At 38.0% G+C, this 112,116-nt stretch overlaps 2 protein-coding genes across 3 annotated transcripts in view; one reads left to right on the forward strand and one right to left on the reverse strand.

Moving 5' to 3' along the window:
• Positions 1 to 7,049: 7,049 nt before the first annotated feature.
• On the reverse strand, positions 7,050 to 82,868 carry arhgap23a (Rho GTPase activating protein 23a; the record flags this gene model as incomplete). 2 transcript variants are annotated; one of them, XM_079391166.1, is made up of 23 exons in its annotated part: positions 7,050 to 11,680; positions 11,922 to 11,953; positions 14,938 to 15,031; positions 15,163 to 15,204; positions 15,302 to 15,427; positions 16,226 to 16,315; positions 16,671 to 16,744; positions 16,896 to 16,974; positions 17,184 to 17,336; positions 17,426 to 17,654; positions 17,743 to 17,804; positions 18,784 to 19,092; positions 19,303 to 19,440; positions 21,918 to 21,957; positions 22,055 to 22,166; positions 22,603 to 22,761; positions 31,065 to 32,727; positions 35,961 to 36,015; positions 36,420 to 36,498; positions 40,073 to 40,165; positions 41,607 to 41,631; positions 44,507 to 44,704; positions 82,815 to 82,868. In XM_079391166.1, the coding sequence occupies 23 exons, from the start codon at positions 82,866 to 82,868 to the stop codon at positions 10,289 to 10,291; spliced, it is 5,298 nt and encodes a 1,765-aa protein (XP_079247292.1). In that variant the 3' UTR covers positions 7,050 to 10,288. The 2 variants fall into 2 exon arrangements, with proteins under 2 accessions (XP_079247292.1, XP_079247291.1); XM_079391165.1 differs by lacking the exons at positions 22,603 to 22,761; positions 35,961 to 36,015; positions 36,420 to 36,498; ... (2 more) ...; positions 44,507 to 44,704; positions 82,815 to 82,868 and adding an exon at positions 33,782 to 33,873 and having other exon boundaries at positions 22,055 to 22,169.
• Positions 82,869 to 107,679: 24,811 nt separating this feature from the next.
• The window catches only part of LOC306853663 (polyserase-2-like), a 7,591-nt gene continuing 3,154 nt past the window's right edge, over positions 107,680 to 112,116 (forward strand). The window contains exons 1-6 of the mRNA XM_079391231.1: positions 107,680 to 107,801; positions 108,756 to 108,776; positions 108,862 to 109,024; positions 109,114 to 109,382; positions 109,477 to 109,622; positions 110,233 to 110,602. Of these exons, the coding sequence (XP_079247357.1) occupies positions 107,741 to 107,801; positions 108,756 to 108,776; positions 108,862 to 109,024; positions 109,114 to 109,382; positions 109,477 to 109,622; positions 110,233 to 110,602 (1,030 nt within the window). The 5' untranslated portion in view covers positions 107,680 to 107,740. The remainder of the gene's footprint in view (positions 107,802 to 108,755; positions 108,777 to 108,861; positions 109,025 to 109,113; positions 109,383 to 109,476; positions 109,623 to 110,232; positions 110,603 to 112,116) is intronic.

Below are 112,116 nucleotides of genomic sequence, written 5' to 3' on the forward strand. Positions count from 1 at the left end.
ATTTCCTTAAACTTCCTTTCCCTGCTGGGTAATCTGAGAGACACATCTTCAGTAGTATACCCCAAGCTTCATTGGATGTTTCGGCCATTATAACTAGACATCCTTGGCTGGGGAAGACCCTACGGGGGTGATCAAGTCCCCGCAGTGTGTCCCCAGATCACCCAATCAAGCCTGAGCCCAGCAGGAGTCTTGTCTCTTTATCCACAGCCACTGGCTGCTTCTCTCAGCTGCCTCAGACATCGTTTTAATGGTTTGGCGCAGGTTCTGACCTCTAATGCCCAAGTCTCTGAGCAGTCTGGTGGTAGACACTGCAACGAACCCCCTGCACCCCACCTCCACCGGACGGACTTCTGTTTTCCATCCGTTATGTTGCGCTTCGGCAGTCCTCCCAGGGTACAGTGAGTTTGATTATGAAGACTCTTCAAAAAGGAAGACCAGAGAACCACATCAACTACTGTTGATTGTGTAGAATTGGAAACATTTATTTTCCAAGCTGGTTGCAAGGCTCCTAAGGACTTGGTTATGACGCCAAGTATAGCGACCCTGAGTAAGGCTAATTCTACACCCGGTCAATATATGCTTGAGAGAAGCTGGCCTGGAACAGAGAGCACATCCTGGATCTTCACCCAACCACTGATGAAGATTACTAGGCGTTGGAAGAACATCATAAGTAGCCCTTCGCTTCACCTCCATACTCCACAAGTCCTTCCAGCTGATCCTCCTCTTCTCCACATTCTCCCAGCGCATCCACTGTCCCTCTTTACCAAGGGAAACTGCTTTGGCCCACCTTACTGCTTCCTCCTGCCGATGTATTTCCTCCACAACTAATTTCCTCCATTCTGCTACAGTGGCTGCATTCCAAGCTGGCCGCTTTGTTGTTAGCCTGAGGCCTCCCCTTCCTTCCATGATGCCAACCTCCAAAGATTGCCAAGAAGTGGTAAAATCAGCGGTGGTAAAGCAAAACTGCAAATCTTGGAAATAGGATTTAACCAAAGTTGTAATGGTATCCGGAATATGAAACAATGTGAAGGTAGCCCACAGGAGTTCATGGGGCACTGACCCAAAGGCATTTGCAAGATCCAGAAAAACGACATGGAGATCTTGCTTCTTTGCCCTTGCGGTCTGAATCTGATGCCAAATCATACTAGAGTGTTCAAGGCATCCAGAGAACCCTGGGACTCCTGCTTTCTGTATACAGGTGCTGGTCATAAAATTAGAATATCATGAAAAAGTTGATTTATTTCAGTAATACCATTCAGAAAGTGAAACTTGTATATTAGATTCATTCATTACACACAGACTGATATATTTCAAATGTTTATTTCCTTTAATTTTGATGATTATAACTGACAACTAATGAAAGTCCCAAATTCAGTATCTCAGAAAATTAGAATATTGTGAAAATGTTCAATATTGAAGACACCTGGTGCCACACTCTAATCAGCTAATTAACTCACAACACCTAAAAAAGCCTTTAAATGGTTTCTCAGTCTAGATCTCTAGGCTACACGATCATGGGGAAGACTGCTGACTTGACAGTTGTCCAAAAGACAACCATTGACACCTTGCTCAAGGAGGGCAAGACACAAAAGATCATTGCTAAAGAGGCTGGCTGTTCACAGAGCTCTGTGTCCAAGCACATTAATAGAGAGGCGAAGGGAAGGACAAGATGTGGTAGAAAAAAGTGTACAAGCAATAGGGATAACCGCACCCTGGAGAGGATTGTGAAACAAAACCCATTCAAAAATGTGTGGGAGATTCACAAAGAGTGGACTGCAGCTGGAGTCAGTGCTTCAAGAACCACCACGCACAGACGTATGCAAGACATGGGTTTCAGCTGTCGCATTCCTTGTGTCAAGCCACTCTTGAACAAGAGACAGCGTCAGAAGCGTCTTGACTGGACTGCTGCTGAGTGGTCCAATGTTATGTTCTCTGATGAAAGTAAATTTTGTATTTCCTTTGGAAATCAAGGTCCCAGAGTCTGGAGGAAGAGAGGAGAGGCACATAATCCACGTTGCTTGAGGTCCAGTGTAAAGTTTCCACAGTCATTGATGGTTTGGGGTGCCATGTCATCTGCTGGTGTTGGTCCATTGTGTTTTCTGAGGTCCAAGGTCAACACAGCCGTCTACCAGGAAGTTTTAGATCACTTCATGCTTCCTGCTGCTGACCAACTTTATGGAGATGCAGATTTCATTTTCCAACAGGACTTGGCACCTGCACACACTGCCAAAGCTACCAGTACCTGGTTTAAGGACCATGGTATCCCTGTTCTTGATTGGCCAGCAAACTCGCCTGACCTTAACCCCATAGAAAACCTATGGGGTATTGTGAAGAGGAAGATGCAATACGCCAGACCCAACAATTCAGAAGAGCTGAAGGCCACTATCAGAGCAACATGGGCTCTCATAACACCTGAGCAGTGCCACAGACTGATCGACTCCATGCCACGCCACATTGCTGCAGTAATCCAGGCCAAAGGAGCCCCAACTAAATATTGAGTGCTGTACATGCTCATACTTTTCATGTTCATACTTTTCAGTTGGCCAACATTTCTAAAAATCATTTTTTGCATTGGTCTTAATTGATATTGTAATTTTCTGAGATACTGAATTTGGGACTTTCATTAGTTGTCAGTTATAATCATCAAAATTAAAGGAAATAAACATTTGATATATATCAGTCTGTGTGTAATGAATGAATCTAATATACAAGTTTCACTTTTTGAATGGTATTACTGAAATAAATCAACTTTTTCATGATATTCTAATTTTATGACCAGCACCTGTAGATGTATCTACGTACTTATTCCTTAGAAGGTATTCGGACATCCTTTTGGCAATAACACTGAAGAAGATTTTACCCTCTACATTTAGTAGGGATATTGGCCGAAACTGGCTAATACTCTCCACAGTCTTCTCTTTTGGGATCAGAACCCCTCCTGCCCTACGCCACACTTTGGGGACCTTCTTCCCTCGCCATACTATCCTCATAAACTTCCAAAGACACCTCAAGACATCCGGTGTGTTCTTATATACTTTGTATGGGACTCCATTAGGTCCTGGAGCTGATGCCGCCCTTGCCCGGTGAACTACATCTTTCACCTCTCTCCAAGTCGGAGGACCAACCTCCATCTGGTATACTGGTGGATTGATTGGTAGGATGTCTGATGGAATAGTCTTCCGTTCATGCCGTCTTGGATCAGAGTACGTCCTTCTTAGATGGTCTTCCAGGTCCTTCCTTGCTGTCTTCAAATATCCACTTTTCTCTCTTGTAAAAAGACTTTTTTGAAACTTGAAGGGATCTTTATAGAACAATGTTCTAGATCTTTCTTTCTTCCTTCTACGATTCCGTAGATTTTCTGCTCTATGGAGAATTGCCAGTCGGTTCTTGATGTCAACTTGAAGCACCTCAATGCCTTCCTTTTCCCCCTCCACAACTTTCTTCCACTGCTTTCGAAGTTGCCTCCTCTGTTGAATAAGGCATTTAATCTCCTGTTGCCTCCTGGAAATTGGCACAGTTGGAGACTTTTTCTGACCTTTCCCTTCTTGTACGCCAAAACGTTCTACTCCATACTGGTGAATGATGTCCCCCATACTCTCTAACTTCTTTTCCGCTGTGCTTTTAAGTTGTTCTAAGGCCAAGGACAAATCGCTGTTAATTTCTTCCCACTGTGTTTTGTCGGCGGCAGCTGGCCATTTCACGCGTGATCTGTGCCCGACCAGCCTCCTCTCAATCGCAGGTCTGGAAAGTTGGGTCAGATTCTCTGATGTTACCATCTCCGTGCTTGAGGGTACCTCCTCCATGACAGTGGTGCTGAGGCACTGCAAACTGTGGTTTAAATCCGGTTACTGTGCTTCACTCAACTGACTTGACTCCCTTAACAAAAGGTGGTCAATGCAAGGCCTCTGCCTCTGATTTCCCAAGCACTTCCTCCTCCCCTGATGAACCCTCAGCCCATGATATGACGTAACTTTCCTCCATCTGCAGGCACAAATCTGCAGTGTATGGTTTGCTTCTGCTGCCATAACTACGACTTTTCTTGTGGTGCTCTCCTGGTCTGTGCTTTTCCTACTGTTACTGTTGTGCTTTTCCTACTGCTTTTCCTACCTAAGGTCTGTTACCATAATATCAACCGATGAGTCGTCTTGCACCCTCGCTCTCGCAGACTCTGAGGGTATTTTCTCCTGTTATACCATACATCAATGAAAAGCTCATTTATTCAGCTTTCAGATGACGTATACATCTCAATTTTGAGAAATTGAAGAATAACTAATCGGTCTGAAACTAAAATAGATTTATTATTCACAAATAGACCAGAAAGAATTACTAAGACCCATAATCTAGTGACAGGGGTCTGTCAGATCACAATATCATTCTCTTTTCCAGGAAGCTAAAAAAACATAGTTTGCGTTCCTCAGCCACATCACTATGTAAATATGAATCAGTCCCAATTAGTCAACAGGGAAACCTTGGGGTAACACTAAGAGAGATTGAATGGAATGGGGTCCTCTCTAAAGGTGATGTGGAGAGTGACTGTGACCAATTTACATCAACAATTAAGAAAGTTATGGGGCCTTACCTCAGAAAGCGGAGCCAAAAAAAAAAGCGGGGATACATTGCCCTGGCTAAATGAAGAGTGTTGGAAACTTATGAAGGATAGAGATCAATTATTGAAACATTTTTTAAAAACAGGTCTTACAACAGACCGACAAAAATTCACCTCACTAAGAAATAAAGTAATACAAAGGCTAAGACAAGCTAAAGCCAGATTCTTCATTGATACTATTGAAGAGGCAAGAGGAAATGGGAAGAAGATATGGCAAACCATCAACAAGCTGATTGGTAGAAAACAGAATTATAACAATAAATATTTAGAGTTGAAAATTAATAATGAATTAGTTACAAATCCGATCATTATATCTACAGAATTAAACATTTTCTTTTTAGACTCTGTTTATGAAATAACTAAATTGTTTAATTCGCCTAGCTGTTCTATTTGCTCCCTTAATTATGCACAGCTGATTTTCCACCTACAAGAAATAACTGAAATAGAAGTAGCAAATACCATCAGTGGCTTAAAAAAATCTAAGGCCATGGATATCTATGGCCTTGATACAAATTTTTTAAAAAGGCACAAAGAGACTCTCTTACAGCCCATTACATATTTGATTAATCAGTCCTTAAGACAATCCATTGTGCCATCAGCATGGAAGATAGCCCTGGTTACACCCATTTTTAAATCAGGTGATAGATCAGATATGGCCAATTATCGGCCAATCAGTATTTTGCCTGTTGTTTCTAAAATAGTTGAAAAATGGGTAGCTAAATTATTGATTCAACATCTTAATAAAAGCAATAATTCATTTCACCCTATGCAATTTGGGTTCAGGGCCCATCACTCAACAGAAACAGCTAACTGTTTGTTTCTGGAAAAGGTTAAAGGCTACCTAGATACGAGTTCTTATGTTGGCGCTGTTTTTCTAGACCTAAAGCGAGCTTTTGATACTGTTAATCATGAAGTTCTTTTATCCAAATTAACATATTTCAATTTCTCTGAACAAGCTCTCAAATGGATAAAATCATATCTGTCCAGTAGAAAGCAATGTGTTCGTATTAATGATTCAAAGTCCCCATTTTGTGAATGTCCAGTAGGGGTCCCCCAAGGCTCCATACTTGGTCCAATCTTGTTTACACTGTATATAAATGATTTGCCAGAGGCATGTAAAAATGTTGATGTTCAGATGTATGCAGATGATGCTGTAATCTTTACATATGCTAAGAACTATCATGAGATAGCATCCACACTTACATCTGCAATGGCTCACATTGATGACTGGCTTACTAAGTCATGTCTCTATTTAAATACAAAAAAAAACAGTCTGTATGGTGTTTACTAAACAAAATATGAAGGTGTCACATTCAAATGTGTTCCTTAGAGGACAAGAGCTTGATATTGTTAATGAGTTTAAGTATCTAGGAGTCACATATGACTCCACCCTAACATTTAAATGTCATGTAAAAAAGGTGGCAAATAAAGTTAAATTCAATTTACAGAATTTTAAGCAAGTTAGACCGTTTCTTCACACCAAAGCTGCCAAGTTGTTCTTATATACTATGATCTTTTCACATATTGAGTATTGTTTTATAAATTGGTCATTAACTAGCACAACTATTCTTAAAAGTATTGAATCTTTATTTAAGAAAGCCATAAAAACTTTTGATAAAAAGCCATTGTAATTCCATCATTGTGATATCTTAGAGAGACATACATTTTTAAGTTTTGATCATTTCAAACGTCTCAAGTATGCTTGTTTGGTATATAAAGTGTTACATAATCTTGCTCCTCCTCCGCTGCATGGCTTTTTCCAAAGACTTGAAAGCGGAGGTAGTACACGGTTATTAATAACCTTTTCTTTGCCATTAAAGGAGCCTGATAAAAATGTGCATAAAAATCTCAGATGTTTCAATTGTCAAAATAGACTACGCAGACCATTGCTAAACACGTTTAAACCTGTTAAATAGTTTCATTTAACACATTGTATACAGGTTTTTCAGGTCCCTCTGTAATGCTGTAAACACACACATATATTTACTAAGCTATCTAAATGGGGACATTCCATTCACTTATGTTGTTTTTATATACAGTTTGTTATAAGTACTATAACTTAACCCACACTCTAACAGAACGCTTTTTGCATCTTTACAATTGGTAAAAAATCTAAATTTATTTATACTGCATACCATTCTTATAATGGTATGCCCAAAAAGATGTTTTGTCAGGTTTGTTCCTCAAAATATATGAATACGAAACTGTATTTACATATGTATATGAAGAGTTCAGATGTAAAGCTTCTAAGCGCCTTCTGAAATTTTCTTCTAAAAATTAGCATTTTTATCAGGCTCCTATGTGTAGTTTCAGTAATTTTACTCTAATGGCAATGTATTCTATGCATTAAACTGGCATTTCTCTTATACCTTTTCTGGGAAACCTTGATCTGTGCTAAAATGCCTGCAGCACAAGACAAAAGCACAAAACCCGAATGAAATATGCTCTGCAATAAGAATTTATTATAGCTTGTGACAGACACTCTTTGCAGGTTAGATCTCTGTTCTTTGCATTGAGGTGAAAAGATTTCTGCATAGTATTTTTTAGTCACAGAGAAAGGCCATTAACAGGGAAAACAGTCTAGTGGAGTTAAAACAGGTACACCCCAAGATTTCCAAATAAAAGTACTTATTATATTCATACAAAATATATGTATAATATATACTGTGTAGAAAACAAACAAACAAAAAATATTAAGGAAAAACATTTCAAGTAACATCTTGAAACAAATGACTGTGCAGCTAAGTGCACTTTGTAAACCATATATAAACTAAAATAAAGGGGAAAAAAAGATAATATGTTTATTTACATGGTTAACTTAAGCAAGGCTTTGTACAAATGTTACAAAATCGTTTGACACACATACTCGACCACATAATGTATACACAAGCAATTTCAGACACACATACACACTCATATGAAGTGATTTCACCAATGAGCCGTTACTCAAAGTAGATGAACATGTGGGAAGGTGAACACACCACACTGCCTCTTATAGATCTGTAGTGAGTTACTGGTAGAATTATGCACCTGCTCTAAGCTCAATGGCCTATGTTAAAACTAGTAAAACTGTCACTATCAACACTGTTCCTGTTTGATAACACTGTTTAACCAATACTGCACCGGCACATTTGAAGAACTGGTTCGTCTGGGACTTGAAAACACAAAAGCACTCCATGGCACGTGAGTCATGAGGGTCTTGGCAGTAACTTTGGCAACACCGAAAAGCCCCTTTGCCTTGCAGGTGAAGTAAATCTGAGTAAAAGTAATGTAAATTTGACTTAACTGGGGGCTTTAAAGAGTTTTTTATTTTGTATTCACACACCAACCTAAAGGGCTGTTCACACCGACAGCGATTTGCAGTGACAAAGTGACTGGATTCATTTTCGTTGAGAATGATTCGAAGAAAACGTAAGCAAAAGCAACGTTGGTTGCTCAACTGCATAAAGAAGAGATTGTGTTTATGCAAAAGAACAGCAATGAGATGCAGCAACGACAGGAATACAGACCAGGGCTAGGCAACATTTTTGTTTCCCTTTCAATTCAATACAATAAAATTTGGTCACACCCTAACGGAAGTTGATTTGGAATCTGATTTGGAATTTGATTTGGACTTGAAGGAATTAAAGTACAACTTACAATTCAAGGAAATTACAATTCAAAGAAATTTCAACAGGTAATGTTGTTTTGGGAAATTAAGTGTTTTTCCACCTTTGTCAATAAAATGAAACCTAATTTGTAAAATAGCAACAATGTATATAAAAATAAGTACAAATTTTAATAGGGGGCATCAATTGAGGCAGATGTTTGTCTTGACAACTCTTTCATTTCTCTTTACAAATGACACTAAGGGCATTTTCACACGTGGCTTGCTTGGAGCATTTGTTTCAGAAGCTGACACTCTTCTGATCATTTAGACTTGGCGATCGCATTCAGATCCGCACCAAAACAATCAGTCCGAGAATGCCTGAATGAGGTGGTTCGCTTGTGGTGAGAATGCAATCTGACCTAACGAACCAACAATCCAAGCTGTATCATAATTCATAATGTGAAATGCGTTAATTCAGTGGGTGAGCACATTATTTATGACAGGGGAAAACCAAAGAGCATCTCTTCATTTTAAAATGGTATTGCTCTTCTCTGAAACAGATGTATTGTAAGAATGCTGTCCCAATGAAGTCTTGATATACTAATACATATGAGTGTGTGTAACAATCCAATCCAAGTTCACTCTGACCAACGAGAGGACAGTTTTATGCACATGTGACTTGCATAAACAGATTTTAATAAGTGTAATTATTAGAAAGCAAACTGAACCAAGGAGAAAGTGCAACATTAGGCCTTTTCACACAGTAATACCAGTAAATTGCCGTAAAATTACTGGAACGACTTTACTGGTAAATACAAAAATGCTCTGTTCACACAGGGAACGATGCTCCAACTTTTTACCGGTAAAGCACCATTCACAAATTGTGTCAAAATAACGGTAAATTCTGTGACATCATTAACCAAATGACCTCTCAACAGTTGCGCCTCCCGGTGTTGTGTTTGTAAACATGGAGGGGTATATGTGGTCAATGTTTTTGTTGATGTTTTCATTTTTTTGTCAAACGTTCACATTCATGCAGCGCTTTAGGCCAAAAGACATTGCATTACATGACTTCAAATCGAACTACACAGCATGGAGTAAATGCGTCATCTGCATCAGAATGTTATGATTGGCCCAGAGACGTTGAAGTCTGAATTTCAACAACTCTTGATTGGCCCGGAGTAGATGTCTTGCATCACGCGTTCTGAACTTGTACGTGTACATACCAGTAATCTTCATTCTGCGTTCACACACAGCATCATTGCGGCAGTTTACTGGTAATGTTACTACTTCTCATACCGGTTAATTGCTGGACTGAATTTACTGGTATTTTTTAAAAGATCCTGTTCACATGATCTCTTAACGGTAATTTACCAGTAAAGTCAGCATGTGTGAAAGGGGCTATTGTAACAATTTAAATCCCTGTTCTAAAACAAAGCAAACAGTCTACAGGTATGAAAATGCCCTTGTTTCAGTTTTATTAGAATTTCAGTTCATTTTAATTCCACTTAATTACATTTTTTTTTACATTTGCTACCTCAATTTAAATTTTGTTCAAATTCCAAAACTGAACTACAATTTAAAATCATTCTCAATCCAATTGCACAATGACGCTGAATGAAATCTGACAACAGCTGTATCATAAATGTTGTTTATTTTGCTCAAATAGCGTAAAAAAAGCTTATTTCTCAGGCTAGATCAGCCAGTGAGCATGGGCAGTCCTGAGCGCGCTCTGACTGTCAGCACAGAACGCTGACTGTTTCTATAGCAACCTGGACTTCTAACAGCAGCTGCAGTGACGCGCTGACTTTACCGATTAGCGATTGGCTCTTTTACTCAGAAGGCGGGGCTTCGTTCGATAGAGCGGACATACTGCGGAGTGTTGCATTTTCCCCATTCAAAACTACACGAGTGACACGTCTTGGTTATTCTATAGTCTTTGACTATAGTGAGTATGAAAGCCTATCGGTCAACAGTACTTGGCAACCACATAATCGCTGTCAGTGTGAGCAGTATGAACATACTGAGGACGCAGCTACAACATAACCCAAATCCAGCTCTCTTGGTTCACTAGCCTGTACACACCATCACTGCTACAAGAAATCACGAAAGCGCGAGGTAGGCAGGGCCCGACGTGCTGTAGGGGCTTCAGTCTCTGAGCACTCTGGGTGGGACTCTCCAACGTCCTGCTTTTCAACAGGAGAGGGTGAAGCTAGCGGTTTGGGGGGTGGCACCGGAGTTTTTTTGTCTGAACAGTCCGTAGGGGAGACCACCACGGTGTGCCTCCTCCACGTACGTCTCTTTCGGCGTGTCTCCGGCGAGAGCTGCTCCCTCAGGCCGACGCTGCGTAGATCATCCGCCGAGCCCATCAGACGAGCCCGGACCTGATCTGCCAGGGAACCCTGCCCAGTGGACAACAAACAGCTCTTACTTCCTAGACCGTCTGCTATTCTTGGCGTGCACTCGTTTCGCACGTTAACCCCTTTAGAGGAGGATTTGGCTTTGGGGGAAGGAGACGAAGAGGAATCAGGGATTTGATTTGCATCTGACCGCCGTTCTCCCTCCGTGGTGGAGGAGCTGGACAGTTCAGAAAAGTCCACTGAAGGTGCTTTGGCTTTGTCTGCTTTGAGCCGACGCCGCGCGAGGGTGTCGCACTGTATGAGGCGGTGGGAGTTAAAAGAGTGGCTGCTATGGAGGCGCTGGGAGGCGGATGATGAGTAAGAGGAGGTTGAGGCAGTAGATGAACGTGCTGCGCTATCTTCAAGACTGGTTGTGAGGGAAGGAGAAGGCGGTGCGAGGGTGGAGCCAGCGGCAACAGAGGGTGTCTGCGATTTGCAGTGTGCATAGAGGAAACTGCGCGGAGCGGTTGGTTCGGGTGAGGTGTGGGAGTTCTGGCTTGAACGGCTTGGTTTTTCCGGTCTCTCTTGGGTGAGGGAGCGCGAAGCGAATCCGCTTTCGTTATCGGTTTCACTGACCAGTTCGCTATGCTCGTCGTCTGCATCTTCACCCCGCCCCTCTGATGCTAAGCTCCGCCCCAGAGTGGACAGAGTAGAGTAGCCTGACACAATAGACCGTGCATCATCTCCTCGCCAGCTGCGACCTTTCACTTCAGACCTTTGCTCTTCCTCCTCGCTCAGAAGCACCGCTGGGGCCGCTTCCTCTGTGGAGGAAATGCTGGGAACTATTTCTTCCTTCTGCTCCTGTGCCTTCTGTCTCTCATCCTCCTCCTCCTCTTCCTCCTCTTCTTCTTCATCCTCTTCTCCCTCCGCTCGAGGGGCGCAGAAGGATGCAGCCTGCCCCATCTCTTGCAAGTCGTCTTTTTCGGGGGTGCAGGATTTAACGGGTTCGTGCTCGGAATTGTCGTCTGTGCTGCTCCTGAGGAGACGGCCGTTATGCCGTTTCCGGCGTTTGCGGGTCACAGCAGACATAATCGATAGCGTCAGGATATCCTTGGCAGTAAAGTCACGTTTTGATCCCCACGACCCCTAAGTATCAAATATTTAAAAATATATATATATATTAATGTTACAAACAAATATATTAATGTTAATTATTATTTTTACTACAGTTATTAAATAAATCATTAAAAATACAATATAAATAAACAATAAACAATAACAATACTTATTTCATTATTAGTAAAAGTAAGCATCAAAACACCTACAGTATTCTCTTCAAACTTTAAGACACAACAAACATATTAAATAGTTTCTGGTCAATACTGACCTTGGATTTTGCAGAATCACTGTAGGTTGAGTCTGGCCAGTTAAAAACAGGGAGACACAGGGAGAGAGATTTTAAGAGGAAGTTAGTGAAATTAACAAATATTTTGGCACCATGTTAAATATATGCTGTATTAATGAGAGGCACAGAGGAGGATCAACCTTGTGATTGTCAGTAAGTTAACTTAAAACATTAATAAACAAGACCTATAGGAGCCTCTGTGTCAATCATTAAGCATCACCCCCATAAACAGTGATTATGAGACAGTGTTCACACAAGATCCAGTATAAACAGCATCTGTGCAATAAACAAGCTGATTGTCAGTTAATGTTCCAATGTGAACAGGGTCTTAGAAGAAGAAGCGAAGGAGCCCATATATGCAGCAGTGAAGATAAAGCGCACACTAATGACATCACATCACATATTGATGGCATCAACCCACGAAAGAAGCTATGGGAAGGCCAAGGCAGAAACAGTAATCGTCAGAGGGGGAGAAGGACGAAACAAACACAGTTTGCCACCACACACAGGCCCCGTTTACCTGCCTTGGCCATCACTTTGTTTTCAAAAGTTACGTTAACTCTTCAATATTGTTTAGATTTTGCACAAATAATTTTACATGACATTTACTTTTCTGACACTTACCACTACCGTTCAAATGTTTTTAAAGGAGAGGACATAAAATTACAGTCAGGTCCATAAATATTGGGACATCGACACAATTCTAACATTTTTGGCTCTATACACCACCACAATGGATTTCAAATGAAACGAACAAGATGTGCTTTAACTGCCGATTGTATGCTTTAATTTGAGGGTATTTACATCCAAATCTGGTGAACGGTGTAGGAATTACAACAGTTTGCATATGTGCCTCCCACTTGTTAAGGGACCAAAAGTAATGGGACAATTGGTTTCTCAGCTGTTCCATGGCCAGGTGTGTGTTATTCCCTCATTATCCCAATTACAATGAGCAGATAAAAGGTCCAGAGTTCATTTCAAGTGTGCTATTTGCATTTGGAATCTGTTGCTGTCAACTGTCAAGATGAGATCCAAAGAGCTGTCACTATCAGTGAAGCAAGCCATCATTAGGCTGAAAAAACCAAACAAACCCATCAGAGAGATAGCAAAAACATTAGGCGTGGCCAAAACAGCTGTTTGGAACATTCTTAAAAAGAAGGAACGCACCGGTGAGCTCAGCAACACCAAAAGACCCGGAAGACCACGGAAAACAACTGTGGTGGATGACCGAAGAATTCTTTCCCTGGTGAAGAAAACACCCTTCACAACAGTTGGCCAGATCAAGAACACTCTCCAGGAGGTAGGTGTATGTGTGTCAAAGTCAACAATCAAGAGAATACTTCACCAGAGTGAATACAGAGGGTTCACCACAAGATGTAAACCACTGGTGAGCCTCAAAAACAGGAAGGCCAGATTAGAGTTTGCCAAACGACATCTAAAAAAGCCTTCACAGTTCTGGAACAACATCCTATGGACAGATGAGACCAAGATCAACTTGTACCAGAGTGATGGGAAGAGAAGAGTATGGAGAAGGAAAGGAACTGCTCATGATCCTAAGCATACCACCTCATCAGTGAAGCATGGTGGTGGTAGTGTCATGGCGTGGGCATGTATGGCTGCCAGTGGAACTGGTTCTCTTGTATTTATTGATGATGTGACTGCTGACAAAAGCAGCAGGATGAATTCTGAAGTGTTTCGGGCAATATTATCTGCTCATATTCAGCCAAATGCTTCAGAACTCACTGGACGGCGCTTCACAGTGCAGATGGACAATGACCCAAAGCATACAGTCGGCAGTTAAAGCACATCTTGTTCGTTTCATTTGAAATCCATTGTGGTGGTGTATAGAGCCAAAAATGTTAGAATTGTGTCGATGTCCCAATATTTATGGACCTGACTGTACATTTACACGTAAAAGACTACCAAAAAACTGTTCTCAGCAAAAACAGTTTTCAGCACTAATAATAATAAGAAATAAGCAGCAAATCAGCATATCAGTATGATTTCTGAAGGATCGTGTGACACTGAAGCTTGGAGTAATGATGCTGAAAATTCAGCTTTGCCACCACAGAAATTGAAACAGGTTGCATTTTAAAATATATTCAAATAGAAATTATTATTGAATGATCTTTGTAATAATAGCTCATAATAGTTTTATGGTATTTTCCTGTATTTTTCATCCAATAAATGCAACCATATGAAACCTTGTTTGAAAACATTCAAAAAAATCTTACCACCCAGTTTGAACGATACTGTATATGGTCTATATGAAGCAGTGCCTAGTTATTTAGTCAGAACTGAAATGTAAACTATAACATTTCAACTAGAAATGTCCAAAAAATAATTTAAGAAACACTTTAAATAACACATAAGTTGCTATTTTTAATTTAGACCTACGTTATCATGCTCTAAAATGACAAAATATTAGATATACCTGAGCTATTCTATTTGAATGTGGTTGGTTTGAATGAGAGGATAAAAAAGTATCCTGTTGACAGCTTTATTTAGCACTTTGAATGAACACAGATGTTATCAGCAATGTAAACGGGGCCATAAACACCTCCATCACTTGTGCATATACTGTTGCCATTAAACACACACTCATGAACACACACACACACAGAGAGAGAGTGCATGGCAGGGGAAACCCATCCTACCGCAGTGGCTGTTCCACAGGCTCAGCTAAGAGAGGGATGCAGAAATGTGAAGAGAAAGACAGCAGAACGTGAATATAATGAAAGAGATCGTTAAAAATAGAAACCAAATCTCAGAGAAGTAAAGAACCTTCAACATGCAGGAACACATAAATATGTTGGACCTGCTACTGTTTAGCAGACCTGTCCATCCAAATGCAGATGAAAGTGTGTATTCTAGTGTTAGTCATCTGAGGTGGAATGTGACTGCTAGCCAAAAGTCATCTAATGGAGACTACTGTCAACTATAACTGGCTGTTATTTAACCTGAATATTGTTGGCTGGAACTGGTTAAGCACTCTCACCTGATGCCTCCACAAGCGGGCCCGTCCGACCAATATTAGAGAGGAGGTGATCTATGTTTGGGGCGGGCTGAACGTCCTCTGTGTCCACTGGTGTCTGAGGGGCGATGTAAATATTTAGCCATGAAATTTTTTTTAATTTAAATGCTTAGTTATTTAGTCATATAGATCACTTAATAATTCATTATTTTTATAAATCTAAATAACAATAAACAAAAACAAACAAACCTTTTCATCTTTTTCATGTTCTTCACAGAAAAACCAGACATGCTGTGTAGAGCGCAAGACAATCATGGTTTAAAATTATAATTAAAATGAAGACTAGCTGTAAAACTGGTGGTAAATGTTTGTCAGCTGTGTGCCTCACATGTTGAATGAGTGTCTCCACAATCTTGTAGCGGTCAGGCATATGGGTGACCATGTCTGTCATGTTGTCCTCTGAGGTCCGGACAAGAGTAGGGCCAAACACCAGCGCCAAATTACGCGGCTCCATCTGCACATACACAAGCGCTCAGTAAAACATCCTACAGCTAACATGAACCAGCATGCTACTGTATGCAACTGGTTACATAAGCAACTCAGATAAACTGAGATCAACTTCAAATCTCTAGAATATTTGCTAAGGTCTGCTGCATAGGCAAGGAAAAAAGTATTAAACTCAAAACAAAACCAAATGTATAAAAAAACAACACCTGTATTTAATTATGCTTTGTATTTGTATAAGGTAAAAAATACTGTAATTTAAAATACTGAAATATCTGAATCACTCCTAGTGAAAAATAAATACATTAAAAGTTATTTGAAATACATTTAGTTCATTCTAAGTATACTACAAATACATTTACATGTTTATGTGCTTAATAAAAATATTCTGCAATTGTATTTGTATTCTAAACTGGTATACTTAAAGTCTGCTAAATTGGAACAACTGATTTTGTACTTAATGCACTTTAATTGTGCAGAAGTAGTGCTGAAGTCCAACTAAAGATATAATGAAGTATATTTGAGCTACTACTAACTACTGTGGAACTACCGCAAGATGACTTAAGGTACACTTTAAATATCTTGCATTTAAAGATGGATATTATTCAAAAATAATACAGTCCTCATCAACGGTGACATTAAAACACATTTTAGGCTTACTATTAAGAAATGTGCGTTGTGCACAAGCAGTACTCCAAATAAAGTTTAATTATCATTTTTATATCAGTAAGTTTCAAGCGATATGCCAAATATCTTAATAGATTTCAACTCTACTTAGTATGAAATAAATGTATTTTAAATATATTACTTTGTTCTTCTCAGAGTGGTCTGCCACAGTCTTTAGGTGTCCAATTAGAAATTTTAGAGTGTGGAAGTAATGATCTGGTAAATCACGTATCTGCAGGAATACAAAGAGAGACAAAAGGAAAAGTCAATAGAAAAACAAAGTAAAGAAAATACAAAATAAATACTATACACTGCCGTTGTTGTTGTTTTTTTAAAGGTGACAGTAAAGCAATATAAAATATTTATATTTCAAGTAATTGCTATTCTTTTGAACTTTTTATTGATCACAAAATTCTTAAAGAAAATATGCATATACTCTAAAATATTTTTGATCAAATAAATGCAGGCCTTGGTGACTGTAAGAAACTTAAAAAAAACAATTTAACAGATCTGAAACTTTTGAATGTTAGTGTAGACTTGCAGCAGAATGTGGCTTTTAAAGTAACATGCTGAAAACAAGTTCATACCAGTTTCTTCATTGTCTTTAGCCTATCACTGGCATTCTCCATTCGACTGGCCTCAATAAAGTCGTTGTATTTGTCTTCAAGAAAATAAAGAGAAACAGGGATAAAATGTCCCTACGTTACATACTTCATACCTTTCAAAATATATTTCTTCAGGATTCCACTGTATTTACAGTTTTATGCACATAAAATAGCACTAAATCACAGTTGGCGTGCTCATAATCTCACCATCGGTGAAGAGGGGTTCTGGGAGTTTACGGAAGAAGGACTTTAGCAGGCTGCTGACCACATTCAGGTCTTGCCATTTCTGTACAGGAGTAAAAAGTGAAAGCAGTTGTTGTTGTTGCAGTTGAGCCCAATTGTCACGGAGTCCTCAGTATGAGGAAGCATCGGCTTAAACATGGGAAGTGAATATAACCAGTATGTTGACTCAGTCTCAAAGAGCCAGTGGCAATTTAACAATGATAGTGTCTCTGACAGATTGTGTGTGTGTGTGTGTGTGAGTAAACAGCTCACCTCCTCAGCGATGTTGATGTCTGCTCCTTTGTTGAGCTGCTCCTGCAGACCGGACACTACTGCATTGTTTCCTGGCACTCTGTAGATCCCTGTATTCTCCAGACCCATGTCCTCCACCAACCCACAGCAAATCTCCACAATCTGAGGAATGAACTACACAGACAATACACACGTAAACATACTAACCTAAACTTATCAGTAAGCAGAAGAAACGCATTCAGCACACTGCAAAAAGGACACACCTTGTTGTTTGTAGCAGGCTGGCAGTCCTCTAGACGCACACCAAATGCTTTAGGACTTGCTTTCTTAGCTTTCTTCATTATATTTATGCCCCATGGAGATTTAGGGGGGCTACTTTCATCTTTGGCCTCGTGTTTTGGGGAACGTGGAGGTGCGCTGTTGTCTTGCTTACTGAGCAGGAATGTCATTCGAGGCACTCTGGGTGAGGAGTCTGGTTTATTACCCGTTGGACTACAGGAGGGAACCAAGAAGAGGATGATTGTTTTAAATTCGGAACAGTAAAATGTGTTAAAATTGCTATAATGATCTCCAATCTCACCTTTGCTTCCTGTAGTCATTAAGTTTCTTATTGATGAGAGCTTGTCGTGAGAAACCCAATTCCTACAGACACATATGAATAAAGAGCATTTAAATTTAATTGAAAAATGATTAATTGTCCCACCCCAAACACCACCGGTTGAGCAAATTTAGCCATTTCGCCAGTGCAAACCACAGGCCACAGAACCAAAGTGTTTGGGAAAATGACAAACTGTGCTATCGGTAATGAGAACTACAACAAACTGTAAATGACAACATTTTCACACACTATAATAAAACCTAACATAAATGGAAAACTAAAAATAAATAAGAAAAATTAAAACAAAGTAAATTTTCATATTTCTTAAACTAAAAAAGGCTTGATTTTAATTTTAGATTTCCCCATGTATTTAGGTTTTATTTTAGCATGTACACAAAATAAAAAATAGAAAACAAAATAAAATGTACTTTATTTTTATTTTTCCCAAGCACGTTGGGTTATGTTTTCATTCATAATTAAATTAAATTAAATTTGTAGTTTTTCCAAATGTGTTAGGTTTTATGCATGTCCATTTAAATACACACACACATATCAATGTGTCCTATGGTGTGACGAAAAAAAAAATAAATAAATCTCTAACATTGAAGATAAAGCTCTCATATGCCATTTGTAACTCTAAGAATGAAGATACATCTTTGTCATGTTATTTGTATGTTAAGTTTTTTTTTTCCTACATTTTTGCTAAGTCACACCATAGGACACAGTCCAATTTTATTTGTCAACTACCCATATATATATATATATATATATATATCAATAAAAGCCCATATATTATGGCCCTATTCACATTTAATAGGACACCTGGGAGTGATAGCAAAGCCTGCTGACAGTAAACAGCAGTAAGAGAGGAAGCAGATCTCAAAAACAAACATGCACTGCTTACTGCACAGGCAATGACAACCTCAAAAATCCATTGTCATTCATCTGGATAAACCCAGAACAACAAATTTAGTTTTGCCATTTAATTTGATTGAAGTCTATGTGCCATTCTCACACTCTCACCTCGTTGTCAGTCTTGCTGTTTTCTCTGATGACTCTGATCCACTTCAGCATGTCATCTCTGTCCTCCGCCTGTAGCAGGTATTCACAGAAGTCCTGTGTGGTCAACCTCAGCGCATGTTTGCGCTTCGTTTCGCTGTACGCAATGTCCACAAGGCAGCCCCGGATGCTGATTGGCTGATCTTCTTCGGCCCCGCCTCCCAGCACTGCCCCTTTGAGCACTGCCTCTCGCTTGTCTTTGTAGAGGAACAGAGAGTGGGACCGAAGCACGGAGAACACCCGCCTCCAAGGCCAGATGGCACTACCCACCTTCTGCAGGAGAGAGAGAGAAGACAAATCTCATCCATCAGGTCATACAGGTGACTAATTACGGTGGTCAGTTAACAGACACTTTTATCCAAAGCAACTTGCATGGCATGTTTGAACCTAAAACCTTTCAGTTACAAGCCCACATTTTTATCTAAGCCACTAACAACTGCTCCCCCGGATTATAAATGAACCCTCGCTGTCTGTTTGGCTTACCTTGCCCTTCTCCGTGTGTATCTGTTTAAAGTGGAGCCAGCCTTCACTCTTCACGTCACTGTAGCTGATGTTGCCCAGCTCCGAGGTAGAGTGTCGTTTAGAGCGAGCCTCTTCTGCAGCACCCAGACTGTCCAGAGACTAAACCATGACACAGGACAGAGAAATACACAACTGTGACACTGACATGACATGGAACTACAGAATATAAAGAACCAGAAAACAGGAAGAGAACATTTAAAGCTCCATACTACAACATTTTAAGTTAAAATATCATACAATACAATTTGAAACAAAATGGATATTTTTTACTTTTTCATCTGTTCTTGGGTAATTGGAAAATGTTAACCAATAGTTAAATAACTATTTAGGCATTTGTTTAGCAAACGCACATATTCAATTGGAAAAAAATAGACGATGGAGAGGTCAAAACTGTTAGTATAGCATGGATTATAATGTGGCTGGAATGCTGTATTGACCACTGTTGTTACTGTTAACTAAAACTATTAAAATAGTTTTTGTTAAATTAAAAAGCAATAATAATATAAATATTAGCTGAAAAAACCATATTTGCAAATGTCTTGACTCCACAGCCAACAGAGCAATTTTGTCTTCTTTACTGTTCCAATACTTATGGAGGGCACTGTATGTACAGTAAAGAAGACAAAATTGCTCTGTTGGCTGTGGAGTCAAGACATTTGCAAATATGGTTGAAAGATGAATATGAGACAAAACTACAGAATGTCACATTTTATTATTGGGTGATTCAACACATACATGTTTTACCAAATAAAAAGAGCAGTACTTTTAGAGTTCATCCCACTCATTGATGTGAGCATAAGTATTGGGACAGTTGAACATAAGGCAGATATAAAAGATTAAAAGCTATTATTTAGTTGCAGATCCCTTGCACACAATCACAGCATTGAGTCTGTGACCCGTAGACATCACCAGACTCTTGGTCTCATCCTTTGAAATGCTTTTCCCAGCCTTTAATGCAGCCAATTCCAATTGTTGCTTGTTTTGAGGAGTTTCTACCTTTACTTTCCTCTTCAGCTGGTGAAATTCATGTTCAATCGGATTTATATCTGGAGATTGACTTGGGCAATCTAAGACTTTCCATTTTTTTGCCTTTATAAATTCCTTGACTGAACTGGCAGGGTGTTTTGGGTCATTGTCCTGATGCAATATGAAGCACTTCCCAATGAATCTGGTGGCATTTTCTTGAATATTGGTAGGTAAGATGGTTTTGTACCCTTCCAAATTCATTCTGCTACTGTCATCATACATGAAGTCATCAGTAAAGTTGAGAGGATCTGTTTCAGAGACAGCCATGCCGATGCCATGACACCACCTCCACCATGCTTTACAGATGAGGCTGTATGCTTGGGATCATTTGCAGTTCCTTTTTTTCTCCACATTTTTGCTTTCCCATCACTTAGATAAAGGTTAATCTTTGTCTCATCGGTCCATAAACACAGTTCCAAAACTCTTCTGGCTCACCTTTGTGCTTTTTTGCAAACTCTAATCTTGCCTTTCTATTTTTGGTGCTGGTCAGAGGTTTGCATCTTGCTGTGTAGCATCTGTAATTATGTGTCAAAGTCTCCTGAGGACAGTAGATTGTCAGAGCATCACCCCAGCTTTCTGGAAGTTGTTGGTGATTTTACAGACACTTCTTTTAGGGTTCATTTTCACAGCTTTTATGATTTGTCTGTCATCAACTACTGTTGTTTTCTCAGCCGATGAGGTAGTTGTTGGTTGCTCGTGGTTTCCAAACTCTTGATTTCTCCATGCCCTTTATTTTTGCTATAGCTCTAATTGACTTCCTCTTTTCTTTTTGCATCCAAATTGCTTGCTTTTCTCTCAAAGTCAGCTCCCTCATCTTCATTCTGGTTTGTGTGTGTCATCATTGAATGCGAGATTCAGAATTCAGAAGTAATGGATATAACTGATATGATATATTCCCTGCTTTTAATATCTGAAGAATTAATGCAACAGGACAACAGGATCACTTAGAAAGACCTGTGAGGCAACTGTTCCAATACTTATGCTCACATCAGATAGAGGGAAGAAACTCTAAAAGTGCTGAACTTCTTAGCTGGTAAAACATCTGTGTTGAATCACCCAATAATAAAATGTGACATTCTGTAGTTTTGTCTCATATTCATCTTTTAATCATATTTGTAAATGTCTTGACTCCACAGCCAACAGAGTAATTTTGTCTTTACTGTTCCAATACTTTTGGAGGGCACTGTATATATAAAAACTAACTGTTAACTAAAAACATAAAAATAAAATCCAATTCAAAATATATATTTTTAAAAAATTATATAACTGGTATATAAATGAGTCCAGCCAGAAGAAGCTGAAAATATGCATTGTACTTAAGAGAATATAGCTTATGCTAATTTGCATCTAGAAAGGCTTTTCTTAAAAAAATATATATATATATATTAGTCATAAAAAGGTAATAATAATACTAAAATAAAACTGGTGTTGACCAATCAGCATCCAACATCTGATCTATACACAGAAATATATCATATTACATTGAATAACATTGACTCAAATGGGGTGTATGACCCAGTTTCTATGGTAATTTAGGAAATTAAACTCACCCCTTCAGTAAAGAAGCTCTTAACTCTTTTTGGAATCCTCCTGTTGAAGAAGCACGGTATGTTAAAAAATAAAATAAACTCACACATTCTTAAGTGTGAAGCGTATTTAATCCTAGTAGTAAAGTCCCAAAACTCACGAGAAGACCCGCCCCTCTTCTCTATATACATTAAGCCCCTCATCACATGACTTGGAGCGCTCAGTGGTGATGGCCAGCAGGTAAGAAGAGCGACGATTAGACTTGGGATCACCTGCTTATAGAGACAGAAAAAGACAGACATCCATTCATTACAAACAGTGAAAATGACAACGAACTGTTATACAGGAAAAGAAGCGATAGAGTTGATGAAGGACAGTTAGTGTGGAATTGGTAAGGATACAGGAAGTAATTTGAGATTAGGAGGTAGGAAGGCGGTCATCTTCATCACAGTCTCAGTGAAGTCCAAAGACGGTGCACGGGCATTACCGAACGATCATGTGAACATATGCAGTACAGCATGCACATATACATTTGACTTATTTGTGCTGTATGAGTACGCATGCAGTAGGAGGAGCTTTACAGCAATCACATGCAGCTTCTGAATGTTTACATCATTTCGTAAACTTGTCGCGATGCTTTCATGTACGCAGTGATTTGATCATTTAGTAGTAACAGTAACATTGTTTCTCTTTCTCAGCTTCACTCACTGCAGTCGTGGGAGAAAAGGCGGTTGAGGGGAAAGGTGAAGGTTGGGAAGGCAGGGCTTGTGGCCACAGCAGGGGCAGAGTTTATACCGCCACTGGACACGACGGAGGAGGCGGGGACATGAGGTGCCCGCAGATCTGCACTTGGACTGGTCGGCTCATCTGTGGGAGGAGTGGAACGGAGGAAAGGATAGGAAAAGGGGGAGGAAGGAAGGAAGGAAGGAAGACAAGAATAAAAGAAAGTTATATTGGAAAAAGGAGTAAGATTGAAAGAAGGGAAACCAATAACAAGGAAGGAGGGAAAGGTTAGAGGGAAAGCAAAATGGTTTTGCACAGTTCAATATCATATCAAATATCAAATATCATAATACACCAAAACACAAGAAACTCTTCCTCTCTGACACGAGTGCATAGAAAAGTAAACAATTGAATTTCCAAACACTCAATTCATTGCAAAACCTAATGAGATTTAGACACTCTTAAAGAGAGGAGGAGTAATCGACTGTTACTGTAAGCAGAAGCTATATCTGTACCCACTCATCATGTGTTAAAGCAAGTAAAGTTAAAGCATGTAATATGTGACAAAGTGAAAAATGATGAGAGATAAGAGAAGAAAGAGAAAGAATGAATAAATCATACAGCATTTTGTACCTGACTCGTGGCCCTCCATGAAATAAGTGTTCAATGTGGAACTGAGATGTACAAGTGCTTTTTGTATTAGCACATGGTTTCAGTTCTTGCTAAAGCGCATAGTGTTCATTCAGTGCTGTGCGTTTCTCGTGGGAAGTAGTTGGTTGCTGCAGGTATGCTTTTATAACAACCTCTTTGACGTGGTTAAATGGTTAAAGTTAATAATACATTAAAATACCCATCCAAAGTCTTTCTTTTCCCCAAATGCCTCATATATATAAGCACATATTAGCCATGTCTGAGTGAGATGAGTGGCACCTTCAATGAATTCTTTAAAAAAACCCTCTGTTTTCAAAGCATGTGCTTGCACTTTTGTGTCAGGTCTTTCTTGCCCTGCGGCGGTAACATGATCGCTTCAAAAACACAATTTGACAGCACATTGGTATTTCAGTGACTAAGGAGATTCTATCGACCAGTAAACCACCTGAAACAACATCTGTCAACACCACCAGGTGGCAGCAGAACACAAACACCGCTAAACGAGGATTTCTAAATAAGGTTTGGCTGGTTAGCACGCTTCATTTAGCTCTAGGCCCAGTTGTTCAAAAGTAATTTGATCAGATTTTGGCGGATTAGATGAAATCTTAAAAATCGTTTGTTTAAAAGAAAAAACAAAGGATTCTGGGATTGGAGTTGATCGTGTAATCCATTCTTGGTTTTGATCTGGATCAACCCTACAATATGGGTTCTTCAAAACACATTTTAGTGGGATTGGCATACCTTTGATCCAAAAAAAAAAATTCTGATTATCCTGATCCCAGTAGAAACTGGGATTCAGAAAGATTTCAGGAACAAAATGTACTAAAACTTGAAAATTGTCCAAATAATAAGCATTTAGTAACAAACATACACATGTAGCCCCCCAAACAGCTGTCAATAACAAACAAAAATAATAAAATTCAAATTTTAACAGTCATTTATCATCATTATCATCCAAAACTATCAAAATGAAAAGTGTTCTTGTTGTTCCATCAGCCAATCAGTGTTGCTATGATGAAAGTTTCCTGCTTTGATTAGTCACATAACATTTATAGATCAGGTGACTAGACCAATAAAACCAGGCTGAGGGAGTTGAGAGAAGGTTAATGCTAACAGACAGCTTTCTCCAGGTATAATACAGACCCTCTTTTTTCTAGAAAGCTTCTAAAAGCTTAAAAGGATATTTCACCCAAAGAACTCACCCTCACGTCATTCCAAACCTGTAAGACCTTTGTTCATCTTCAGAACACAAATTAAGATATTTTTGATGAAATGTAAGAGCTCTCTGGCCCTGCATAGACATCAATGGTACTACCACACTCAAGGCCCAGAAAGTAGTAAGGACATCGTTAAAATAGTCCATGTGAGACCAATGGTTCAACCTTAATGTAATGAAGCTACAAGAATACTTTTTGTGCACCAAGAAAACTAAAATAATTACTTTATTCAGCAATTTCTTCTCTTCTACATCAGTCTCTGCAGCACGTTCACAAGAGTATCACAACGCACGTGTCAGCTGTGTTGCTGTCTATGCAGGGCCAGAAAGCTCCCGGATTTCATCAAAATTATTCTAATTTGTGTTCTGAAGATGAACAAAGGTCGTACAGGTTTGGAACGACATGAGGGTGAGTAATTAATGACAGAATTGTCATTTTTGGTTGAACTATCCCTTTAAGACGTAGGTCCCCTGTTAAAACTTATCAGCATGCTGCTCTCTATTCTCATTATTTGTGTTTCTTTATCTCTGTGCACAATTTTATCTCAGCCAACCAGCTCTTCAGACTTCATAGAAGTCCACTTCTTTTCTACTTTGTCATGAGTTAATAATATTTTTAAATGTCTCCAACATTCATTACAATACACACATCAACCAACCTCTAATTAAATATGTTTGTCTTAAATCAAGTGAATCCTCTTTCTTTTAATTCTCTGATGTTGTCTACTCTTTGTCTCACACACTAGAAGTGAGCAGGGGCAGAAACATTCCCAATCTAGGATGTGGAATCTGGACTGTGCTTGTTTTCCAGCCACTGGCAGAAATAGCTGTTCTGTGGGTTTAACAAAGGCCCTCATTACTGAAGCCTGAGTATGAGCCCTCTCTCTCACACACACACACACACACACACACACACACACACACTCCATAGAGTCTGTATCATGGACATACAACACTAGCACATACAAAATCCATCTGTACTACTTCAACATCAGTCATGTGCAACAGTCTTATTTTGAGGTTCAGATGAGATGCTGTAAATAACCCAGCCCACCAGAAGTACTTCCATGAACGGAATCTCATTGGCCACAATATGCAGTCTTTCTGTCCACAAAACCAGGAGTGAAGAGTGAAGAACACAAATATAACGAACATGGCGAGGTTTCCTTTTATAGTGTCACAAATCAAAATGAAACCAGGCCTGACAACACTGTAATATGAGCAAAAGTGTGGTGAGAGGGATTTCTCCAAAAACGAGATGCGTTTTAAGGGAGACGACGTGTGTGCGGATGTGCAAATATCTTTTGCGTGTAGCGTGTTAGTGTGTGAATGGTTGGTGAAGGGAAGACTCCTCCCCTTTTTATTGGAGACACAATGACCACATTGAGGGCAGAAAGAGCTGAGTGTGCCGATTGTGTCCGGTAATATCTGATTGTGTGTGAGAGTGTATGTGTGTGTCCTTCGCCCCTAACCCCAAAAACCCCTGCCCCTCTTCCTTCTGCCATTCTCAGTTCATTACATGATTATAAAGTGCAAGTCTTCAGCAGCTAAACAACACAAAAGTAAACACTGTGTGATACAACTAAATTCACTCTAAAACAATTTTAACTTTCCTCATTCCTCTGAAAAATGCTTTACCTGAAATGACCCTTCACTAAGCTCTACCTCCCTCACTTACTGTTGCTAACTGAGACAAGTTTTTCAGAAACTTCAGTAAGAATGAGCCAGAGAGTTCTGATCAGCATGACTTTTAGTAAAATATGTTTATAAAGTGATAAAAAAAAGTAACTGATTGAGTATTGTTATTCTGTGGGGTTGATTTATTATTATTTTTTTTCATTATTTGACAGGGAAAATAGACAGTCAGGAATCTGCCCCAGAATAAGATACAGAGATTAATTTAATCTGGTATCCCTGGGCAGGAAAATACAAAACAAATTATGTGACAAAAACATCAGTATAATACCATTTACAGTAAAATTCCCCCAAAATTTAACAGATAAAAAAATATAATCCCCCACACAGAAACTACAAGCCAAATTTCTACAAAATATCCCCTATAAATACTACAAAGCATCATCCTACAAACAATTATAAAAATTTTACAACTCAAAATACAGAAATACTTAATGGTCACACACCTGACCCGTCTTTAACCATAATTTCAAATGTAGCTTAAATTGTGCTAAAGTAGAACACTGTCTTATAGTAATTGGTAAATTATTCCAGTTATTAACAGCCCTTACAGAGAAAGCTGAACGACCAAAATCAGTAGCTCTAAAATTCACTGCACAATCACCTCTAGACGAAGCTCTAGTTTGTCTTATATTTTCAGTACAAGAAAAAACAAATTCCTTTAAGGGTGAGGGTGCAAGATTGTTAACAATTTTGTACATTAAACAACAATTATAAAACATAATAAAATTGTCAAAAGTAAAAAAAAAATACTTATTAATAATCAAACAATGATGATGCCTGCAAGGTTTCCTATCAAATACTTTTAAAGCACGTTTATACAAAGTATATAAAGGTCTAAGAGTAGATTTTCCTGCTTGCGACCATGAAGTAATATAATAAGGGAAATTAGAAAAGATCAAAGAATTCAAGAAAACTCTTGAAGCTTCTATTGAAAGTTGACTCCGTATAAATTTAAAATTTATAAGTTGAGGTGACACCGCACAAACTATTTTTCAAACATGCTTTTCAAATGTTAAATGAGAATCTAAAATAACTCCAAGATACTTAAAATCTGGTACAATTTGTCATTTTTCACCATTAACTAATATAGCTGGTTGGACCTCCTCTTCCACCTTCTTTTTAATTTTTAAATACATACATGCACTTTTACAAACATTTAATGTTAAGCAGCACTGAGTAAACCAATCTAAAATTTTTGCCATTGCGATAGATAATTTTTGTGCCACCTTTTCTTTTGCTTTGTCGTGTACATAAATCACAGTGTCATCTGCGTACATTTGAATATGCACATCAGGACAAACATCTGGAAGATCATTCAGATACAAACTAAAGAGTAATGGCCCTAGGGTTGACCCCTGAGGAACCCCTGTGGGACAATCTCGTAAAGAAGATATGTATGTATTAATCCGGGTACACTGTTTAATTGGTGTAAGATAAGACTCAATCCATTTTATTGTATCTTCAGAAAAATTTTAATGTGATAATTTAGATAATAAAATATTGTGATTTAGTGTATCGAATGCCTTTTGTAAATCATGCAAATCAACACCCACAACCCCACCCTTATCTAATTTTGACCAAATTTGCTCAATAAAATAACACAGCAGTTTCTGTCGAATGCTGTTTACGAAACTCAAATTGCATAGGACACAATAAATTTTGTATATGTACGAAATTCACAATTTGATCAGTTACTACTTTTTCTACTATTTTAGACACTACAGATAGAATTGAAATCGGCCTATAATTTACCACATTAGTTGGATCACCTGTCTTGACTGGGGTAACTAACCCCGTTTTCCACCAACTTGGGAATGTAGTTTGTGTAACTGATAAATTCACGAAATGAGTAATTGGTGCTAAAAAGATATCACTATTTTTATTTTTTTAAATTACAGTCTAAACCATCTATATCTTTGGCATTAGAATTTTTTTAATCTTTTATAATATTCTGAATTATACTCTCTGTAACTGTTGTCAAATGAAATGCAGTTTTCTAAATTCACTGATTTAATTTCTTTATGTCTTCTTTATTCCAAATGCATCACTCAAAGTTTGAACTGAGTCAACAAAGTAATATTAAATATATATGCAATTTCATCAGGTTTATCAATTATACTTCCTTTAAAACCCAATTCTAAACATTTATTACATGATTTAATGTCTTTCTTTATCAATTTATTAATAGTTAGCCATACCCTTTTACTATTAACTTTAGCCTCATTTAGAATATTAACAAAAAATTGTGCCTTAGCCTGCCGTATTTCTTAAACTATTAAAAAGAAGTCAATCTTGTTGCAAACCAGATTTTATAGTTGTTTTTTAAAGCAATATCATGCTTTTTCATAAGCATCCATACCTGTTCATTAATCCATGGTAAATTATTCTTTCTAGGCTTATTTCTAACTAGTTTTGTATATATATATATATATTCCTTACATTTTTTAGCTCCTCAATAAATAAATGAAAATGAATGAATAAACCCCACAGAATAACAAAGAATAACAGAATAACCTCACCAAACCAAACCAATAAAGATATTTGTTTGTTATATGTTTTTTCCTTAGAATATATTAATTTTGGAGTAACCAGGTTACCAGGTAAGTTATGCAGTAACCAGGGTTATCATAGTTAACTACAATAAAAGCATTATTTATTTGAAATAAAGCAAACATTAACTAAAATAAAATAAAATAATATATAATTTTTTTTAAATAAAAATAAAATAAAAACGATATAGGCATATTTAAAAAAACAAAAAAAAAAACCCAAACAAAACAAAATTACTAAAATTTTAACAAATTTAAATTAAACTGAAAAATAAATTTAAAAAAGGTATATATATATATATATATATATATATATATATATATATATATACCCTTCAATTGTATCATAATTATCCTAAAATAACACTTTCAAGACCAAAAGTTTGTCTAAAAATCGCCTCAGTTTTTAAACAAGGCATGAACAGGCTTTTAGTTTGTTGCATGCTGTAGATTGATATACGTAGATATGGCCCTATGCAATGAATATTATTTATGCTTCCTCGTTGTAATCATGACTTGAATGTCATCTTTACACAAAATAAAGATCCAATTGCACAAACACAATAACGCAGTTTGAAAACCATTCACCCCAAATCAATAAGAGAAATTCCAGTACAAACAACTCCACTGACATTGCAGGTAGATCAAGAACAGTCTGCCTGTTGTGGTTTTATCAGTATGGTGTAACATGCCCCAGCTTGTGAGCATTTCTGTTAGTTTCAGTTTAGTCCTCTCTGTTTCAGAGTCTTTTATGCTGCTCTGCCTCCATCAATCTCTAAACCAGGGCCTGGGATACACCGAACTGCTCTCATCCTAAATATGTAGTTACATTTTTGCAAGACTCCACAACTTCTCCTAAACACACACAAATGCATAATGTAAGCAAGATCATTTTAATAAATGTAATCAAACTGAAGTGTCTAACTCAAGGGGTGTGTTGCACTGTACAGGTGTGTGGTAGTAGAAACATGCTTCTCGTCTGTACTGATTGCTAAAGGTGGGGCACTTTTATGCATAGTAGTTTTAGGCTTAACCTCCATCAGGAATGAATGCACTGCACTAACAACAGCTTATGCAATCACAACAGATGATAAAAAGATGTCCAGCAGTGAAAATATCTGAATGATCTAAAAATCACTAAGGAATAGGCCTGAAAATAAGTGGTTTTGTTTTAATGTTGCCATTACAACTCCTAATGCAATGTTAAAGGAAAGCAAATGACCAACTGAAAGCTTTTAAGGAAACTGCAAAATCAATAGCACTCCACTTGAATCCAGCTATGCTATAAACATATAATTAGAGGAAACAGAGATTCATGGCCAACCATATGCAGTATAACCACTCTGTAGCACATTTAACAGTAAGAGTTTTGGTGTCTATGTGTCTATCACCATTTGTTTTGAATGTTTTGCATTCAGCCAGCCATTTTGTTTCAGATTTCCTCTTGCACTCTGGTTTAGTAATAAAGGCAAGCAGAGACAAGATCACTTTGAGCTACAGGCCAGAGCAAACACACAAACTACACACACTTAGACAGCTACTTTTTTTAAATAAAACCAATCAAATCCTAAGCTTACCCTAAGACTTTACTTATTTAGTTTATTTATAAACCATTTCCCCATTTAAGGGTGACTTAGTTAACATCAGCAGATATTTTTCAGCTATTTTGACCCTAAAATAAGGGTAGGTTATAAAACACACTTATTCACACAACTGTGCCTTAGCCAATCAATCAACATTTCTACAGTACGTGAATATTCGAGACAATTCACTTCAAGTCCTGTAGATTCATAGTGTTCCCATAACTCAAACAGTTATGCGTGGCACTAGCAATGCAAAGGTCATGAGCTCAATTCCCAAAGAATGCCATCAATTTGGACAGAAGCGTCTACTAAAACTGTAGAAACAGGATGGAATTGGGTGAGGCACTGGAAGAGTGGAAAAAGAAGGAGAGGAAGAACGAAAAATAGGACTACTTTAAATCCAGTAAGTCTGATTCAGCCACAGACAACTAATATTGTCAGGCTGACCATGGGAGATTCCAGCATTACCTAATGCACAGACATGCACACTGGTTCACCAGACATAGGAAATGAAGGGTAAGACCAGTGGTGTTGTGAGTTATTAAGACTGTCATTCTCCAACATTCCCATCAGTCTATTTTAATGGTGTCTGGATACTTAATCAGTTTCCTTGTTAAAATAACAACCATGTGCAGGATAGAGCGAGCAAATGATGGGAAGAGAGGAAGAGAGAGAAACCGGGAACTAGATGGAATGGTATTCTGAATACACCAAGAGGAAAAGGAGAACACGAGAGTCAATTGGGCTTACCTATGAAGGGAATTGATGCGAGGGAATCATCCTCTATGGATAGCGGTGGTAGGTTACCGTTCGTACGACGATGGGAAATAGCACTCTCCGCTTTGACAGGGGGCTCCGTAGGATCAGAGGTAAAGAGTAGAGGGTCACTGGAGTCAAGTGCTATGCCGTAATGTGGATGTCGTAGGGCATTCGCACCCCTTCGGCCGGTGGGTGGTTTCTGCCTCAGAACCACGTCCTGTGTATGGGCTTCACCTGTTGCTTCCCCTGCCCCTCTGTCATGATTAGTGGGTCGGTAAGTTCTGTCTTGTCCTTCAAGGGGTGTGGGAATAGCAGTTGAAGAAGAGGTGGTTGGTGGAGCTGGGGAAGGAGAGGGCGAGGGTGGAAGCCCCTCTGGAGGACTGGTTTTGGTTGTAGGGGTCCAGAGATGTGGACCTGTGTAAGAGGGGTCTCTGAATGACTGGGCTTGCTGCAAGATGCGGCCAGTCTTCCGGTTGAAAGAGGGGCTGTAGCTACGATAGCCAATTGGCTCCTCATCTAGACTCTGGCAAGAAGGCAAACGCCTTGCCTGTGGAGCTGCCTGCTGTGGTTGTGGAGTCTGAGTGGAGTGTTGGTGCACTGCGTGTGTGAGGTTTGGATGCTGAGGTGTGTGTTGGTGGTGTGACTCACAATGTCCACCACGTCTCAGATAGCTTTCAGTCCTGTTTGGAGGCTGCTGGACCCAAGTGGATCTTTCAAGTCGTGGTGAGAGTATCCCCACAGCTTGGTCGAGAGCTTCCAGTGAACGTCCCGAATGACCGTACCGGCTTGTGAGAAGGTTTTCGGAGGACTTGCGCCCATAGGCCACCATGGACGGGTGCTGTCCATAAGCATGCTCACTCCGCCAGTCTCCGTGATTCCAGTGGGGATCGGTGTATGCTGCCGAGCTCTGCTGAAGCAGCAGCAATGTGTCTTGCGACGCACTGTGGGGAAAACCTGCTTGCTGTGAACGCCTGGCCCTTCCAAGCTCACCTAGACGGTCCTGTGAGAAACTCCTGTGGCGTGGATGCATGGAGCGAGAATTTGTTCGCTCTCGTTCCCGTTCCCGGCCTGGTACCTGGCTGTAGTACCAGTTGGAAAGGGCTTGTTGGGTGCGTTCGCTACGGCTGGATGGGGGTGTTAATGTTGACTGAGAAGGGCCGGCCCAAGGTGGGCTTTCCTTTCGGCCTCTGATGTGCCCCACATTTTGGTTGGCAAGATGAGCATGATGCAATGGGCTTATCATCCCTCCCGAGGAGGAAGATGATGAATATGAGTGTCCTCTCATTTTTCCGGTTGCCTGCTGTGCCCTGTCAGTCATTCCATACTGGATCTCCTCAGTTCGGTGTGCAGGGCTACTGTGACCAACACCTCCTGGCTCACAGCTCCTGCCCTCGGCTGCCCAGACGGCATTGCAAGCTACTGTCCGGTTGTCAAGGGGCGGAGAGGGACCAGACGAAGAGCCGGGCCAGCGGCTCCAGTTGTCCAGCTGGTTTTGCCCCATGTGTGAAGAAGCTGGGGCAGGGCTGGGGGGGTACCCCGCAGGAGGCTGGGTTTTTGTACGTGGAGGGTAGAGGACAGGGGGTGGTGGAGGAAGATTCTGGGCCTTTCCTGTATATGGATTGTTCCCTCTTAGGTAGGCATCATGGGAATATGCCTGAAAGAGAGAAATACAACTGTTTAATTCTAAAGGAACATAAAGGGGTGACATAAGTTCAAGAGAGTGAGAAAGGGATCAAGGAGTGGATGTGAAAAGTTCATAGAAAAAAAAGAGGTAAGAGAGATAACATTACTATTACATACTGACCATGAGACACTATTAGTATACTGATCATGTGATTGTGTCATAATACTGAGTTTCAGTGTAGTACTAGCTTATTTAGTTTTTCAAACACCAAAACTGGCTTATCTAAATATGTCTGGCGATAAGACAAAAGCTGATGATTTATAATAATTTTCTAAAATTATCTAAAAAATTATCAGGGGGAAAAAAGAAATCATTGAGAGATTTTTGAGAGATTCACCACAACGCCACAATGTAATATTTTTTCTGGTAAAAAAAAAACGTTTTACATTTGTAATTTACTTAAAGAGATTAAATTGTTTTTTAAGAAATGATTTAGTTTTAACATTAAATCTCTCTGAATATATTATAACTACATGTGATATTTAGATTTATGGTTAAAGTAAGAAAAATACATAAGGAAAGGATAAGAGAAATTTAAAACTTAATTCACGTCATATTATAAGAAAGGTAAAACCACCTTCTAAATTAAATTTATCTTGTTTTAAGGATGTTTAAATAGAAATATGACTAAAATACTGATTTTGAAAATTATTTTTGCAGTATAATGTTATACAACTTGCACGACCCATACAGTGTAACTGTAGAGAGGATGTCAAGCTGACCAGAGGCACCAGCCCTCCATCAACACTAACCTCAGAACACACTGACACAAACTCGACATGTGCTACATTAAGAATTTATTAACAAAACAGAGACACAGCAGGCTGACGAAACGCTGTCCGGCTACAGGCAAGCAAATCGACTAAGATAGCACAGTACATGCAGTCTGCTAATACATGCAAATACAACCAAAACAGACAACCGAAACTCACTAATCGAGAGAAACATTCCCTAAAGCTCCAATGTGTCAAACGTCTCTTTATACGTTTTCTTTATAGTGTCCTCTTTAACAGCTTAAATGTACCTCTTATGTCCTGATTCATGCTTTTTCAAGTTCATGTCTCGTTGTCACGTCCCTCTGTTATTCTCTATATCTCTTTTTCTCTTTCTGTCTATGGTGAGCCCTACCCAACCCAACGCTCTTGAACTCCCTCCTTTCTCTCTCTCTCTCTCTCTCTCTCGTCTCTCCACCCTGTGGGAGTGTGGGAGGGGCTAAATAACTGATGATGTCATCTCTGGAATGTAGCTGATGCGGATGTAAGGAGGGGTGTGTAGAGAGACAGAGAGGTAGACGGGGGAAGAATAGAGGAGTAAGAAAAAGTGGGGTCTCTTGGGAGGCTATATGGGTAATTCGCTTAGTATGAGTGCCCTTGTGCAAAGATTCATTCGAGTGTGTATAAAGCATTGTCTGTATGTGCCGCACAAGTGCATAAAGATTTCCTTTCGCCTTTAGTGAGTTGCATGTCTGATCATGTGGGTAATCAACTGGGTAATTTGTGCACTGAAGAAAATATGTGAGTGTTTGTGCACTGTGTGAAAGAATGCATATATGTTTGTGAGTTTTTGTGTGGTAATCATATGATCGTCTGCATGCATAAGACATGACTGATTCTTGATTTCTTGCTTGGAAATGCTTCAAAGACACTGCTGAAGCAACCTACTGACTCACACATTGCTTTATTATGACTACTGAAAAATATCAGATGTGTCAAACCTCAGTTCCTGTGTCTACTTCAAAGTGTGAGAACTGTGTGAAAACTAACATGGCATAAAAAATATTATGAATTATATATTTTATTTAAAACAAAAATAAACCTAAATCATGAATCATTCTTTCCAAAACAAGTCTTAATTTAAACAATTTAATAAACCGATCTTATTTTATGGACGTTTTACTGGAAAACAAGACAAAAGATTAAGAATGTTGTGTAATTGCTTTGTTTTGCTTTAGGGTTTGGGTTAGTCTGGAGTAACGTTAATTTTAATTTTTTTAAAAATTAAGCTGACAACCTGTTTTTATGACTAACACAAGACAAAGACAAGATAAAACTGATAACATTTAAAACTAACTGTATAAACAGGAAATATATTAACTGACAAAAATGAGACTAAAATGTAGTTTAAAAAATAAAAACACTCTATATCTTAAATTTCTTAACATTTCTATTTTTTTCAACAAAAAACGACGAGAACAAAAAATGGACCTTTCATGGTTGCCAGATGTCAAGAGTTTAAATCCCCCCTATGAGAAACTCTCTTAAAAGGACACATTTTCTTCCCTGTGTTTTATTTTATCTTCACAACCTGACAACCATTCACACAAGCTCTCTCTTACAATATGGAAAAAGCGCTGATGAGCTGAAAACATCAACAAACGTATAAGTTGGAGTTTAGAAATCTCCATTGAGATATTCTGCTCAAATGAAAGAGTAAAGCAGGCAGTCTGTGATCCTTCACACAGTTGTTCCAGCTGTTTTCTGCAACTAAATCGTCCATCAGTGACAAACTGTAATAAATCCAAACATGGATCTCAACTATATTTTTAGCGATTGGGTTATTAAATAAATGCACATGAGCAACCTCTGTGCCACAATACAAAGTCTTTCTTGTTGTTTTAATAGAAAAACATGAATGTAATTTTAAATTATTGTAATTATTATTAGGAATATCACTGTCTTAGCTTTTGAAATAAGCTTTTGATATTTCTTATATTATGATCATATAAAAAAATCAGGAAACTAGATGAGGTAAAATAAACCATGTGCACGAGTTGACTCTCTTGATTTGTACTTATTGTTAAAAGTGAAATAATTCTGATAAAATGATGACAACAATCATGATTAGTAATAGTGACTGTAACTTTGTAAATAATTATGATTATCAATTTAACCATTATGCAGTATGACTAAAATGCGACTATGTTTTCATTGACTAAAACTAAACTAAAACTCTTAGTCAACTAAAAACTTGAGTAAACAAAAAACAGGACAGGTTGAATAGATATGAAAAATTAAAAAGGACACTTGACACAGGACTATGACTAAGACTAAATAAAAAAAACAGCTGACTTTATTGAAAAATAAAATAAAATAAGTGTATGGCATGCACTTCTTAAGACAACCAGGTAAGTGTGTGGGTATGAGTGGGTGTCTAAGACAGAAAGAGTGACAAAGTGTGGCAAAAATGCTGAAACGTACGCTTACCAGCTGCAGCACGTCCTCATCCTTTGGCATTATGGAAAGCTCCAGTACACTCTCACTGCAAAGAGAAAACAAAGACAACCAGAGAGCATGAGATGCAACAGGAGTATCTACAGTTCATAGGACTTACAGTGGCAATGGAACAAACTCTCCATTAAAGGTTTTGGGTTGAGCACAAAGACAACCTTTACACTGAGGTCAGTAGTAACCTTTTTAAGTAATGCACATAATCGTCCAGACAGCAAACACTGCCTGAGGTCATTCTGTTACGTAAAACATATGTCACAAATTCCACATGAACAAGACTCATGTGAAAATGTTTAGTTAGGTTCTGCTCCTTCAACTTTTAACTCAACAATCCAAACAATGCATTTACTTCCCAGGATAGATTTGGAGCTGTAGAACACAGCTCATGCAACAAAGTGCTTTTGAATAGATGCTGTTTGACTTGAGAAAGCTTACCTGTTCTGAATCAGTGCAATGACCTGTGAGTATGTCTTGCCCAGCACACTCTCTCCATTCACTTTAACCAGCCTGTCTCCTGCAAACACACACACAAAATAACACACTTATTGTACATGACAAACATTTAGAGCAGGGCTTTCCAACCTTCTTTGCCTAACGTGCACAGCCCCATCAAGAAGACTCGAGTAGCCCTTACAAACCAGAATTATGTTCCTATAACTCATATTATACTGGAAGTCATTTTGCAGAAACATTATATTATTAATATTACATTATATCATTATATATATATTATTATAAGTCACTTATTACACTGGAAGTCAATACTATTCAGAAATTAGCATATACATTACCGTTTAAAAAATTTGGGTCAGTAAGTTTGTTTTTTTCCCCAAGAAACTAATACTTATTCAGCAAGGATGCAATAAATTGATCAAAACTAACAGTAAAGTCATTAATGTATCTGCAGTGTTCTATTTATCAAACAACCCTGAAAAAAATGTATCATGATTTCCACAAACACAGCACAACTGTTTCTAAAATTGATAATAACAATACTGTCACGCGGTCATGGGTGTAATGAAGACGCATTAGGCAGGAATAAACAAGAGATACTTTTAATAAACATCAACACACGTGGACCATTGAAAACAACATAAATCCAAGACAAAGAAACTCTAGAAACTGAAGGCTTATAAAGGCAGGGGACAAAGGAGCAAACAAGAAGATTAATTAACACAGGTGATCAGAATGAACGATGATAATAATAATAATAATAATTCATTACATTTATATAGCGCTTTTCTGCTTTTCTTAGCACTCAAAGCGCTCTACATTGTGAGGGGTGGTGTCTCCTCGTCCACCACCAGTGTGCAGCATCCACCTGGATGATGCGACGGCAGCCATAGTGCGCCAGAACGCCCACCACACACCAGCTTACTGGTGGAGAGGAGACAGAGTGATAAAGCCAATCAGTGTAAGGGGATGATTAGGAGGCCATGATGGTCAGAGACCAATGGGGAAATTTGGCCAGGATGCCGAGGTCATACCTCTACTCTTTTCGAAAGACATCCTGGGATTTTTAATGACCACAGAGAGTCAGGACCTCTGTTTAACATCTCATCCGAAAGACGGTGCTTTTTGACAGTATAGTGTCCCTGTCACTATACTGGGGCATTAGGACCCACACAGACCACAGGGTGAGCACTCCCTGCTGGCCTCACTAACACCTCTTCCAACAGCAAGCTAGTTTTCCCAGGAGGTCTCCCATCCAGGTACTGACCAGGCTCAACCCTGCTTAGCTTCAGTGGGCAACCGGTCTTGGGCTGCAGGGTGATATGGCTGTGGCGATGATTAACTAATAATGAGAACAGGAACTAAACGGTGTGATAAATACATGTTTCTTGAGCAGCAAATCAGCATATTAGAAAATCACGTGACACTGAAGACTAAAGATGCTGAAAATTATATTTTAAATTGTAATAATATTTCACTATTTATACTGTATTTTTGATTAAATAAATTAAGCCATAGTGAGCAATAAGAGACTTGTTTCAAAAGCGTTAAAAAATCTTACCAACTCCAAACTTTTGAACAGTAGCGTATTTTTTGCTATTAGTATCATTCACACAAATGTACAAAACTTATATTAAACTATTACTATAGTGTTATAAATTACTATATATATTATCACTATACATTGATTTTAGCATTCTTTACATAGTGAGAGCGAGCAAGCATGTGCATTCTGTTCAAATAATAAAGATTAAGTAGACTCATTCCATGTGTCCACTTTGTTTTCCTTAGATCTCTGGTGTATTTTGGGTTCATCTCAGGGTTAGGTTATGGGATCATCTCAGAGGAGGATCATTTGTCAGAGGAGTCAACGAAAGCTGAACCCTCTATCCAGTCATAACCAATCATATTAAAATACATTCATCAGAGGTAGTGCATGATCTGTTGCACCGGATTCTGTGGAAATAAAAGACTATTTCCACAGAATTGGAACAGTCATCATGTTTGCTTATGAAATATTATCTGATAATGCTGTCAGCTACTCTCAGATCCATGTCACAAATTTTATACATTCCATTTACTTTACATCAAGATGATCACACAAAAGAGTCTGCGATATTCCTATTTAATTTCTCTTACATTCTCAAGGCTATTTTAATGGTATGTGTATGGTAGCATAGTTACTGGCAACAAATATGGTAAATATATTACAATCCTGTATTGTATTGGACACTTTAAGGAAAGAAAGTAAGGAGAACATGCCAAACATGCCCTCACTGAACTCAACTACTTTTTCCTGCCCAGGACGCAGCCAAGCGTCTCTCTCACACACACATACACACAAACCAAGAGATAATGAGTCACCTTCTGTCACGCTGTCAGTGTAGTGTATGAATAACAAACCATAATTAACCAAATATATACTGCTCTGTATCAGATTCTCTCTCAGGTTCAGATTTATTCCACTCATAGAAATCAACAGACTGAAGAAAGACTGAATGCAGTGAGCGCACAGTGAATGGCAGTCAGGTGACATGATTAGTCACAGGAAGCATGACATATCTGCACTTTAAATATGTTTTAGTACCGAGGCACACTCCTATAAATCTGTGACAGGCTCTAAAGAAGAAACAAACTACTATCGGTGAGTAAAGGGGGCGAGTCATAACAAGAGATCACATTTGCATGCACGAGAGTGCACTGAGCTGGGTATAATCAAAGCTAAAATCGTTTCGCATGCACACACACAGCAAACAGTCACAACTGTGCATGTCTACAGTATGAATTCAAAAAGTTTTCAGGAATGAAACCATGAGTTAACTCAACTTCCCATTAAATTTCAGCGTTATGTGTGGTAAGGGTTGCACCGCCTAGATTACTTTGTAAAAATGAGTAGTCACTAGTATTGAGGGTGAAACGATTAATGCACAGAAAATGTCAGTCAGTGAAATTGTGCAACTGAAAAGGCCTGTTCACAAACAATAACACAAATTTGGTCCGATTATCATGTGCAATTTGTCTATTCTGACCAATGCATTAAAGCTGCAGAGGGGCTGAATGAAAATGCAAATGCACTCTCTGACAGTAGGTGGCGCTTATAGAAAAGCAGCAATACAGGCATTACCCCAGTATACAAAGCACTAGGCCTACACAACTTTCAATTTCTAACATCACTTGTCATGGAGAAGAAATGTTTTCAAACAGCCGTTCAGATTTTTGGTTTTACATGATGTTTATCAAACACCACGAAATACAAGAATACTGAGACCTGGTTCTGGATTCTTTCTCTGATGTTTACTATATTACTATTACAATTATAATGATATTTTGTATAATACTACTTATTAACATACAATTTTATAATAACAGTTTGTGAGTGCCACCAAGCCATAGACTTATATGGGCAAGGGACCAAAAAAGCTAATCTTATCAGCTGGCTGGTTTTCTTTGCAGTGTGATGGAAATGAGAAGCTCTCTCTCTCAGACTGAGGAGCGTAAACATTTGTATCAATCTGAACAGAAATATTAACAGTCATTCGTTCAAATTCAAATTTATTTCACCAAATATTCAGTCTGATGCCATGTAGTTTCTATGAACATATAATCACACTCTTTTAACTAATTTACTCTTTTACCTGTGCATAAGCCAGCCTGGTGGGCGGGGCCTTTCTCCCTCACATTCTTAACGAAGATGGTGTCCATGGGCTCCAGACGACTCCGATGCAGCCCTGCATCAAACACACACAAAATATACATCATAGTTCTTACAGAAGGGGTAAAACTGAAATGAAATATTCAAACTTGCTGAATTACAAATATGAAACTTGCATATAATCAAAGATGTTGTCGTTTTTATATATATATATATATATATATATATATATATATATATAGATGAAATATTTAATGTTCTGCACTATTTCTAGGTCACTAATCAAATAAGTAAATTAGTTAAAAAGGAAAAGGTCAGATGTTCTTCTTCCACTGAAGCTCAATATGCTCTTTGGATCATTTCAAGTGATGCTGGATATCTAATGCTTTTTTAAAAATATAAGTATTAAAACTGTCCACTTATTCATCAGGCTCAAATCAAAAAAAGAAAAACTAAAATACAAATCACAAGGTTGGATGCAAACCAGTGCTGCTGGCAATAAAGCAAACATGGAATACTGAATAATAAGACAGTTTGACATTCATGTTAATATTTAAAAATGCTGTTTTATAATTGTATAATTTGTAAAGAAAAAAGAATCTATTTTAAATGACAAAAAAAATCAAAATAGAATCGTTTCACTGGTGGACTTTTGGACCTCACTGTACAGACACACAAACGCACACATTCACAGATGTTTAGGCTGGCACTGTGGAATGTGTTTTGCTCATACTGATGCCAGTGTCTCATGATGGCATGATAAGATGAGGACAGATGGAAACAGTCAACAAACAGATTGAGGTAGTAATGCATAAACTGATCTGGGAACTGTGTAGCATCAATACTGGTCTTATATCATCAGATGATCTATCGGAAGCGGCTTTCATTCTCAGCTCTTACACAAATCTCTATGATCTGAAGCTACAGTGTGTGTGGACTGTGTGTAGATAGTTTGCTTGTGCACCTCTGTATCAGTCATTGGATTTTACTTGCATTGTAATTGCCTGGGATCCAATAGTATGTCATTATGATAATGTGTAAAGCACAATAAGACATTAGGGCTCAACTTTCTCACTTTGCATCTTTTTTCATATACAAGTACTGTGATATATCTTTTTTTTTTATATGGAAAAAAGAAAAACATTTTCATATGAACTTGCAAATGATATGGCACATATCTCATATCAATCATGCTCCTTCCTGTAATCCTGCTTAAACTGGACTGATCTGAATGCAGATGGGCTGCCTGATTGTGCAAGAATGGAAACTTGCTCTAGGAGGCGCCATGCAACACACATCTGTTTCCTTGATCATTGACATTGCTTCTGCTGCTAATTCCTCTCAGATCAGTCACTGATTACAATGTAAGTGATAATGTAAGCAAGAGGAAGAAATACAAGTCATATGAAGTTTAGTCAATGAGTGACAAAATATTCTCAAATTATAAGAAATTAGCTTTTAATGACTGCAATTCACATGATGTGTGAACATAAAAGAACTATACAAGTTAGACTCACCCTTTCCATTCCCATTCTCTTCATCCTAACAGGAAACAATAAGAAGAGAGTTAGTTAATAAATTACTACATGGCCTTAAACTTAATGGTTCAATGATCTTTAATATACTGTACTCCACTAATCGTGCAATAGAAATGACAGTGGAGTTTTGGAGTATTTAGCAAATTTATACTCATCAAGCCTTTTAAAGTTGTTGTTTCACCCCTATATATATATATATATATATATATATATATATATTATTTATTTATTTTTTATTATTTATTTATTTTTTTCATTTTTACTCACCCTTATATCACTTTTAAAAACTATGACTTTCTTTCTACTGTGGAACAAAAAGGAAGACATTTTAAACAATCATGCTAGTCACAATTACAATAATGAGGACTGAGATTTTAAACCTTCAAAATGGACAAAATGGATATTTATTTTTTTTGTATTATTATAATGCATTATAGTAATGTTTTATATAATAATAAGAATGTTATACATGTATAATATATGATGTATAATGTATATATAAATATATTATTATAATTATTCTACACGTCACGCACCAGTTTATACTTTTACGCTGCTTATTTGTCATTGAAAAAGTGGCCAAGATTTTAAGCATTCTTAAATATGCAAAACACGAGAAGAAAGTTTGGAACAACATTAGGGTGAGTAAATGATAACGGTTTTCATTTTTGGGGGGTGAATTATACTATTTATGTCTTTGGTGTGTTATACATCATATTAGGCACCAAATAAAAACAAAAACAGGAAATAACTTTTTATTTTATTTTTTTATAATAGTTCTCAATAAATTGGGTTGATCTCTATCATGGAACTGATATCGATACTGAATTTGTCCCAGCACTAGAGGTCAGCATTGGGAAAAATGGAGCACTTTAGCAGTGAATGTGCTGCTTTTAGCCTCAAACACACATAAACACACCTTCACAAGAACAAGAGCCGCAACAACATTAATCTTTCCATCTGTGCAGGAAATGACACAGTCTTTATAATATTCACTCTGCATCTTTATTTACAACAGACACAGTTTAGATAACACATGCACAGCCTTCACAAAATAACCAGACTGCAATCCAGAGGCTCAAATCACACACACACGCAACGCTGATCAGGCAGTTTAAAGTGGGCAGCCCAATGTTTAGTCTGCGCTGACTGGGCTCATTCCTTACAAACTCACACAATACTGAGGCTTTGCCGTCCCGGGAGAAAGACAGATAGAGGGGCAAACAGATGGGTAGAGACTAGAGAGTGACGGACAGTGACCACAACTTTAAGATTTATAATCAACATCCAACCACAGATCAAAATGAAAGTCCACGTGTGCAATGACTTGGAGCTGGTGGGGTGACAGATGGAGAGTGCCACACAGTCAAGTGACCACGTGGACACTTGGAACAGTGAATGGACCACAACACATTGTCCCAGCAGCCCTGGTACGGCCCGCACCAGCCCACAGTGCGTGTTGTACCAGTCAAACACAAAATAGACCTTTTGAGTAGGAAAGCAAACAGCAGCTTCTCAGAGAAGAGATGCCATATCCAATCATAATAGGGCTTTGTTTCTCCAATATCATGTACACACACACACACACCGTTTAAACTTCTGTAGCCCGTTCTAAATTGGCAAGATTTATTTATTCTTATTGTTTGAAGTCTCTTATTCTCACTGAAACTGCATTTATTTTATTAAAAATACTGTAAAACAGTAATATTGTGAATTATTATTAGTTTAAAATCACTGTTTTCTATTTGAGTATTTTTTAAAATGTAATTTATTCCTGTGATGGCGATGCTGAATTTTTTAGCATCATTACTCCAGTCTTCAGTATCACATGATCCTTCAGAAATCATTCTGATATGCTGATTTACTGCTCAAGAATCATTTTCTATCAATGTTGAAATATTTTTAGGACCCTTTGATGAATAGAAAGTTCAAAAGAACAACATTTGAACAAGAAATGTAACATTTGTAACATTATAAATGATTTGACCATCATTTTGAACAATTTTATGTGTCCTTGCTCAACTGAAGCATTCATTTCCTTTAAAAATATCTCACTGACCCCAAACATTCAAATAGGGTGTATGTCCTATTTATAATGTATATAACTGATAAAGATGCTTTGTCTCATGCTTTCAATAGGCCTACATTTCTACATTTAATAAGACACTTAAAAGTGCACTGAAAAAATGTTCTGTGCAGCAACAATGTAAATTGGTTTTATAGAAGTAAAAAATATTACTAAATATGACTGAATCAAGCTGACCATATTAGATTACATCAACAAAAATAATTAAAATAAGTGTCAGATCATGTAAAACGCTCTTTAAAAAAAAAAGTAAAAGTAAGTTAACTGCATATATCCACATTTAACATGGTGAACAGAACAAACAGATGTCAGACATGATTAGATATCTCATGGCTTTCCTTATATAAACCCTTGCTATTTTCACTCTAATTATGATGCAAAACACAATTAATCTCTGCTGAACTGTTTATTTGGTCTTTCCCTTCTCTTCTCTTTAGAAAGAGGAGCTAAAGGAAAACTGATGCCACTCTGGCTCTCTGCGAGGTGAAGTCCTTGGTGGACCAACTATTGCTTGTATGGCCTAGACCCTTGAAACAAAGTCCTTTTAGAGTCTGATGCCATACATGAGCTTTTTTAAGTTCCAAAAAACTGCTCCAGTTTTTTAAGAATATTTTTTGAGCCCTAATATCATGCAAAAGGCTCTTCATTACAAAGTGGTTAATTTTTCAGATAAAAGTTTTTTAAGGCTCAATGAGCACAACTTAAATACTCTTTGTAGTTGAGAGACAGGGATGTTTTATTTCAGCCGTTAATTGACTGCAAGTCAGGGCTGTCCACATTTTCTAGTCCTCACCTTGAGACTGGTGTGCAGGGCGGACTCTGGCGGGTAAACAATGAAGTGACGTAGCGTGAAGCCAAAGCCCTGAGAGTTCTTATGGAGCACCAGTGTACGTGGACCCTGCCAGGACACACCCAACCCATCTGCCCCGCTCCTGACCACCGGCCGAGGGTTCTCACTGGATGAAGAGATCCCATCTCTCCGCCCCTTTGCCTGGAGGAAACACAGAGAGATAGCTGTAATTAGACATTCACCATTCATTCATTCAGTCAGTCAGTCAGTCGTTTAGTCCAAAACTATTATTCCAGTGGGATAACATGTCACACAGAACACTGCATCTAATGCAAATGAAATGCATCTGTTGACAAACAAGTCACATTTAATGTGAGAATTGGAGAATACTCTTGGCAGATGATTGCTAGAAATAACACCCTGTTGTTGTAAATTATCATCCCAACTGTTTTGGATCTGTCCGTCTACTTACGCCACCTGTGCAAACAAGATGTGGGCATGTGAGGAAAAGTAACCAAAAGGGGGAGGGGACGGGAAACATCTCTCCACATTTGGGAACCATGATGTGATTTTTATGATGTCAACATTCTCTAAGGAATTCTTAGAGGCCACTAACAGAAACATTTCTTATTAGAATAGTAGGAATAATATAAAATAAAATAATAGCTTTCGTAATAAGTATTTAACACATCAGGGCTACGTTTCCCAAAACCATCATAGCCTAAAATGATCGTAGATCCACTGGTTTCAATGGGTCTACGATGTAATTCAGCTTACGATACTGCGTTTTTTGGGAAACGCAGCCCAGTTCACTAAAGAGTCCTTTTGATTGGGACAAAACAGGTTACAGGCGTGGTGTTTTATTTGAAAGGTGACATCATCATTCCCCTCATTTTGCAAGAAAATATCTCTTTTTTCTTCAGCCTAAAATCAACAACTTCACCAGCCCTGTGGTTTCACTATTACAGGAAGTCCAGTTAGGGCAGGAAGTTCCCTAAGAATGGTGCCATAAACAAGGGGATTTTTTTTTGGTAACTCATTTTATATAAAGCAGACATTTGCTTCTCAAATGTCTCCTCTTCACCCCGTTACTCCTCACATCTCTCTGCACTCAGCAGAAGTCATACTCTATAATCCAGCGGTCCTGACTCTGACCGCAACCTCATCCCTTCTCTGCTTCTCACTCTATTTCTGTCCCACACGCTGTTTTCATTTGGCTGTGCTTATGTCTGAACCTTCTCTCTTTCACTTGCATTCTTACCAACTTGCACGCATGATCACACACATATAGACAAATGGTAATTCTCCTTTTAAACAGCCCCCATATTGTGTGGAATGATGTAATGTTTTTATTTAATTTTCTTTTCTTCTGTTAAAGGGATAGCTCATCTAAAAATGGACACTCTGCCATCATTTGCTCACCCTTATATCTTTCAAAAGCTGTATGACTCTCTTTCTTCCGTAAAACAAAAAAGGAGATATTAGCCAGAATGTCTTAGCTTCTCTTTTCCATATAATATAAAGGTTTATACAAGATTTTCAGTGTATACCAAACTTTATTTCAATCCGTTTCACTGAATGACCTTTAAAAATAGTTCACATGCCATTTGGACTACTTTTACGATGCTTTTATTGTACTTTTTTTTTTTTTTTTTAGAGCTTGACAGTCCCTGGTCCCTATCCACATTCATTATATGGAGAAGAGCAGCAAGAAAATTCTGTTAAACTTCTAATTTCTACTTCAGTTTTATGGAAGAAAGTAATACAGGTCTTGAAACAACATTTTATTGAATTATCCCTGTGAGTATTTTGAAAATAGACTAATCTGTGGAATGGATCTAAACACTCCACATTAAACTGAGTGAAAAGACACAAAAGTGAAAGACACAATAAGGCTGTGTGACAGGATGAATGTACAGAGGCATGTGTGAATTCCATAACTTTTACTGTTAAGCCAGGACATGTTCAGACAGAGACGGAGAGGCTAGCTTTAGAAAGAGAAAGAGAGGGAGAGCACTGTCTCCAACAGGCTCCAACATGCACATTTCGACCACAAGGTTCCTCCCAGCACTGAGAATACCAAGCCCTGTTATTACCCCCCAAAAAGTGTACACATAAACACATGCTGGTCACCTTATGGTCCAGCAATGTCCATCCATTTAATGCATTAAACTTTCCCTTCCGTTCTGTTTTTGTCATGTATGTTTCTTCATCACTAACATTCTAATGGATTGGAATCGTGACTCTCCAAGGAAACCAAGCACTCAAACAAGTCATCTGTTTGATGTCAGAGAGACCTCCAAGAATACTTACTACATTCCCATTAGATTAGAAGCTTTTGAGAAGCTTACTGACATGTTGCAAGCCAGATGTCCAAAGATACAACGGTGCGCAACAATGACCTTCATATCACATCTCATTTAGAGAGAAAAAAAGAGTCTAATTTTCCAGCAAAAATATCTGTATAATCCACTGTATTTTCTTGCATTATGCATAAAAATCACAAATTCTTTCTTAGATGTATGCTTAAATACCCAGGTATGGAAAAATTATTCTCTCAAATAAATTTTAATAAGGATCGAAACAGAATTATCTGTGTGTGTGTATTATATTATATATATAGTAAATATTTTTTTCTGAAAACAATAAAAATATACTGATTTTTTTTTTTTTTTTTACATATTTGCATTTTGTCTATGCGTCAGCCAAATGAATAAATGCAAATATTGTTGAAATAATAATATATTTCAGCAATATTTCAGAATATGTCAGAAATCTAAAATAAAACTAACAATCATAGTCAAGTCAAGTCAGCTTTATTTATATAGCGCTTTTAACAATACAGATTGTGTCAAAGCACTTAACTATCAAATTGGAGGATAGAGAGTCAGTAATGTATAATAATAAGATTAAACACTTAATTTTCAGTTAAAGGCATTTCATTATTGAATTCAGAGATGTCATCGTCTAGCTCAGTTTAGTTTAAATAGTATCTGTGAAATCAGATTGACGATAATCGCTAGAAATTAACTGTCCCCAACTGAGCAAGCCAGAGGCGACAGCGGCAAGGAACCACAACTCCCTCTCCCCCTATTGTGCACTAGAAATATACCCTTATGACTTCTGCTCAACATCCAAAATGAATTCAGCCCAACAGTTGGGTTGAGGTCATAGTTTATGACCAGCTGATAATGGGTTAACACACACCCGACACATTTTTCTTAGAGGGTGAAATGTTTCTAGTGTTGATTCAGGGTAATTTGGTCATAAATCAGGGAAAGAATTGGAAACTAAATATGGACATTGACTTAAGAATGTAAATTGCTAAATGTCCTCAAAATACCTCAATTGATGAGTGTTTTATTATGTTTCCAGTCCTCTAAGTTGGTTGGCTATGCTTACACACACACACTCACAGACAGTCGCCAGAAACAATACGCTGCAAACAGCTGAGTGTGTGATCCTGCTGAAAAGTTGAGCGTAATTAATGTTGAGTGTTTAATCCCTGACACCCTACCCTATGACTGCAACACAAACACAACCGAGAAGAGGTGTGTATGTGTGTGTTTAAACCTGTCTGTCAGCTCTTTCAGTTCCGCTGGCACTCCGTTAAACAGGGTTTTCCACCTTTATAGCAATGTTTGAATCCAGGATAAAAAAATAAACACAACTGCAGGGAATATGAATGAATGAGTGCCTTCAATATCAACATCATTTTAATATCAAATAGACAATGTACTAAATACAATGTACTAAATATACATCTTCTGTGGCGCATATCATAGCATGACCTTTAGAATCAGTGTTATTTTAGTAATATTTATAATAATTATTGCTTTATAGTTGTTGTTTTTAAAGATTTGTTATTTTTACATCAGTTTTCAGTTTTAGTTATTTTTAGTCATTTTCTTGTTTTACAGTATTGGAGTGGTATGTCATAGTGGCTAAAGATTTGAATTGGTGACTGAAAGATTGTAGGTTCAAACGTGATACATGAGCTTTCACTGTTGTGCCCTCGAGAAAGTCGTCTAAACCTATGTCCAGGGGGATTGTCCTCAAACATACAATAAGTCGCTTTGGGTCATGGCTGCTAACTGACTACTTACCTATTAGTATTCCAAGCAGGTATTTGAACTGACATTCTTATTATTTAGTCAATTTAGTTTAAGGTAGTCAAATTCTACCAACAGGGGGAACTATAACAGAAAAGCTGATAGCTCTGCGACTGTTTGATTGAGAAACTTAAAATTTAGTCTGGTGTATCTTTGCTACAAATTGTAACACATTCTAACTAAAATGTCAACAATTTCTGGATGAATCAGCTACACAGCGAACTAAAATTCAGAAATCAATTATTTCGATAGTAAATTGAATCTGTATGAAATTTGGAAGGCATATGCAGATAGCCTTAATGAGGCTAAGCACCAAATTTGATGACAATTGACCTTTCACAAAAACCCGCCCTCCTTAGTTACAGTTGCTACGTCCGACAAGCCATGCCACTCTCACATTAACACATCATGTTCTCATGCAGTGAAAAATACATTGCAGAGCAGAGGACACTGATAACACGGACAGAGCAGGTCACTTCTGGTATGAAACAAGGTCTCAGCTTTCAAATAGCTTTTGTAATTTTTAATAAATTCAAACAATAAATACCCTTTTTTGGCACTTTAACGTGTCATGACAGATCGCTGTAGCACCTGTTTTTTATTTCAATCGCGGAAAGATGCCAAAACACAATTTTTCAAGCTTAAGTCCTCTGAAGATAATCTTCTCCTGTCTAATCTACTGTCTGATTTGTTTGTCAAACAAAATGGAGGATTCAGCGTTATGATTGGTCAGATCGCCTGTCAATCAAGCTCTTTGCGAAGGGTCAATTCGCCACAAGTTGGTGCAATAATGGGCAAGTTCACACATAAATTATAACAGAGATTAGTATTAAAATTCCTGTTCTGTCTGTCAGTCATTTAGAATTTTACGAAAAAAAAATATATATATATTATTTGTCCCCAGTCATTGGTTTGATTCACATAAAATGTGGTGTGTATCATCTATAGTGCATCCTGAAGAAATGTTCAATAACCCTACAGTGTACTTCTAGCACTGTGCATTTTAACACAGCCTTGCTAAAGGACACCACCTGGCAACCTTCTGTCAGCCTAATAACCCAAGAGAAAGACACAGCTGAATGATTGAAGAAGAAAACTAGAGCATTAAGTCCTACAGTAAATCTGAACAAACCCAAGCAGCTTCATTTAAATTGAAACAACATGGCTCCTCGCCTTCATTAGCAGATCAGAGTCTGTCCTTCTAGAATCATTTTCCTTTTCTGCGATTGGAAAAAATGGAAGGGTTCGCTTCTGAACAGATTATGATGATTGTTCAAACATGGTGAGGCACAGCTTGCTTTTTTAGGAGGACATGGAGCAGTTAACCCAACTGAAGGAGCAGTCCGACCACACATAGTTGAAAGCGGTTGACTTTGGTTTGGGTTAGCATCTCATATGAGCATGTGTCTGGCTGACAGCTGTTTACATGTAAAAATCTGAAGATTATGCCATCCCATTCCACACTTTTCCATCCTCACATGCCTGGGAATATGTCTTATGAATAATTCAAAATGTGTGATCACATGACAGAACAATCACAGACACAAACAGACTCCTATATAGACAACAGTCCTAGACATTCCCTAACTATATCCTATAATCTAGATGCTTAAAGCAAAACCACACCAACCAATCAGTTTAACACACACACACAAACATACACAGTCACCCGAAGGGCTTTTATAACCCCTTATCTGGTGCCTTTTCTTTCTAATTAGTGTATCTGACCTCCCACAACTATCTCTATGGTTAAAGTTTCAGACAAGACATTCTCAGAAAAGTGTTTTAAAACCCAATATTTTTCCCTGAAACTGACCTTTTACAAGAAGGTTTTTTCCAAACCCTGTAAAGACACACAATATAAATACTTAATATTTATAAAACACCTAATATGACATAACATATTCTAATATATATATATATATATATATATATATATATATATATATATATAATACATTTAATATAACACAATCATATTATATCATGTAATTATAATGTATTTTTGTCTATTTTGGGCTTTTTTTGGGACTTTCAGTGGAATTTTTGCTCAACACTGGTCAATTTCTAACCCTCGCAATAAATAAATATAAAAGTCTTTCGAAAGCATTTTAACATGTATAGATTACGCTATATGTCTCTCTTTTTCTCCACACACACACACACACACACACGCACACACACACGCACACACACACACGCACACACACGCACGCACACACACGCACACACACACACACACACACACACACACACACACGCACACACATGTTGGGTTTCCATGTTTTATGGGGACATCCCATAGGCGTAATGGTTTTTATACTGAACAAACTGTGTGTGCTATTGCCCTACACCAACCCTACACCTAAACTTAGCCCTCACAGGAAACATGCTGCATTTTTAGATTTTCAAAAAACTTTATGCTGTATGATTTATAAGCTTGTTTCCTCATGGGGACCAAAAAATGTCCCCACAAGATTAAGATTTACTGGTATTACTATCCTTGTGGGGACATTTGGTCCCCAGGACGTGATGAATACCAGGTGCACACACACACACACACACACACACATGCACACACACACACACACACACACACATAAAAACAGCTTACCCTGCAGGTCTGTGAGGGTCTTGGCAGTGCTCTGCTGGCATTGATGCCATTTGTGCTTTCAATAGTGTCATTTTGGAGGTTCGAAACGTATATTTGTGGTGTATCCCCATGTAAAACCGCCACCCAGATACAGCGTGGTTCTGGAGAGCTGCAGTCCACCCCTACCGCATCCTGAAAACACCACTCCTTACCCCCCACACGCGGGCACACAGCAGGCATCGCCAACAGCACCTGACCCGCTGACCACATCACACATCAACACGCACGGGAGTGTGCAAGGGCTCACAAAAGGACAAGTCGCAATCACAAAGGAACCATTAAAACCTTTTGATGTGACAAAAAAAGAATCTGATAACCAGAAAAAGGGAAAAGTTAAAAACTACAAGTCAGCTGAAAGATGCGTCCGCTCTCTCCCAAAGAGAGGAGAAATTCCAGATGTGGTTTCTGTTGAACATGCCCAAATCTCCTCATATTTCGTTAATCCATGCTGGTGAAACTTCTTAAAGGATTCCGGAGTTAAACGGATAGTTCCATATCACACCGGTGAACTCCACACCTCCCATGCTCACGCACACGCACAGACGAGTGTTACGACCACAGAGGCATATCCAGAGATGAGAGTGATCCAGGATGTGGCCACATACCCCTGTCTGGCAGACCCGGAAATGTGTGTGTGTCTGTGTGTGTGGCGAGCACGTGGCAGTGCTGGCAAGATGTAGATCCAGGGAAGCCGGCTGCAGGATGGAAAAATGAATTAAATCCAAGTTTTTATGCATCAGTTTTCCTACTCTTTCTTTGCTTCAGTCTTTTTTATTCTATTCCTTCACTTTCTAAACCATTCAGCTCATTCAGTCTTTCTCTCCCCACTCTGTCATCTCTTGACAAACTCTAACCTCTGGCTCTCTGTCACTATGAGTGGGCTGGCCCTCCTGCTTTTCTTTTGCTTGCTCTGTCTGTCTCTCTCTCTCTCTCTCTCTCTCTCTCTCTCTCTCATTCATTCAGGTGTCTTTGCCTTTATCACTTCTTCCTGCCTGTATCTATTTGCTGCTTACCAGTTATTCTTTATGTCATTGCATATTCTCATATGCCTATTTCTACTCTTTTCAAATTACCCACAAAATCAAAACCAGAGTTTTGTTGCTTTCAGTCCATGTCTGTTACCTTTGAGGTCATGCTCAAGCCAGTTTACACCAAATAATCATTTTTAACACATTTATAGACACTAAATTGACATTATTTTTCTTCCAGAACACTCACTATAAATAGTGATGACTCATCCTGCACTGCACAGAATTCCATCCAATCAGATGCTCCCTAGAATGAGAATGCCCCGACTTCTAATACAAACTGCAACTCATTTTCAGCAATCATTTTTTTAACCCTTCTAAACTTTTTTATTTTTTAAATTGACAAGGTGACTTTTTTATTGACTTAGACTTATCTAATCTTCTTTGTTTAGTTTTGTTTTTAAAATAGTTACCAAGTTTAAAAGAAATCAGCCAAAAATTACCGAAAAGTTTACACGGGTTAAAAAAAATCCCTTCAATATGTAATTACTCTTGCTCAAACCAAAACTGTAGGCTCAGGCTTCATTTTCTTTTTGCCATCTCTATCCCACTGGCTCCTTCTATCATCTCTACAGTCTCTTCCATCAGCCCTCATTACCGTCTCCCGCAGAGCAACTTTTGCCTTTTGCCCCTCAGAGCTCTCCGATTTCTGCATTATCTAATCTTTCCATTTCATTTTCATCTTTTTCACTTGATCCTTTGTTCCGTCAAGCAAAAGACATGAAAAGAAAAAGTCTGAAGCCATCAGACAGTACTAAAAAAGGCCATGTAGTCCAACAACATGTTGTGGCTCTGCTGAAACCTGCCGGAGACCCCAGCAACTCTGAAAGACCATTCGACTGTGTGCGAAAGAGGAATCAACAGAGCAATGCAAAAACCCCCCGCTCTCTAAAAGTCCACAATGAGCCAAAAAAGTCTAAAAAGGACAGAAAAAAGCACAAATGGAGGAATAACCACTATGGGAAAGAAAAACCAAAAGACTGAGAGAAAAACCAAGAATGGCAGACAAAAACACAGGGTGCCAGACACCTCACTGCAGCTGCTCTCTGAGGCCAGACTAAAACAGCTGCTATAAAACAACACAACACAAGACATGCACAGTAACATATAGTCTATCAGGCCACATATTGACACTAACACACACATCAGTGGAAAATCTCACCCAACAGGCAAGTCTCTGGTGTGTGTGTGAGAGAGGGAGGCAGCTAGCCATCGATGAGACATTGCCTTCTCATTCAACTCTACAAAACACACACACACCTGAGATCCGTTACAAATGAGGATGGACTGGTTTCACCTGCTACACTGTTAAACGTGTACCGGCACGACAACATACAGCCAGAACATGTACACAACAATACATGCAGCACAACACACACACAGTTTATCATGCCAGGTGAAGCTGTCATGAATACACTGAAGATTAAGTCATTCTGAATCATATAAATGCCTCATATTTTATGTTTACACACAAAGGATACTTATGACCTTAAATATTCTTTTGTGCTATTATGAAAGCATGCATGGAAAGCTTTAATGGAGGAAACAAACATACACACACACACACATGCCTGAGGTGTGTTGGAGATGAAGACACATAAGCTCTAGTAATTAAATATGAATATCAAGACTTCCTGCAATCTAATCTGAAGCTCATCCTCCTTTTCCTCAACCCTGTATGAACTAAACAGAACAATAACAATAAGAAGCAAAAAAGAGAAAGATCTCAGTCTCAGATTTGCCAAGACACAAAAGTCTGTGATTTTAAAGTCAGTATAAACTTACTTTGCCTAAATTTTTCCCATAAGAGTTTATGAGCTATGCAATCCACATTAATTTGTATGTCAACAATTCCAAAAGAATTTTTTTATTGCTCTGTGGTTAGTCTTTTTAAAGCTAAGAAAACAAAAGCAAAAAAAAAACATAATAGAGAAAATGCATCATCTTTGTCGCAAATACTTTTCTTAACCTTCTGGTGTTCTTTAGCTATTTTAGAAAGATTTTTTTTTTTTTTTTTACTTCAACAGCATGCCATACACCTGCTATATAAACACACACACACACACACACACACACACACACACACACATCTTGGCCATGATTAGAAAAGACTCAATGTAAAAAATTATTACATTTTTTTTTTTATTAATTTTAAAAAATTCACGGTAGTGATAAAGTTCCATAGGAAATGAATGGGAAATACAAAAATACATAGCAACAATCTATAGATCATGTCTATTTATAAAATGAAATTATTATGTCTGAAAATACTCAGCTAGGGAATGCAGTATTCTAGCGCTTACATCATATTATTAGGGCCCAAGCCAGTAAGGCGCAGGGCCCTATTGTTCTTCTAAGGATTATTAGGGCCCAAGCCAGTAAGGCGCAGGGCCCTATTGTTCTTCTAAGGATTATTATTTTTTTTTTTTTTTTTTTTTTTTTTTTTTTTTTTTATTTTTTATTTCAATCATCCGGGCACTTTTGGGGGCCTTAACGTGCCCGAAAACTCTCGAAAATTGGCACGCACATTGGAACCTGCGGCCATTAGGACGCCGCTGAGGCTGGGACCCGGGCGTGGCACAGGGGCTCTACGGCGCCCCCTGGAAAATTGTCAGAAAACTTGATGTATAGCTCACACATACTTGCACGTATTCATATGAAACTCGGTACACATATAGAACTCATTGAGCTGAACAACTTTCACGCAGCATGTCTTAGGCTCCGCCCAACAGGAAGTCGGCTATTCAGGGCTGTTTAAAAAGCGCATGCTCTGGAATTTGATATACTCCTCTGAGGATTTCCATACGATTGCCACCAAACTCGGTGAACATGATCTCAGGACATTGGGGACGCTAAATTGCGAAGATATTTTTGATATGTCGAACGGTTTGCCCGTGGCGAGGCGATGAAGTTATGGCGAAAAATGAGACCCAGGAAATGCCTAATAACGTCCACATACATTGTATGATGTAGATCAAACTTCAGTGATTTGTTCTTTGTATGATGCCGATCGGATAGATGTGACTATTATGACTGAAAGTTATAGCGCCACCAACTGGCTGCAGGAAGTGTGTCGTTTTCAAAATGCTTTGAATTCAGCATCTTATTTTTACTCGATTTGCTTCAAACTTCACCAGAATAATGTCAAAACACGGCCGATGTCAAACTGTGAAGGGAAGATTGATATCTAAAATTATGTTGCCATGGCAATGTGTCAAAGTTGAAAATTCGTTTCTGGTGATTTTGAGGCAGATAACATGTTTAGAATGTCATGAAACTCAACACACATATGAGTATTAATGATAGTTAGACACTGGAAAAAGCTCATATACGGGCGTGGAAGAGCCACTCTATAGCGCCACCTTTTGTCAAAAATGAGGGGGTTAGTTTTAGCTACAGACCCCAAACTCGGTACATAAATTGTTCTAATTAATCCGGACAACTTTCTAATTTACAGTCATTAGCTACGACCAACAGGAAGTCGGCTATATTTATTTTAATGTGGGTTTTTTTTAAAAACGGGCTGTAAACAAATTAATACTCCTCCAAGCAGAAACACGGAAATCACACCAAACATTTTTTATCATGATGCCAAAATACTGAAGATGCTAAATTGCGGACGGATTTAGGATATCTTGAACGATGATTTAATGGCAATTTATTAAAGTTACAGTAAAAAAGATCATTTCTTTTTTTTTTTTAATCTTTTAAGAGCAGCTTCCAAACACTTCATAAAAAATTACATACACAGAACAATACAGTCTGAGGATATGTGATTAATTTTATGAATTTACAATACACTATGCAGAGGAGAAAATTTGAAAACTATCAGAGAGTTAGACTTAGACTGCTTCTGAGTGAGAGATCCCTGTCAGCCTGCAGCTGAGTGAGGGGTGGGGGTGGGGTGGGGTGTGAGTGACTGTGTGAGTGACTGTGTGGATTGAGCCAGTGGGTGAGAGAGAGAAAGAGAGAGAGAGGGTCTGTTTTTTTAAATCTTTAAAAAATGCTTATAAATCATTAAAGATTTTGATAACACTTTATAATAAGGTCTCAATTCTTAACATTAGGAAATGCATTAATTAACGTGAACTAACAATGAAAAATATATTTTTACAGCATGTTAATTCTTCCATGATAGTATGAACTAACAAAGAACAATTTTTTTAAAGCATTTATTAATCTTTTTAATGTTAGAAAATTAGTCATGTTCAAAAGATAAACTTTAAAATGTAATAATATATAAACACATTTTGGAATTAATATTGATCAACATTAAATGGTATATAATTATTAATGATTATATATATATATATATATATATATATATAATGATAGCTACAGACACCAAACTCGGTACATAAATTGTTCTTATTAATCCGGACAACTTTCTAATTTACAGTCATTAGCTACGACCAACAGGAAATCGGCTATTTTTTTTTTTTATGTGTTTTTTTTTTTTTTAAACGGGCTGTAAACAAATTCATACTCCTTCAAGCAGAAACCAAAAATTCACACCAAACATTTTTTCACATGCTTCCAAGATACTGAAGATGCTACATTGCGGACTGATTTAGGATATCTTGAACGGTGATTTAATGGCAATTTATTAAAGTTACAGTAAAAAAGAACACTTTTTTTTTTTATCTTTAAAGAGCAGCTTCCAAACACTTCATAAAAAATTACATACACAGAACAAGACAGTCTGAGATATGTGATTAATTTCATGAATTTACAATACACTATGGAGAGCAGAAAATTAAAACTATCAGAGTTCTCCTGTCTCTGTGCTTCTAATGTGTGCGGTGGGTGACTGGGTGGGTGACTGACTGTGTGAGTTCAGTGAGTGTGGAGGGGGAGAGAGAGAGAGAGAGAGAGAGAGAGAGAGGGTCTGTTTAAACTTCTCAATAAAATCCTTAAAAAATGCTTATAAAGCATTAAAGGTTTTGATAACACTTTATAATTAAGTCTCTTTTGTTAACAGTAGGGAATGCATTAATTAACATGAACTAACAATGAAAAATATATTTTTTACAGCATGTTAATTCTTCATTGATAGTATGAACTTACAATGAACTTACAATGAACAAAATATTTTTAATATTAGAAAAATAGTCATGTTCAAAAGATAAAACTTTAAAATGTAATAATATATTAACACATTTTGGAATTGATTTTGATAAACATTAAATGGTATATATTTATTAATGATGTAAATTAACAACAGTTAAATAATGTTGTTTTTAACATTGGTTAATTCACAAATAACATTAAATATTAACAATATATGTTTTACTTTATTCATTTGTGTTAGAATAAATTATTCATGTTAGTTAATGGAAAAATAAATCATTAAAAAATGCTTATAAATCATTAAAACCTTTGGTAACTATAATAATTTCTCATTTGTTAGCATTAGTAAATGCATTAACTAACATCAACTACCAATGAAAAATATATTTTCACAGAATTTAAAGTTTTATATGTTGTTCTGTGTGTGTGTGTTTCACAGAGTTGATGGTTTGGAATAACCCTTTAATTGCCGTATCCCTTAAAACCAAACTGCCAGAGGGTTACTGTGATGCTTGTGCTCGCTGGGCACCGTTTTATCGATGCCACCGGGATGGCGTATGCTGACGGCTTGGGCCCGTCATCGCTGCTCGCAGCTATATTTATTATTTTTTTTTTTATTTTTTTTTTTTTTTTTATTTTTTATTTCAATCATCCGGGCACTTTTGGGGGCCTTAACGTGCCCGAAAACTCTCGAAAATTGGCACGCACGTTGGAACCTGCGGCCATTAGGACGCCGCTGAGGCTGGGACCCGGGCGTGGCACAGGGGCTCTACGGCGCCCCCTGGAAAATTGTCAGAAAGCTTGATGTATAGCTCACACATACTTGCACGTATTCATATGAAACTCGGTACACATATAGAACTCATTGAGCCGAACAACTTCCGCGCAGCATGTCATAGGCTCCGCCCAACAGGAAGTCGGCTATTCAGGGCTGTTTAAAAAGCGCATGCTCTGGAATTTGATATACTCCTCTGAGGATTTCCATACGATTGCCACCAAACTAGGTGAACATGATCTCAAGACATTGGGGACGCTAAATTGCGAAGATATTTTTGATATGTCGAACGGTTTGCCCGTGGCGAGGCGATGAAGTTATGGCGAAAAATGAGACCCAGGAAATGCCTAATAACGTCCACATACATTGTATGATGTATATCAAACTTCAGTGATTTGTTCGTTGTATGATGCCGATCGGATAGATGTGACTATTATGACTGAAAGTTATAGCGCCACCAACTGGCTGCAGGAAGTGTGTCGTTTTCAAAATGCTTTGAATTCAGCATCTTCTTTTACCTCGATTTGCTTCAAACTTCACCAGAATAATGTCAAAACACGGCCGATGTAAAACTGTGAAGGGAATATTGATATCTAAAATTATGTTGCCATGGCAACGTGTCAAAGTTGAAAATTCGTTTCTGGTGATTTTGAGGCAGATAACATGTTTAGAATGTCATGAAACTCAACACACATATCAGTATTAATGATAGTTAGACACTGGAAAAAGCTCATAAACGGGCGTGGAAGAGACACTCTATAGCGCCACCTTTTGTCAAAAATGAGGGGGTTAGTTTTAGCTACAGACACCAAACTCGGTACATAAATTGTTCTTATTAATCCGGACAATTTTCTAATTTACAGTCATTAGCTACGACCAACAGGAAGTCGGCTATATTTATTTTAATGTGGGTTTTTTTTAAAAACGGGCTGTAAACAAATTAATACTCCTCCAAGCAGAAACACGGAAATCACACCAAACATTTTTTATCATGATGCCAAAATACTGAAGATGCTAAATTGCGGACGGATTTAGGATATCTTGAACGATGATTTAATGGCAATTTATTAAAGTTACAGTAAAAAAGATAATTTTTTTTTTTTTTTATCTTTTAAGAGCAGCTTCCAAACACTTCATAAAAAATTACATACACAGAACAATACAGTCTGAGGGATATGTGATTAATTTCATGAATTTACAATACACTATGCTTAGGAGAAAATTTAAAAACTATCAGAGAGCTCTTAGACTGCTTCTGAGTGAGAGATCCCTGTCAGCCTGCAGCTGAGTGAGGGGTGGGGTGGGGTGGGGTGTGAGTGACTGTGTGAGTGACTGTGTGGATTGAGGAGCTGGGTGAGAGAGAGAAAGAGAGAGAGGGTCTGTTTTTTAAAATCTTTAAAAAATGCTTATAAATCATTAAATAAGGTCTCAATTCTTAACATTAGGAAATGCATTAATTAACGTGAACTAACAATGAAAAATATATTTTTACATCATGTTAATTCTTCCATGATAGTATGAACTAACAAAGAACAATTTTTTTAAAGCATTTATTAATCTTTTTAATGTTAGAAAAATAGTCATGTTCAAAAGATAAACTTTCAAATGTAATAATATATTAACACATTTTGGAATTAATATTGATCAACATTAAATGGTATATAATTATTAATGTTTATATATATATAATGATAGCTACAGACACCAAACTCGGTACATAAATTGTTCTTATTAATCCGGACAACTTTCTAATTTACAGTCATTAGCTACGACCAACAGGAAGTCGGCTATATTTATTTTAATGTGGGTTTTTTAAAAAAACGGGCTGTAAACAAATTAATACTCCTCCAAGCAGAAACACGGAAATCACACCAAACATTTTTTATCATGATGCCAAAATACTGAAGATGCTAAATTGCGGACGGATTTAGGATATCTTGAACGATGATTTAATGGCAATTTATTAAAGTTACAGTAAAAAATAGATTTTTTTTTTTTTTTATCTTTTAAGAGCAGCTTCCAAACACTTCATAAAAAATTACATACACAGAACAATACAGTGTGAGGATATGTGATTAATTTCATGAATTTACAATACACTATGCAGAGGAGAAAATTAAAAAACTATCAGAGAGTTGATATACTGCTTCTGAGTGAGAGCTCCTGTCACTGCATCTGAGTGAGGGGTGGGGGTGGGGTGGGCTGTGAGTGACTGTGTGAGTGACTGTGTGGATTGAGCCAGTGGGTGAGAGAGAGAAAGAGAGAGAGAGAGGGTCTGTTTTTTTAAATCTTTAAAAAATGCTTATAAATCATTAAAGATTTTGATAACACTTTATAATAAGGTCTCAATTCTTAACATTAGGAAATGCATTAATTAACGTGAACTAACAATGAAAAATATATTTTTACAGCATGTTAATTCTTCCATGATAGTATGAACTAACAAAGAACAATTTTTTTAAAAGCATTTATTAATCTTTTTAATGTTAGAAAAATAATCATGTTCAAAAGATAAACTTTCAAATGTAATAATATATTAACACATTTTGGAATTAATATTGATCAACATTAAATGGTATATAATTATTAATGATTATATATATAATGATAGCTACAGACACCAAACTCGGTACATAAATTGTTCATATTAAGCCGGACAACTTTCTAATTTACAGTCATTAGCTACGACCAACAGGAAATCGGCTATTTTTTTTTTAATGTTTTTTTTTTTTTTTTTTTTTAAAGGGCTGTAAACAAATTCATACTCCTCAAAGCAAAAACACGGAAATCACACCAAACATTTTTTCTCATGATGCCAAAATACTGAAGATGCTAAATTGCGGACGGATTTAGGATATCTTGAACGATGATTTAATGGCAATTTATTAAAGTTACAGTAAAAAAGAGAAAACTTTTTTTTTTTTTTTTATCTTTTAAGAACAGCTTCCAACCACTTCATAAAAAATTACATACACAGAACAATACAGTCTGAGGATATGTGATTAATTTCATGAATTTGCAATACACTATGCAGAGGAGAAAATTTAAAAACTATCAGAGAGCTGTTTCAATGCATCTGAGTGAGAGCTCCTGTCACTGCATCTGAGTGAGGGGTGGGGTGGGGTGGGCTGTGAGTGACTGTGTGAGTGACTGTGTGGATTGAGGAGCTGGGTGAGAGAGAGAAAGAGAGAGAGAGGGTCTGTTTTTTAAAATCTTAAAAAAATGCTTATAAATCATTAAAGATTTTGATAACACTTTATCATAAGGTCTCATTTCTTAACATTAGGAAATGCATTAATTAACGTGAACTAACAATGAAAAATATATTTTTTACAGCATGTTAATTCTTCATTGATAGTATGAACTTACAATGAACTAGCAATGAACAAAATATTTTTAATATTAGAAAAATAGTCATGTTCAAAAAATAAAACTTTAAAATTTAAAAATATATTAACACATTTTGGAATTGATTTTGATCAACATTAAATGGTATATATTTATTAATGATGTTAACTAACAACAGTTAAATAATGTTTTTTAACATTGGTTAATTCACAAATAACATTAAATATTAACAATATATTTTTTACTTTATTCATTTGTGTTAGAAAAAATTATTCATGTTAGTTAATGGAAAAATAAATCATTAAAAAATTCTTATAAATCATTAAAACCTTTTGGTAACTATAATAATTTCTCATTTGTTAGCATTAGTAAATGCATTAACTAACATGAACTACCAATGAAAAATATATTTTCACAGAATTTAAAGTTTTATATGTTGTTCTGTGTGTGTGTGTGTTTCACAGAGTTGATGGTTTGGATTAACTCTTTAATTGCCGTATCCCTTAAAACCAAACTGCCAGAGGGTTACTGTGATGTGTGTGCTCGCTGGGCACCGTTTTATCGATGCCACCGGGGTGGCGTATGCTGACGGCTTGGGCCCGTCATCGCTGCTTGCAGCTATATTTTTCTTTATTTCTCCCACCAGATGGCACTAACCAATCTGCCTTCCATGCACTTTTAAAAATCCTTATATGTATATACAGGTCCTTCTCAAAAAATTAGCATATTGTGATAAAGTTCATTATTTTCTGTAATGTACTGATAAACATTAGACTTTCATATATTTTAGATTCATTACAACACAACTGAAGTAGTTCAAGCCTTTTATTGTTTTAATATTGATGATTTTGGCATACAGCTCATGAAAATCTCAAAAAATTTGCATATTTCATCCGACCAATAAAAGAAAAGTGTTTTTAATACAAAAAAAGTCAACCTTCAAATAATTATGTTCAGTTATGCACTCAATACTTGGTCGGGAATCCTTTTGCAGAAATGACTGCTTCAATGCGGCGTGGCATGGAGGCAATCAGCCTGTGGCACTGCTGAGGTGTTATGGAGGCCCAGGATGCTTCGATAGCGGCCTTAAGCTCATCCAGAGTGTTGGGTCTTGCGTCTCTCAACTTTCTCTTCACAATATCCCACAGATTCTCTATGGGGTTCAGGTCAGGAGAGTTGGCAGGCCAATTGAGCACAGTAATACCATGGTCAGTAAACCATTTACAATGTTACTTTATAAAAACAAGTGACTTTGAGACTTTTAATATCATATTTAGTCATATTTGCACGGTTTTATTTTTGAAATCTCAAAATCTGTAAATTTGTAATATCCAATTTTAAGGAGAGGAGACACTGCCTCCCTTGCAGAGGAAATGCCCCTGGTATATATAATATATATATATATATAGAAACAGAATACACAAACACAGTGCATTCATTTTTTAGCCTGTTTAGACCTCAAGGATCACAAGTATGACCCCTAAGTGAGGAATACCAGAGGGTTGACATTCCCAAGGAGAAACAAAAATGGAAACAAACTAGACAATAGTTGTTGACAATAGAAGTAGGAGTCTCCATTTGAGCTCCATTTAATCTAACTTAACATCAATAAGCCAGTAACTATTTTCATGTTACAACCAATAACTGATAAATGTCACACAATATAATTCCATACTGATTTGTATCTATATTGCTCTTAAAGGGTTAAACCTTTGCCATGATACATCAACATTAGTGATGATCTATGACTTTAAACAAGTGGAAACATATATCCAATATCAGCAGATAAATAATGAAATATCCATTAATGTCCGATAGGAGTTTAAAACACACACATACACATATATGGAGGCAATATTTTGTGCATCCATTAAATGGAACTCCGTAGAATCACTTCTTAGGAATACTGTACATTTTTTCTTCTGAGGTACTTTATCTACAAAATCACAAACAGCTCTGTAGAGCCCTCATGTTTAAATAGACTGGAGCTGTGAAAGCTACATGAGCGGCAGATGTTCAATCTGCACATGCTCTGATATGAGCTAATCCCTTTCATCCTCATACAAACATGGCTGATTCATTTATCAACACATGCTGATGGAACAGATACTCTAAACCAGAGGATGTCAGCTCATGGGTCACGCATCTCTTCTGACAAAGTCTCAAAAAAAAAAAAAGCTTTATACAAAAATAACCATATTAACATATAAATCATATATGCCTGTATCTTTATAGAAGCACACATGCACGCTAACTCATGCACTTTTTAAAAAGGATGTAGTCTGTCCCCTGCTGGTCACATGATAATAAACAGTCTGCATTCATACACACTGGCACTAAAGTATGAATGAATGAGAGCTGCCAAGCTAAGATCAGTTCAAACGGTACTAAATAAAGACAGCCACATCTATGTGTATAATGTGTGCTGATATTGAGTATCAGCTGCTTAAACCAGGCCTCGGTGAGCGTTTGGCGATACAGAGACAGGAGATAATAGGAGACATGTCAACACCATTTGGTCCCATGAGCATTAGATAGCAGAACACAGTCTAGACCTACTTTAATGTGACTTTCCTGAGAGTGTTGTATGCTTATGTGTGGGTATGTTTTTGTGTGTGTGAAAAAAAAAATACTCTGGTAGTTTAAGTTGGTTAATTTGAGCTGTAATCCTCAGCAAAGCCGTTGACCAATAGACTGCAGACCTGAAGCAAAACAAACGGGTTGTAGTGAGAAGAAACCACCAACAGAAGGCAGCACTACAGCACAAGAGTGTTTCAGTGTTATATTTGTGCTACAGTATGCTGTGCCTGAAACCTACAGAGGCACATTTAAAACAAAAGTTTGTTTAACTGTCTACTAAGATACCTCCATTTTTTTATGATTTCTGAAGTTAATGGGATAGTTCAACCAAAAATGAAAATTCTGTCATCATTTACTCACCCTCAAGTAGTTCCAAACCTGTATGAATTTCTTTGTTCTGCTGAACACAAAGGAAGATATTTTGAAGAAAGTTTGTAACCAGGCTGTTTTAAGGCACCATAGACTTCCATAGTAGGAAAAAAAAACACTATGGAAGTCAATAGTGCCCCAGAACTGCTCTGTTTCCCACATTCTTCAGAATATCTTCCTTTGTGTTCAGCAGAACAAAGAAATTCATACAGGTTTGGAACTACTTGATGGTGAGTAAATGATGACAGAATTTTCATTTTTGGGTGAACTATCCCTTTAAGTCAGATTAACTTGCATTGCATTTTCACAATGCATATTTGTTTTTACTTTTTTTGTTGTTGTTGCAGTTTTACATTGCATTAAAACACCTGGTGGGCAGGCCAGAGGCGAATGCGGCAATGAAAAAATAACTTCAAAGATGTTTAGAGAGAAAAAAACTACAGAAGAACTAGACTTGCATGCAAGGAACATCAGGCTAGGCACATATTGCACACATATGTATATGTATATTATATATTAATATATATTAAAGGGATAGTTCGGCCATAAATGAAAATTCTGTTATCATTCACTAACCCTCATGTCAGTTGGCAAAATGCCGTACAATTCTCAGTTTCACCATCGTCATGAAATATTCACTAGGTTATGTATGTCTAAAGCTTACTTGCTCTAGGTCACTATATGGCATTATAGTTTCCTTGGACAAAAGTCTGAAACCAGTTTCCTTCATAGTAAAAGTTATTGATTGGGAAAGTGTGGCAGAAAGGCAGCTGATTTAGGTTTATGACACAGCCAGACAGAAACTCTCAGATTCAAATTAACTAGGTGTATTTATCAAAATTAATAATGTACAGTATACAGTATAACTATTAAGCATGTGTATGACTGGACTGGATTACTGTATGTGCATGTGAGGAAGTCAAAGGGGGTGTGAGGGGCATCACACCTGTTCTACATGAAGACCAGAGAGATTAGAGCAGAAACTGAACACAGAGCAGATGTGCCGACATGAACACATGTACACACACACACAAGCACTATACTGTTCAAAGGTTTGAGGTAAGTATGACTTTTTTTTTTTTATTATAGAAATTAATACTCATTCAGCAAGGATGCATTAAATTTACAAAAATGCACCAGTGTAGTTGACAAATAAAAATTATGGTGTGACATAGCAAAAATGTAGAAAAAAACAAAGGTCCCATGGCATGAAAATGTCACTTTATGAGGTTTTTTAACATTAATATGAGTTCCCCTAGCCTGACTATGGTTCCCCAGTGGCTAGAAATGGCGATAGGTGTAAACCGAGCCCTGGGTATCCTGCTTCGCCTTTGAGAAAATGAAAGCTCAGATGGCCCGATCTGGAATCTTCCCTTTATGTCATCATACGGGGAAAGGTTACCTCCCCTTTCTCTGCTTTGCCCGCCCATGAGAAAATGAGCTACGACCGTGCGAGGCGAGCGAGAGACATCATGGCTTGCAAACGAGCGAAGCACTGTTTTGCGTCCGAGTAATAAACTGCGCATATTAACTAGGGGTGTGCTCAAAATATCGATTCTTAGATACATACCGATATAATAAAAAAAGATACAGTATCGATATTCTAGCCCTTTGTATCGATACTCCGCCCAGCCATTAGGGGGCGCAGCGGCGCCCGCGAGTTTCAAAAAAACTCATGGAAAATGTTAAAGCAAGATGTAGCATTTAAAGGTGCCATAGAATGAAAAACTGTCTTTACCCTGGCATATTTAAATAATAACAGTTCTGTACATGGAAATGACATACAGTGAGCCTCAAACACCATAGTTTCCTCCTTCATATGTAAATCTCGTGATTAAAAAAGACCACTGAAAAACAGGCGAATCAGAACATAACACCGACTGTGACGCAACAGTCGGGATCACTACGCCCCCAACATTTGCATAAACCCGCCCTTGTTCTAAGCCGGCCGAACCATCAGAAGCTCTGCAGGTATTGTAAATAAACAAGCGCGGACAACAGCGAAAATAACAAAATAAATGTTATGTTCCAGGCCGTGCAGGGGGTGTGAAGTGCAGGGATGGGTTGGTGTCTGTATTCAGAAAGGCACAGAAAGCAAATAACGCGAGCCACTAAAGGGACATGGTTAGCTCCTTGCTAGCGGTAGCCTGTTACAGTACATAAGATTTCACTCTCAGTAAGGAGAGATGAGGATGATGGCGAATGACTTACAGATCCTGAGCACCACTGACAAGCATCTGATCTTGTGAAATGTGTGGTAAGTACTGTTGCTCCATAATGTAAACATAGTTTGTGTGATTGCGTCTCTTGAAAGTGACACTATAACACGATCGATGTTCAAAAGCAGTTTCAATGCCTCGCATATTAATAACGGCTCCCTGATGCCCGCGTTTTATATACAGTATAATTACCCGACGATATAACTGCGAGAGAAAGTATTTAAATATATATTTTCCTCCCTGTGCTTCCTTCTTGCTGATGAGCCGTACTGTGAAACAGCCAATCAGAGCAGAGCTCAACATTGAGCAGCACTGTGAAACAGCCAATCAGAGCAGAGCTCAACATTGAGCAGTACTGTGAAACAGCCAATCAGAGCAGAGCTCATTATTATTCATGACCCTGCCAAATAAGCCAATAACAGACCGTTTCATTCTAGGGAGAAATCCTAGGGTTGTAAATGGACATGTAAAATCGTTTCTGGAGATTTTTTGCCCTTACCTAAGCCACATACCTTCTGTGTAGATATCAGAGAACAATTTAAAATACTGTATCAATGCATTCTATGGCACCTTTAAGTGATTTCATAGTGAAATATGTTATGGCAGTACATGGTGTCACAAAAAAGAATTATAAGAAGATTTAATAAGAAGTTAAGAATAATAAGAAGAAGATTTTGTGCTTGTGTGAGCTCAGACTGTACCCTTGGAAAGTTAAATGTTGACTTGTGGTAATTTCCAGATTAATACAATTTGTGTACAATTAATCAGAGCACTTAAAGTTGCAAATATTTAAGCAAAATGCACTTTGTTATAATGCACTTTTGTCTTCATTAAATTGAAGAAAAATGCAGAGTTCTGTTTGTTGAGTAAATGTGTTCAGCATTAACTAATTGGCTCTGGCCCATGTATTTTTATTGAATCGTATCGAATCGTGTCACATTGTATCAAATCGTATCGAGACAGCTCTGTATCGAGGTACGTATCGAATCGTGACCTGTGTATCGAGGTATGTATCGTATCGCCAGGTTCACCAAGGTATACAGCCCTAATATTAACAGACAAATTATGTTCATATTTAAAAGTCCAAACAGTCAGTAAGCGACAAGTGCTTGGAAACGCTGTTTTTTAAATGATTTATTGATGAGTCTGCTGCTTTAAGGCAAGCTGAAAGCGTTGCTTCTCTGCCGCTCGCTGCTCAGAGGCGACACTGCGCCGGGAGAGAGACCTCGCGCTCGCGGGGCAGTACTGGAGACATCTTCCAACTGAATGATTGTATTAAATTTTTAAAGTTGCTAGGTTTGTTAGTATGTACCCGTTATGGGAAAAAAGCTGCCAAAGGGTCTGAAAGTTACTAAATATTGTTCTAAAGTCGCGCTCGTGTGTGTGAGACGCGGGAGCTGATGGCAGCGGGCAGTGGATATTGTTGCGGCCCGCCCAGGTAAAGTCTATGTGTGGGAAACACTGACCGTATCCAGACACAATATTTTAAACTAACCATTCGGAGACGTCCTGCTGTAGCATCTGAGTTGCAACTTCTTCATCCGGTGCTTCTCCATCCGGATCAGATTCTGGGTCAAACTGAAAAGCTTGAAGGACTGCGTGTCTACGAGCCATTGCGATACATCCACTGTCAACATTAGCGCATGGTACCGTGGCCGCAAGCTGCAGGCCACACCCACCCTCCACCTTGCCCGCCTCTCTACTCCTCATTAGCTTTTAAAGCTACTGACACAGAAATGGCTCGTCCTAAGGTAAGCTCATTTTGGGACTGGCTTGTAGTGGCTGAAATTCTGCACCAAGGCTGAATTTCAGGAAAAAGACTTCAGATACAGTACTAGGGACCACTTAGGCCTATATAAAAGCATCCAAAAAACAGCATGTCATGGGACCTTTAACATACAAATAACACAAGAATTTATTTGTTTTTTTAACATAATTTTTTTTTGTAAATTTTTCCGTTACACCATAGGGCACACTGATACTTCAACTACCCACCAGTAAAGATTACAAATAAATGCTGTCCTTTTGAACTTTACATTCATCAAAATTATCAGTTTCCACAAAAATATTCAGCAGCATAACTGTTTATCATATAATAATAAAAAATGTTTTTTTTGTTTTGTTTTTTTGAGCAGCAAATCATCGTATTAAAAGGATTTCTGAAGGAACAATGAAGACTGGAGTAATGAATGACTACTACTGAAAATTCAGCTTTAAATCACAGGAATAAATTACATTTTAAAACAGTTCTTTTAAATTATAAAAATAATTCACAATATCACTGTTTTGATTGTATTTTTGACCAAATAAATGCAGCCTTGGTGAGCATAAGAGACTTCCTTAAAAAAAAACATGTAAAAAATCTTACCATCCACAAACTTTTGAACAGTAGTGTCACTGACATAAAAATGAAAATGTGACTTCTAAATGTAAATGTACACAAATCTGACATGGGGCCCGAAGGGGTGGAGATGAGTTGCGTATGTGTCAGATACCTGAAGACATTCTCCTCACCAACAGCCATCTCAACACTGACCCCTTTTAATTCAACTGTGAAATTGTTCTGCTCTAAAAATACACCCTGTATGGCTCTGAACGCTCATGTCTGTGTGAATGGTGTGTTTCAGTGTGTGCGGTTTCCCTTCTGCATTGCTGAATTCCACATCAGTACAGCTGCTTCAACAACCACACCCCATCACCATCGCGACCGTGCCTCCTGGCAACCATCAATGTTTCCACAATCCAGAGGGTTACAGGGTGCAAAGCAACAATACAGCAACTTAAAACTGGATGATCCTGTAACCACAAGCCAAATCAATTATCAATGGGATGGAGTTCTTGTTTATTAAAGTAATATCTTGATACAGATTTCTGTGTTGGAGTGTTATGAATGATTCTCTGATGCACACACACAAATGAATATTTTAGTCATTTAACCAACGAAAGTTCTCGAAGGCTTAATCATTTTTTACCACCAGTGATTATTAGTCACTACAAACATTGTAAAATAGGGATGCCCAATATATTGGCATCATATGGGTTATTAGACAATATTACATATATTTTAATTCCGTATCAACTGACATTGTACTACCCTGCTGTAGAAAAAAATAAATAAAAATACAGGCTGGTTTTAGCTGGTCTTCCAGTCCGGTCCATAGCTGGTCATAACTGGTTTGCAGGTTTAAGTGGGGTTCTGACCACTCCTTTAGCTGGTTTTATCTGGTCAGCTTAGGCTGGTTTTATCAGTTGTTTTTTTTTCAGCAGGTTGAGCCATTTTTTTAAACAATTGTTCATGCTCATTTTTCCTATTTTTAATTTTACATTCCCATTGCCTTCATAAAAAAACCCACCTGAAGTTCATCTTTAAAAACAATTTAATAATATTATCATTGTATCTGAATTTCATCTTTAATAATAGTACAAAATATGAATGAAAATAATTATAGCCTTGCCATATTAAAATTATAGACACCATATAGACAAAATTATCAGTGCAACAAAATATCAGTGCATCCCTATTTTAAAGAAAACTGGCATTCAATTAGACAACCTTTTTAAAAAGCTTTAGGCAGCTTGCTTGATCATGTGTAATGGTGCTATTTAATTTTTTGTTGCTTTCTGAGTGTTTCAGCATGAATGCATCATTAAACTTCAGTGAACAGTGAACAAATTCCCTTATTATCGTAATATCTGTGTAGGTTTAGTAGTTTATAAATAGAGATCAGAGCCCAACAGCCACAGAGATTAGGGATGCAACGATACCATTTTTTCAGAACCGATCCGATCCTGAAAATTCTGAGTATCTGCCGATACCGATCCAATCCGATACAAGCGCAGGTTTTTTAAATCGATGTAGAATTTCTATACTTCAGTGTGTCTGTGTGTTACTCTTTTGTGTGTTAAATACAATCTACTACATACAGATAACATCATTTTAATGAAAAATATATAATCATAATCTATGACAAAAATACTATTATAAACTTAGTTTATAATACAGCAAAAGATACTCTAGAAAAATCATGGGTGCACAATAATTTTATAAAACCTAGTGAAACATTTTTATTTACAAATAAAAGTGAATAAGTGTAGGACTAAATCCGGTGAAATAATACACTGCTCTTTGAATTGTTGTAAAATACATTCATGAAAAAACAAGCAAATACATTTATATATAAATATATAGGCTACTATAAAATTAAAATGCATTTCTTTTAAATCTATTGCACAGTAATGAAGGCAGCAACATATGATAGATAGGACAGAACAAGAAAGACTGTTAATAATCTTTCATTGCGCAAAAGTAAGGCTCCAATATAGACCAGCAGAAAGCTCTTATGCGCATCCCGTGCGCAGAATGATGCGCTTGAAGCGACACGGAGTCACAGCGCATAGCCCTCTGAGTCCACATAGAAACGTTCAAAGTACAAATGACCGTATCGGAGCCGATACCGATCCAGAGTATCGGATCGATGCATCCCTAACAGAGATTGCCATGTTTAAAAGCTGTTTTGTAAAATTACACTCAAATATTGAATATATGAGATATATATTTATATGAAAGGCTTTTCAAATAATTAAAAGCAAATATTTCTAATTACGATATCCCTTATTGAAGGGTTAACCGATAAAAAAGTCACATCTGGCGATATCAAGGTCACCGTCTTTTGAATTCCTTTTACAATAAATTTCCACTTCTCTTTCGTCATCTCCTGCTCTCCATTACACTGTGAGTGTCTTTTTTCTCTGGCTGGTGGAGAGCTGCAGAGAGAGGGGCTTGTTGTGGTCAGAAGCGGCCCAGCGCCCTCCCTCTTAGGACTGGGCCCCTTCAGTTCACTCAACCCCTGTGTAATTAGCAGATGTAAATTACAATGTTGGACTGCAAGGATGACGTGTTTCTTCCATGTGTGTGTGTGTGTGTGTTCACATCTGTAGAAATCTAGTGTGGACCCCAGTGGCTGAAACTCAAACCTCTACTGGGATGAAAGCAATGACTAGAGGAGAGGAAAAGAAAGGAGAGCCAGATCACGGTCCTGCAAAGCAAAACCAAATTTTGACAGCCTAATATAAGATGACTAAGACATGACCCTAGTGGCCAGTTCATTCTCGTCAAGTGTCCAAGTGAGAGTCTAAAGGTCCTGGGACACTGGCCCTCCACAAACCCAGACACGGTTACTAAAGATGATTCATGCTGATCCTCCTGTATTATTTTTGTTACACCTGCCAATGAGGAGTGAATTGAAAAATGTACAATATTTTCCTGGTCATCAAATTTTATTTCACTTTTTCCATTATATACACCACCATTTAAAAGTTAGAAGTATGTTGTTGTTGTTTTTTAAAGAAATTAATACTTTTATTCTGCCAGTAAATTGATCAAAAGTGACAGTTAAGGCATTATGTAAACACTTTTTTTACTTTCTATTCTTTAAAGAATCCTGAAAAAAATGGACCACGATTTCCACAAAAAATACTGAGCAGCACAACAGTTTTTATCATTGACATTACTGTAATAAGAAATGTTTCTTGAGCAGCAAATCAGCATATTAGAATGATTTCTGCAGGATCATGTGAGACTGAACACTGGAGTAGTGATGCTGAAAATTCAGCTTTATCATCACAGGAATAAATTGCATTTTAAAAAATATAAAAATAGAAATAGTCTTTTTAAATTGTAATAATATTTCACAACATTGCTGTTTTCATGGTATTTTAGATCAAAGAAATGCAGGCTTGGTGAGCATAAGAGATTTCTTTTAAAAAATAAAATAAAAATCTTATTGACTCAAAACATTTGAATAATAATATAAATTATATTTGTGTCCCTTTTACAATATAATTATTTTGCTGTTGTTTTGTGTGTGTGTGTGTGTATGTGTGTGTGCTTGTTTATGCTACATTCTGGGGATCAAATGTCCCCATAAAGATTTTTGACATTGTGGGGACCACAATTATTAAAATTAGTAAATGATGTTTATCTGAAAGTGTATCAATGCAAACAAGTTTTCTGTAAGGGGTAGGTTTAGGTTTAGGGTTAGGGGATAAAAAATACAGTTTGGTCAGAATATAAGTAATAGAAGTCTATGGAAAGTCCCCACAATTCACAGAAACAAACGTGTGTGTATATGTGTGTGTGTCTTTGTGTGTGTGTGTGTGTGTGTGTGTGTGTGTCTGTGTTTTGTGACAGATGCTCAGGTCATCTTTCAACCTCATAACTCTGCATATTTTTGGTATATTAATATTCCACGTCACCTCATACAGTTTCGGAGAAAAAGAACATTGCATGTTCTGGATGTTTTCATTAGTAGACTAGGTTTTGATTTGAATAATAGAGAGGTTCATTCTTACAAGCTGATATAAACAATGCGTTATGTTCCTAATAAAGTATTCAGCCAACTGGCAGGTAGTTTTATTCACTTGCCAAAGTCCATTTTCTCACATTAGCCACTTGCCAAGTGTTAATTCTGGACCCTGAATTCAAATACAAAGCAGGGACTTGGAAATATTCCAGCAGTGCCCCCCGAAATCATCCAGACGATGGCACTCATCCATAACAGAACAGCCTCCATGAGCTTCCAGCTCGGCTCTGAGCCGATAACAGCTAATTTGAAACAGATATCAACCCTTTGTGGGTTTTTCAATGATACTGATTGAATCTCTCTCACACACACACACACACACACACACACACCCACACACACACACACACACACCCACGTACGGATCATAAACACTCACAAAGCACCAGACATGATTTTGAAAATAAACCATGGTTCTCACTATCAACCCATCTGTGCTCTCTTTCCTGTTGTTTGTAAGGACTGTGTCGTGATACAGTCTGTGTGTGTGTGAGTGAGTGAATGGATTCTTGGAAAGGTGTATTGTCCCGCTGGCCTATTGATGTTGCCATGTGAGATTCATGTTAACTGGCCGAGGAGTCACGCAAATGCTGATTAGAGATGTGGCAGCACTTCCTGCTCTCTCCTTCCGTGTCTTATAGCTGACAGGGAATTTTTGTTTGCTGGAAAACCACTTTTTTGACTGCAGTGTCAATGACATGGAAGAGGGTCCATTTTGAACTATCGTTCAAAAGTTACTCAGCAAGGATGAATTAAATTGAGCAAAGATGACAATAAAGACATATAATGTTAAAATGTTTTCAAATAAATGCTATTTTTGTTAACTTTGTGTTCATCAGAAAATTCTGAAAACATTGATAATGATAAGAAATGTTTCTTGATCAGCAAATCAGCATATTAGAATGATTTCTGAAGGATCACATGACACTGAAGAATGGAGTAGTGATGCTGAAAATTCAGCTTTGCCATCACAGGAATAAATTACACGAACCAACCTTGCCTTGTCATAGAAAGATAAAATGATCTAATATTTAAAGTGACCTTGACACACAGTTGTGAGGGTTTGCAGGGCTCCTCATCACCTCCATCATTTTATTAGTTATTTATTTTTATTTTTTATGACTTAATAGATCCAGATAAAAGCATAATGTAATTGGTATAAACAGGCTAAATTCTGATATTCTTTGTAGCTTATTCTGGACCAAAAACTGCCCACTTTCACTGTCTGACAGATAGGCCTACAGTATGTAATGCAATAAACCAATTTTGCTATATATTTTTTTAAACCACCTTTGCATCGTAAGCATACCTATGATCACTAATAATTTTTCCTAAGTAGGCAGCTCACTAGGTTGTGAATCTCTCAGCTACACTCCTGTGTTAAAAAAACCCAACTGTCAGATCTACACAACAGCTGAGAGAGAGAGAAGATGACTGGAAGGAGGAAGAGGGAGGCAGAGAAATGTGCATTCATAGATTTCAGCTGAGAGATAACCAAATATGGCAACAGCTTAAAGAAGAGACTGATCTTGAGAAAGAAAGTCACTGAAAAGATAGACAGAGGAGACAGAGGTATGGTGGGAAGTTAGTGGCGGACATAACAAATAACAGCACATCCAATAAAAAAAAAAAAAAAACACAAGTACACACTGATAAAGAAAGGTCACGAATTGCTGAGATTTGCTAAAGGGGCCATATCATGGAAAGCTGAGCTTTCTTTGGTCTAAGAGTTTGATGTTGTATTACACTGACATACTTTAATGTTCACGAAGCAAAGCTACTTAACCAGTCCTTTCAGTCTTTATGGAAACTAAGTTTCAAAAATGGGTCATTCAGAAATCATGATGAAATTGACGTCACAATCCATGAGCACTTTAACATATGACCACCCACGTTTGGCTCAGACTGATGAAAAACACGTATGTGGAAGTTATCCTGCACTCCTTTCAAAGTCGGATGTGGGATATTCCTACTTTACATTTCCTTACAGCCATAAATTCATTCCACTGCCCAATACTTGGAAAAAGAAACAAAATGGCAACACTACTGTTAACTTTGCAGGTCAAGAACGAAGAAAAATCTGTATTTAAATGTACAATTATCAAAACAGAGACTCATTTACCATGTTTTACACAAGTGTCTCTGAAAATACTTGCTAAGCAGCATTTTTGTCATGTAATGTAGGACTCACTTTGACTCACTGATGTCAATTAAATATTATTGTTGATCTTTAACTGTGCGCATCTACCTTGGTGCTTATGTCATCAAAAATACATTAAAAACAGCAATATTACAAAATAGTATCACAATAATTACACTTTACGACCAATTTAATGTATCCCTGCTGAATAAAACTAGTAAGTCCTTTAAAAAAAAAATATATATATATATAAATTACAGACCCCAAACTATGGAACAGTATTGTTAATTTGCATCTTTTTGAACTCTTGACTTTCACATGAGTTTCCAAGTTTGATGTTGAACTTCAAGTAATGTTTTATAGCAGGATTTTAAGCAGGACAGTGCCAATTCCAACCAGGGGTCATTAACATTTGTCCTAAAGGCCCATTAACAAACAATACAATTCTAAAAGTCAAAGAAAAGGTTGAAAATTCTCATTTAAATTAAATTGTTTGATGCAAAATGACATGAAACAACATAGTAGAAACAAGTAGACCTCAGAGAAAAAAAAGTGTAGATTATGGCTCCTTTAAGAATGAAGACATGAACTCTGGCGGATAACTAATGAAGAATATGACAGGAGTGGGTAGACATGCGAGAGAATGAGATAAATGAGTTGTTAGGAGAGTTGTCCTCCCTGCCCTCGGGCTGCTGCTGTGTTAGCCTACGCTCGAATTATCTCTCCATCAGCCGCTCCAGCTAGGCGAGTCCCAGGCTCCAATCCCGGCCTGCCTGGACACGCTTCCCTAGGGCAAAACATCTTATCCCTTAACAGACTCAGAGAGAGTGATGTTTGTGCTTATAGGGCAAGGCTTGCATGTTCAATCGTATACAGAATGTGAGCCTGTTAAACTGTGTATTTGTTAACAAATAATGATAAATATGATGCTGAGGTCAACAAGTTTGCAAGTTGTTAAGGAAAAACCAATAAACTCATAAAATCCAAACAAAAGATACGCAAAAAAGGTTCAAAGCACATGGGCTGTGATAAAAACTAACCAGCCTTGTTCCACCATCTTGCCAGAAGAATAAGACTGGTTTATCAGTCTTGAACAAATTGTGTTTTTTGGACAAATAGACTATGTTAACAAATTGTTTTCATTTTGTTATTTCTTCCATTTACTAATATCAAGTACATGCCTGCTGTGGTGCAAGCAAACAGCATTTGAGTGCCAGATGTAAAGAAAAATGTAATCGGTTGGACCTATTGAATAAATGACTCGAAAGTGGTGCTGAACAAGTTTTATGCAACATCTGCATGAACAAAGTGTCTAGTTCATGAACAAACAAAGCAAAACTGAGGTATCTTATTATAGACCAAGGATCTCCTGACTGACTGAATGTGGGTTCGGTATATGAATTAATTTATGACCAAAAAATGGACCAATTTATGAATGTGTAAAAATGACTGATAGCCATGCACAATAAAATGAATAAAGATGTTATTTAAAATCATAATCCATTATTTAGACTATTGTTGATTTTATCTAAAGCTTGACAAATGTCAAAAAGTTGTAAAATTTGTAGAATAGATGAAGAGAGATTGCTTATGATGCTAAAATTAGTAGACATGCAGATTTTAATAAAGGGTAGCAAAACCTGGTTTGGTTGCGATTCGTGAGTTTTTTAACAAATCTTAATGAATCTGTTTGAACTAATTTGTTAAGTGAATCATTCCCTTGTAATAGACAGACTGGTTCAACTGATTTATTGACATAACCTACAGAAAGAATCACTGAACAAATCTCTGAACAAATCTTTTCAGTAAAGATTCAAATCACTGGAATGAATAAACTCTGGACAATGACCTCATGCCCAATGAGTTACAGCTAAACACAGAGTCTGATCTGTCTTCTCTTCCTTCCTCTCTTTCACTCGCTCTCTCTCTTCCACACACACCAGCTGTGTACCATCAACAAGCTGAGCTGCATTAGCTGCTGTGTTCTGCTGAAAGAGAGAGTCATTGTGTGAATCTCCTCATAGCACAACAGCCCTGTGCCCTGCCCAACTATTCCTTTAATTCTGCTCTCCTCTCCCACTCTCTCTCTTTCTGCAGGGCACACAGGAATGTACTCCAGTGGGAAGAGAGGCATTTTCATCATACTTACAAAAATTGCCCTCTGCCCACTCTGCACTGACAGAAATGGAAGGTTTTGGCTTTTGCTCTGTTATTACAATCAAACGTGCAAAAGGTTTCCTGGGCTGAAATTTTCAAAGATTGATAGATAGATCTACAAAAATGTGTTTTGACACTTCAAGTTGCCTAATACGCTGTTTTATAATCCCAGAAACTGTCACCATATTTTTTAGGGCAAATATCTGGCAACCCGTTTTTATAGCGTAGCAAAGCTCATTAAAGACACGCTCCATAATGATTTCTCATTGTAGAAAACCATTATTTGAAACAGTTTTATATGAAGTATAACATTACAATGCAGGAGACAATGTCTGAAATTAAGATAAGCACCCTATTTTACAGCAGTTACTGTAAAAAGAGCTATTTTTAGTAGAAACAATAGTTAATGTGGTACGTTTTTTGTAAGGAAAACTGTAGCATGAATGACTGTAACCCAACAGAAAACTCATAAAATATGCGTGCAAAAAATAAACTCAGTCAGATAAACTGCTAATAGCGATAGGTAGTCAGGGTCGCTGGGTCACTGTCATGGCTATTCCCATCAAACACAGGTCACTGGATTGACTGCAGGCTACCGAGACAGTCAAATGACTAACAAGAGCACGTCTGTAATGGTTCATCAGGTTCACTTTAGGTTACAGAGACAGGCAGGGGGAGAAGGAGAGCGCGAGAGAGAAAGAGATCAATAAGCAGCCATTATGTGAGTGCTGTCATCCACTGGGAACAGCGGTGCAGGCCAACGCCCATCTGTGGCTCTGCATTCAACATCTAAAGCCTACAGCGATCATTCTTCAAATACAATCCCAATAATACTGCAGTGAATAACAGCATACTGCTCACACATGTTTTATACCATGCCCCTGCATTTCAATACGATGAGTCAGCAATATCTGAAGGGTGGAGCGCTAGAGCGGAGTAGCTCAGTACTGTTTTAATGTATGTCACAGGAAGCCACTGTTTTGCTGCTGATGAGAACTGTTCAATTAGTTCAATTATCAATTGTTATTCTCTTCTTCTCTTTGTGTAAACCACTGGCGGAGGGTGTGTGTCATCTCGCCCCACCCAGACCATCAGGCTTCTCAGAAAGGAAGCCTTTCTAAATTTGGGTTTGTAGCGTCATGGATCGGTGTACAGCAATTCCTGATTCACCGCACAATTTCCCGAACTCACAGAAGCATTAAACTGGCATGAGATGAGAGAGGATCTAAAGCACTCTCCTCTGTGTCAGTCTGACAAATTTGAATCCTAGCTCACTCTTAATGAAGTTCTATCAGGCTATCTTTTATCTACCCATCTATCTTCGTTCCTAGTCTCTTTTTCCATCCATACATCCATATTTGTGACCCTGAACAGCAAAACCAGTTTTATTTGTAGCACTAGCCAACAATACATTGTGTGGGTCAAAATGATCCATTTTTCTTTAAGTAAATATCATGTTCCATTAAGATATTTTGTAAATTTGCGACCATAAATATATCACAACTTCATTTTTGATTAGTAATATGCATTGCTACGGACTTAATTTGGACAACTTTAAAGGCGATTTTCTCAATATTTAGATTTTTTGTGCCCTCGGATTCCAGATTTTACTTACTTTACTTACTTACAGATTTTCAAATAGTATCTTGGCCAAATATTGTCCTATCCTAACAAACCATACATCAATGGAAAGCTTATTTTTTCAGCTTCAGTTTAAAAAAAACTGACTCTTATGACTGGTTTTGTGGTCCAGGGACACATTTGTCTCAAACTTGATGATCATGCTCTTATGCATGGTTTGATGTGATTCAAAAAGCATCTTGAGCTTAAGTAGAAGAGCACCTGGCCTTCTATACAAAGAGTGATGATCAATGTCACTAATTTACTTATTAGATTACTGACCTATGCAGTGCAGAATGTGAAATAGTTCTTATTTTATTTCATAACTTACAGTTTTAGCATTTTAAAAATCACACTTTTTGAATATAGACATTTAAACCTATTGCCAAGGACACATTAAATTGATCAAATGTGACAGTAAAGTTAGAAATGCTAATAAAAGATTGTATTTTAAATAGGCCTAAATGTGGTCTCTTCAGCTTTCTGTTCATCAAAGAGTCCCATCAAAAATTTGTCACGGTTTTCACAAAAATATGAAGCGCCACAACTGTTTTCAACATTAATAAGAAATGTTTCTTAAGCACCAAATCAGCATATTATCATTGATTTCTGGAGGATCATGACACTGAAAACTAGAGTAATGATGCTGATAATTCAGCTTTGCATCACATGAATAAATTACATTTTAAAATGCATTAACACAGAAAACAGTTTCTTTAAATTGTACTAATATTTCATAATATTACTGGGTTTTGATTAAATAAATGGCAGTGACCATAAGAGACTTCTTCCAAAACATAAAAAAACAAGCACCAAACCAAAAGTAGTGAATAAAGAATGAAACAATTAGAGTGATTTGAGTGTGTAAAGCAGCCCTGGAGGCCTGTGTGACGATGTTTCACTGCGTCTGAGTGCTAATGGACCTCTACTCTCACATTCACCCTCTCCTCTCTCAAATAGACCTAATCATTAAGTTTGTAGTTTTGCACACATTCTCTCTCTCTCTTTCCAAACTACAAGTAATCGTGAAGAGACTGTCAAGATACATAAGACAACTGCGAGAAACTTGCAGGCTTGAATCAGACCTTCTAGGCTAATGAATTAGCAATGAACAGGATTTTTAAAGCAGAGTGGGAAATCACAGCTCTTTAATGTTTCTTTGCATGACTAATAGATCATGAAATAATTAAATAATTACATAATATAGATCATGCTATAATTGAGTATTACAGACCGACAAACCAAATTTGAATGTGTTCAGTCTGTGTGCGTATGACTGACTGCTTTGATCTGATGTTTGTGTACACTAAATGCAGTCTACTGATCGCTCTAAATGAAGTGAAGTGTGTTCTCGTGTTCTCTTCTCTCTCTAGCTTTTTTCCCCTCCTCTCTGCCTAACCGCTTTGTGATAATTGAATCAGGGTTCAATTAGACATGACTGGGAGAGAGAGAGCAGCACATTCACTCTCTCTTGCTCACACTCGTACCACACCCTCTGAGCAAAACAACACCAGACTATATTTATCGAGTGTATCTGAGTCCATAATGAAAAAATAGCATCTTTCTTTCTAATCTCCCTCCCTGATATTTTCTTGTTCTCTGTAAATATCTTCCCTCTCTCTTTCTCTGTGTGGGTTGGGGACATGGGGTTAGATTCATGTCATATTCACACACAGACTCAATTCCTCACATAAATTACTTTACTGTCACACTCTAAGAGATTATTATGCCACTATAATACCTTTTATGAAGAAAAACAAAACAAAGAACAAATCAACAACAGGCCTAATAGGTCTGTTAACGTACAGAATCTCTGAAACAACAAAGTGAGTGTTAAGTATGTGAAATAAAGATACAACAGTCCCATTTTTCAAGCAAAACGCCTCACAGAAATAAGTTTGTCAGGTTTCAAATGCTAAAATGATATTGATATACTGATCAAAATCTGGACTGGTTATAAAACATTGAATCATGTTCTTATGCTGCTTTCAAGTGGAAAGCTTGTACCTCTGAGCTGGATGTTCCTTATTACCACGTCATGCATTCAAATCAGAAACACAACATAACATGGAAGTATCTGAACAAAACAAAAGAATTACATGCTTAACCCAAATTCAAAATGATGAAACATTATCACTTACTTATAAATAGTATACAGACTTGTCTTATGCTCACAGACCTCTAAATATATATTATAGTTATATATCTATCACTCATGTTCTCAGAACTAATATCAAACTATTTTCAATATTTCCATCTCCACTTGTAGGGCACAAAGAGATCAACTACACCTGTGGTTACTCTGACAGGACACCTGACTTCATTCACTGAAAATCCTTTTGACACCAAAATGGCTCATAAAATAATCAGATTTTTTGCCAATTTATACAAACAATACATTTGTATTGTATTTCGGATTTGACAATTCAGACATTTTTAAGCGTCTAACTAATTTTGGAGCAAATCAAGATCCTCTACAACGATCTTGCAAACACCAACAGCGTGGTAAAAATCGTTAGCTACGACACAGGTAACTGAACAGACACAATAAGAGAAATGATGGAATACAATCTATTGCTAACGATGCACAAAAACCATTTAGTACTGATGGCAACACACATAAACATTCTTTCCTTCCTCATTTCACATCAAAAGGGTCCAATAAAAGAGCAGAGGAAAACCTCTGACTGTAAAACAAGAATTATGACAAAGAAAAGATCTGAGACGTTCAGTAAAGATATTGCCCTGGGTGATGTTGTAATGTGCGGATACACACCCAAACACACATGGACAACACACACACACACACTCTCTCACTCAAATATACAGTGGTTTACAAATAAACGGTCCCTCTTTCTTTCCTCATAAATAAAAACAGACATACAGATGAAGGAGAGCGAAATGTCCAGAAAGAAAACAGACATTTCATTTCCCAGGTTTAAAACCATCAGTAGTCAAGCAGATTAAACAGCATTAAACTGTTTTTATAATAATAACTCACTTACAAAATAATGTTGAATCTCAATTTATATAGTAATAATACTAAAAACCACAGAATATTTAATATTGTGATATGTGATATTATAATGGGATAAATCACTAATCAGTTTCACCAATATCAGCTCTTTAATATCAGATCTGCATATATCTGTAAATTCAGATGCTTTCTAAATTAATATTAATTTCAATTAATAATAGCCTAATAATAATGTAGCTACTGTTGGAATAAATTATACAACTTTCTATGTGACAGCCATTTTTACATGCAATAAAATGAGAAAAAAAGTTGTAAATAATAGGCTACCAATTTATGAACTTTTACGTTTAGTAACAATAAAAAGTCGATTCTGCACATCAGACATAAGGTTCTGTATCAAATATTAGAAACATGTGTTTCGTATTATTATGAGCATTTTCACTTAAACTTTATCTTTAACCACAAAAATATTGAGATATTTATACACAGTAAACAATATAAACAGACTGAAGGCGTGATTTTGCAGTTAAATCATTGATAAATACGTGACTGGCGCATGCGGTGCTTGATTGACAGGCTGTTCAGCTGAATCCCGAGCTCACGGCAGGGTTGACAACAACAAACATGTGATTTTTATCTTACAGCAGGACCATTTCAGTCGTTTATCCAGGTAAATACACGCTTCATAAGCTGCTGAAGGGTAAAATGCGATCATTAACCCAAGCGCGCGGTTAAAAAGAGTTTCTGTAGGGATAGCGGTGTCATCTGTTTGTACACTGTAGCCACGCTACTTAATCTTCTTAGGAAATCATGCTCTCTGACTAATACAACACACACAACGATGTTCAACTCGACTTTACTCAAACATCTGCGTTATAGTGAGGAAAAGTCTTGCACTTACTTCGTGTTCTGGATACGGAGGTATTCCAACAAGGCAAAATGCAACTCCATTCATTGGACAGCTTAACTTGGTTTGCAGGGGGATACCGAGGGGGGGTTCGGTGGGGTCGCGATTAAGATGTGTATAAAATAATTCTGCTTTGAGCGATTTATCTTGGACTGTGGCTTTCACCTAGGCTATCCAGTTTTCTTCCGTCCCCTCGCCTCTTTCCCGTTGTTTGGGCTGCCCGCAGTGCCCTCCCTCTTCCCTCGCCCCGATGCAAATCCGTTCAGTTCCTCCACTGGCCTGTCCCACTACAGCACAACGCGCTGCATTAATCTGTGTTTGGTAACGAGTGGTGCGGCGCGTCCTCTGGCGGCCTTTAGGTGAAACGCCACTGCTTTTGCGTTCGGAAACCTGACGTAGCAGGACGCGTGACCGGCGCCAGAGCGCGGAGCGTTCAAGGCCAGGAAAACAAAGCCCTCTTTGTACCCAGATAAAAAGATAGACGGGAAAGAAAATACATAACAGAAAATAGGAAGGTGAGTAAAGTATGAGCGTGTAGAAAGAAAGATACAACTGCCAAGACCTCTTTATATGTTACTATCAGCGAGCTACAAATATGACCATGGTAAAGTGTTGGCATCTGATGATTTAATACCGTGATGATTAGTAAAAACAGTGGGTTTTATATGTGTCTTTCGCCAATAGACCATGATATTTTTGGGCTACCATGTAAAAATCACATTAAATACATTTCAGTATCAGGATAGGCTACATAAATGATGCATTCAGTATCATGTTACATTTATATGTTTATTAATGGTATATAACCATGGTATGTGTCCAAAACACACGGTCCAAAAAAATTAAATTTATATGTAACAGCCATTCATTCTCCAGAGAGGGTTTAAAAAATGGTTTTCAAAATTTACTTGGTCAAAAATATACAAAAAAAACAAACAATGTTTTAAAAAATTGTAAATAACAGCTTAAATAAAAAATGTCATTTATTAATAACGAAACATCAATTCTGCATATCAAAAATAAAAATGCCTGTATAAATAATAAAAAGTTTATTTTTATATTACGGTAATCATTTTATCATAATGTAATTTTACACTTAAAGTTTATTGTTTGCCACAAAAAGATTTTAAAGACCGCAAATGCACAGTAAACATACAACACATGAACACTGAAAACATGATTTTGCAATTAGCAGTTGTAGTAAATGACAAGTGCAGTGATTGACAGGCTTGCAGTAAAACCATGGTAGCTAAAAAAATATGGTATTACCATGGAATTTTTTTTAGTGTATATTCTGATTCATACTGACTCATCAATGGCTTACTAAAGAGAAATCATGGCAAAAATAATTTTCCCTGAAAGAGTGACACAACATGGGATGGTTATGAATTGAATGGAGGAAAAAGGGGGCTGTAGAGGTCAGAGGTTACAGATTGGGAACTATAACCAATGCAACCTGCAGAATGTGACGATTAAACACACAGGCGCTTCAGTCTCTGCAGGTCACGCTGTGGTCATGACAGATCAATCAAGGAGATGCAGGCAAACAGACGAGCAAATGTAGTATTGATTTAAAGGCCACTGCTATAGACCGGTCATTTTACCACAGAAAAATACAATGCCAGATTTAAAGTCTTACTTAGAAACAATGAATAAAAATAGCTCACAAAAGCGTTCATGTTTGTATTTTTCAGTCTTGACTTCCTTGAAGAACTGAATCTGCCTGTCTTTGGTATGTTAGTTTGATTTGCGGGAAGACTTGGGTGTGAAATGACTGTCAAGTAAATATACAGTAGGAAGTCGAATCAAGCTGGCTCATTGTTATTGGCCGACCGACGGCACATTTACAAAGCTGCCTGGAGACATGGCAAACAGTGACCTCACTTCTTTGCTCACTTAGATCAAGTTAAGAAACTCAGCGGTGGAGTACATTAGGTCACAGCGGGAATAAGACAAAACAAAACCTTTCTTTTGTATGCTGTCTTGTTGATTAAACCAAACTGTATTGAATTGAAGAGTTCGGGAGCTCAGGAAAGCTGCAGACCCTCAGCCAGCACCATAAAGTTTCTCGTCCTCAGGCCACTGAGAAACACACCGCTGGTGCTGCAGAAAACACAGAGAACGTGGCACTGGGCCCTTCCACTGACTCAGTGCCTCAGCAGCCCATGTGGCTGTCATTAGAGAGACAGAAAGAAAAAGAGAGAGCCTTTTGCAATACTCCAAGCTCCTTTTTGTGTGTTTCTTCAACGTATAAATCAAACCAAGCAGGACATGTTTTGCTGATTTTGCGTATCTAAGTTTTGAGGGCAGTAATGGACCTATTAAAGCCACAATATGTGGAGTAGACTGAAAAGTGACGATATTTGTATTTATTAATTTATTTTTGCACAGAAAAACTGCATATTTAAAATGATTGCTGAAGGAGCATGTGACACTGAACACTGGAGTTATGAGGCTGAAAATTCAGCGTTGCCATCTAAGAAAAATAAATTAAATATAGGCCTACATTTAAAAAAATATAGTTTTAAAATATAATTTTTATTATATTTTAAATTGCAATAATATTTCATAGTATTGCTGTTTTTACTGTATTTTTGATCAAATAAATGCAGCCTTGGTGAGCATAAGAGGCTTCTTTTAAAAACATTAAAAATATATATATTTTTAACCTCAAACGTTTGAACAGTAGTGTATTCCTCAGGCAATGCATCTGTGTTTTACACTGATGAATTATGTGTGTGGTGTGTATGTGTCTGTGCTTGTGTGAGAGAGTGTGTTAAGCTCAGAATCCCCCCTTCAGTGCCCATTATCCTCTCTTACCACCAAACCAGATCAAATTATCCCAATAACACCTGCAAGCCACAAGATAAGAGGAGATACAGCGATTGGGAGACTGTAGCTCTGTGCCAAAACACAGCCACATGTTTTTCACATAATTTCCATTATGCTGCCCTTTTGCATATTAAGCTCTTTTGGGCTCAAAAAAAAACTTTTTCTTTTTATTTACGTTTATGTTAAAGTCTCTAACATTTGTTAATTGATAACATTAACATTTGTTAAATCAAGCATGTATATGGCTCCAGCAGAGTCCTTCCCATGTGCTTCTCTCATCATCATCATCATCATCATCATCCATACAGCGCTCGTAATAAAGCTCGGCAGCTAGCTTGTAAAAGCTACACTTTGTTTTTATGTAATGATCTAATGTTATGCTATAAATTCAAGCTGTGTGGGTCTTTCCCGTTTCTTTAAGAAGATGTACAGTGGGGTTCAAATAGAGTCCCATAAGGAAAATGTTGTTTATTTCTAATTTAGTACTTTTTTACATTAGCATTTATATTATCAGCATAACAATTACATGAATTTCTGAATGTATTTGCTTTAATAAAATCAGCACTAGAGCTGCATGAATCCCACAAGTTAAATTTTAAATTTGATTTTGATGGTCATATGATCCAGCATGATTTGAGACGATTCAAAGAGCATCTTGAGAAGAAGAACATCTGACCATCTGTACAAAGAGTCACTTGATCAGTGTCACTCATTTACTTTGATTTCATTTCATTTCATTAAATGACCTCTCTTAGTCATTTTACATCATAATGTTTCTTTGTTTATACTTTCTTAAAATCCTAAAGCTTTTTGTGTATTTCCAAGGTGAAATAAAAAATCCTAAATTAATATGGACTCATATGGTTGAACCCCACTGTATGTGTCTGGGATAGGAGGAGGGAGTGGTCACAGGGTTCACGACCCCATGTCTTCTGTGGTCCCTGTTGTAAATATGCGTTGTTCAGTTTCATCAGAGATGAAGAGATGCTGTGCTTTGTTGTGGAAGACATACATTTTATGTGTTTTACAAATTACCAGGCTAAAGAAAGAAAGAAATATCATACTGAACCAGCAACAATTACTCAACACTGACTTAGATTAAAAACTTCATTATACAAGTGTTGACTACTTGCTATAAATATTTAATGTATTTCGAGGCCCTTAGAAAGCAGTGTTTATATATAGTATATATGTATGTGCAGCAGAAACATCTGTGATGCTATATTATCCCTGGAGGAAAGAAGAAAGCACTAAAGGTAAAAATAACTGGAGTGAGAGGAAATGCTCTGAATTGTACTGTATTGTGTTACATGAACTGCCATTTTCTCTATTTATGAGCTGTGATGAGGATACTGAGGCTGTTTTTGGTCGCTGAGACAATCTCATGGTGCTTGTAAAGCGCTAACGTCCTGTTTCCTCATAATTCACATGTGGCATAGCATACATACCACTATTTCCTTTCTCTTTGCATCACTTCCTTTGGGCTAAAGGTCAAACACCAAAGGGATGATGCCTCTGTCTGGCCCCTATATGTTCAAAAACATCCATACATGCACTACAGTGGTTTTGAAATGTTGATTAAATAGATATTAAATGCTATAAGAAATGTTATTGTTTCTAGTTTTGGGTTTAAGTTCATTAAATGAGCTCCTTTGAGATGTCACCAACATTTACAAAAAATGCGTATAATAACCTAATATCCTGTTCAATCCAACTGGTCCCAGGCATTGCGAGCTGATTCTGTTAAATACATTAAGATCTGGAAAAGCGTCATCTGTAAAACATATCTTAGAAGTACGTGCCAGTTTCTTCAAAGCCAGACAGTCCATGCTCCATTTAAGAGCAATAGTTTTGCCCTGTAACCTCCCTTATAATTTACTGCAACTACAAAAACAGTGTTTGCATTATAAATCTATCAATAATGTTAGTTAGTTTGCTAATATGAGGCCGTTTTCTGCTGCCATGTGGAAACACGTGCAGATTAAACATGGAAATATCTGCTTTGGTGAGCACAAACCCTCAGCCATCTGCCCACTAACTGCAGAGTGGGATGAATTTCCCTCCAAATATAATCCATAATCTGTGTAATCTAACCAGCATGATACCAAAACCGAAAATATCTCAATATGGCCATAAGAAGGATGAAATAAATGACAGAGGCAGAATAGAAGAGCTAATGGATGTGAAAGGGTGGAGAAGAGGGCACAAGTTCATGAAAATATGAATGAGACAGAGATGAACGAGTGCAAGACAACCTCTCAATCTCTCTCTCCCTCTCACTCACAAATATATATCAATTCAGGGCTGGTGGACAGTGTTGAAGTAACACGTCATTACCTCCAGCTGTAACATCAATAACTACTCAATAACTACAATAACTACGTTAACTACGTCAATAACTACAATAACTTGTGGGAAGTCGTGGTCTAATGGTTAGAGAGTCGGACTCGTAATCGAAAGGTTGCGGGTTCGAGTCCCCGGCCGGCAGGGATTGTAGGTGGGGGGAGTGAATGTACAGCGCTCTCTCCACCCTCAATACCACGACTGAGGTGCCCTTGAGCAAGGCACCGAACCCCCAACTGCTCCCCGGGCGCCGCAGCATAAATGGCTGCCCACTGCTCCGGGTGTGTGTTCACGGTGTGTGTGTGTGTGTGTGTGTGTGTGTGTGTGTGTGTGTGTGTGCGTGTGTGCATTTGTTCACTACTCACTGCTGTGTGTGTGCACTTGGATGGGTTAAACGCAGAGCACCAATTTCGAGTATGGGTCACCATACTTGACAATACGTCACGACTTTTTTTTTTACTCAGACAGAGAAATAACAGAGAAAACAGGCTCATCCAGACAACATGAGAGCTCTTTTGTCTTGTGGTGAGCCTTCAGAAGAAAGATGGCCTAAAGTTTGTCCCTCTAACAAACTTAGCAGTAAATTTATTGACTACTTCAAATGGAAACTCGTTTTATTAAGTGTCTTCTATATAGAGTATAAAATGCACAGTTGCTGTCTGAGTGCTGATCTGGAATGATTTAATGCTGATATTGCTGGAGCATCTGATGTCTCGAATCTCATGTAAGATGAGACCAAAACTTGATTCAAAGTCAGAGCAAGGGAAGAAATAAAGTATCTTGGTAGAGATTCTTTTTTGTTTGTTCATAAAGGATCCATTTGCAAGCCATATTACTTCCATAATGTGACAAGTAATGCGCCACTCCAAGTGTACTAATAAAGTGTACAACAGAACTAGGACTTTTCATTGTTTGTATCACTCCCCTTGTCTGTTTTCACACATTCCAGAGAGACTATCAGCCTGTGGGGATTTTACAGTTACTCCTTCTGCAGGTTACATCAATAATTAATGGTAATTGATGTAATATTGAGTGAAAATATTTTGGGTAGGATTAGTGTTGCACCACTTACTCACCAATGGATCCTCTGCAGTGAATGGGTGCCGTCAGAATTTGATTTCAAACAGCTGATAAAAACATCACAATAATTCACAAGTAATCCACACGAATCAAGTCCATCAATTAACATCTTGTGAAGCCAAAAGCTGAATGTTTGTGAAAAACAAATTCATCATTAAGATGTTTTCAGCTTCAAGCTGTTGTTTTCGACTATAATACGAGTCCTATATCCATAGTATTGCTTAAATGTGCTGTACGTAGGATTGAGAGTTCAATCGTGGTTGAACTAGGTATTGCAATTGGGTAAACTGGCAGTGGGCGGGTTTCACAAACCATATCAAACACAGACATTCCGGGCCGGAACGCACATTTTCAAAGGAGAATAACTGACTGTAGCATTGTTTCTCAGATAAACAAGTATGCTAACTTAGCATGTTTCTTAAATATCTGCAAACATATTATGGTATTTTTATGTTTTAATGTCAACATCCTACATACAGTACCAAAAGTCATCTTGTTTGAATCAGGAGAGAAATATACACAGATACAAGCGAAAATAGTCCAACGCAGTTCTAAAGAAGTATGTTAACATTAAGGAAGCATTTATATGGATTATGGACTCGGATTTGGCCAGAAGTAGCAGTTTAAAGTTATACCACCTTAATGATATATTTGTTTCTTACAAACAAGCAGCTTTTTGCTTCTAGATGTTAATTGATGAACTGAAATTGTGTAAATTACTTGTGGATTATTATGAAGTTTTATCAGATGTTTTAACTCTAATTCTGATGCCAATATTCAGTGCTGTTGTTAAGTTATTTAATGCAAAATTTTCAGCAAATTTTAATTTATGGTTGAACTATTTCTTTAAGACAAGCTGGTGGGGAGAATCTAAAACAAGAAAATATGGATTGGTTAGAAATTGTATTTGACTTTTTCCGACACCACCAATGAAACTGATAAGAATATATTGGTATTTAAATAATATAGGCTTATGTTGAAGTTATTCTTGTACATACAGAAGCTGTATTAAACAGTACAGACAATACTGTTTCTGTTGATGTACGTAAACATCTGAAATGTATGTTTATTTGACAGATCTTGCATCTAATCCACATAATCTGAGATAAAGAAATTCAACAATGTTCAAGTTTCACTCAGAGATGAAGCGGACTGCAAGAAGCAAATCACACCAATTGATAAGGTCAGCTGAGGTTGAACACACCTAATATGAAGGCTTGTCACCTTAGCCAAAATGGAAAGTCAAAGGTGGAGCGAAATTATTTTGATAAAAGATACAAATAAATGCTGCACATTAGATACCAATAAATACTGACCAATCAAATGAACCTGATTGATGTTACAACATAGGTTCCCTTCCTCATTAGGTCTGATTCATCTACAGCCACTTCTTTCATTTTGTGAAACTCTTTAAACATCCCTCTATCACACTACCAGCTCGTGTCAACTGTCTGTTTCTGCATTACTGACTAAAGTTGCACCAGTGTCTTGGCTCATGGGCCTGTTTCATACATATCACAGATAAATGTACAGCTTTTCGACAATGTTAAGACAAGAAGGAGCTGCAAACAGATAAAAAAAACTAGCAGGACGAACTCAGCTGTTATTTTTAGTAGGTTTGCTCTTGTGCTTACAGAACCAGCTACTGTTACTGTCCTAGAGTCATTCCATACACCTGATCAATGAGATGACCTTCACACACACACACACACACACACACACATGTTGGGTTTCCATGTTTTATGGGGACATCCCATAGGCGTAATGGTTTTTATACTGTACAATCTGTATGTGCTATTGCCCTACACCAACCCTACACCTAAACTTAGCCCTCACAGGAAACATGCGGCATTTTTAGATTTTCAAAAAACTTTATGCTGTATGATTTATAAGCTTGTTTCCTCATGGGGACCAAAAAATGTCCCCACAAGATTAAGATTTACTGGTATTACTATCCTTGTGGGGACATTTGGTCCCCAGGACGTGATGAATACCAGGTGCACACACACACACACACACACACACACACACACACACACATACACACACACACACACACACACACACACACACACATACACACACACACACACACACACATACACACACACACACACACACACATACACACACACATATATATTCTGGACTGTGTCATAGTCCAGGGAAAATTTTAAGTATGTGAAGCATTTATCTTTTACCTTATACTCCCCTGCACCAATTAGAGCAGAGAAGTGTGTTACCTTTTTTGTAATATCGATCTACTGCTATTCTCAGTCCATGGTGGACTGTTGTTTGGCTAGTTAGTTGTTAGTGCCTGTTGGCATTTTTCCATGACAATGCATTTACTCAAATAAACACACTTTTGGAGGCTGGATCAGGTCCCTGTTCAGCACTGACCTGCTCTGCCCATAACAGCCTCTTCCTATTCCTCTCATAACACTCAATTACATATGAGTGATACTACTGAATGTCAAACACTATAAATCTACAGGGGAAATGGGAATCTGAGATAACAGATTGATGAAACATGAAACATCCGCAACACAATATCAGCGTAAATCAAACTAAGAGTCATGTCACAAACTAATATGTCATTAAACAGACATAAATCACTTAAAAATGTTGATAACACAGATTGTATAGACATTAAACAGTCTAATGATACAATATTAAATGTTGTTTTAAATAACCCAGTATAATGACAAGCATGTTATATTCCAGTGGTGCCGCTGTTTTTGAAGTATTGTGATTTGATGCATAACATGTCCTCATATTCTCACACACATTCACACAATGTAATGTTTCTAATAATACAACTGTCCTATTCAATGACATCACTACTATTGCATGGGGATGACATCACCTGGTTGATGTTAGCCCAGTGCAAGATGTGGCTGGGGACGTGCCGTGTCCCCATCTGAATGAGTGCATGAATAATTCATCACTGAAAAGCGGAAAAAACAGCATGCAACCCGCTTTAAGAGAGGGATGGATTTTTTTAGGAAATATTTTGCTAAATGCCATTCAAACGTGGCTGAAACACAAACAAAATGCAGCGTCATGGTGTCTCTATCACACCCATGGCTGTCCCAAAGGAGCAAGACTATTGAGACCGTGACATAATGCTCAGGCAGAAAATTCATCCCAGGGAATCAGCATCCTTGTCATACATTTTACTTTAAAGGTATTGTATAGGTCCTTTTCTGTGCAATTAAAGTGAAATAACTGAACGTAAATATAGGGGCCTGATCAAAATGCTCATTTTAGAAGAACATTTCAGACGACATTTAGAGGCTTTTGCATCTGAACTCTTCATATAAATAATCAATATTACTATTAATTGATATATCGAAATTAATAATCATATACCCTTTAAGACTATTCAAAATCAACATTTAATATTAGCTCTATATTAGTGGAATGTTTAGTTTCTGTGACATCTGTATTTGTGAATCCATCATCACCTTTTTGAGCTCTTTGAGTTTGAGAATATATAATATATATATATATACATTTCACCTGCCATTTATTTATTGTCTCCTCTCTTTTCCAATATTTGGTTACACTTTATTTTAAGGTGTCCTTGTTACAGTGTAATTATACATTTACTGAGTAATATTAGTTAACTACAATGTAGCTACTTACTATATGGTTAGGGTTTGGCTTTGGGTTGCTTGCATGTAATTATGCATAATTTATTGTTATTATCATATTATAATAGTAAGCACATGTAACGTGTAACAAGGACACCTTAAAATAAAGTTTTACCCAATATTTTTAGAATTATTATTTATTTTTTTTGTGATTACAGAAGCACCTCTGTAACCCTATTAATTACCCCATTGGGTTTAATCAAGTTTGACTAAACTAAAACAATCTGTCATGTATTTTTAAGTGCAAAATTACCCTAAACTTCAGTACAATGCTTACCTAAATCTGCAGTTATTAAATATGATATGCTTGTCTGGACTAGTATCTGCATGCTCGTGTTTTAGGTGCATCGCTGTCATGCAAAGCAGAGTTTAAGGTTACTCATATCTGATTTTAAGCAGTGAAACGGGAAAGACTGTATTCAGATCTAATGGTGATTCTGATACCAACACCCTTTCTAGTTGAAATGCTGTGTGATATTCTTTGAATGACATCTCCATCACAAAGAGACAATCATGAACAGAATAACCTAAAAACATAAAAAGCCACACGGTAATATTCAGGGTTGTCTTGCTGTTAGAGATTGATGCGAGCATCCTGCTGTGCTGTTTGCTTTTGCCCGAAGCATCACTGGCATGAAACGGAAACATGTTTGTTCTGTATAATAGTACACAGGCTGTGTGGCTCACCTGCTCCATGCTTTAGCAATCCCTCTTCCTCCTCCTGTTCCCACTCATGGCACACTATTCCGGCTTCTCAGTGCAATATTCCCTCAGAATCTTCCCTAATTACGCAATCCTTACAAAAATCCACAGACGTCCTTACGTAGCCGGGTGGCTCCCTGAAGATGAACCGCTGAGATGCATTCCCTCTCCGGCAGCCTGTTATCCAGTCAAATGCTCCGGAGTGTTCCTATTATCTGTGTCACTTTCTCTCTCTCTCTGTCTGTCTGGTTTTGTTGTGATCCTATGTGCTAAAGGAAAGGCACAGGGTCAGGGCTGTGGCTATGATTTCCTCTCCTCCGTTACGGCGGAGGATACAGGACTCCCTCTCACTCGTTTGTTTGCTTCACACTCTTCACCTTGCCTTCATGCTTCCAACTCAACCCTCTCTCTTTCTCTCCCCACTTCCCTCCTCTCCTTCCCTTCCCCCACTCGAACGGATTCGAACGGGGGGGGGGGGGGTTGGTCAAAGTGGTACCATGTGACTCCCAGCGCTGGGCCATGGGACCCAATGAACTGAAGCTTTTTCTGTTTCTATGGTGGGACCCCCTGATGCCCAGCCCAGCTCATGCCTGAGAGGAAGCTTCTGTCACCATTGGCAACCATAGAGCACAGCAGCCATAATGTGAGTGTCACATGCTCATGTGAGACTCTGCAGCAACATGTTGTGAAGAGAACATGCAGCTACATGCAGTTTGTGTATAAATGAAATAAGGCTGCTTTCGCTGTGTGTGTGTGAGAAAGAGAGAGTCAAATGTGTGTGATTTAGAGTTTTACTGATCTCTGTAAGGCATGCATGTTTTTCATACGCTTAGAGATTAAATATACATGTCATGTTCCCACAGTCTTGGGAAACCTGTACACTTTTAAGAATAAAGGTTCTTTATTGGTATTGATGGATCCACGAAGATCCTTTAACATCCATGGAACCTTTCCATTGCACAAAAGGTCCTTAAGATCATTATTATTTTTTAAATGGTTCTTTTAAGAACTGTTCAATGAAAGGTTTGTTTTGGAAACCAGAATGAACCTTGGCATCATTACGCAAACCCCCTTTGGAGCCTTTATTTTTAAGAGTGTAAATTTCAGTCTTCTTAAAATGTTAAAAATATGTTATTTATAGATCTGTTGAAATTGATAAAAGGTCATGTAAAACATTTTGTTCTCTGGTTTTAATGTATTTCATCAACAACAATGATATTTTGCTACTGCATCTCAGTATATATAATTATCATGCATGCAATAGTGCTGTTCTTAATATCCTGATATTCTGAATTATAATAATTATTAAATCACAAACTAATATTCCAACCAACAGCACAATCACGAGTGTGATATTGCTTTTATACAACCGTTTAATAAACAAGAAGTTAGTATTGAGTAACTTATAACAGTAAGATAACATTGACAATAATCTTGAACAATCAGCAATGGTTTCTTAAGGATCATGTAACACTGAAGTAATGCCTGCTGAAAATTCAGCTTTGCCATTACAGGAAGAAAAAATACATGTTAAGATATTAAAAACAATTGTAAAATAATATCCAATTGCAGGCTTTATTAGAAGAGTGTGGTCGAATATCAGCAAACAATCACATCCGAGGCAATGGCAAAAGAGAAATCCATGGAACAGGCGAAGGGAAAGACAGGTAGCAAACAATCAGAGTCAAGGAAACAGTCCAAGATAAAAACACTACAAGGCAAGGCAAAACTAGGAAAACAAGGAACTCACAGGAAACTAGGAAAACATACAAACATTCAATCACCAGCAAAATCAGAGAGAGTGTGCGCTACTTTTAAAGACCTTCTAATGTGAGAGCTGTGAACTGATGATGAGATCTGATGAGACAGGTGATTGCAATTGATGATGTGTCCAGGCAGAGGATTATGGGAATGGAGTCTGGGCTGAGAAGGGTACAGGATGAGGTGCCCTCTAGCGGAGCTCGTGGGCACTCCAGCTAGAGATCATGACAATAATATTGCCGTTACTGTATTTTTTAATCAAATAAATGTAGCCTTTCAAAACATAAGTCTCTTCTTAATGTTCTTAAAGCATTAAAAGCCTTACCGACCCCATTTATTTTTTAACCTTTATTGTTTTTGACCTTTACTTTGTTGGTAAACAGGTAATGGGTAAATGCCATGAGTAAAAAAAAATCCATGTCTGTATTGGTTTGTATTTGTTAAGTACACCAAAATGTTATTTGTTCTACAACATAGGCTTTTATATTGTATATAAATCCAATTATAATCAATGTACTGTAGCAGTAATATAAAACATTTTACATTAGCAGATACAAAACAGTATTTACTTTCAATTGAAGACACACTTGGATGCCCTTAAAGGAAGGTTTTGTCAGTTTCAGCTCACATTTGCAGATGTATTTTCCCCAAACTATAGTACACGCATACACACAGACATACACACTCACACACAAAGTCCCTTGTACAGACAGGAAAGGCTTGGAAGGAACAGGCATGCTTGGTTAATCAGGAAAAAGACATCCTTGGTCATTTCCCTCATCCTACATGGAGAAAATACATGATTCACCACACCACAACAGGAGCAGAGCCAAGTCTGGGAAGCATTATCTGTCACACTTCCCCTCTGCCTCACTCATCTGTTGTCACTCCTTAATTCTTCATTTTTTTCTGTTCTCGCCTGTTTTCTTTGTCTTTCCCCATCACAGGAGGGATTCTACGGACTTAAAAAAAAACTCCAAAAAAATCAACATGCAAATATCTACAAACTGGAATGAAATAAATCCTCTTTTCTGTGAGAAGGCAGTACAATCTGCTACTATGAATGTGATTGCTATCATAAATTCTATCCATTGTTTAGATCAATCACATGTTCTCTTATGAGTTCATGCCTCCTACAAATCTAGATGCAGTTTAAATGTTTGCCCTCTAGATGGAAGTAGAGTGAATTATAGATAGATCTGACTTTTTCTTTAAAGAATCACGCACACCCTGAACAAACTGCCAAAGTATCATCAAATTTAATTATAAAATTACTCAAACTTACTGCTACATATGACCTCCTTGTTTCTATTGCTGTTGAAAAACAAGATTTCTTTCTTGTTCTACTTAATTTAGGCAAAGGCAAGGCAAGGCAAGTTTATTTATATAGCACGTTTCATACACAGTGGTAATTCAAAGTGCTTTACATAAAAGAAAGTGAAATAGACATTAAAATCAATAAAAACATGGAAATAAAAATAATAAAAACAAGGAATTTTAAAATGATATAGAAAATGATTTAAAATAAATTTAAAGAAAATTATTATACATAAAATTTATTGCAGTCAGTTCGGACATATAGCACAGTGCTCATTCAACAAATGCACAGTTAAACAGATGAGTTTTGAGTCTTGATTTAAATGTGGCTAATGTTTTAGCACATCTGATCTCTTCTGGAAGCTGGTTCCAACTGCGAGCCGCATAATAGCTAAACGCAGACTCCCCTTGTTTTGTGTGAACCCTTGGTATTTCTAACTGACTCGATCCTAATGATCTGAGTGGTCTGTTTGGTTTATATTCAGTGAGCATATCAGCAATATATTTAGGTCCTAGGCCATTGAGTGACTTATAAACGAGTAAAAGTACTTTCAAATCAATCCTAAATGTAACTGGAAGCCAGTGTAAGGACCTGAGGACTGGTGTGATATGCTCAGATTTTCTGGTTCTAGTCAGAATCCTGGCAGCAGCGTTCTGGATGAGCTGCAGTTGTCTAATGGTCTTCTTGGGAAGGCCGGTGAGGAGACCATTACAGTAATCCACCCTGCTGGTGATAAAGGCATGAACAAGTTTCTTCAAGTCTTGATTGAAAACAAAACATCTAATTCTTGCAATATTTTTGAGATGATAGTATGCTGATTTAGTTATTGCTTTGACATGACCACTGAAACTAAGGTCTGTCTCCAGAATCACCCCAAGATTTCTGACTTGATTTTTAGTTGTTTGACCCCTAGGGTCAAGGTATGCATTCACCTTGAGAACTTCATCTTTGATTCCAAATGCAATGATTTCAGTTTTCTCCTTGTTTAACTGAAGAAAGTTCTGGCACATCCAACTGTTAATTTCATCAGTGCATTGGCAGAGGGAGACAATGGGGCTGTAGTCATTTGGAGATAAGGCTAGGTAAATCTGGGTATCATCAACATAGCTGTGATAGGCAATTTGGTTCTTCCTCATTATCTGACTTAGTGGGAGCATATACAGGCTAAACAAGAGCGGTGCAAGAATTGAGCCTTGTGGGACTCCACATGTCATGGCCGTCCAAAGACTTATGCTCTCCTATACTCACATAATAACCTCTCCCTTCTAAGTATGACCTGAACCATTTGAGTGCCATCACAAAAAGCCCGACCCAGTTTTCCAGTCTCTCTAAAAGTATGTTATGATCGACAGTGTCAAACGCAGCACTAAGATCTAGTAGTACCAGCACTGATATTTTGCCAGAATCAGAATTGACGCGAATATCATTTATTATCTTAATGAGTGCTGTCTCTGTGCTGTGATGTGCTCGGAAACCAGATTGAAAATTGTCCAGGTAGCCATTTGACTTTAAGTAGTTGTTCAGCTGATTAGAAACGACCTTTTCAATAATCTTACCTATGAAAGGAAGATTTGATATGGGTCTATAGTTGCTCAACATGGTGTTATCAAGATTGCGCTTTTTCAGAAGGGGCTTAACAACTGCAGTTTTAAGGGAGTTTGGAAAAGGAAAAGAAGTGAGGCGTTCACCACTTCTAAGAGATCAGCTTCTAAACAGTTAAGCACATTTTTGAAAAAGGATGTGGGAAGTGTGTCAAGATAGCAGGTTGAAGATTTAAGGTGCTGTACTATTTCTTCCAAAATTTTGTTATCAATTTCTTTAAAAACACACATAGTCACTTCTTTTTTCTTTTTGGGATTTAGGGATTTTTTTAAGGGTTGCTGCACCATTCTCAAGTTACATTTCTAGAAATATGTGAAAAATACTGTATATGTGATTTAAAAAAAATCTGAATACATTAATGGATTGTTAGTGTAGGTTGTACATCACTGTCTAATAAAAAACATTGGCACACTCTAATAAAAAGTGACATTTCACATGCAGTTAATTGAGGATGTGACTAGATTGATAAAACACAATAACGGTTAAAAATCTGTAACCAAACCTATTACAAATTATTAAAACCAGTACCTGTTGATAAATGTACTTTTTGAAGAATATTATGTGCACAGAAAAGAACTATCCATACATTGCCATACTTGATTTGAGTGATTAAAAAAAGTGGACCAACTTACCAATAAATATGAAAAGCAAAACAATCTTGTTTCCAGACATACTTAAAACAATTACCTGAGAGAAAATGAATAAAAAAATTGCATATAGGATATCTTTTCTTTCTTTCTTTTTTCTTCTTTTTTTTTTAGATTTTCTTATTAAATAAATATTTTATTTCATTTATGTTGTAATTTTAACTCTTATTTATTGGCATGTTTTTTTTTTCTTCTTCTTCAAAAGCAGTCATTGTCAAGGACATTTTAATGATGTAATTTCATGGCATGACATTTTAATTTATCTAAAAAATGTAGCTTGTTTTGTGCATAGTAATTTGAGGACGCGTGCTTGACAGGACTAATAGGTTTAGTGTTTACCTGTGAGTGTGTGTACATTCCATTGTAACAAAAGAGTATCATTACCTTAATAATTAAAATATCAGCTTCAATCAATCAATCACCTCAAAACATTTTAAGTTGAACTTATATACATATTCTTATATCATTTAAAATCTTTATTGCCATTGATGGTTCCATGAAGAACCACCACCACAGAACCACAAAAGCTTCTTTACAACAGAAAAGGTTTTTATATAAAGTTTTTATTGAAGTGCTCTTCACACTAAGAAAAAATGGTTCTTTTAAGGTTAAGATGTTACTGTTGTTATATATGAAGGATTCTTCAGACATAAACTGGGATAGGGAATAGACCCATCATTATTCCTAACACAGCCGATTTGAATGAACTGAATCATTCTGTCTCATCTGAGATGTTGTGTCTTCCCTTCTCTCCTCCTGCACCTTCTGTACTTCATCTTTTTTCTCTTTTGCTTCTTCTGCTTCTTCTTCTTCTCAGTCAGGGTTGTCAATGTTTCTTTGCATTGGATTTTCACAGATGATTTATTTCCATCATAGTGAACAGTTTAGTAAAGGGCACTTCCTGCATTGTGTGCATGACTAGCCCAAAAGATATGTAATGAACAAACCTGGAAAACCTGAAAACGGTGCTTGGTGGTATTTTAGGTTGTTTGCTTAATCATAAAATACCACTATGAGCAAAAGCAATTTTTAAAGTTACATTAAGCCACATCTTCAACATTTACTACAAAATCTATGAATCATTTTACTCAGCTATGAGCCAGCAGATTCCTGCTGTTAGTGTCTCACCCTTTTATTGAAAATGTTGCTATAATTAGACCATTTAATGAAGAAAATGAAGAGAAGAGAACCAGCTTCTTTTGTCCATATCGGTAAACAAATATTTTTCTTTTGTGCTTAATTTAATTGCACGTTAAGTGAATTAATTGCAGGTTATTCTTTTTTGCTTCCATATTAAAGTTAATTCATTCATTTGTTAGGATCATATTGCTCTTGTTTGGTGCACAATGTATAATAGTCCTTTACGAGTGTTGCTTATCAGACTGTAAAAACAGGATCCCAAGCCATATCAGATCTTAATGTCAGACACTGACTGTATGACAGCCAAGACTCTGTCAAAAATGGACATACACAAAAAGACTCAAGTTCCCTTCCAGGAACTCGAGCTGCGTCGAAAATGCTAGGGGACCCTTCAGCGTGACCGCGCTCTGAATCACATGTGTAATCTGTCCAATGGAAAGGCGAGACGTCACGGGCGGGTAACGTAATCGACCTTTCACTAGTGAGCTTTCACTAGTGAGGAACTAGTGAGTGAGCTTTCACTAGCATTCCTTGCGGTGCCGGTCCCGCTTCTGCCGAAGAAAAAGAAAAAAAGGCGGCGCAACGGCTGCGCTCGTGGGAATCACAGATGGATCAGGTGGAGGGAATGAAGACAGGCGAGCCCCCCCTTGGCACCGACCCTGCCCTATCTTCTTCCTTTGCCATCAGATCCAGCACCCGCTCTCTGGGATCGGAAGCCCGCCCCGTGGTTCTTCCCCCCAGAGAGAGGGCTCGACGCTCCGCCTGTCTTCCTCTGAGGAGGTGGACGTGAAGAACGTCGATGAGCTTTGTAAAGCTGCAGTGTTTGCACAAGCATATTATGAATGATGACATTATTATATTCGCGCCGTCAGCTCTAAGAAATGGGTCTGATTGTGCTTCTCCCCGCTGTACGATCTCGCAGTCCCGCCGCTGCTCAGGCACGGCAGCGAGTGAGTGAGATCGCGGGGATCGCAACATGGATCTGGCGGACGGGTTGGAAATGGGTTCGCCCTATCTCCTCCTGCATTCCCCAGATCTAGCGCTCTCATTCGGGGCTGGAATCCTGCGGTGCGGTTCTTCCCTCTTTGACTGAGAGCTCGCTGTTGCAGCGCGCTTTGCCCAGGCCCTGCCATTACGTCATTCTCATTCATATCAGAGCGATGCCCCAGGTGGAACAGACGCTCGCGAGCTATCTGTCCCCTGGCGCGGCGTCGTCTCTGAAAGCTCCGACCTCGCCCACCAAGACGCTGCATACAAGTTCAGCGATGGTGGGCAAGGGGTACGTGGCTGCAGGTAAGGGTGGTGCTTGTCTGCACACCATGGCGGTGTTACAGGCGTACCAAGCCGACGTACCTGCTTAAAGAGCTAGATGAGGGATAGAAGCTCAAATCTGCTTTTTCTGAGCTCCATAGAATCGCTGGCCTCTGTGGTTTCCCTATTTGACATGAAGGAGATGCTCCGCTTGCGCCTTCTGGCCTGTTCGGCGACGCCGTCAATTCCGTCGTCGACAGGTACCAGGAGGCCCGTTCCAGCGGTTCCTCCCTCGCCGATCTCTAGCTCTGGGGGCTGCTGGGCGGGAGCAGCCCTCGCCGCGTGCCAGCTCCTCTTATAGAGAGGCACAAAACAGAGCGTTGCTACTCGCGCACCCCTGCGTCGGGGCCGAGGTAGCAAACACTCTGGGTCAGGAACCTCTAAGACTAAGCCGGATCTGCAGACCGTACTTCAGTCTATGAGGTCCTCGGCCAAGAAGCCCTGACGAGTGTGGCCCAGGGCTAACGAGGGCAGGCCCCTCTGGGGACGAGCGGGTTACACCTCATTATACGGTGTCCGTCTGCCCCCAGTGCCCTCGGGAGACCAAGTCTGCCAACCCTGCCAGAGTTCCAGGGCGCAGCTGGCTCCAGCGAGCGCATTCTCTCAGTTATTTCCGCCTGAAAACGTAGCGGAGCTGAGAAGCTCGCCACCCCTGCGGGGATGTCTAGAATAGCTAGTTCAGCCATCTCCTGCCAGTCGTCCGCTTCAGGGCACCGAGCTAGCAGCTCTAGGTACACGAGAGGGCAGTCTCGAGAGACTGGTTCCCTCAGTAGACACTTGGCGATCTGGGAGCCCATGCCAAGCGTGTCTCATTGGGTCTTGCCTGAGCAGGCTCTGGTTCTATCAGCCTGGTCTTCCTAGAAATGATGCGGGTCTGAGGACCATCGTTTCAATAGGAGGCTTCAGCTGAGGCAGTACTGATGCTATGGCCCAGGACTTATGAGGGCAGGCCCCTCTGGGGAAGAGCGGATTACAACGCATTACACGGTGTCCGTCTCTCCTCAGTGCCCTCAGGAGATCAGTCTGCCAACACTGCCAGAGTTCCAGGGCGCAGCTGGCTCCAGCGAGCGCTTCTCTCAGTCACTTCCGCCCGGAAACGTAGCGGAGCTGAGACGCTCGCCACCCCTGCGGGGATCTCTAGAGCTCCTGGTTCGGCCGTCTCCTGCCGGTCCTCCACATCAGGGCACTGAGTTAGCAGCTCTGAGTACATTAGAGGCTAGTCTCGAGAGACTGGCTCCCTTAATAGACCATCTGGCAGCATGGAAACTACTGCCAATGTGTCAAGTCTTGAGCTTTTTGGTCATTCCGCTACATGTGGGGACATACAGTGGAGCGAAATTTTGTGCCTCGCAGGACCATGGTGCTACATAAATACAGACATACAACAATGAAGTAAAAAAACACTATAAACCTATACACAACTAACCTACTGACAGATTTTAACTATAAGTATACTATATATAAATATTTACCCTTTACAAACAAAAAAAAATAAAAGATAAAAAATACAAACTATACGAATGCGTCACATAAATATTTACCCTATACAAACAAAAAAATAAAAGATAAAAAAAATACAAACTATACAAATGTTTCACATAAATACTGTACATGTGCAAAGAGAAACATTTTGAGTCAAGCAGCTGGTTAGGGAACAGTGCAGGATGATTTGTAGTGCATGAGCATGTAAACATACATATATTGCTGTGTCTCAGTGGGTCCTGCTTACTGTAGAGAAAGGCTATCGTATTCAGGTCGGCGCTCCGCCGCTGCCTTTCAACGGGGTGATTCCCACGTTGGTGGCCCCCGAGCAGGTTCTGATCATGGAACAGGAAGTAGATTCTCTCTTGAGGAAGGAGGCCATCGAGGTGGTCCCTCCTCACGAAAGAGAGTCCGGGTTCTACAGCCGGTACATCATCGTTCCAAAGAAGGATGGAGGGTTGTGTCCCATTTTAGAGCTGCGTCAGTTGAACCGCTCAGTCATGCGACTGAAGTTCAGGATGCTCACACTCAAACAGGTCATGTCTCGGATCAAGTTGAGGACTGGTTTGTCAAGATAGAACTAAAAGACGCATACTTCCACGTCTCCATCCTTCCCTCTCACAGGAAGTTCCTGAGGTTTGCTTTTGGGGGCAAAGCATACCAATATCGGGTCCTTCCTTTCGGCCTTGCACACTCACCCCGCACTTTTACGAAGTGTGTGGATGCTGCTCTGGCTCCCTTGCGACTCCAGGGCATCCGCATACTCAACTATATCGATGATTGGTTGATCCTAGTTCAATCAGAGCAAGTGGCGATTCGACATCGAGATGACATTCTTGCGCACATGAAAGTGCTGGGGTTGAGGCTGAATGCCAAGAAAAGTGTGCTGTCTCCAGTACCGAGAACCACTTATCTAGGTGTGGTGTGGGATCTGACCACGATGCAGGCACGCATGTCCCCTGCTCGGTTTGAGTCGATATTGGCCTGCTGTACATGAGACCCCTACAGTGGTGGCTCAGAACCAAGGGGTTCTCCCCGAGGGGAAACCCATTTCGCATCCAAGGTCACGTGGCAATGCCTACGTGCCTTAGACATGTGGAGACGTTCTTGGTTCTCATCTCAGCACCCGGTGCTGGGAGCTCCTTGTCGCCGTGTAATGCTAGCGACGGATGCATCCCTCACCGTTTGGGGAGCGGTCATGAGTGGCCACCCTGCCCGCGGTCTGTGGAGTGGTCGCCATCTCACATGGCACATCAACTGCCTGGAGATGCTGGCCGTGCTTCGAGCACTCAAACACTTTCTCCGAGACCTAAGAGATCACCATGTGTTGGTGCGCACCGACAACACAGCGGTGGACTCTTACATCAACCACCAGGAAGGTCTGTGTTCACGCCCCTTGTACAAGCTGACGCACCAGATCCTTGTGTGGTCCCAGGGCAGACTTCGCTCGCTGAGAGCCGTCTACATTCCTGGGTATCTCAATATGGGAGCAGCCATCCTGTTGAGACAGGGGCCGAGGCCCGGGGAATGGATGCTTCACCCCCGAGGTGGTGAAGCAGATATGGGGAGTGTTTGGCCAGGCACAGGTGGACCTCCTTGCGACTCAGGAGACAGCGCAATGTCCCCTCTGGTTCTCTCCTCTGGGACTGGATGCTATGGTACAGACTTGGCCGAGGCTTCGTCTGTACGCCTTTCCCCCGATCGCTCTGCTCCCGGGAGTTCTGGCGAGAGTGCGCCAGGACGAGGTCAGCCTACTTTTGGTAGCACCGTTCTAGCCAGGCCGAGTTTGGTTCTCGGACCTGATTTCTCTCCTTGACGGCTCTCCGTGGGAGATTCCCGTCAGGAGAGATCTCCTCTCACATGCAGGGGTCTTTCACCCCCGCTCGGAGTTATGGAAGCTGTGGGTGTGGCCTCTGACGAGGCACAGCTCATAGCTTCCGGTCTCTCAACCAAGGTTGCTGAGACCATCCTCCAATCCAGAGCTCCCTCTACGAGGAAACTGTACGCCCTGAAGTGGAAACATTTCCCTTCATGGTGCGGAGACCGCCACCTCGACCCAGTTAACTGCCCGATTGGTACAGTGCTGGAATTCCTGCAGGCCCGTTTCTCTGCAGGGGTAACCCACTCCACCCTGAAGGTTTACGTGGCGGCTTTATCGGCCTACCGCGCCCTTCTCGGTTGCCTCTCAGTGGGTAGGCACCCCCTAGTACATGTTTCCTCCAGAGGCTGAGGCCTCCGGCCAGAGAACTTATGCTATGTGGTGGATCAGGATGCTATTCCATAGCCTCGAGTCCTCTGCTCTCCCCCTTCTTGGGGATCAAGACTCACTTCTCAGAAGTTGGCCTTTGGGACGCAGGCCCGAACACTTTAGCCGCTCGTGGCCCTTTTTCTCTCTCCCTCGCTGTGCTCCTGAGGGATACACACAGGGCAGGTACTTGGAACTCTGGTGGCGTGGGCATCTCGTTCCCCTAGCGTTTTTGACGCAGCTCGAGTTCCTTGAAGGGAACGTCTCAGGTTACGTATGAAGGGAACGAGACGCTGCGTCTTTAGGCCATACTTCCAGCATCCCTGCCAGCAGTTGCTTCATTGCTAGAAGCTGACGCCGGTTCCACCACGTGGTCGATTACGTCACCCGCCCGTGACGTCTCGCACTTCCATTGGACAGATTACACATGTGATTTGCCAAAATTATTTGTCAGATTTTGCTCCTGAGAAAAATACCCTCTTAAACAGTTTTTTTTTTTTTTTCAATTTAAGATTTTAGCACAACAGCATCTTTGCAATCAAATGACTTGAATGCCCAAATACCAGAAAACTGATGCTATTAAAAAGAATATATCACTTAAAATCACTTATATCACTTATTTGATGATTATTTTAGAAAGAAATAACAAAAAAGTAAACCTTTTTTTAAATTTCACATTAAAAATTACTATAGACACAAAAAGACAAACTCTCTAAACTGGATTACATGGGCTGTACACGGAAGGAAGTTTCTAAAACTATATTTAATCACTAAAGCTTCCTGGTTTAGGACTAGATTATACAGATGAGAGTAGTGCTCTTAGTATGGTTTAAATAGCCTTGTGGGCAAACACTTTGGATGACCTGTCCTGGCTTGAGGTTCTTGGTCTTAAAGCTGAATTTTTGTAAGTCAGTTTCATAAAAAGATAGATTGGTCTAATTTTGCTCCAAATAGACTGATTACTTCTTGGCTAACTGCTAGCTGGTTAGAAGATGTAGTAGCTGTGTTTGTGCAACTGGCCTCAGATTCAGAGAAAGAGAGAGAGAGAATCATACTGTACTGTACAAACATTTTTATTTGGTTATTTAGTTTTTGTGGAGGAAAGAACACATACCTGTTATCTGTTGTTTTTACTTCATGACTGGAATGAATGAAGCTAGGCTTATGTTTCTCAATCCTCCAGCAGTAAACATTTTGAATCTCTAACACCCTTTCTTTAGTCAATCATTCAATGTGGTGACACCTACTGTAAAAGGCTCAAGAGCAGGTCTGAGAAACAATACAGTCCATCACTGCATTGCAACCAAACAATTAAAATGAAAATCAAACATATACCTCATGCAATTTGAGATTAGAAAGATCCAGTTTGACCTGATACTCACAAAAACAGTTGTTGGATGTTGGTGCACGTGATACAGTAAATCAGAGTTGAGTAATTTAAGCATCCTTCTTGCGTTGATTCATTGGCATCATTTGCCAAATTAAGTATTACATAAACAAAGGATTATTTAAGAACATCTCACAATGGATTTACACCTTTAGCTGGGTTTTTATAAATCAGGAAGACAACTTGAAATGAGCATTATATCGTTGTAATGTTGCACTGGGTTATTATTCAGCATATAACTTGTGCTCTCAGTAATCTACCATCCGTAATCTAAACTCTCCTTAAGCAACAGTGTGGTGAGCATTAATCATTTGAACTAAATGACTCTTAATCATGACTGGCAATTGAAAATATATTCCTTACAATTAGTAGAGACAAGGAAATACATTTTTAGATTTAGGTAGGAATGCTGACTCTACTGTCATCCTATTCATTACTGGAATCTTAAGGCAAACTGCCATTAACTGTGTTTTTAATTATGTTTGAAATAACAATATGAAACTAAATGGCTTGTGGCTATTTATGGTTTTCGCTCATTTTACCAGAAGCATGCAACTTGTTTCCGCTGGCTATGAGCCAGGTGATGTCTGCTGTACATGACTCACCCTTTTGTTGGAAAAATACTATTGTAATTAGATCATACAGTCAAAAGAATTTTCTTTTGCAGAAGAATGAGGCTTCTTTTTCTTGTTACAGTTAAATGATCTTTTATGCTTGACATTTGTAGGTCACTGAAATTTCTAATTCATTTCTGCGGTTTCTCTGTATACAGTAAAGTTGGTTATAAAATAAAAACAACAGTTACAGGTCTTCAGGGAATTGCAACACATTCTCATTGCAATCGGTAACTTTTTTACATTTTGATGAACTGGCGATTAATTGGTGTATGGTTAATTTTCTTATGGTTAGATTTAGGGCTAGGGATGAACCTTCGTGCTTTTTCGTCCTAAAAATGTTTGTTTCCATATGAATAACGTTTCACGAAAAATTCCACATGTTAGTTACGTTTTATCTTGAGATCAGGTTGGGAATTCAAGGAATCTCGTGCAACACAGTTTTACCAATAAATATAGCTGCTGCAGTTGCGTGTTTTTAAATGTGACAGAAACACTAAAAGCACCATCCTTAGTCAATCTGCACAATGTTAAAAAACTATTACCAATAAACGAACACCTTATTTTAACACATTTTTAACATGTGTTTGAACAGTTTGAACAGGTGAGAATTATGTCACTAAGACATGCAGGTTGCTCAATAAGTAAGACGAGTGAACACTGAAAGAGTTTAAAGACTGAGAGAGACGGAGGCGTGCCTTGTTTGAATGTTGAGAGGGTGTGTGGGTGCGTAGGGGACAGATTAACCGGGATATTTAAGAGCAGGTGTAGGTGTCTGAGCAGTGCTGTCTGAGAGGAAGATGACGAGGAAGATGATCCATATACTCAGTGTAGCATTTTCCATCACTCTTCTAATAAGTGGTAAGCTCTTTCATTGGATAATTAATACTTTTTTTATAAACTACAATACTACATACTGTACAGTCAAAAGTTTGGTGTAATTAAAATAACAGTAAAAACAGCAATATTGTGAAATTACTGCGATTTAAAAGAACTGTTATGTATTTAATTGTATTTTAAAATGTGATATATTTTAAAATGAATTTTCAGCATCATTACTCCAGTCTTCAGTGTCACATGATCCTTCATAAAATCATTCTAATATGCTGATTTGATACATTCTAATTTGTTATTATTGATGGTCATTTATTAATAATGGTTCATATTATTATCAGTGTTGAAAACTGTTTTTTCTGCTTGATAGTTTTGTGAAAACCATGATACATTTGCAGGATTCTTAAAGTATAAAGGAACATAATTTATTTGAAATATAAATATTTTAATAAATAATAAATATTTAAATATAAATGTTATAAATGTCTTTACTGTCTCTTTGATCATGCATCCTTGCTTTTACTTTATTCATATTATTATTATTTTACATTCTTACTTACACCTGACTTTTGAATGGTAGCGTTTCCACAAAAATATTAAGCAGTACAATTTGTTAGAACATTAATAATTATAGTTAATAAGAAATGTTCATTGAGCAGCAAATCATCATATCTGAGTGATTTCTGAAGGATCATGTGACACTGAAGACTGGAGTAATGATGGTGAAAATTTAGCTTTGCCATTGCAGAAATAAATTGCATTTGAAATCATATTAAAGAATAAAACAATTATTTTAAATTTGAATAAGATTTCATAATATTACTGTTTTCACTGTATTTTTGATCAAATAAATGCAGCTTTGCTGAGACTTCTTTTCAAAACCTTAAATAGACATAATTCTTCCAAACTTTTATCCCCCCCCCCCCCCCCCCCCCATGAAGGACTCGTGTCAGTTAACTGAACTTGTTTCTTGCTTTCTAGGGTGTGACGCACAGCTGAACGGTAACTAGTTTTTCAACCACATAGCCAAAATACTATTAAAAATGTTGCTATGACCAACTGATTACTTTGCTATTGTCATTGTCAGTGTGTGGCATAGCACCTCGCAACTCAAGGATAGTTGGAGGACAGAATGCTTTGGCTGGTGCTTGGCCATGGCAGGTCAGCCTTCACCGGAGCCGTGGCCATTTCTGTGGTGGATCACTCATCAACAATGAATGGATTCTGACTGCAGCTCACTGCTTTGACGAGTAACTATCACAGAGCAGCCCTTGCAATTATAAAAAAAATACTTGGGAGGTGGCAAATGCTTAACACTTTTTCTCCCACCATATTCTAGTACTTCACTCTCTGGCCTTGTTGTGTACCTGGGCCGACAGACACAAGAAGGAACGAATGAAAACCAAGTGTTAAGGGAAGTCTCTGAAATCATAAAACATCCAGACTACAATAGGAATGGTCATAACAACGACATTGCTCTTTTGCGTCTGTCTTCAATGGTGCCAATTAATGAGTATATCAGGCCAGTCTGTCTGGCTTCAGAAAGCAGTACATTTTTCAACCGCACTGTGAGCTGGGTCACTGGATGGGGAGACATTGGGTCAGAGGGTAAGTTTTTTAGTTTTTATTATCCTTGTTCATACACAACACACTGTATTATTGCAGTACTGATGCACATTTGATAATTTAATGTCTTTCACAGTTCCCCTGCCCTCACCGAAAACTCTACAGGAAGTGCAAGTGCCTATTGTTGGAAACAGGCAGTGTAAGTGTCTTTATGAAGGCTCAGAAATCACAGACAACATGATATGTGCCGGACTAATAGAAGGAGGGAAAGACTCCTGTCAGGTAACAACTCCTATACATCCATTTTGGTTATTTCATAGTTTTAAAGGGTTGCAAATTCTTCAGTGTGAAAACAACAATAATAAAAAATGAGTGTCCCTTAAACTTTGAATTCAACCTATGAGTCACTTTCAAAACACAGGTTCATTGCAAAACTCATATATTTGAGATCTTGCCTGCACAGTCAATGACTCAATATATTATATTGTATACAAATTAGCAAAAAAAAAACTAAAGGATCTATTTTATACATTAAACGCATTTTTCCTAATTTAGACAATTTTCCTGGAATTTGTACCGTAATGGAGGAGATGTGAGACTGTTGTATATCAGTGAATTTCTAACTTTTTAATGACAAGGGATCCCAAATATGAAGGTCCCATTGTGAAAGATCCTCTAAAAAAGCTATATATCTTTATGTTTTCATAAAATAGCCATTCATATTGTGTAGAAAGCAGTGTTATATAGAGACAATATGTTGTTTTACAAAATTAAATAATTGAATATTATCTTCCCATTATTCTTTCATGCTATATGTTATACCTGTGAACTACACATGGAATGTGTGGAATCGATTACATGGCATGTCACTAACCCGTTCTTCATCCTACAGGGTGATTCTGGCGGTCCTATGGTCAGCAAGCAGGGCTCGCTCTGGGTCCAGTCTGGAGTTGTGAGCTTCGGCATAAAATGTGCTTTAGCTAACCTTCCTGGTGTGTATGCCCGAGTGTCTAAGTATCAGAAATGGATCAATGAGAAGACCACCACCAACCAGCCAGGCTTTGTTAACTTCACCTCCAGTGGTACTGATGGTGACCTGGCAATTAGCTGTAAGGATGTGCCTGCCATTACCACAACCACTGTCACCACTACTACAGCTACAACTACAAATACAACTACAACTACAACTACAACTACAACTATACCTACAACTACAACCACAACTACAACCACAACCACAACTACACCTACAACCGTCGCACGTAAGATTCTTATTCAGTCAAAAAAGATTCCCAATAAAAAATGCATAAACATTGTCCATTTAGCTACATGTCCAGACACTTTCAAAGGTAAATGGTGCTTAAACACATAATGATATTACCTATGAGGTAAATTCCCAGTGTTTTTTCCAATTAAGATGAAAGAAGTGAAACGCTCCAGACAAAATGTGAAAAAAAGACAAAAAAAGGAGGGGGTTTTTTTGTCTTCTCCAGACAAAAAAAAAGAAGTAAAATGCACTTAACATTGGCAAAAGTTTAGAGCCCACCACAGTGTTTCATAAACACAATAATAAACACAAATAAATGAATCTCATGAACTGTTTCTTTTTACAAAGTTAGTCAAAACAATTCATGAAAAACAGTCAGGCTTGTGGCTTCAATCAGACTCAATCACTCAGTAAATCTTTCAAAGACCTTAATCGACTTCCTCTCTGAATCGTGGGGCATTTTTTTTATTGGGCTATTCATTTATAAACTAAAAAAGTAATTTGGTTTCTAAATATTTCATATTAGGAACTTGTTACGTCTGACGTGACACGCCACCATTTCCAGGTCAGATCGCTAAAGCTAACAACAAACAGAGCTAATATATACTCACTGTGTGCTGTAGTACTATTGAAAAGTGATTCAAAATATGGCATAGAAACAGTTTTCTCTCAGAAATGATTTGCTAGTAAATTTTGCAATTAATCACAAAGAAACAGCAAGTAACACACTGAAATGTGAAAAGACTGTAGTGTACACCATGACTTTTTAAAAGCTTAGCTTAAAGTTGATGAATACTGCTCATAAATAGCTCTTGAAATTGTATCGAGTGGAGACTTGGACCCGAAAACAGTATGCTATATTCCTAGTCATTTTTGTAGTCTGAAACCCTTCTTGTTCTCAAGCTCCTTATGTGTCAACTAATCATTAATGAGTTACAGTAAAAACAGAAATAGAACTTGAAAATCTTGCTTTTTCAAACAATGGCCAGAAAGCCTGTTCTGTGACATACCTACCAATGCATTGCTCTGCGTCCTATGATAATAGACTGTGACTGTGTAGCCTAAGCACACACAATGCAGTCATTTCTATTCATATGTGTGTGTGTGTGTGTGTGTGTGTGTGTGTGTGTGTGTGCATGTTTATGTGGTTTATGAGGACACAAATTTGTATAATGACATGGGTATGACAGAGGTATTACAATGTGAAGGTGGTTTATGAGGACACTGCCTATGTCCCCGTAATTCAAAAGGCTTAAAAAACATACTAAATGGTGTTTTTTTGAAAATCTAAAAATCCACAAAGTCTCCTGTGAGGGCGAAGTTTAGGTGTAGGGTTGGTGTAGGGCAATAGCACACAGTTTGTTCAGTATAAAAACCATTACGCCTATGGAGAGTCCCCATAAATAATAAACCACAAAAACCAACGTGTGTGTGTGTGTGTGTATGTATGTATGTGTATATATATATATATATATATATATATATATATATATATATATATATATTTAT

Source organism: Barbus barbus (assembly GCF_936440315.1).
Source record: "Barbus barbus genome assembly, chromosome: 3".
Taxonomy (NCBI): domain Eukaryota; kingdom Metazoa; phylum Chordata; class Actinopteri; order Cypriniformes; family Cyprinidae; genus Barbus; species Barbus barbus.